This window comes from Setaria viridis, chromosome 9 (assembly GCF_005286985.2).
Source record: "Setaria viridis chromosome 9, Setaria_viridis_v4.0, whole genome shotgun sequence".
In the NCBI taxonomy this organism is placed as follows: Eukaryota; Viridiplantae; Streptophyta; class Magnoliopsida; order Poales; family Poaceae; genus Setaria; species Setaria viridis.
The window spans coordinates 2,974,010-3,112,324 of record NC_048271.2 but is presented as its reverse complement, the minus strand read 5'-3'; the positions used below and the strand labels follow the sequence as shown (position 1 = coordinate 3,112,324).

Here is a 138,315-nt window from a genome sequence, read left to right as displayed (position 1 = left end):
ATATCTCCCAGTATACCAAACCAAATACAGCAATATCACACTCGTTTGAAAGCTATGTTACGTGGCTACGAGTCAGAGAAATTTCATACGTGTCGGTTGATCAGGCGGGGAGATATTCGGTCGCAAATCGGGAGGAGAAGCACACTCTGAGTCCAGTTCGCGAGCCCGGCGGCCGGCTGCGGGGCAGCAATCCGCGGCACCGGGGGAGGCGCGGTAGTGACCGTTGGATGTGACAGGATCGGACGGTCCAAGTTCAATGTGGGGCGCTGAGGGGGCGATCCGAGGCGAGGCCCTCCCGACCAATCAGCGCGCGGCGTTGGGCTCTCCTCGTCGTCTCGTCGCCTCCACTATTTAAGCACCGCTTCCTCCGCCCGGACCTTCTCACCCACCATCACCGAGCTCTCTCTCTCTCTCTCTCCTCTTCCTCGGCACGCACGCGCGCGAGCGAGCTCTCCTTCCTCGTTGAGGTGCATTGATGGCGACCGAAGTGGCTGACGCTCCGGTACCGCTGGCGGAGGCGGCACCCGACGCCGCCGCCGAGGCCCCGGCGGCGGCCGCCGCCGACGCGAAGCCGGCCAAGGCTAAGAAGGCCGCCGCGCCGCGGAAGCGCACCAACCCGACCCACCCGCCGTACGCTGAGGTAATTGAGCTCCCCCAAAACCCTCCCTTGAACGCGTTTCCCCGTCCCTGCTCTGCTGCTTTTCGTTGCTGGATTTCGTGGCGTCTGGATCTGACGGATTCCGTACGGTCGTTGGTGCGCAGATGATCTCGGAGGCGATCACGTCGCTCAAGGAGAGGACGGGTTCCAGCCAGTACGCGATCGCCAAGTTCGTGGAGGACAAGCACAAGGACAAGCTGCCGCCCAACTTCCGCAAGCTGCTGCTGGTGCAACTGAAGAAGCTCGTCGCCGGCGGCAAGCTCACCAAGGTCAAGAACTCCTACAAGCTGCCGTCGGCGCGCGCCCCGGCCGCCGACAAGCCCAAGCCCAAGCCCAAGGCGAAGCCGGCAGCCGCGAAGCCCAAGGCGAAGCCCAAGGCCGGCGCCAAGAAGCCCAAGGCCGCCGCCAAGCCCAAGGCCAAGGCCCCCGCCAAGGTGAAGCCAGCCGCCAAGCCGAAGCCGGCCGCCAAGCCCGCGGCCAAGCCGAAGGCAGTCGCTGCGAAGCCGAAGCCAGCCGCCAAGCCAGCTGCCAAGCCCAAACCGGCCGCCAAGCCGAAGGCCAAGCCCGCAGCCAAGCCGAAGCCGAAGGGTGCTGCCGCCAAGCCGAAGCCCGCTGCCAAGACGAAGGCCGCCCCCGCCCCGTCCCGGACGACCCGCCCCGCCAAGGCCGCCAAGACGTCGGCCAAGGACACTCCGGGGAAGAAGGCGGCTCCGGCGGCCAAGAAACCCGCCGCCGCGGCGAAGAAGTCCCCTGCCAAGAAGCCTGCTCCAGCGAAGAAGGCGGCAGCCCCGGCGAGGAAGGTGCCGGCCCGGAAGGCGAAGAAGTAGATTGTTCGGCGTCGAGGAATCTAGGGTTTCGTTCTTGTTTGGTTCCTAGCTGTTTCTCTTTCTCTTCTCTTCCTTTTTCCTTAGTCGAGGGCGAGTCAGGGGTACTAGCTTGTAAATTTGATATGGAAGCGGGGGTACACTGGACATTGCGTACCCATGGTGAAAAGACGAAGGCGACGACGATGACGACGTGTTTGTTAGGTGTTGTATTTCTGTAGCTGGTGATGGGGAGTTGAGGTCCGCATTGTGTTGTTAAAGTTTATCATGTGGTGATAGTATTTGTCGAGAAATTACCTTACCTTTGCTAATTTACTGTACTGGTGGCTGCTGTTTTGGCTCTGGCCTGATCTGATCTGAATTCCAGATCTGAAATAGAATGATTTGGTGTGCATTTCGTGACCAACTTGTACAGCATCCTTCCTTCCTCTCCAATTTTGCGTGTTGCTTTCGCCCCACGTCTCGTAGTGCCTACGTGGCTTTATGAGCTGTATAAATGGCCCTTAATTATAATCGCTGATTTTTTACAACCGTTTCGGATAAGATTGGTAATGATGGGCTTTATGCCTGGCAAGATTAGCGCAAGCTGTATACTCTTGTGTTTATTGGGCTGAAACAGTGCAAATCATTGCGGGCCGCGCCTCAAGTCGTCGTCGTTCGTGCAATCGTGCGTTCTCCTCTGGTGAGGCCCATTGGCCTAGTATATGTCGTGGCCGTGCATTTCTCTGACACGTGGTGGTAACGGCTTTTGAATAGGACCGGAAACCCGGGCAGGGGAGGGGAGCGTAAAGATTCGCTGCGAGTAACCGCCGAGCGTCCTACAGGAGCTGACAGAGCTGCACAGAAGCAGGAGTAGAGCGGGCGCCTCTTTTGCTGTGGAACTTTCATCTTTTGACCCCTGGTGCACCCTCCTTTTTCCCCTTTTTGGTTCGCATCGTCTTGCATCTTTTGCGTTTTTCTTCTTTTTCAAATATAATAAAATCTCTTTCGGTTTTGCTGCGGCGCGCTCGCCGGCGTTCCGTGCAGCTCATTGTTCTCAGTGCCGTCCCTGATTCTTCCGTTTCCGCGCTAGAACCCGGTCTAGTGCCCACTGCCCAGTGGCCATGCCACGCTGACAGAGCCGCCGCGAGCTCGTCGAGGACGCGTCACACACTGGTTATAGGACTCGTCACTCTCGTCCAAAACGTTGTTCGAGTGTTCAAGCGACTGTGGCTTCTGGCTTGCCTTTTCTCCTGTCTCAACTCTCTCAACTTGGCAGAAAGCTATGCATCGCTCGTGGCGCCCATGCGAAGTCACGGAACATACACTCATCGGGCGAGTCTCTACCTGTTGGAATCGATCAGAGATTCAGATCCAATACAGCTGCACAGCGTGCACATCAGTCACCAGGCTCCATGCTTGCTTCAGACAGGACGAGCCAACGGTCGACCCAACCCGATTCGGTTCGAGACGTGCGGTAAGCTATGCTATGTCACGCACGACACGGCGAGGCCAAGGCCACTGGGATCCGGTGCACGGCAAAATAAAAGTACGCGCTCGTGTGAGCAGAAGCATCCGGTTCCCATAACGGCCGCTAGACGGCTAGAGGCTAGATCGAGCACACGCAGCATTCGACGGAAGATGACATGTGCTTGCGGTGGTTGACGAGCTTTGATATGTGCCGTTCGAGCGCAGCCGTCTGGCGGAACTCGACGAGGAGACGAGCGCGGCCGGTGCAGGGGACCATGATCTGAGGCGGCCGGTGCCGTGCCGGCATGGTAAAAGGACGCGCCGCGCCGCGCCGCGCCGAGCCAACGGGGAGTCATCGTGAACCGAAACCTAGCTAGCTAGGGTTTTCGAGGACTCGGCTCCGTGGGCCTAGCCAGGCTGAAACATACCCTTGGGTCCACGACGAGATGCGCTTGTCGTCATCTCGGCCGGCCCAGCGTGACATCTAGCCCATTCTGGAGTTGGAGTTGGAGCCGAAACTAGCGGCTAATTCAGCCGTCGAGAGCCGCCGCGCGAGGTGAGCGACCGACAAAGACATGCACATGCGCAAGCAGTCGCTGCTGTAGAGAGCTTGGCAGCTTGCCATGCATGCATGTTCCATGCGGGAAACCGCAAAACCCGGCAGCAAGTTAGTGAAAGCTAAGAATAGCTTATTCCAAATGATTTGCAAATTTACACTTTCTTTTGTGTAAGTGAACTCCGAGCCAATTGAGTTGATAAAGTGTGCGCTCTCACGCTAGTGTCCGCACTCTGCAGCAGAAGAGCTCTTTTGCTGGGAGATAAAGCTCACCCTATTTGGTGGAAAACGGTTAAAACTCCCACATGAATTCGGAGGAAAATGCGACGCGAAAAGGTTAAACTTCCTATGGTAGCTCAGGCTTCACCATCAAGTTTCTTTCCGCAACACATTTGCCTGCCATGCACGAACCGTTTGCTTTAAAGAAGCTAAAGTTAGCAATAGATTGTACCATAAGGTAGCGCCAATGGAAACATAAGCTTTGCTTTTGTGTAAAGAGTTGCCTTTTTGTAATAATCCAAGTAGATAAGCCGTCATCAAAGGTTAATTGCCACTCCTCACCTGTATATTGGTATGCGATAAAGCATCACGGTTCCCCTTGCGACTGACTCGACCCGTAGAGGGAAAACAACGCCAGGAAGTTAGCACTGCCATCTCCACTACATTCATACAAAAATCCCTTCAAACCGGGGATAGATCTCACACAAATTCCGTGCAAACATCTCGAATCCTCGCGAGGAACTTCGATTGGAAGTGTTTCGATTTCTCGTTGCAAACGGAGCTTGTCATCAGAAAAAAAAAATAGTACTACATGCAGAGCATCTACCGAACACGTCGTGGGCCAAATTGTATTATTCATTAAATACTCGGAGCACGTCCGGAACCGATTAATTAGGGAGACGCTGTGCGGTGAGGCTTACGGTTGACCGGCTTAACTGTCAGGTACAAGCATCCGATGTTAGCAGCTGCAGCGAACGGGGACCGGACGCTCCGTGTGACCGACCGACCGGCCGGCCGGTCGCCGTCGTCGGCCATCGTCTTCCCCAGCTCGACGGGCTCGGATCCTCTGCGGTGCTGGTCAAAATTGCTCTGAGCTCCAGCTTGACGATGATGCCGCAGCGGCTGCCCAGCAGATTTACCGGCTGAGCTTTTACAAGATGTAATAATCACGGAATCACCTGCCTGCACTGTGAAAAACGGATAGTTTATGGCTTTATGCCGTTGGATTTTTTACTGTTGGTTGGAGCGTCGACGTTTTCAAGTAGGGGGTTTAGCCGTCACTTACGTGTGGGCCCAACCGGCCACCACGGCTCACTCCTCGGTCCTCCCGCTGAACTACTCAATGAAGCACCGACCCCTCGTGCACGGGGGAGCCACACACACACACAGCGAGAGCGAGCCCCCAAGAGAAGAAAAAAAAAAACGCATTCCACAACACGCGGCTGCGCGGCGAGGGAGGCGGAGGCGACGGCGCCGCCACCCTCCGTGACTGGAGGGGTCCCGGCGGTGAGGAGGCGTACGCGGAGGGTCTCGGGTTCCGGAGCGGGGGAGCTGCGCTGCGAGTAGAGCGGCGGGCTCGCGCTGCCCTGTCACTCGATGGCGGCCAGCGGCGAGGGCGGCGGGGATCCGGCGGCGGCGCGCCGGCGGTGGGATCTCACCAACAAGGGGCCCGAAAGCGCGTAATGCAACTCGCCTTCAGCTGCATTCTGTTCGTTTCCCTTTGTCTCGGAGGATTTGGTGTGGGTGTGTCCTCTTGCAGCAATGCTGGCGCTGGAGCTCATCGTTTAGCTGATTGGTAGATCTGGTAGAGGTCTCCGCGATTCACGTGATTTTTGGTGATTTTTGGGTGGCTTTTTTACTTTGTCTAGGCTGGCGAGCTAGGTAGGGTTTGGTTGTTCTAGGACATAGCTTGACCTTGCAGATGTGTAGCTTGCGGCGAAATAGAAGGGTGAGTGTTTGGCATGTTTCTGGATGAGTCGCTATAAATCGCTGGTTTCCTAGTCCTTATTGCATTGTCTCCCTCATTGCTGCTGCTGTTTGTACCAAGTTTAGTACAAGATTATTACGGACAGTAGCTTCCCCCAAGCAAATCAAGAGGCCCAATGTGTGCTTCTTTCAGAAATTTATGTCAATGTGGGGAACTGGTGGGGGATGACCAACCAGGAAATTTTTGATATGAGCTTTTTCTTCTTGAAGAACCAAAATTTGAACCTTTTTGCCCCATCTTGTTGAACATGCTGAAACCATTAATTATATGTTGAAATTTCTTATGGATGTGTTTCTAAACCTGCAGGAACAACTTCGAATATTTCATGTCACATTTCTTAGACATCTGATTTGAGGTTCTAAGGTTTCAGGCAATTGATATAGTTTATCTGTGGTTTGCTGCTAGGGTTTTCTGAGTTGTCTTACTTGTTTCCTTTATTGCATATCCAATGATCTTTTAATCCTCATATGGAGTTGACATCTTCTGATGTTTATGGTCAATTCCTGGACACCCATTACGAATTTCTTGGACTATTTGGATGCAGCTCATGGTTGTTATTACCTGCATTAGGCACATAAGTGAATAAGCGTGTAGTGAATTTCTCTAGAAAAGTACGCACCAAATTATTCAATGTTTACTTTTCCTGGGGCTATGCAGTTCAAATGTGTTCAATTTGGACAACTAGTTTTGTTGCCGGGTATACCTATGTGGTTGCATACCTCAAAGACCGCCAAATATGTCAACTGCCATCTTGTTTATAGCTGAGTATATGTGTGTAGGTAATCTTCTGCCAGAATGCTCTAAAAGAACGAGCTAACGTCCTTCAGTTACATGATAACATTGATTTCAGTATTTCTAATGTAGGTGACATGTTATTTGTGGTGAAATTGTTTATATATGTTCTTTTTGTCCATGACGGTGGCGCGAGCCAGCTGCATCAGTTATATTACGTACTGTATAATTATTCTTCTCATCTATTTGAATTCACATGTGACTCCAGCTGCCAACCTATGTCTATTTATCTTTTTCTGCAGTCCAATCGTGAAAGAGGCTGTGGAAATTTCTACAGACGAAGAATCAGATGTTGTTATATGCCATCCAAATGGTGACAGCAACACTGATGGATGCGACGAAGCCACTAGTGGCAATCATGATGATGATAGCCCGGAAGACCAAGTGACTAGTTCTGTGAAGGACCCGAATGTGGAAGGGGACACACAGGAAGACAAGTGTGTAAATCAAGAATCATTGAAGTTGATTGATCAAGAGCAGTCTGCTCCCCCCAAGTCCCCAGCGAAGTCTGCAAGTTCTGGATCAGAGAGGCCTAAACGTGTTGTTCCCCAACCATTCTCCCTTTCTACTCAAAGAAGGTCTTCTGGAGGAAATGGTGGTGTGTCTAGTCCATCCATCAATAAGGAAAAATCCGGTGATAAAAGTAGCATCTCTCCAGCAAGCATGACAAAGAAGGTATGGACATGGCCATCTGCATATATCTCATTACAATGCTACATTATTTACCACTTGTCTTGAGCTGTTATTACCTAGCAAGTTTTTGTTATGGCCTATTATCTATTGTGCAATTGTTAGACGTTGTAATTCTTACCAGCTAACATCATATGTATTCTATCTTATGCATGGAAGCTATCTGATCAGACACAGGTCTTTCGATCTCCACGTTGAAATTTTCTATCACATGGGAGCATCTTAAATTTGTTGTTCAAAACTGAATCCGTTTATTTTATCTAAATTAATTGGGGACACATCTCATTTCTTCTCTTTGTCTGAAAATATCCAGTAAACTTTTAAGAAAAGGAAACTATACTAACAGAACTACTCTGGCTATTTATTTCAGAGTACACCAGTGGCACCTAGGAAGACTCTGCAGCCTGAGCAGACATTTCACCCTCAGGAAGAGGACTCGTGTTCTGTGACTTCCTCGTATCCTTTTTCTGTCTACTTAGATTTGTTGAGCTTCTTTTCCTTTTTCTTGTAATGTTCCGTAGCTATGCAGCTGATATTTTAAGATTATGAAAATGAGCTTCTAACTTTTCGCACCTAGTTACATAAGGATGGAATAATAATATATTTAAATCTTCATGTTCAAAGATAACCAGAAAATTACATACTGGTTTTTCTTAACTAAGCACTGAATTCTTTGTTGTTTCCCGTTGAATATGTAATTAAATGATGAACATTTACATAATGAATCTTATGTGAACTTGAAAGCATGATCCTGTGTCTTCTCAATTGGCAATATTTTGTTATGCACACGGCAAGCATTGTCAAAATGATGCATTTGTTCTCAGTTAATTGTTTAAATTTGGAAATAAATGAATTTGGAAGCACTCTGAGTTTCATCTGGTCCTTTTCCTGAGCTGCACAAAGAACTACAACATCCACAAGAGCTGGCAGGACTAAGACAACTGTCCCTGTTCCCCCTTCATTTGTGTGTGCTAACCGTGCTGACAAGAGGAGGGAGGTCTGTATATAATTGCTTGCATTATTTCCAGATGGTTGGTTAATTTATATCAATTATTGGTAGTCACCATGTTGTTAATTATCCAGTTCTACACAAAACTAGAAGAGAAACATAAGGCTTTGGAAGCAGAGAAGGATGAGGCTGAGGCAAGGAAAAAGGTAAGAACTTCTTAAATCTGATATGTCTCTTGGGAGTTTGAAGCAACCAATAGTAGGTAAGGTCACTTGCGTTTTGTATTGTTAGTTCTAATGATCTATATGGTAATGTTGTTTTGAAAAAAGCTATAAATGGCCCTATTCAAATAGGGTTATTTCTGAGTACACTCAAAGGGAGCTTTATGTTACCTTTTCTTTATAACAAAATTGCAAAATTCATGGAAGATTCTCACTGGCCATACATAGGCCTTCCATCTGTTTTACTTACATGCTACTCTTATTTCTTCCTTTCCCTTGTTCTTTTTCAGTTTTCCTCTGTAGGTGGCAGAGATTTTTGAGGTGTCAAAGCCTTTTGCACATATAAGTAGTGGGAACATGGGATATATTAAATTTCACATATATAATTAATAGTTTCATCACATCTAAACAGTAACAGTTTCCTTTTACTGTTGTAAACATTTTCTGTCTTTTCAATCTGACATCTCAATATTTTGTTAAAAAAGTACATCTAAGTTGTATACAAGCAAGATCAGCACATAATATATAAAGAATTTAAGATGGTTGTTGTGATTATCTAATCAATGATGTGTCATTTAAATATGGTTGGTTGAATGCCATCTACTATCACATGCATCTACTCAATGTTGTGCTGAGTTAGATTTTGTTGTTTGATGCCATTGACCATCTTACACTGTTTCGTTTAATTAATCGACAAGTTATATTGATTGTATGCATCTGTGCTTTTCCTTTAGTAAGTGCATGTGCTAGATTTTTTTAATATATTGTCTAGTCTTGCGGATATGAAAAGTACTATTGCTGCCTTTTATCTATCCTTAACTAATCTCGTTATGTTCATTTTTCTGGGTAGGAAGAGCAAGAAGCTGCTTTAAAACAACTAAGGAAGTCATTGGTCATTAGAGCAAAACCCATGCCAAGCTTCTATCAAGAAGGCCCCCCACCAAAGGTTGAACTTAAGAAGGTAATTCCATTATGTCGTATTTCTAATCCTCAATTAAAACCTTATAGCTGCAAGTCTGTCTGTTATCATTTTATTGTATGTCACATATTCTTTAGGGTATAGTATCATTCCAAGAGAGAAATGTGCATATACTGCTTAATGAGACTGACTTTTGTGCCCTTTTAATTGCCCCTAACACCAAGCTAATTGTCCAATAATAACATGGGTATAATTAACTTGAGCAACTGAGCAAGAAGTATTTCATATCCCATAATGATTTTTGTGCAAATGATTGAAATGCATGATTGTTGCTTGTAGCATGAAGTATATTGTGTGAAATATTAGTATACTTAGCTACTTTTTTCCATATATTGATGGTTCTGGTGGTGAATTTGAGTTTTGCCTTCTGTTCTGTCAAGGTGCCTCCTACTCGTGCCAAATCACCAAAGTTTACAAGTTCAAGGAGAAAGAGTTGCAGTGATACAGCACAGACACCAGAGGGGAAAAACACTAGTGCATCATCTGCCCGGTCGCATCGTCACAGCATTGGAAGTTCTAAAGATGCTAATAGAGTACAATGCTCGCTGAAGAATGGTGTGGCGACTAAAACCAGAGCTGTTAAGCCTGAGCTGAAGGCCCTTTGAAGAACATTTAGCAGCCAAGCTCTGCAATTGTCGCAGTACAAACCTAATTATCTAACTCTTAGCCATTTTCATTTCCATGGCATTTTGCTCTTAATTTACACCCGACATCTCCACCAAAAGAAGGCTGTAGGGCCAAGGCCGGTGCGCGCTGCTGGACCTTATCCATTTTCTTTCATTCACCCTGTACTTGTAAGAACTCTGTTGCTGGGACCATGTGATGCTCGACGTTGTAAATTACTTGAGGGTCTTTGTAAGGAGTCTGTCAGTCGATGTCTTGGTCCTTTGAAGCCCTTGAACTAATCTGTGAGCTGAATAGCTGTTGGAATGGCACTGTTCTGATTGATGTATCCCCAGGTTTGGAAAACCCTGTGGGAGTTTGTGGTGCCTGCAAATCCTGAAGTTCTGTGCCTTCGTCTTGTGTAGGCCGCGTACTTCAGTTGCAATGCAGTTTGCCCGACAGTTCTCCAATACTCATGGTGGTTCGTGGCATCGAATGATGGCCAGTTCACATTGAAATTCAGGCAGAGGATACCCGCAAAAAAATAATAATCAGGCAGAGTATGAATTCCGGACTGACTGCTGAAAATTGCAGCAAAAAACAGGCTGGAAGGAGCGTGCAACTAACGCCTCATTTTCGAAGCCAGCTAATATGTCTAATTTTATCTGAATATTCTGGAAGTTGTAGAGTCTAATGACATGGGCCCACGTTTCAGCGGCAGAGTCAAGGTTGATTTGGGAAGGTATCAATCTGGTACCCTTTAACTTTGTGACAAAGAGCGAGAAAATAAAATGGACAAAAAAGGTTGGCATATTTGAATCGAAAATTGAGAAAGTCACCAATAAAGTGTTTATTTTGAAAAATTGAGAAAAAAAAGGAGAGAAGATCAGCATTCGCTTGCCTCTTCCTTTATTTATTCTCTGTCTAATCTTCTGTACTATCACAGCCTGTTATGACGAATTCCGGGTGGTACCCGTCTTTAATTTCTCCATTTGATATCTTCTTCAATGTCCTTTAATTAATTTATTGATGCAAGTAAAATCCTTGTTTTTCGGTTTTGTTTATTGGTTCCATGGTAGTTGGCAAGTTGTGCTCCAGGGACACGGAGCGGGGGAGATCTGAGCAAGCTGTTCCTTTCCTCATTCCTGCCTCCCATCCTAAGAAGCCAAGAACACCCACGATCACCTCAGAAATGTGATGAAGGTATGTTAGATGAGCCGTTTGATCTTCACTTTCTTGAATCGTTGATGCGATTGGGAGTTCTTGAGCTAATTCGATTTGCTTGATCCTGATCGTATTCTGTACTGGGAAAGTAGGATTGGACGTTTCGGTTGTGTGAACTGGTCTTTCATTGAGTTCCTGCTGTTGGTTTGTGTCTGATCCAGTACAAGCTGAATTTCTTGCGTTCTTGCGCAGTTTTGTATGCAGCTGGTCATGAGTTGCCTCTGATTTCATCCAAAGCTGTAGGCTGTCGAAGTTTTTTTTTCAAAAAAAATATTGTGTTACTGTGTATTCTTGGGTTTTACTTTAGGAGACCTCTTTGCATGGATGGAATCACAAGTTCTATCCTAAAACCTCCTCCCCTAATTCTCTCCTCGAAATGGAAATTTAAATTGGTATGTTCGATTTGAATCTAACTACAGGGCTTTTAGTAGTGCTGCGGTTGCCACTTGGCTTAAGTTTCAGAGTTTTCAGTTTTGGCTATCGTTTTGCCTCTAACCTTAAAATATCTTTTGCAGTACTCCAAAATATCATCGTCCCAGGAAAGACAAACTATTTATCCAGTGACAGATTTCCAGCCCAAGTCGATGGCTTCAAGATCAAGTACTGGTAAACCTTGGAGATATCACCATCTCTCTGCTCTACTATCTTCAGCAGTCCTAGAATGGATTTTGATGCTCCTGCTGCTGCTTGAGGGGCTACTCTCCTATCTGGTGACAGCATTTGCACGCCTTTGCAAGCTGCAACCGCCGTGCCCGATGTGCACAAGGTTGGATCATGTCTTGGGCAAGGTGCAGAAGGGCTTTTACTGCGACCTTATGTGCAGTTCTCACAAGGCAGAAGCATCATCATGGGCATTTTGCCACATCCACCAAAAGCTTGTTGACGTCCACAGTATGTGTGAGGCCTGCCTTCTTTCATTTGCTACTGACAAGAAGTCAAACCTTGAGACATACCGATCCTTGGTAGGGAAACTCGGTGTCGGTATTGATAATGCAGGTCGCAGAGACAACTTCACTTCGGGGAATGATACATCTGAAGTACAAGACATGAAGGAAACTATATGCTCATGCTGCTCGAGGCCATTGGAAGTGAAGTCTCATCCTTTTGTCGTTCTTCAAAGCAAAGCTAGTGGAATTGGCATCGAGGGGATTTGCAGAGTTGTATCAAGAGATCATCAGAATATCGATGAGATCAATTATGCCGCATACAGTGAGTTGAGGACTTCTGATACTGAATCAGAGCCCTGGCAGCCTGTTGGTAATGTTGGAAATTTGCTAAAGGATGACAATGATAATTTGAAGGAAGGTTTTGCAATGAGGCATCCACTAACAAAGATTGCAGATGACATGCCTCCATATGACAACTCACAGGGGAAAATTCCTGAGCAGTCTGAGTTGACACTAGTCCAGAATGATGGTTCTGACATTAAGCCTTTTGAAAATTCAGAAGAGTTGGGCAACATCCTAGATGATGGAAAGGCAAACCTCCAGCCAACTGATCTTACCATAAAAAATGGGCAGCAGATTACTGAAGATTCCGACACAAGAGGTCTAAGTTATCCAATTTATCATTAAACATGTCGAAGTGTCTTTCCGCCTTTATGATTCTTCCCTTTTCATATGCTGACAATGCTCTCTCTTTCTCATTAGATCAATCAGAAGATGATGTTTGGCACAACGCTCTTAGTTCTACTGAGGAGTTATCAGTAGCCGCTAAATTAGCTAAAACAGATACCATAGCAGATGGAAAGAAAGCTGAATTTACTGATACAACAAGAAGGAAGGAATCTTCTAAAGTTCATGAAGATTTGAAGTCATTGTTGTCACAGCTTTCTAATGCTTCACAGGCGCCTGACTGTGATAGTCCTACTGTCCAGAACCAACATGAACATGCCATACTTCAGAATATCACTAGAGCACTCTCCCTTGATAGGAATTATTCAGGTATCCCTGAGAGCGTGGTGAATGAAGCTGAAGGAGAGTGCACAATTGATCAACTGAAGCAACAAATTGAATTGGACCGCAAGTCGATAAGCCGTCTTTGGAAGGACTTGGAGGAAGAAAGAAACGCTTCAGCTGTAGCAGCAAACCAAACAATGGCCATGATCACTAGACTGCAGGAAGAGAAGGCATCAATGCAGATGGAAGCCTTGCAGTACCAGAGGATGATGGAAGAGCAAAGCGAGTACGACAGAGAGGACCTTCAGAAGGTGGCTCAAACAGTTCAAGATCTCCAGGCTGAGATCGAAGGCTACAAAATGAAACTTAAAGATCAGTTGCTCGTCGACGAAATACGCGACCACATGTGCCTTTCATGTTCCAAAGAACATGGTTCTATCATCTCAAGATCTAAATCGCTCTCGGGTTTTGAGGACGAGAAGACGTACATATCGAAACGCTTGAGGAAGCTGAGACAGAAGCTTCATGAATTCTCAAACAATAGCAAGCACGTTCCATTACCCAAGCTCAGTGATGACAAAGAAGGTTCATTTGATGACAGAGACAGAGAGCATGCGTATGAAGATGCCGATGAAGACGGCAAAACAGATGATTCGGTATTCAACAAGCATCTAGGAAGAGATGGCAACAGATTCATGGACTCGAAACATGGCCAAGGTCATGATCCAAAGGGGCAGTACCATGCCATGGTCAGTGAGAATGTTCTGGCTTCTTTCGAAGAAGAGATCTCTGAAGTCAGTGGGAGGTTGATGGCGCTGGAAGCGGACCGGAGCTTCCTGGAGCACAGCGTGAACTCGCTGAGAAATGGCAAGGCAGGCGAGGAGCTGATCCGAGACATCGCTAGCAGCCTCAGGGAGCTCCGGAAGATGGGGATCCCTTGGAAGGAGTACGATTAGCTCAGATGGTGTTGACTGCTGTAGCAGAGGTATGGTTCAATCAGATGAAGCTCCCCATTGACTAAACTGAACCCTTCTGAATTCCACTGAATCTGTGATGCAGTGATGTTTCCCTTGTTTTGGCCACTATCAGTTAATTGCCCTCAGTCTGAGCTAACTGATCTGTTGCCAATTTTGCAGGGTGTAAATGATGATGAGCTGATTTTAGTGGAGCATGTGCATGCGGTTGCTGTCATCAGGTGGAGCAAGTGCGCCGAGCATTTCGCGTGGAGTCATGTGCATTGCATCACAGAATTTTGTGCTTGCGAGTGACCAGTGATAGTGTGCTTTTGAGAGCTTTGTTTTTTTTTGTTTGTTCCTTTTTTCCTGGAGATGATATAGTGCTTTGTTTCTTTTCTAGAAAAAAAGGAATCATACCGTTTTGTCTTATTTATTTTGCTTGCTTCTTTTCTGTGAGAGTTTTTGGGGTTGCTCCCTGTCCAACAAACGTGTCTGATGTAAAAATTCTGATGCAAGAATGCTGCCAGTTCACAATTCACGCAGGTTCTTTTAGGATACATTCAGAATGGAAGGATTTTGCACTGTACATGTTCTTATGCCGCCTGGCAGAGTAGTGACGGTGTTCTTGGCTGTCTCTTAGGATTCAGCTAGAAACACTGACACAGTTAGAGCAGAGAAGGAGCATGCATCACGCAGAAAGAAACAATGGATATCGCAATCGACAGGCTGCAGCCACTGAGTTCTGACGGTGAATGCTGAGCTGATCGGCTAAGATGTGATCGATTCATGAACAAGCTCAATGTTCCCCCCTCTGGGGCATGAATGCAGCGACAACATGCATTCCCAGGGAAGACAGGGAGAACAATTACTTCTATATGCCAGCAGGAGCTGTGACTCAGGGGCAATCTTCTCAGTTTCCTTGCCTTATTCTGTTACATACTCGAATATTTTGATTAGAATTCTGCAAAGATTTTCTTTTGAGCTCAACAACTCCAGATTACAGGGCAGCCAGCTGCCCCCCTTCCTTTTTTCTTCAGTTTCTTGCTCTGAATTTGTGACGGTCCTGAAGCTCCCTGCCTGAAATTCTCTGCACTTTGCCAGCAACTGCCAACTGCGTCTACGGTCTACCATAACGTGGTGGACCATGCCGCCGGAGATTTCACGAATGCATTTAGAAGCAGGAACGGCCGGAGTGCGGCGGCGCCGTACGTGCCGCTCCGGCGACCCGCTCGCTCGGTCTAAGTTAGAGGCGGCGTTCTGTCAGCACGAACAAGTCAGAGGGGCTCCGGGAACCCTTTGCGCTGAAGTTGGGGTTTCTGCGACTGCGACGCGGGAAGGAGGAAGAAGAGGTACCCAAGGGAAGGGACCCCGGCGTGAGGCGGCGCTCCGACGAGCCGCTGTGGAGGACAAGATTGCCGATCGAAAAGTTTGCAAAAGCCTCCCTAGATTAGACTCGCCTTTTGCCCGCGCCTGGATCTCCTTGATGGCAGCCGCTGCACGATCCTTGGATGGAATCGCGGCTACCCACATGTATCTGCTGAGATCATCCACTAGCAACAAGAAGTACCTATTGCCCCTTGGTGTTGCTGGCGTGATGGGACCACAAAGGTCGCCGTGCACCAGCTCCAGAAGCTGCTGTGCATGGTACTCTGCTTGTGCCGGGAAGGAGGTGCGCCTCTGCTTGCCTGCCTAACACGCCTCGCACACCTGCTCCACCTGGCCAAGCTCCGGCAGCCCTCGAACCAGCTCCTCCCGAGCTAGCTTCCGTAGTGCCACCATGTTGACGTGGCCGAACCGCTCGTGCCAGCGCCACGCCACCTCGTCGCCGCGTCCTCGCACCGCCAGGCACACTGGCGGCGCTATCTTGAGCGTGTACAGCCGGTTGGCCGCCCGTGTCACTATCGCCAGCAGCTTGCCGTCGGGCTCCCTGATCCTCATTACTCCTTCGTCGATCTTGATCTTGTACCCGACCTCGTCGAGCTGCCCAATGCTCACGATGTTCGTCGTCAGTCAGCCGGGGAATGAAGTAGACCCCGACGAATGAACGAAGTTCACCGTTCTTGCACTGGAAGGTGACCGTCCCGCGGCCCTCGATCCGCGCCACCGAGTCGTCGCCGAACCGCACGGTGCCCAGCACCGCCGTGTCCAGCTTGGTGAAGGGTAGACACTGAATTGGTGCTATCTAACTTGGCACTCTTCCTTGGCCTTTATGCCTGTTACTTATAGACCATTACAAGGAAACTAGTCAGGGCTTCAATCAGCCCGATACACACAATTGCTAACTACCAAAATAGCTCCTGGCTAAACTAGGAAAGCATATATCTAGCACCAGACAAGGATTACCAAGGATTTCCTAACAGAGATTTGTGCAAAAGAATGATGAAGGGAAAACTATTGAGCACTCCACAGAAACAAATGAGCATGCATGTGGTCAGTTAACACAAAAAAGAATGTACACAGATGCATGATGGTAATTCACTTGTTAGAGATATCTCAATACCTAAACACACTATTTCTTTCCAAAAAAACTGACCACGACACTGAAATATGTACACTTTACAGGATTTATAAAAGGTAGTACTGAGCAACTTAAATCCACTCCCAGGATGAGGCTCACAGGTAAACCGACCAGGATGAATGGACGATGCTCTACCTTTTGAGGAACATACTGAATACAACTGAATACAGACTACTGAACAGATAGTGTTACCCCCAAACGAGCCATCCAACTGAATACAGACTACAGTCTAGGAGGTGATGCACACATCGTCTAACTCAGCAATTTCAGCACAATCGATGTATATCTAATCGATCGCAGGCTCGAATTGAACAAAATATCAAAAGGGGCCGGCGCCGCCCAGCCGGCGGCCGAGCAGGTGAGGCAGAGAAGGACCTCGGACCTCACCAGTAGTCGTCGGCCAATCGTCGCCGGCGCTGAGGATGTTGACAGAGGGAAAGACCGGATCTGGAACCCGTACGCCACGGCAGCTAACTCGCCGCCCGCAGCACCTGACCGTTCCTCGTCGTCCCCACCTCTCGCCGGCGGCTCTCAGTGCCCTGAGCCGGGAGCTCGTCGTGATGGCCTTTGGAAGATAGAAAATTGGGCCGGGCCCTATTGTATGTAGATGGGCCAAGTTTGATGTCTGGGCTATGTCTGGGCCATTGAATCACTGATGACGTCGTAACTGAATGGTGGTGGCCATTGAAAAGTTTCCTTGGTGGCCACGCGCCCCCGACCGACTCGGAGTCCAAACCGAGTCGAGTCGCAGGCCCCGCCATCGTCGGACTCGCCTGCCCGCCGCACCGACCACCGACATCACCTCTCCTCCCCTCCCCTCCTCTCCCCCGGCTACAAATACCCAAGCATCCCTCTTCCCGAGGTATTTCAAGTTGTTGCCAGCCTCGATCCGCCGTGACAAGAGAAACCAAGAACTCGTGCCGCGCTCCAGCCATCAATCCGCCGTGAGGAAAGAAGCCGACAACTCGCGCCCGCGCTCGGCGACGTTCGATCCCTCGGCTCGACCAGTTCCTGCCTCGCCGCGCTCGTCCCGTCGTTCGCGCGCCGTTCTTGGGAGGAGTTCTTGCCCGGGCGGGGGGAGGAGGAGGAGATGGGGAGGAAGTCGGCGCCGATTGGCAGCTGGTACGGCCACGTGTGCGAGGAGCTGCTGGAGATAGGCGCTCGGGTCGCCGTGCAGTCCTACGGGCACTGCACCCAGACGGGGCGCATGTACTACAAGCCCCCCTCGACTCCGGCTACCGCCAACAGCAACCGGAATGGGGAGGAGGCCGCGTCCGGAGGGGTCGGAGCGGCGGCGGCGACCGCGAGAGGCAGCAGCAGCAGGCGGCGGCCAAGGTGGAGTTTCACGCCTCGGAGTTCATCTTGTACGGCGGCGTGAACGAAGAACCGAGACATTGCTCGAGATGAAGAGTGTGGGTGAAGACCAATGGTGGTCACCCTTGGATGATGAGTGATTGACAACTTTGTGTTGGATTGATGTTACTCTTGGCTTGTGATGTGCAGGTGTAGGATGCGACATGATGGCTGACGGTGTGTGGTGAAGGTCAAGCGAAAGGTTCATGCCGATGGACCAAGGGCGGTGAAGGATGAACACGAGTAGGCTTGAACCGATGGACCCGAAGAGTCCGGGCGGAGTCATAGGTGGTCTAAACGGTGCACGGAACGGCAAGATAACATGGCAAATGAAGACGGCGTTGGTCGAGTCGAGCGGGAGGCTTGGAGGAGGCCGGACACGCGTCGACATTGAGGAGGTCACGTGGTGGCCAAGCGGAGATGGACGGTTTGGGTGGTTTGGACCTCAAAACCACAGCGCAGGCAGGTTCCCTGGTTTGGGCCTCAAAACCGGGGGCGAGCCCGGTGCGGCCGGAGCTTCGAGAAGGAGGGCACGTGGCGTCATCGCAAAGCTTGCGTCGAGGCGAAGCAAAGTCGTGAAGGCGGCGTGTCCGTCTGATGCGCGGATAAAAACTTGGACCAAAATACCCCTGCATGGGTAGTTATCATAGTTGTAGGAGTAAGAGTAGTTTGGTTTTTCGTTCTGGACTATAAATAGGGAAGGGGGCTAGTTAATTTCAACACTTCTTCCACCTCTTTACTTAGCAACTCATTATCTTTTGGCTTAGAGGCTAGTCATGTGCTTAAGGAGAGGGAAGAGAGAGATGAGAGGGTAATTGCTCTCGTTTTCTTAATTTCTTCATCATTAGTGAGTGGATGAAAGGAGGAGGCTAGCCCGTTAGTCCAAACGCAAGCTATGGGCGTAAGGTAGGTACTTCTTTATTAGGACACCTTCGGCTCATTGATCACCTGCACCGTTCACCTTTCCACACTTTCTTCTGGCTTCCATCTCTTTAGACAAGGAAGAGGACAGGGATAAGAAATCCAGGTACTCGACGAGGAGGAAAATAAATTGGCGGCGAATCTGCTTCGTGCTCATGGCGCCGCCGCCGTTGATCTCAGGACGTACCTCTGTCTCAGGACGCCGCGTGCAACCTGACAACCTCTGTTTTCCCTGTGTTTCCTTTGTTTCATCCAAAGCTGATGTCGGTGTTGTGTGCTAGCTATGTCGAGGGCGGGGACCACATCCAGCACGTCGTCGAGGGTGGGGACCACATCCAGCGCGTCGGCGAGGTGCGGGAAGATGTTGCGGAACATGCCCGCCCACATCCAGCTGCCAATGTCGGCGAGGCGTGGGAAGATGTTGCGGAACATGACCACATCTAGCTGCTGACTCTTTCACCCGGAGAAGTTTTGATTGTAAAACAAGTTAATTCATTTTATTGTAGTCTTCCAAGTTACGGAACAAATTTGGGCTAATTTTAAGAAGGTCGAAAAAATCAGTTACAAACGGACCGTTTGATCTCACTTAAAGCTTTTGCCTCGGCCTCCTTGAGGAAGTTGGGTAATGTTCGGCGAATTCAAGGAACATTACCCACTCCTATGTGATTGAAGGTTGGGTAATGTTTGGTGAATTCAAGGAACATTACCCACACCTGTGTGATTGAAGGTTGGGTAGGCGTACGCACCCTTGACTGAGGAAGTGTGAGTGAGAAGGGTGGGTAATGTTCGTCGAATGGAACATTACCCAGCCCTGCGTGAGGAAAGCTGGGTAATGTTCGTCAATTCCGTCAAACATTACCCACTTCTGAGTGGGGAAAAAGTGGGTAATGTTCGGTGATTACAAGGAACATTACCCACATTTGTACTATTGATAGTTAGGTAATGTTCCTCAATTTCCAGAAACATTACCCACACGTGGCTGCGGCAACATTGGGTAATGTTCGGTGAATTCAAGAAACATTACCCACACCTGTGTGATTGAAGGTTGATGTTCGGCGTACGCACCCCTGAGTGAGACGGGTGGGTAATGTGTGTCGAATAGAACATTACCCAGCCCTGCGTGAGGAAAGCTAGGTAATGTTCGTCGATTCCAACAAACATTACCCACCGTTGAGTGAGAAAAGGGTGGGTAATGTCCGTTGATTACGCGGAACATTACCCACGGTTATGTTATTGAAGATTGGGTAATGTTCAGTGAATTCAAGGAACATTACCCACACCTGTGTAATTGAAGGTTGCGTGATGTTCGGCATACGAACCCCTAAGTTAGACGGGTGGGTAATGTTGGTCCACCAGAACATTACCCAGCCCTGCGTGAGGAAAATTGGGTCATGTTCGTCGATTCCGACAAACATTACCCACTGCAGAGTGAGGAAAGGGTGGGTAATGTACGGTGATTACGCGGAGCATTACCCACAGCTGTGTTAGTGAAGGTTGGGTAATGTTTCTCGATTTCAGAAAACATTACCCACACCTGACTGAGGCAAGGTTAGGTAATGTTAGGTGAATTCAAGGAACATTACCCACACCTGTGTGATTGAAGGTTGCATGATGTTCGGCGTACACACCCCTGAGTGAGACGGGTGGGTAATGTTCGTCGAAAAGAACATTACCCAGCCCTGCGTGAGGAAAGATGGGTAATGTTCGTCGATTCCGACAAACATTACCCACTTCCAGGTATCCTCCAGATCCTCTTCAACCTCCTCCACAGGCTGAACCGGAGTAGCTGGCTGAGCAGGGGTAAGGCGAGCTTGGTATCCTCCAGTGATTTTGCGAGTGGTCAACCTGGTCCTAGTCATCTGACAAAGGAAGCAGATACTCAGAACAAAACAAAAAAGAGACAAGTTTTTGTGACAAAGAACAAAAATAAATTAGATTTTTATGAGGAAAATAAGATATTTTTGAGCAGACATGCCTTGCTAAGAAAATGAGTCCTTATTCTCGACCATTTCTAACCACACTCTTTTTACAAATATCTAACTCTAGAATTTTCTCTCTGGTAGGATAAGGATGAGAGAAAATTCTAGAGTTAGATATTTGTAAATAACTTCCACACTCTTCTTTACAAGTATCCCTCTCACCTAATGAGTCTCTCACCTAATGAGACTGCGAGTATCCCTCTCATTTGGTACTGTGATGTATATAGGTAATCTAGCATATCATTGGTAGTTTGCTGTGCTTTCCAATTAGCAGAAGGAATATAGCATAAATAACAACAGTTCCTTGGAAATGGTTCAGCAGCAATGAGAAGACTTAGTAGCCCTTGGCTATTTGTTTATGACACAGTACAACCTAATTCAAGTGTATCCATTACTGCAGTGGCAAAGAATCCATAGTGACAAAAGCAATAGAACTTAGACAAGGCTAATTAAACATTATATGTAGCATCTGGCAAGCTGCAGAAAGCATAAAATGCAAAAGGTAAGAGAAATGAAATTTTATAAGAAAGCAACATAGATTCAGTACTTGAAAGAATGACAAATCTAAAGTATTTCGATATGAAATCAACATGAGAACCTCACCAAGTACTTAGTTCGGTGGCTTTGATGGGAAACCAAAGATTTTGTAAATTTCCGTGTAATTATTTTCTGGAATACTACCGATGTCAATATAAGAAGTGGCACCGCTGCTAGTACCAAGGGCAGATGAACCTAGTACCAGAGGCACTACAACCAATCCCAGCAGAGCTGCCAACTCTCTGGGTAGTTTTGTATTTAACAAGTAATTGGTAACGCAAGTTCTGAAGTTGGTTATTTGCAATAGTGTACAAAGCAGCATCTGCTTGCTTTTCATTCCCCTGCAGCAAAAGATCAAACAAAAACTTAGTTAGCTAAGAATGTGATACAAGTACATTTTCAGGGGCTGGTTTGGATGATATGATTACCGTTAAGCGTTTTGCATGTATCTCAAAACATCTGGAAAAAATCCAACCTTCCAAAGAAATCATCATCATAATTCTTAAAATTAAATAACTTCCGACTTGAGCCAGGAGGTAAAAAAAGAAAACCGATTTTATTTCAGGAGCCCCTCCCGAACAAGTCACAACATGACACCATGACCACCGCTTTTGGTTAACAAGATCATTCTCACCAAGAACTTTCCTAAAGGCAGTAGCATCATTTGGAGGCAGCTTATGATAATGTAACATTAGATGATCAATCTCCATGATTCTTTGACAGGCTGATTGCCCTGCTGAGCTTAAAAATATCATTGAATTTTTTTATTTTCGACAGAGATTCATCCCCGGTATCTTTAAGAGCAACAATCCATGAAGCAAGCTCAGCAACATATATTGGATATTGATGGCTTCCATCTGATTCTTTATACATAAAGAATCTGTCTAAGATAGACTTCTTAATAAACAGCACATCTTTCACATAGAAAGGTTGCTTCAGCTTTTCCAACTTAAATTCAATTCTTATCTCGATAGAATGAGTATCAGGTATATACCGCAAGTCTTTTAACTATAGAAGCCCATTAAATGAAAAGCCATCTTCATGTGGGTACTCAAAAGCCTTTTCCAGCATTGATACAATCATTTGTGCGTCATTTTCAAGACCAAACAATATAGGTTATACCTAAATTTCTAGACTGTAATGCATTAGGGAGACTAATCTTTTCAAACCAATTTCCAGATTTCATTAGACTCTCAATGTGAGACTGTAAGAAAATTGGTGCAGTCCTGTGACTTCTTAAGCGATGTCTACTTCGAAGAGTATATAGTTCACTGAAAACCATACCAGACACAACAAGTTTACCATTGCACAGGAAGTAGACATCAGTTAAGAAGATCTGACTAATTTCCATGGCTTCAACAATGATTAATTCCAGAGATGAAAACCTTTTCACCGTCACATCCACATCAATGTCAAGTAGAAGCACAGTTATCTTTATATTGTCATCATCGTGACTGTTCTGTACTGTTATCTCCTTGGTGACTTCTGGCAAATCCATTGGTGCCACCACCTACACAAATTCAATGAAAAATTATAGGAAACATCAGTATTAGCACCATTTTGAGAAAACCTCACAGATTCCACTAGATTAATTAGAATTAAAAGTTATAAAAAGAAACTAACAACAACAATGGATGATGCAGCAGAACCCTTTCCTGGTGGGGAGGGTGTGACATCATCAGCAAAGATGATTGTTCGGACTTCTGACACAAAGGGTATGCTACTGCGTACAAAGGCTCGCTCAAGAACTGTGTTGCGCTCTCCAACCTGCTCAAGGAAAAGAATCATTACATTCTAAGAAAGAACCAAAACAAAACCTTTACTCAAAGAATATATGTATCTCACCTTAACATTGACTTTGAGTGCAACATTTTCCAGATATTGCTTGTTTGGTCTGCTAGCATGCTTTGGCAGGCAACACTGGGATAAAATTCCAACATCAGTCTCACAGACTCTTTTGATTTTTCCTGCAAAAGTAAGAATGTCATAAGTATACTACTTAAATCCCAACAAATTGCAAAGGTGTGTACAACCTAGATAACTGTGTGCATACCATAGGAACCACTAACGTCAGGCAGAATTACAATTAGAAGCTGTAGCTGATTTCCTGCTCCCTGTTGGGCAGCCATTTGTGTGGCCCTCCTGTGTACATCTCTCAAAGCATTTTCGATATGGTTAGGAGCAGCTGACTTAACTTCAACAAATGGCCTTGGATTGAAATTCTACAGGTATGATAATAAGTCAACTGTAATATATAGCAAACTACCTGGAATAACCACATAACACATCATAATTCAGAACACATACAGATAGTGGACAACTTACCATTCCTGTGGCATTGCACATATGGGTCAGATCCATACAGAACCTCTGTACCTCCTCAGGACGCATGCGTGAAAAGTTCAAACAAGTCCAGTTATCAATAGTTCCACCATTGATCATTTTCTGGAAAAGGGCACCAAAACACATCGTAAGAAAGCTTTCTTACATCTAAAGGCTGATCTACATAATTGGTACTGATAGTTTCAGCATCAAACAAAAAGACATATACCCTCAAATTCCTGAAGGCTTCACAAACAGTCAACAAAGATGCTTGACAATTTCATAATAAATTATTGACACGTAAAGCAATACTCAACAAGCTTCATATAGACATTTGTAGCTAAGAGCATAGAATCACCTTGTTAATCATGTTCCATTGTCCAACACTTGGGGCACAAGTTTTCTCCCTACCAGAGTCATGATATTTCAACTGAAATACAATAAAGAAACTTAGTACACCTAAAAAATTAAACAACAAAGTGATTCATTGACAATCAACTTCTTGCAAACAAAAAGGGAATCTAGCAAATTTACCAAGGGTGGAGGCAGCACACGGGCTGGAACAGACACAAGGTCGCTGCAGACTTCGATGCCAAATTCCTGAGCAAACTTATCCTCAGCATACTTGTTATGCAGAACCATCTGTGGCACATTAGAAAAATCATCAAAGAAATGATTTCCAACAGAGAAAAATTATTCTAATATACATCAGAGCATAAATGGTCAGGATGCGTACATCATGGATGCTCTGCTCTCTCTCCTGGGGACGTTTACAGGTCGCTCTAAGTATGTCCGTCACTTGTCTGTCATTAAGCTTCTTAGAGTATCTCTGCCCTTCTACGATCTTGCAAACCTCAAACCATTTTTTGTATAAAACGCTGAACATAGACAAATAATTAAAGTACAACAGAATGACAATAGATACATTACCTCCATAGGCAAATATACGGGACGCGAATCACTGCCAGCCTGAAGACAGGGCCAAGAACCATACTTCAATCTGTAGTTCTATTTGTCCCAAAAGTACTGTACAACAGTCTGTCTTGTTTCCTTCTCATCAACAGAAAATCTAAAATGACAAAGAATGAATGTAAGTTGATAAAATACTGTTGACATAGGTCAGAACAATCAAATTGTGATATTTGTGTACAAACTAGTTACAAGTTAGTAAGTGTTGTACAAGCAATTCAGAATTAATCTTCAGTAAGGAACACACATCATAGATGTCAACCTCAGACAATATTTTCTCCAAATTATCTTACTCCTAAAACCCTCTATTATACCTAGCACACATACAAGCATGCACAAAATCTTATAACTAATTTTCTAAAACATAAATGTAGTATAAAAAGAGAAAAAGGAAGGCAGCCTTTACAGATAGATACTTACATCAGCTGGCTCATAGGGGTGGAAGTGATTCCAGTTATCTTGTATCTTCTGATCTGGTCCTGTTGGTGACTTGTTTCAATGCGAACTCCACGTAATGCCTTCTTTATCTGAATACGATTGAAATCAAACAAGATTAGTTAACAAATAGCAGCCAAGAGCATGCCATACTGTACAGGAGGTTTTTGTAGTTTCTCGGTGTGGAAATCTTTACCTTCACACGATCTCTGTCTGACAAAGGACAAGAGGTATCACGTATGTTCAGGAACTCTTCCACAAATTTGATCACTGTCACAGGCTTAAAAAAGGATGTCGCAGATATATCTGAAAAAAGAAACATGAAAAAACAATGTTAAAATTACTGTATCAAAACAGATCATATAAAAGGCATGGGTTCAAATGTCAACAAAGACATCAGTGGGTGTTACCTATATTCAGTGAAAGTCCCATTTGTGTTGGACGCAGGCTCTGGTAGTAACCCCTCCAGCACTCAAGCCCCTCGCCAATGTCACCTCTGTGACCGAAAGTAGTAGAGAAAAAGGATCTGGACACTGTGACATAACTGCAATGTTTACCAAGAATTTGTTAGTGCCCTGGATAGAAGGTTAGTCTTAGAAATTCAAGAAAAGAACTTTTGAGTATAGCTATTATACTTCCAAGACGGCGACTCCCTGAGGACAACATCAAGTACTTGTATGGTCTCTTGAGGCATGTCCCTCTGTCTTCCACGCAGAAACTGGTGAAGGTGGTACTGGTACAAGTCTGTTCTCCCAGCAATTCGAGGATTCGCTTCTTGGCGCCCTTGGCGGGACGCGCTACCCTGCCGCGCCCTCTGCTGCACGCAGCTTCCAGCTGATCCCTGCCAGCCGCCCAGCTCTGTGCAACGGCCATGTGGCCTTGCCGCTCGCGATCACCGCAGCAGCAGACGCCTTCTTCCCAAGCAGCGTAGCAAGGACGACACAACAACGGCTATGTTACCCGTGGGACGTGCCTGAAGTCATTGTTGTCACAGCTTTCTACTGCTTCACAGGCGCCTGACTGTGATAGTCCTACTGTCCAGAACCAACATGAACAAGCCATACTTCAGAATATCACTAGAGCACTCTCCCTTGATAGGAATTATTCAGGTATCTCTGAGAGCGTGGTGAATGAAGCTGAAGGAGAGTGCACCATTGATCAACTGAAGCAACAAATTGAATTGGACCACAAGTCGATAAGGCGTATTTGGAAGGAGTTGGAGGAGGAAAGAAACGCTTCAGCTGTCGCAGCAAACCAAACAATGGCCATGATCACTAGACTGCAGGAAGAGAAGGCATCAATGCAGATGGAAGCCTTGCAGTACCAGAGGATGATGGAAGAGCAAAGCGAGTACGACAGAGAGGACCTTCAGAATATGGCTCAAACAGTTCAAGATCTCCAGGCTGAGATCGAAGGCTACAAAATGAAACTTAAAGATCAGTTGCTCGTCGACGAAATACGCGACCACATGTGCCTTTCATGTTCCAAAGAACATGGTTCTATCATCTCAAGATCTAAATCTCTCTCGGGTTTTGAGGACGAGAAGACGTACATCTCGAAACGCTTGAGGAAGCTGAGACAGAAGCTTCATGAATTCTCAAACAATAGCAAGCACGTTCCATTCCCCAAGCTCAGTGATGACAAAGAAGGTTCATTTGATGACAGAGAGAGAGAGAGAGCATGCGTATGAAGATGCCGATGAAGACGGCAAAACAGATGATTCGGTATTCAACAAGCATCTAGGAAGAAATGGCAACAGATTCATGGACTCGAAACATGGCAAAGGACATGATCCAAAGGGGCAGTACCATGCCATGGTCAGTGAGAATGACCTGGCTTGTTTCGAAGATGAGATCTCTGAAGTCAGTGGGAGGTTGATGGCGCTGGAAGCGGACCGGAGCTTCCTGGAGCACAGTGTGAACTCGCTGAGAAATGGCAAGGCAGGCGAGGAGCTGATCCGAGACATCGCTAGCAGCCTCAGGGAGCTCCGGAAGATGGGGATCCCTTGGAAGGAGTACGATTAGCTCAGATGGTGTGAACTGCTGGTAGCAGAGGTAACGCAAATGGTTCAATCAGATGAAGCTCCCATTGACTAAACTGAACCCTTCTGAATTCAACTGAAGCTCTAATGCAGTTGTATTTCCCTTGTTTTGGCCACTATCGGTTAATTGTCCTCAGTCTGAGCTAACTGATCTGTTGTCCATTTTGCAGGGTGTAAATAATGATGAGCTGATTGTAGTGGAGCTGTCATCTGGTTGTGGATAGTGCGCCGAGCATTTCGTGTGGAGTCATGTGCATTGCATCACAGAGTTTTGTGCTTGCGAGTGACCAGCGTATAGAGTGCTTTTGAGAGCTTTGTTTGTTTGTTTCTTTTTTCCTGGAGATGATATAGTGCTTTGTTTTTTTTTTTAAAAAGGAATCATATCGTTTTGTCTTATTTATTTTGTATGCTTTTTTTTTTCTGGGAGAGTTTTTGGGGTTGCTCCCTGTCCAACCAAACGTGTCTGATGTAAAAATTCTGATGCAAGAATGCTGCCAGTTCACAATTTACGCAGGTTCTTTTAGGACACATTCAGAATGGAAGGATTTTGTACTGTACATGTTCTTATGCCGCCTGGCAGTAGTGACGGTGTTCTTGGCTGTCTCTTAGGATTCAGCTAGAACACTGACACAGTTAGAGCAGAGAAGGAGCATGCATCATGCAGAAAGAAACAATGGATATCGCAATCGACAGGCTGCAGCCACTGATTTCTGACGGTGAATGGTGAGCTGACCGGCTAAGTATTGACCCATATTGCGATCCAGTTCCCTTTCCTGATTACTTTTACCGAAGAGGTGATCGATTCATGAACAAGCTCAATTCCCTGCCCCCCCCCCCCCCCCCCCCCCCCCCCCCCCCCCCCCCCCCCTGGGGCATGAATGCAGCAACAATAAACATTCCCAGGGAAGACAGGGAGAACAATTGCTTCTCTAACCCAGCAGAAGCTGTGACTCAGGGGCAATCTTCTCATTTTCGTTGCCTTATTCTGTTACATACTCGAATATTTGGAGCTATCCCTTAGAATTCTGCAAAGATCTTCTTTTGAGCACAACAACTCCAGATTACAGGGCAGTCAGCTGCCCCCCTTCCTTTTCTTCAGTTTTTTTTCGAACAATTTGGCAGGAGCACTGCCATTCATTTAAGAAGAAGGAAGCAGTTTTGTTACATGGTGATTACCGGCTGATTACATTATGTGTTGTTGAAAACACATCACTGAGCGAAAACATGAAAAGGAAAGGAGAACTACTACTACTGCGAGAACAGGAGCTCTTCCTTCAGCAGGGGGAAGCCTGTTGCCATTCTTCTTAGCAGAACGTCGCTCTGGATTAGTCCCAGGAGTTGATCAGGTCTCATCGCCTGGTTTTGGAAAATTCTACGATTCCTCTCTTTCCACAAATGCCAAGCGGTGTACATCAAAATAGCAGCCAGCGATCTCTTTTGCTTTGTGTTGAAGGCCTGCATGTTAGTCTCCCACCACTGTTTAATGTCCGACACATTTGTGTTGATGAAGATAGCTGCAACGCCAACCCATGTTGACATCCTGTACCACACCTCCTTTGCATAACAGCAATTTGCAACCAGGTGCAGAGCGGTTTCGTCTTGCTGATCACATAACACACATGTATGGCTGCAGGGCCAATTTTTTTCTTCAGTTTCTTGCTCTGAATTTGTGACGGTCCTGAAGCTCCCTGCCTGAAATTCTCTGCACTTTGCCAGCAACTGCAAACTGCGTCTACGGTCTACCATAACGTGGTGGACCATGCCGCCGGAGATTTCACGAATGCATTTAGAAGCAGGAACGGCCGGAGTGCGGCGGCGCCGTACGTGCCGCTCCGGCGACCCGCGCGCGGTGTAAGTTAGAGGCGGCGTTCCGTCAGCACGAACAAGTCAGAGGGGCTCCGGGAACCCTTTGCGGTAAAGTTGGGGTTTCTGCGACTGCGACACAGGAAGGAGGAAGAAGAGGCACCCAAGGGAAGGGACGCCCGGCGTGAGGCGGCGCTCCGACGAGCCGCTGTGGAGGAAAAGCCTCCTAGATTGGATCGCGATCCAATTATTTGCAAAAAGCCCCCGAATATTTGCATTTAAACTCCAGTTTTGATCGCGATTATCGATCGCGATCCGATTATTTACGAAATACCCCATAATATTTTCATTTAACCTCCTATTTTGAATCGCGATCCGATTATTTGCAAAACACCCCCTACAGCTTTCATATAGCCCTCCTGGTTCAGATCGGCCGTCCTCCCCCCGGTTCAGCGGCGGCGCGATGGTAGCTAGGAGCTCGCGCGCTCCGCCGGTCCACTCGGTGCCCACGCCCGGTCCCGTTTCGCTCGCCGGCCATCTCGTCCTCCGATGCTTTTGATGTCTGCATCCCTCTGCTGCAGCAAGCATCTTCTTTCAGGTCACTCTGACCTGTGCCGGTGTGACAGTGACGTCAGACGCTGACGGTGGAGGTAGAGCCGGTGAGACGACGAGACCTGATGATGGCTAGCGATGCTCGAATGATCGATCTGACATGGAGGCGCCCGGTTGCTGACTGACATTATGGCGAGGGTTAACAAATGCCATTGAGTTCTGACGGGAATGGTGAGGTGACGATTGACCCACATTGAGATCCAGTTATCCCCGTTCTTGATTACTTTTCCTGGCCCTGCAAATTCCTCAAAATTCACTGCACAGACACACTGCAGGAGGCGGTGGGCAGCAACCGCGTCGACCGGAACGGGGTGGTGGACCAACTGGGTGGCCGTGCCCGTCTCCTTCCCGTCGTGTCCACAAGGAAGTTGCATGCATCTGCATATCTGATCTCCTCAAATCAACAACACCGATCGATCTAGCCCTATTCCCCTCCCTTTCCTCGATCCTCCACCACCAGCTAGCGCGGCGCCAGCCATGGTCGCGGCCCGGCCTTCCGCTCCTCCTATCTACGTGGTGAACGGCAGCGTGGATCTGGAGCCACTTACCGGCGAGCCAGGGGCAAGGGTGGAGTAGGTCGAGTGCGCAAGCAAGAAATGCGGGAAGTCCATCGAGGGGGCGGTGCAAGGCCTCACGCTCTACGTACGTGCGCCTCGGCGACGGCCCGCTCGTCACCTCCTCCCTGGCCATCCGCATGAGCGACGAGGCTCTCCGGAGATTCGACGACTCGGAGCCTGATGAGCCTGCTGGCGCCAGCCGCAAGGAGAGCCCCGAGATGTATGCCGTGGGCCGCATCCTGATGGCCGAGCAGCAGGGCATCATCGTCATCGCGCTCAGCTTCCGCCGCGAGTGCCGTGACGACGACCTCTTCTACTTCCTCGTGCCTAACAAGAGGGTTCTGTGACATGGGAAAGTTCATAACTATCCTTTCAGTGAGCCAGTTATCTTCCCTTTCCAGCTTCTTCCAAAGGACAGTAGTATCATGCCATGGTCGGTGAAAATGACGTACCTGGTTTCATTCGAACACGAGATCTCTGATGTCAGTGAAAGGCTAATGGCGCTGGAAGCAGGCCGGAGCTTCCTGGAGCACAGCGTCAGCGTGAACTCGCTGAGAAATGGCAAGGAAGGCAGGAGAGGAGCTGATCCGCGACATCGCTAGCTAGCAGCCTCAGGGAGCTCCGGAAGATTAGCTGAATATGCAAGTGCGCCGAGCATTTCGCGTGAAGTCATGTGTGCATTGCCTTGCAGAGAGCTTTTACGAGCTTTCTTTCTCCCCCCAGGATGATATAGTGGTTTGTTTACCTTTTTAAAATTTTCAGAACAGCATTCCTTTTTCTCTTATTTATTTTTATATGTTTTTTTTTTCTCTGAAAGAGTTTTGGGTTGCTCCCTGTCCTGGGCTTCCTCACCAACGACGGGACATGTCTATGCAAGAGTTCTGATGCGAGTCGACACGTGTTTTGATGCAAGAATGCTACCACAGTTTACAGTTTATGCAAGGACACGTTGAGAATGCAGGAATTTTGTACTCCATCCGTCAAAAAAAAATACAAGTTTCACTTCGTGAGGAGTTAAACGGTTTGGAGTTTGACTATTCACATTTTCAAATAAATTTAGTATGAAAATATATTACATGATTAATCTATTGATATTTATTTTGTACCATAAATGTTAATACTATTTTGTATAAATTTAGTTAAATTTGAAATTGGTTGATTTCTCGAGAAGCGACAGTTGCATTGTTTTTTGAGGGGGAGTAGGAAACGATCTCCAAACATGTCGCCCTCTCCGGCCTCCCTTCACCGCCGCCCGATTTCCTCACGGTCGCGCACACGCACACCCCATCCGCCAGCCAGAGCCCAGAGCACACGCGCACCGCGCGGGCGCGTGTTCCGGCGCCGACGACGTAGGTTGCCGTAATCCTCAGGCCTCACCGCTGCCCCCATTTCATCGGCGGGGTGCGCATGGGTGCGTCGGTCCACGTGCGTGTACCAGCGCCGACGGCGTGGCCTGGAGCCAGCAGAGCCGAAAGGCGAAAGGGCTCGCGTGTTAGGCCCGTCCCATGATCCGTGCGGCGCCTCTCCCTTCCCGGCCATGCGCCAAGTCGCCAAGGCGAGCTCTGAGCTGCAGCCACGTCCTCCCTGACCCTGAGCTCCGGTGGACAGGTTCGCCGATCGAGCTCCGCAGCAAGTGCTCCGTCCCTGCCTTCCAAAGTGCTTCCAGCTTCTCGTCAAACAGTCAAGCATGCGCACAACGATGAGACAGGGAAAGAGAGTTTTCAGGTTGACACGTCGAAAAAGGTCAAAAAGGAATTAGAATGCATCTAGCCTCGTTGTTGCTTCCTCGACTGAAAAAACTGATCGAATTGCCGGGTGCATGCAGACTGCAAGTCTGAATCTGCCTAATAATGCGCGCGCCAATTCCAGAGCCAACGCCAGTTTTTCTCGCATGGAAGACGCGCTGATCACCAGCTAGCATTCCAAGGTCAAATGCCATTGCCAACGCCAAACGTCTCTCCATTTAGCCATGCCCGTGGGTGTATTTAAACGCATGCACACACGCTGCAACAAACAGCTTCAGGTGAACGCCCTGACAGCGGCAGCGTGCTCAAGCTACCAAGTGTTGGATTTTGGCCCATACGTGATCCAATATGAAAATTACAAAGCATGCACAACCTTTAGTTCTATATTGCTAATTCAAGGAGAGGTTGCCTTGCTTAAATATGGAAGTCTTCTCTCTATGCAAAATAGGTGCAAGTGAGAGAGAGAGCCTGTTGCTACACGCATGCGCAGCTCGTGCGCATTTTTTTTTGCAGTTACTATTTTTTATGCTAAGCCTAATGGCGATTCAATGAGATTGAAACTGCCATTTTAAAGCAATAAGGAGCGTCAGTTTCTACAATTTGATGGCAGCAGTTTCTGTCGTTCAAATTGGCAGTTTCTACTGTTTTATGAGGTTGTGATGGGGGAAACTGATGCACTATTGAGTCTATAACACCAGGAGATGTCCTGGTTGAATGGAGGCTGTTACATGCTCGCATTCCCACTCGCTACGCTGAACCTTTTGCTGCTGCGCCTCGTCGACCTTCGAACTCGGCGTGCACCGGACTTGAAGGGAAGAGGGATCTCCGAAACCACTGCCGCGAGACTCCTGCACGGGGCGGCAATCAGGTTTTTTGGCAGCGTCTACACGTGACCGCTTGGTGACTCTGCAACACCTACAACATGTTCGACTACAACACCTTCCCTGCAACACCTTGTTCTAGTCAATATGTTGCCTATTTACACGTGTTGTATGCTTGCGTCAATTTTCATCTATGTGTTTTTTCTCCAAATAAAATCTGGAATGTTTTTTAGGCACATTATTCCAACAGCTCTACCTTTTGAGGAACATACTGAATACAACTCAATACAGACTACTGAACAGATAGTGTTACCCCCAAACGAGCCATCCAACTGAATACTGACTACAGTCTAGGAGGTGATGCACATATCGTCTAACTCAGCAATTTCAACACAATCGATGTATATCTAATCGATCGCAGGCTCGAATTGAACGAAATATCAAAAGGGGCCGACGCTGCCCAGCCGACGGCCGAGCAGGTGAGGCAGAGAAGGACCTCGGACCTCACCATTAGTCGTCGGCCAATCGTCGCCGGTGCTAAGGATGTTGACAGAGGGAAAGACCAGATCTGGAACCTGTACGCCACGACAGCTAACTCGCCACCCACAGCACCTAACCGTCCCTCGTCGTCCCCACCTCTTGCCGGCGGCTCTCAGTGCCCTGAGCCGGGAGGTCGTCGTGATGGCCTTTGGAAGATAGAAAATTGGGCTGGGCCCTATTGTATGTAGATGGGCCAAGGTTGATGTCTGGGCTATGTCTGGGCCATTGAATCACTGATGACGTCGTAACTGAATGGTGGTGGCCATTGAAAAGTTTCCTTGGTGGCCACGCGCGCCCCCGACCGACTCGGAGTCCAAACCGAGTCGAGTCGCAGGCCCCGCTGTCGTCGGACTCACCCGCTCGCCGCACCCACCACAAACATCACCTCTCTTCCCCTTCCCTCCTCTTCCCCGGCTACAAATACCTAAGCATCCCTCTTCCCGAGGTACTTCTAGTTGTTGCCAGCCTTGATCTGCCGTGACAAGACAAACCAAGAACTCGTGCCGCGCTCCAGCCATCAATCCGCCGCGAGGAAAGAAGCCGACAACTCACGCCCGCGCTCGGCGACGTTCGATCCCTCAGCTCGACCATTTCCTGCCTCGCCGCGCTCAGCCGGTCGTCCGCGCGCAGTTCTTGGGAGGAGTTCTTGCCCGGGTGGGGGGAGGAGATAGGGAGGAAGTCAGCGCCAATTGGCAGCTGGTACGGCCGCGTGTGCGAGGAGCTACTGGAGATGGGCGCCCGGGTCGCCGTGCGGTCCTACGGGCACTGCACCCAGACGGGGCGCATGTACTACAAGCCCCCCTCGACTCCGGCCACCGCCGACAGCAACCGGAATGGGGAGGAGGCCGCGTCCGGAGGGGCCGGAGCGGCGGCGAGGAGGCAGCAGCAGTAGGCGGCGGCCAAGGTGGAGTTTCACGCCTCGGAGTTCATCTTGTATGACAGCGTGAAGGAAGAACCGAGACATTGCTCGAGATGAAGAGTGTGGGTGAAAACCAATGGTGGTCACCCTTGGATGATGAGTGATTGACAACTTTATGTTGGATTGATGTTACTTTTGGCTTGTGATGTGCAGGTGTAGGATGCGACATGACGGCCTACGGTGTGCGGTGATGGTCAAGCGAAAGGTTCATGCCAATGGACCAAGGGCGGTGAAGGATGAACACGAGTAGGCTTGAACTGATGGACCCGACGAGTCCGGACGGAGTCATGGGTGGTCAAAACGGTGCACGGAATGGCAAGATAACATGGCGAATGAAGATGGCGTCGGTCGAGTCGAGCGGGAGGCTTGGCAGAGGCCGGACACGCGTCGACATCGAGGAGGTCGCGTGGCGGCCAAGAGGAGATGAACGGTTTGGGTGGTTTGGGCCTCAAAACCACAGCGCAGGTAGGTTCCCTGGTTTGGGCCTCAAAACCGGGGGCGAGCCCGGTGCGGCCGCAGCTTCGAGAAGGAGGGCACGTGGCGTCATCGCGAAGCTTGCATCGAGACGAAGCAAAGTCGTGAAGGCGGCGTGTCCGTCTGATGCGCGGATAAAAACTTTGACTAAAATGCCCCTGCGTGGGTAGTTATCTTAGTTGTAGAAGTAAGAGTAGTTTGGTCTTTTGTTCTGGACTATAAATAGGGAAGGGGGCTGGTTAATTTCAGCACTTCTTCGACCTCTTTGCTTAGCAACTCATTATCTTTTGGCTTAGAGGCTAGTCATGTGCTTCAGGAGAGGGAAGAGAGAGATGAGAGGGTAATTGCTCTCGTTTTCTTGATTTCTTCTTCTTTTTTCCTATTTTCAGAGCTATTTTTTGGGAAACTTTTGTTCATCATGTTTGAGCCTAAATCTCGTGAGTTTGATTGAAGGGAAATGCTGCTAGGACCTTGGAGAGCAACTTTGATATGATCCTCCTTCAAATCCCTCACGAATCCGGCTTGATTTTGAGTTTTTCCCAAATCGTGTTCTTGAGGTAGGGTTTCGGTTTTCTCCAAGGTAGGGGGTGCCGGGCTGGCGGACCTCACCTTGGGGTTCCCGAGCAGCGAGGCGAGGGGCAGCGAGGAGCTCAGCAGCAGTTGCGGCCCGGCGAGGAGGGGGCGCACGGGAGCTCCAAGGGTGGCGGCGGGCCGACGGACGGGGGCGCAGGGGAGATCCAGAGGCGGCGGCGGGCTGGCGGGCGGGGGCGCAGGGGAGCTCAGGGGCGGTGGCGGGCAGCGGATGGGAGCGAGGGGAGCTTAGGGGCGACAGTGGGCGGGGGCACAGGGGAGCTCCAGGGGCGGCGGGGGGAGGGGGGTGATGCGCCGTGGAGGCGCGGCCAGTGCCTAATGTGTGCCTAACCCCCTAGGCGAGACGGGAACCCTCCGCCTAGCACCTAGTCGAGCCTAGGCGCTCACCTAATCTCACCTTGTTTTTCATTGATCATGCTACAGTAATGCTTCTATTGCTTTCTTCATCTAAACAATCGTGACATGTTTACATGCTACTTAGCCTTTGCATGCTAGTGAACTTGACTTTCGTATTCCAGACACTATCTAGTGCTAACTCTTTGCTAATCACTTATCTTATTTCATCTAGAATTAATTATCCTTACATGGTTAGTTAAGTAAGTGATTTAGTAGTAGCTTGGTTTGTCATCTCTTGTGAAAGCTTTTGGGAGTCACACTTTGCGTATGCTTCCGCTATGCTTGAGCGTCTCTTATCGTTCCTAGGGTGAGCTAGTCACAAGTTGGCTTGCGTCATCTTGACGATACGACGCGCGATGTGCTTTAGGGTTGCGTTTGGGACATAGGCCTTGTTTTCGTTAAGAAATTTTAAAGGCTCCCATTCACCCTCCTCTGGTCGTCCTTTGGGTCCTTCAGTGGGTTTTGTCGTCCGTATGATCCGAGCCGTTCTTGTCTTTTATTTTCTTTCTTTTGTTCTTTGATTCGGTGATACGAGAAGTTTTTCCGGCTCCCTCGATTCTGTGCCGAGGGAGTTGAGAATTGAGGTTGAAGTTAGTTCTTGATTTGATTGAACTGAAATTAGTCAGAGAACGTAATCTATGATCTCGAGAATTTTGATTGGCCTAGTTCCAGTGCTATTTTAATTTCAGAATATGTAGGGCTTTGTGCTTGTGTGAAATTGTTAGTGCCATGAGATCACTGATAGTTGGGTCCTTGTTTGGTTTCTGGATGAAGCTTTCATGGTGACGATCTGTGGTAAAATGTTGCCAATTCTTGGATGTTTTTATTATGTCTCAAGTTCTCAACAAGGCAACAATAACTTAAAGCGAGGACAAAACTTTGGAAAAGTTTCCGACCAGGTTTAACTTATGCTCGACGGAGCCATCGAATTGATTGAACTGAAACTGTTCTGACTTCTGAGTTCTGAGAACATAATTCATGATTTTCATCTCGATTGGGAATTTTGCATTGCTTCGCCTAGTTCCAGTGCTATTGAATTTAGAATCTAATCCAGCGTGCGTGAAACTGCATGCGGGTGCTAATCGTTGCTGGTGTTATGGATGAAATTCATCTTTAGAATTTTGCTTAATCACCTAGTACGGGTGCTATTAAATTTCAGAATCGTGCTTGTGGTGAATTTAAGCGGAACGGTCATTTTAATTAGCTCCTTATTTAATTTCTTGATGAAAGCTGTCAGGGTGACGATCTGCTAATGGTTGCATATGCGATGAGGAATTCTTGGATGTTTTGGTGTGTCTCAACCAGGCAACAATAACAAACTGTCTACAGAAGTCACTGACATTGTAAAACTACAGGCAGAAAATTGGAGGATGCTCTATCCATTCATTTTTAGGGCGTATTAAAATAGGAAAAAGTTAAACTTCTTATATATGTATGCTTACTTTATTATATAGTTACATATATAGATTTATATTTGCAAATCTTTTACACTCCCTTCGCTCCACAAATCGTACTTCACTTTAACTTTGTCTACCGCCATGCGCATCGCAACATATGAAAAGGGTATGCAACATCGAAAGGTATGCCTCATGCAACATCAGTTCAACTACTTTAAAATCTCGTAAGCAAATCACGAGACATCAAGAGTCATCTCTCAAATCACTTCACGCAACATCCAAAAATACCTATTGAAACATCGTCTAATACGAACAATCTCGACTAAATCATCCCAACATTCCAGAAAAAAACGCCACAACATCGGAGATGGATGGAATTGCAATACTGGTTGGTTTGTGGTGCAACAGCACAATGCCGCGAGATACTGACACTCTAGGCATCCTCACTGAATTGTGCCAGAGCATTCTTCCACACCCACCTGCATTGGCCTTCAGCAAGTAGCCATCGAAGACCCTTTCAAGTGCGTGTGAGGCCAGCCTCCTTTGATGAGGAGGAACGCCACACCGGCGTTGGAACCCAACTCATCTCCGAGGCCTTGAGCATGAACTCATCTCCTGGTAGCTGTGTTGGCCTACTCCATCTGAGCCAAATTTGTCCTCTTCTCCATGCTCCCAAAACCCGCGGAAAAAAAAGACAGAGAAAAAAGAAATCCCGCAGTTACTGTTCAAAAAAAATCAAGTGTGGGCCCCAAGGCGTATAACGTCATGTAGGACTGGGGCCTGTCTTGCGATCTTCTCAAAAGGCAGCAGCAATCCATGGCGGGATCAGGCGATCGACAGTATGCCAGTGTGCCGGTGCGCGCCGACAAGCTGGCCTCCTTGCTCGAGTGGCGCTGGTCGCGTCGCGAGCAAGAGCACGAGTGGGAGGCGGAGGCGGCGGACCCCGACGACGCCGAGCGGCAGCTGAAGCTGGCGTGCGACCTCTGCGCCCACATGTTCTCGTCCGAGAACATGTTGTCCTCCACACTGCGCATCATGGAGGACGACCCGGACGAGGCCGCGGAACCCGGCCGGCTCCCACGCCCCGAGAGCCCCGTCTGGTGGCGGCGGCGTCGTTGCGGCGGCGCCCTCAGGCCCGTGCGGTTCGTGCATCTTCGGCGGGAAGAGGTGGCGCGCCTCCACGAACTCGTCACCGACGCCTCCGAGCGGGCACGGCGGCTGGCGGCTCCCGCTGAGGACCTAGACCGAGTGTGCTGGCCGGCGCCCGTGCCTGCCGCTAAGGCCGCGGCTATCCACTCGACCCCTCTCCTGCTCGAGCGCCTCGCCGACGCCGTCCTCATCCCACTGCGCGCGCTTGAACGTCTTATCAACCACCTCGTCAGCATCAACGAGCCGCGCCTTCGCGTTGGGAGAGGAAGACCGGTGACGCCGCCGCGGGCTGCTGCTGCAAGGCCTCATCATACCATGTTTAGACGCTGCGCAAGCATTTAGTAGGCTAAACTGAGGACCTGACTTGGCTTTTGCTGCCTTTAGGTTTTGTTTTAGTTGGTCGCGTGCATGTGTGAAGATGGTTTGTGCTTTCTTTACAGCAATTTATATTGTTAGGCTAGTCTTAATGGAGGTGTTCATAGAAGTTTCATGAACATTAAATCCTATGCCACATCAGAATTTTTCCTTACGTGGTAAGGTAATTATGAGAAAAGAGGAGATGTGAGTTTCATCCCCATAAAACCCATTTTGCACAGTTACCAACAGCACGTTTGGATGCAAGCTGATGCTTGCTAGGCCAAAATTTGGCAGTTCATGGTGCCGATGTGCTAGTTTGGATGGATGCTAATTATAATACACCGCAGACTCAGAAATCATGCTAAAGCACGGCCAAACTCGTGCGCGGGCGGGCGCATCTCATGGTGGTGAGAGGAAGAAGAAGATCCAATGTGTGCATGATATGTGGGGGGGGGGGGGGCCTTTTGTAAGTGAGATTAGTTATTTTAAAAGTCACAGCTGTTCAACCAAATGAGATTTTCCAAAAGACACAACCCACATTCCATAGCTGATTTTCTGAAAGCTACAACCCCCCACAGCTATTTTTTCAAAAGCAACAGCTCAACCAAACACACCCTTAACCTAGGCGATGTTTGGATAGTGGAAAATAAGGATTGGGATAGGAAAATGAGGCAGCATGGAAATCATATCCTATGTTCGGTTACTGGGGAAGGGAAATGAGGTGCTCATTTTCCTACTCATTTCCCACCGATTCTATCACATCGGTAGGGTGGGTTATGAGGAATAATTAGTGGCAAATAGTTAAATAAGAGGGTTACGACACTTTTCAACGATCTAATACACAATCTTGGCCTCTTATCCCGCTTTTGGATCGTTTGTTCACGTAGTCGAACCACCCAGCTAAACCAACCTTAGCCAGGCTTGACGGCGCCCTCTTCAACGCTTCCATGAGTGTCACGTTCCCAAACTCCTCCCTCACCTCCCTCCCTAATGTAGTAATAACAGAACACAAGATCCAAATTCTCTATGCTTCAGCAAATTCTGTCCTCAGTATAAAGCTAACCGTGCCAACATACTGTATGATTCTTTAAAACAAGAAAGTAGAAACCATAGTTGAAACCATGAAACCATGAAAGTATGTAATAAGAAGTTGAAACCATAACCGTATGCCCAAACAAGCACAAATAACTACCAGAGCCAAATACAAAAGGAGAAAGCATGTCTGGAAATCCCAAAAACAAGTGATTGGCAGAAGATAACTGTGTAACACCAAGCCACTTGGATAAGTTCCTGAGCACCTCGCCTTTCCAACAACCTTGACCTTCGAAGATGCAACCTCCAAGGGGATTTAAATCTGTGTAGTCACCATCAGAGGATTTAGGAAATGGAAAAGAAAAGACAAATAAATTGAGCTAACATATGTCAACATCAATGTATGTACAAAACAACTGACAATGGCAAACAAATAAACTAGCATGTAAATTCTATATGGCAGTATTATAATAGACCAGGTTGACACATCACTATATCAGGTTGCACAACCAATAAAGAATTACCTCGTAACATAAAGGATGCTATGTACTATAATAGCAAGTAAATACACTAAATGTCATTTTGGTTTTTCTAGATATATACATTTTGCTATGGACATACAACACTGCATCATGCATGATGCTCAATATACCATAAACTTCAAAATTGAATGGATGTGGCGAATTGCTCACATTGATAACTTAATAAAGAAAAGTGCAAATATACAGAGGTGAGCATTGGTAGTTTGCTGTGCTTTTCAATTAGCAGAAGGAATACAGCATAAATGACAATAGTTCCTTGGAAATGGTTCAGCAGCAATGAGAAGACTTAGTAGCCCTTGGCTATTTGTCTATGACACAGTACAACCTAATTCAAGTGTATCCATTACTGCAGTGGCAAAGAATCCATAGTGACAAAAACAATATAACTTAGACAAGGCTAATTAAACATTATATGTAGCATCTGGCAAGCTGCAGAAAGCATAAAATGCAAAAGGCAAGAGAAATGAAATTTTATAAGAAAGCAACATAGATTCAGTACTTGAAAGAATGGCAAATCTAAAGTATTTCGATATGAAATCAACATGAGAACCTCACCAAGTACTCAGTTCAGTGGCTTTGAGGGGAAGCCAAAGATTTCATAAATTTCCGTGTAATTATTTTTTGGAATACTACTGATGTCAATATAAGAAGTGGCACCGCTGCTAGTACCAGGGGCAGATGAACCTCTCGAGCTGCTAGCACCAGGGGCAGATGAACCTCTCGAGCTGCTAGCACCAGGGACGGATGAATGTCTCGAGTTGCTAGCACCAGGGACAGATGAACCTCTCGAGCTGCTAGTACCAGGGGCACTACAACCAATCCCAGCAGAGCTGCCAACTCTTTGGGTAGGTTTGTATTTAACAAGTAATTGGTAACACAAGTTCTAAAGTTGGTTATTTGCAATAGTGTACAAAGCAGCATCTGCTTGCTTTTCATTCCCCTGCAGCAAAAGATCAGACAAAAACTCAGTTAGCTAAGAATGTGATACAAGTACATTTTCAGGGGCAATAGGTGGTTTGGATGATATGATTACCGTTAAGCATTTTGCATGTGTCAAACACCTGGAAAAATCCAACCTTCCAAAGAAATCATCAGCATAATTCTTAAAATTAAATAACTTCCGACTTAAGCCAGGAGGTAAAAAAAGAAAACCGATTTCATTTCAGGAGCCCCTCCTGAACAAGTCACAGCATGACACCATGACCACCGCTTTTGGTTAACAAGATCATTCTCAGCGAGAACTTTCCTAAAGGCAGTAACATCATTTGGATGCATCTTATGATAATGTAACATTAGAAGATCAATCTCCATGATTCTTTGACAGGCTGATTGCCCTGCTGAGCTTAAAAATATCATTGACCTTTTTATTTTCGACTGAGATTCGTCCCCAGTATCTTTAAGACCAACAATCCATGAAGCAAGCTCAGCAACATACATTGGATATTGATAGCTTCCATCTGATTCTTTATACATAAAGAATCTGTCTAAGATAGACTTCTTAATAAACAGCACATCTTTCATATAGAAAGTTTGCTTCAGCTTTTCCAACTTAAATTCGTTTCTTATCTCGATAGAACGAGTATCAGGTATATACCACAAGTCTTTTAATTGTAGAAGCTCATTAAATGAAAAGCCATCTTCATGCGGGTACTCAAAAGCCTTTCCCAACATTGATACAATTATTTGTGCATCATTTCCAAGACCAACAATATAGGTTATATCTAAATTTCTAGACTGTAATGCATTAGGGAGACTAATCTTTTCAAACCAATTTTCAGATTTCATTAGACTCTCAATGTGAGATTGTAAGGAAATTGGTGCAGTCCTGTGACCTCCTCTTAAGCAATGTCTACTTCGAAGAGTACATGGTTCACTGAAAACCATACCAGACACAACAAGTTTACTGTTGCACAGGAAGTAGACATCAGTTAAGAAGATCTGACTAATTTCCATGGCTTCAGCAATGATTAATTTCAGAGATGAAAACCTTTTATCCTTATGTTTCTAGGTTAGTGTTTAGAAATTGGCACCCCAAATATCACACCGACTTCATAAAAGTAGCACCAAAATAGTGACACCATTTCTTCTGTGGATCTTATACCACACTAATCTGAGGAGATCTTTACACCGACACCTACATAGGAGACAACTCTCTACAAGAGAACTCAAATCTTTTATTCACGTACTCACAACTTGATACAACACTCACTCTTACATTCTTTATATGGCTACCCTACCATAGCACCACTACACTATATGGCAACCTTGCCATCTTCACCTATGACTCACATGTCACTCTATGCCATTGTATGGCTAGGAGGAAGGGAAGCACCTCTATTTATAGGTGCTCATGATCATTGTGGTGTTCACACTCTTCCATACAAAATATCTTAACTCTAGAACCCTCCTCATTCTTATCTAGTTTCTTATATTTCTACCATACTAAAATATCTAGTTCTCATCGATCCCGATATGCCTCCTGTTGAACCAAGGCAATGGGGTTAAACAGAATGAAGTGACATTAAAACAGGACATGAAAATAAGCAGACATCAAACTTGAACGATATTGATTCCAGGTTTAAGAGATTAGGCAGCCCAGAGGAATCGAACAGCAAATTTATACACTTTTCGTCAGGAATATGAACTGCTTAAAATTGAAAGCAATATAAGCATGCATCTAGTTTTGTAAGGTCAAGAGACATACAATACGCTAGCAGCGACAACAGCTTGAGGTCTTGGATAGTCCCCGAGTTGCTTTTCACCACCTTCAACTGTAGCCTCCGATGAGACCTGATGTTTGCTTACGTGTCCATTTAGATTATCTTTGCTGCCACTTATGTCCTGCCTTTCTTCACAACCAATTGAAGATATTTCTAAAGCCAGTGATGATAGCCTATCATGGGCCTACAAGGAGGGGGTAAAAAGCATCGCCAGTAGTTAAAACACCGACCGTGTCAATATGAAGTCAGATTTTCAGGAGATTACTTCAAACAGAAAATCGCATCCGCGGAATTAGGAAGACAATAGTTTGACTCAAATTAAGGAGTTGAAAGTGAAGTGTACCTTAGGAAGATCAATCTTGTTCAGGACCACAACATAAGGTCGCTCCAGGTATTGGGGGTTATACATCCTTAATTCCTGCAAAAAGATACATGTCAGATCACTGTTCAACACTGCACCTTGACTTGTGAACAAACTATAGACAAATGATTCAATTTTCACTTCCACAAACAAACTTGATATACCCAATTGAAATTTTCAATCCTTTAAATAAGCAAGTTTCATTCTAAGAACCAATATTTCTACTAACTGTCTAGAAGCCTAGTATCCTCATAATCTGAACTGGTCTGCTCTTTCTTTATTCGAACAGCCAGATACTGAGAGCACATTAGTTACACTCATCGTATTCCCTTGAACTCCTTTCCCCCCCTTAAGCTTACCATATACAAACAAGCAATATGATTCTGCTCCTGACAACATATACAAATATTTTTCAATGCTAGTCTAACAGATTCAAAGCTATAACTACAGATCATCAGATAAATAGTGAACATTGTAATGCTGAGACAGTGAGACGTGAATGCTAAACAGCAAATGGGAATGGTTGAAAGCAATTAGAAATTACTTCTCTGACAATCTTATAATCATTGACAGGATCATCTGCACCAGCATCGACAACATGGACGATTACTCTAGTTCTCCTTAAATGTCTTAAGAAATTGCGGCCAAGACCCTGAAATTTAATTAAACAGGATGATGAGTCCCAAGGTTATAGCGAGGGGAAGCGGCATGAAACTGCCAAAAAACTGTAATTAGGAACCAACAAAAAACATATAAATAAAAAGCATTACCTTTCCAAGATGAGCGCCCTCAATTAGACCTGGCAAGTCTGCCAATGTTGCTTCTGAGGAAAACTGTAAGGCTCCTAAAGCAGGATCTCCACCAAGACCGCCAAGATTTGGCATTAATGTAGTGAATGGATAATCAGCAATGTCTGGTCTTGCGAGTGTAATAGCTGATAGAAGTGTTGACTTTCCAGCATTTGGAAGTCCCTGAAGATGCAATGAAGGCAACTTATAACAACATGAAGACATGCTAAAGAAATAGATTTGAAACAAGCCTCACAATTTGGATAATCACATCTTAAAAATGAAACAGGGAAGACTCTGGTATATGATATATAAATTTTTAACTAAATGATAAAAACATTTCCTGATCCTTAAAACTCGGGATGCATGGATTAGTGAAACGTCATACCACAAGGCCAACATCAGCAACTACCCTTAAGATCAACTCCAAGCTTACTTCCTCACCAGGCTGACCATGAGTTAATACCTGCAGGCAAGGAGGTGATAAAATCACAAAAGATATGATGGAAATTGTCAATAATAGGTATAATCAACTTGATGATGTCTTTTAAAAGTTTAAGCTATCAAAATCTGCCATGTTAACAAAAATGAATGCCACCAGTTCCGTGTTCAGTAAAGAATCTATAGTTGATTCCTGATTGTTAAAATTACCAGCAACTTTAACATCTTCTTCCCATGATCAGTCATCAACCAGTAAAGTGCAGTTTGTGGAAGTTTATATCATTTTGTGCATCGGCAAATATGACATCACAGACATGCAAGCGACTAGACATTTGCAAAGTCTATGCAAAGCTTAAGAGGAGGCAGTCAACTAGACTGGAACTAGACTTTGCTATCTGATGGGCAGATTGTACAAGTACAGACATATCTTTTTTCCTAATCCTTCCCCCAACTTAAAAGATCCAATAAGAGCAATACAAGTGGCACAACCCTGAAGCTAACCGTGAGTGACACAACTTACTTTGTCACTAGCATCACGCATGATGTTTGGGGCACAACCCTGAAGCCGATGCTTGCCAAGCCAAAATTTGGCAGTTCACGGTGCCGATGTGCTAGTTTGGATGGATGCTAATTATAATACACCGCAGACTCAGAAATCATGCTAAAGCATGGCCAAACTCGTGCGCGGGTGGGCGCATCTCATGGTGGTGAGAGGAAGAAGAAGATCCAATGTGTGCATGATACGTGGGGGGCCGTTTGTAAGTGAGATTAGTTATTTTAAAAGCCACGGCTGTTGAACCAAATGAGATTTTCCAAAAGACACAACCCACATTCCATAGCTGATTTTCTGAAAGCTACAACCCCCCACAGCTACTTTTTCAAAAGCAACAGCTCAACCAAACACACCCTTAACTTAGGTGATGTTTGGATAGTGGAAAATAAGGATTGGGATAGAAAAATGAGGCAAGATGGAAATCATATCCTATGTTCGGCCTCATTTCCCGACTCATTTCCCACCGATTCTATCACATCGGTAGAGTGGGTTACGAGGAATAATTAGTGGCAAATAGTTAAATAAGAGGGTTATGACGCTTTTCAACATTCTAATACACAATCTTGGCCTCTTATCCCGCTTTTGGATCGTTTGTTCACGTAGTCGAACCACCGAGCTAAACCAACCTTAGCCAGGCTTGACGGCGCCCTCTTCAACGCTTGCATGAGTGTCACGTTCCCAAACTCCTCCCTCACCTCCCTCCCTAATGTAGTAATAACAGAACGCAAGATCCAAATTCTCTATGCTTCAGCAAATTCCGTCCTCAGTATAAAGCTAACCGTGCCAACATACTGTATGATTCTATAAAACAAGAAAGTAGAAACCATAGTTGAAACCATGAAACCATGAAAGTATGTAATAAGAAGTTGAAACCATAACCGTATGCCCAAACAAGCACAAATAACTACCAGAGCCAAATACAAAAGGAGAAAGCATGTCTGGAAATCCCAAAAACAAGTGATTGGCAGAAGATAACTGTGTAACACCAAGCCACTTGGATAAGTTCCTGAGCACCTCGCCTTTCCAACAGCCTTGATCTTAGAAGATGCAACCTCCAAGGGGATTTAAATCTGTGTAGTCACCATCAGAGGATTTAGGAAATGGAAAAGAAAAGACAAATAAATTGAGCTACCATATGTCAACATCAATGTATGTACAAAACAACTGACAATGGCAAACAAATAAACTAGCATGTAAATTCTATATGGCAGTATTATAATAGACCAGGTTGACACATCACTATATCAGGTTGCACAACCAATAAAGAATTACCTCGTAACATGATGCTATGTACTATAATAGCAAGTAAATACACTAAATGTCATTTTAGCTTTTCTAGATACATACATTTTGCTATGGAAATATAACACTGCATCATGCATGATGCTCAATATACCATAAACTTCAAAATTGAATGGATGTGGCGAATTGCTCACATTGATAACTTAATAAAGAAAAGTGCAAATATACAGAGGTGAGCATTGGTAGTTTGCTGTGCTTTTCAATTAGCAGAAGGAATACAGCATAAATGACAACAGTTCCTTGGAAATGGTTCAGCAGGCTATTTGTCTATGACACAGTACAACCTAATTCAAGTGTATCCATTACTGCAGTGGCAAAGAATCCATAGTGACAAAAGCAATAGAACTTAGACAAGGCTAATTAAACATTATATGTAGCATCTGGCAAGCTGCAGAAAGCATAAAATGCAAAAGGCAAGAGAAATGAAATTTTATAAGAAAGCAACATAGATTCAGTACTTGAAAGAATAGCAAATCTAAAGTATTTCGATATGAAATCAACATGAGAACCTCACCAAGTACTCAGTTCGGTGGCTTTGACAGGAAGCTAAAGATTTCGTAAATTTCCGTGTAATTATTTTCTGGAATACTACTGATGTCAACATAAGAAGTGGCACCGCTGCTAGTACCAGGGGCAAATGAACCTCTCGAGCTGCTAGCACCAGGGACAGATGAACCTCTCGAGCTGCTAGTACCAGGGGCACTACAACCAGTCCCAGTAGCAGCAGCCAACTCTTTGGGTAGGTTTGTATTTAACAAGTAATTGGTAACGCAAGTTCTGAAGTTGGTTATTTGCAATAGTGTACAAAGCAGCATCTGCTTGCTTTTCATTCCCCTGCAGCAAAACATCAGACAAAAACTTAGTTAGCTAAGAATATGATACAAGTACATTTTCAGGGGCAATAGGTGGTTTGGATGATATGATTACCGTTAAGCATTTTGCATGTGTCAAACAGCTGGAAAAATCCAACCTTCCAAAGAAATCATCAGCATAATTCTTAAAATTAAATAACTTCCGACTTGAGCGAGGAGGTAAAAAAAGAAAACCGATTTCATTTCAGGAGTCCCTCCTGAACAAGTCACAGCATGACACCATGACCACTGCTTTAGGTTAACAAGATCATTCTCACCGAGAACTTTCCTAAAGGCAGTAGCATCATTTGGAGGTAGCTTATGATGATGTAACATTTGAATTCTGCAAAGATCTTGTTTTGGGCACAACAACTCCAGATTACAGGGCAGTCAGCTGCCCCCTTCCTTTTCTTCAGTTTTTTTTTTCGAACAATTTGGCAGGAGCACTGCCATTCATTTAAGAAGAAGGAAGCAGTTTTGTTACATGGTGATTACCGGCTGATTACATTATGTGTTGTTGAAAACACACCACTGAACGAAAACATGAAAAGGAAAGGAGAACTACTACTACTGCGAGAACAGGAGCTCTTCCTTCAGCAGGGGGAAGCCTGTTGCCATTCTTCTTAGCAGAACGTCGCTCTGGATTAGTCCCAGGAGTTGATCAGGTCTCATCGCCTGGTTTTGGAAAATTCTACGATTCCTCTCTTTCCACAAATGCCAAGCGGTGTACATCAAAATAGCAGCCAGCGATCTCTTTTGCTTTGTGTTGAAGGCCTGCATGTTAGTCTCCCACCACTGTTTAATGTCCGACACATTTGTGTTGATGGAGATAGCTGCAACGCCAACCCATGTTGACATCCTGTACCACACCTCCTTTGCATAACAGCAATTTGCAACCAGGTGCAGAGCGGTTTCGTCTTGCTGATCACATAACACACATGTATGGCTGCAGGGCCAATTTTTTTCTTCAGTTTCTTGCTCTGAATTTGTGACGGTCCTGAAGCTCCCTGCCTGAAATTCTCTGCACTTTGCCAGCAACTGCAAACTGCGTCTACGGTCTACCATAACGTGGTGGACCATGCCGCCGGAGATTTCACGAATGCATTTAGAAGCAGGAACGGCCGGAGTGCGGCGGCGCCGTACGTGCCGCTCCGGCGACCCGCGCGCGGTGTAAGTTAGAGGCGGCGTTCCGTCAGCACGAACAAGTCAGAGGGGCTCCGGGAACCCTTTGCGGTAAAGTTGGGGTTTCTGCGACTGCAACACAGGAAGGAGGAAGAAGAGGCACCCAAGGGAAGAGGGACGCCCGGCGCTCCGACGAGCCGCTGTGGAGGAAAAGCCTCCTAGATTGGATCGCTATCCAATTATTTGCAAAAAGCCCCCGAATATTTGCATTTAAACTCCAGTTTTGATCACGATTATCGATCGCGATCCGATTATTTACGAAATACCCCATAATATTTTCATTTAACCTCCTATTTTGAATCGCGATCCGATTATTTGCAAAACACCCCCCTACAGCTTTCATATAGCCCTCCTGGTTCAGATCGGCCGTTCTCCCCCTGGTTCAGCGGCGGCGCGGTGGTAGCTAGGAGCTCGCGCGCTCCGCCGGTCCACTCGGTGCCCACGCGCGGTCCCGTTTCGCTCGCCGGCCATCTCGTCCTCCGATGCTTTTGATGTCTGCATCCCTCTGCTGCAGCAAGCATCTTCTTTCAGGTCACTCTGACCTGTGCCGGTGTGACAGTGACGTCAGACGCTGACGGTGGAGGTAGAGCCGGTGAGACGACGAGACCTGATGATGGCTAGCGATGCTCGAATGATCGATCTGACATGGAGGCGCCCGGTTGCTGACTGACATTATGGTGAGGGTTAACAAGTGCCGTTGAGTTCTGACGGGAATGGTGAGGTGACGATTGACCCACATTGAGATCCAGTTATCCCCGTTCTTGATTACTTTTCCTGGCCCTGCAAATTCCTCAAAATTCACTGCACAGACACACTGCAGGAGGCAGTGGACAGCAACCGCGTCGACCGGAATGGGGTGTTGGACCACGCCGCCGGCGATTCGACGGTGACATTTGGAAGCGAGGAACGGCCGCCGGAGTGCGGCGCCGTCGTACACCAAGCCAGAGGCGCAGTCACACACCGCCCCTTGCTGGAGCTTCGGAAAGCGTTTGCTCCGTGCAAGATACTGCGATGCGATACACGCAGGAGGAAGAAGAGGGACCCCAAGGGAAGGGAGGCCCGGCGTGAAGCGGAGCTCCGGCGAAGCCGCGGACGACAGGAATCGCCGATCGGGAACTTACAAATAACCCCTGGATCGCGATTAAATAATCGCGATCCAACGTTTTGCAAAGTACCCTACTATTTTCATTTAACCCCCAATTTGGATCGCGATTATTGGTCGCGATCCAAGTTTTTGCAAAATACCCCTTATTATTTTCATATAGCCCCCTGGTTCAGATGGGGTCCTGCTCTCCACCTCTTCCACCGCCGTTTCGCCGCCCCCGCGAGGAAGTGCATAACCCCACCCATCTGACGCACAAACCCTCCGCATGCCCATTTGCTCCCGTAGGCTCCGCAGTGATATCTGACTGCAGGCCAGAGGCGCTCACGCCATTCGCCGCGGTACCGAGCTCGCACCGGCTTGTGGCTTGGTCTCCGACGGGGCTGCCTCCGAGAATCGCCACCTGCAGAAGAAGCTGCTCTCGGCGATGAAATGCTGCAGGAGGCATGTAAGAAGCGGCGTTGTGGGATTCAGATTAGCCGTCGTTGCCATCGTCGTTCCGGTTAGTTCCTGATACGGCGCGACAGAGATTGAGCTGCTGCAGGGTGGTATATATCTGGTCAGAGCAACAATGCTCACAGTGGTGAGCTTATTACAGCTGCGTCGAGGTGATTTATACTGTCACTTGAAACCCATTGTGAAGACAAATTCGGTCAGGCGTTATCGTTACTGTGCAGCGAGGACTGAAGATGAACAGGTCAAAATTGCATGGACAGACATAGACCAGATTGTCTTCAGAATTCAGACAAGCATATCATGTGTGGACGAAGGTGCAACGAGCCCACGCGTTCTTTATCTCTACCCTCCACGAGCCCCACGATCCGCGTGAATCTCCGTTCGCTTCTCCGATCGGCGAGTTGAGGTCGGTTTCGCGCCGTGCCCGTCTCCTTCCCGTCGGTGTAGTAGGGCTCGAGTTGTGGTCACATTTGCTATTAGTCTACGGATTTCGTACAATTGGATGCATGGTGCTTCTGACTTTATATTAGCCTGCTCGGCAAGCTGCTGCTGCAGCAGCTACAGCAAACTAACAGCCACTGGAGCACCGGTGCTCAGCAGTTGCTGCCGCTAGGCTGCTAATACAATACTGTAATACAATACAGTCTCTCGCTGGGCTTGGAAAAAGAAACATACTGTAACACAATACGGTTTCTCTGGACCTGGAATTTAATGGAAAGAAAAATATCTCTATAGGCCCTCATTGAGCTGGGCAAAAACGAGGGAAGAAGAGTAGCCGAACGACGAACGAGCATACGCGCAACTGGACAAGAAGCAGGCGAAGATGGAGAGGAAATTTTTGTGCGGCCCCCAAAGAGCCAAGAGTCCGAGCGCATGCATTCACCCCACGGAACCGGCGGGGCTCGCGACGCGCATTGCATGGCAACGGGATGAGACCGATGCGCCACTTGCTCGCCACCGGCCCCTATATAAGAGCACCACGGCTAGCTCGCTCCTTCATCCCCGGCCAGCAACGGCAAGCGCAAACGCGACTTGGCACCGAGCAAGAAGACACGACTGCAGCTCTGTACGTGGTGTGCTAGCTAGCTGTTACAAGCAACGCCAGCTCGCTCCACACCCCAGCGATCGACCGAGACGATGTATCCGGCGAAGTCCAGCGAGGCGGCGCCGGCGACCGGCAACGCCACCAGCCAGTGGTCCTCGGGGCTCTGCGACTGCTTCGACGACTGCGGGCTGTGCTGCCTGACGTGCTGGTGCCCGTGCATCACGTTCGGGCGCGTCGCCGAGATCGTGGACCGGGGCGCGACGTCGTGCGGGGCGAGCGGGACGCTGTACGCGCTGCTGGCCTCCCTCACGGGGTGCCACTGGATCTACTCCTGCACGTACCGCTCCAAGATGCGCGCCCAGTTCGGCCTCCCGGAGAACCCCTGCTGCGACTGCTGCGTCCACTTCTGCTGCGAGCCCTGCGCGCTCTGCCAGCAGTACACCGAGCTCAAGGCCCGCGGCTTCGACCCCAAACTCGGATGGGACCTCAACGCCCAGCGCGGCGCCGGCGCCGGAAAAGCCATGTACGCGCCGGCGGAACAGGGGATGGGCCGCTGATCGATCATCAACTGTGTGGAGTCGTTTGCATGCATGGTGAATTATTACATGTCCGAAGACTGTGTTTGTTTTATTTTGTATGGTGACGGGGGTTATTGTGATGTGATGTCATGTGAGGATTGGTAAGCCATGTCAGGATCGGTAAGAGAGATGTGTGTGTGTTCAATTTCTTTCATCCCAAAATAAATGTGCATGTAAACATCAGTACGGAGTGTTGCTCAAGTGCTAATTGATCTCCCTGTCATCGGAAGGAAAAAACACTAATTAAAGATATACTAAATGCTAATCCCATTCAACTTCATCTCCCAATCCTTTCAGCAGCGGGGTCGTTGCTGATTTGTAGATTTTCTGGAATTTTGTTAGCTTTGCCGAGCAACGTCTGTGCCCAACTGCTGGTGGAGGCAACATGCCTGGGTCGTTGTCAACGGCAGCTAGGACAATAAGACAACACGTCACGACGTACATACTTTCTCCATTTTTAAATATATAACGCCGCTAAATTTTTTTACTTCAACTTTTTCAACTTTAACTACCAATAGATAATAAGGTAGTTAACTAAAATAAAATATGTATTATTATATCTATTATCAAATATACTTTAGATTTAACTCGTAGGTTTATCTATTTGCAAAAATATTTGTAGACTAAAATAAAATATGTATCATTATATCTATTATCAAATATACTTTAGATTTAACTCGTAGGTTTATCTATTTGCAAAAATAGTTGTAGAAAAAGACAAATAGTCAAACAAATGAAAAAAGTCAACTGCGTCATATATTTAAAAACGGAGGGAGTAGTAGAGACCAATACTAGTATCAAAAAGAATCATCCATCTTGCCATGTTCGGTTTAACAAGTCAGGGGGTGTTTGGATACCAGAGGTTAAAGTTTAGCCTTGTCACATCGGATATTTGCATGCTAATTAGAAGGACTAAACATGAGCTAATTATAAAACTAATTGCAGAACTCCTACACTAATTCATGAGGCGAATCTATTAAGCCTAAGTAATCTATCATTAGTGAATAATTATTGTAGCACCATATTATCAAATCATATACTAATTAGGCTTAATAGATTCATCTCATGAATTAGCTTCCATCTGTATAATTATAGTTTTATAATTAGACTATGTTTAATATTTCTAATTAGTACATAAATATTCGATGTGACAGGAGCTAGAGTCGTCCAAACAGGGCCTCAAATATGTTACTAGTAATCAAATACGCACGCAATCTTCGATGATATATCACTACTGACAGCTATCAATTTTTTATTATATCATTTTTGCATCAACCACGCACGACTTTCAAAGGTATTGTATTCCTAATGTTCCATAAGTAAATGTTTCAGGTAAGTACATTTTCAGGAAAAAAAAAGAGTTCGATGCCAGCTATCATCTTCCGATGATACCATCCATTTTGCAGAAGTCATACACGATTTTTGCATCGCGTTACTAATCTCACTTTTTTTTTTGTCATTGCCAACCTGGACTAGCTGGAGCCAACCAAGCTCTTTCATTTAGCATCACGCCATCAACGCGACGTAACTCACCTAAGCAACGTTTCTTTTGCGCCTGCATTGTGTGTTCTTTCACGGGTTACAGCTTACAACACCCAAGTTTTATGCTCAGCTGTTCAGTACTGCGTGTTTCCGGCACACTGAATCTCCAATCCCTTCCTTTAGACGTGCACGCATGTACGTGTATGATTCAGGTAGCAGGTCCTTGTACCCTTAAAAAAACCAGAGCAGGACACTGCAGAAATAGAGAGAATGTGCTGTTATTCCCTGGTCTTCTCCAGGTACCAGGTGGCCTTCTCGTTAACGGTCAGCGAACTCCAGTTCTCCCCGCCGCCGCTGATCGCGTAGTCAGATGCACGTCGGGACTTCCCGTGTGTTGGTGCATAGCACACGGCAAGGGGGTAGGAGACATTCAGACCACGCAATGGCATGCAAACCAAGAAAACAATAGGAAACGCCCGGGAATGCTGCAGAGCGCGACCCGATTCCTGTGCTCTCGCGCGGCCTCCCATGCGCGTGCGTGCGCATCCATGCATCCCCATCGTCGGAAAAGCCTCCCGACCACACCGTCGACGGCGAACACCGCGAGCCACTCCCTGAGTGATCCGTCGACGCATATATCTGCGCGTGCGGTGGAGTGCTGCTGCTGCACAAGTCTCTGCTAGCACGGGCAGGAAAAGAAGAGATCGCTCGAGCGAGGTGAAGATCGTGCGGCGTCCACGGGCACGTCCCTGCTCGTCCTGTTCCTCTGCGTCTCCGCCCTCCACCACGCCGCCGGCGCCGAGAGCGTGTCGCCCGGCGCGAGCCCGATCGTGGCGACCTGCATGACGGGTCCCTTCCCGGAGCTCTGCGTGGGGGAGCTGGGGCAGCGTCTCCTCGACATCCAGAACGCGATCGCGTCGGCGGCGCCGGGGCAGGGCGCCAGCATCGCGGGCGCCCCGGGTCAGGTGGACGTGAAGGCGCTGGTGGCGGTGGCCCTGCAGGCGGCGTCGGAGGCCGGCGCGGTGGCGGTGTCCATCTTCGAGGGCAAGCTCCCGGGGTTCAACACCGGCGTGCCCGACTTCCGCAAGTGCCTCGGCAACTGCAGCGTCACCATGAGCAGCGCCATGCAGAAGCTCTACGGCGCCTCGGCGGCGCTGCGGTCCGGGAACCACGAGGTGGCCAAGACGCTGGCGTCGCGCTCCTTCACCGACGTGTCGTCCTGCACCGTCAGCTGCAAGGACCTCAACGGTGACGTGCGCCTCATCATCGTGCAGAGCCTCACCGAGTTCTAGAAGATGCTCCAGATCGCCATCTCCTTCATCAGCAAGATGAAGCCCAACGACCCGCTCCCACCACTGGTGCGGAGGGTGCCATGATCCATCACTAACACGCGCCTCCGCTGCCACTAGCACTAGCCATGCTTCCCACAAGGAAGTTGCATGCATCTGCATATCTGATCTCCTCAAATCAACAACACCGATCGATCTAGCCCTATTCCCCTCCCTTTTCCTCGATCCTCCACCACCAGCTAGCGCGGCGCCAGCCATGGTCGCGGCCCGGCCTTCCGCTCCTCCTATCTACGTGGTGAACGGCAGCGTGGATCTGGAGCCACTTACCGGCGAGCCAGGGCACGGGTGGAGTAGGATCGAGTGCGCAAGCAAGAAGGCTTACGGATGCGGGAAGTCCATCGAGGGGGCGGTGCAAGGCCTCACGCTCTACGTGCGCCTCGGCGACGGCCCGCTCGTCACCTCCTCCCTGGCCATCCGCATGAGCGACGAGGCTCTCCGGAGGTTCGACGACTCGGAGCCTGATGAGCCTGCTGGCGCCAGCCGCAAGGAGAGCCCCGAGATGTATGCCGTGGGCCGCATCCTGATGGCCGAGCAGCAGGGCATCATCGTCATCGCGCTCAGCTTCCGCCGCGAGTGCCGTGACGACGACCTCTTCTACTTCCTCGTGCCTAACAAGAGGGTTCTGTGACATGGGAAAGTTCATAACTATCCTTTCAGTGAGCCAGTTATCTTCCCTTTCCAGCTTCTTCCAAAGGACAGTAGTATCATGCCATGGTCGGTGAAAATGACGTACCTGGTTTCATTCGAACACGAGATCTCTGATGTCAGTGAAAGGCTAATGGCGCTGGAAGCAGGCCGGAGCTTCCTGGAGCACAGCGTCAGCGTGAACTCGCTGAGAAATGGCAAGGAAGGCAGGAGAGGAGCTGATCCGCGACATCGCTAGCTAGCAGCCTCAGGGAGCTCCGGAAGATTAGCTGAATATGCAAGTGCGCCGAGCATTTCGCGTGAAGTCATGTGTGCATTGCCTTGCAGAGAGCTTTTACGAGCTTTCTTTCTCCCCCCAGGATGATATAGTGGTTTGTTTACCTTTTTAAAATTTTCAGAACAGCATTCCTTTTTCTCTTATTTATTTTTATATGTTTTTTTTTTCTCTGAAAGAGTTTTGGGTTGCTCCCTGTCCTGGGCTTCCTCACCAACGACGGGACATGTCTATGCAAGAGTTCTGATGCGAGTCGACACGTGTTTTGATGCAAGAATGCTACCACAGTTTACAGTTTATGCAAGGACACGTTGAGAATGCAGGAATTTTGTACTCCATCCGTCAAAAAAAAATACAAGTTTCACTTCGTGAGGAGTTAAACGGTTTGGAGTTTGACTATTCACATTTTCAAATAAATTTAGTATGAAAATATATTACATGATTAATCTATTGATATTTATTTTGTACCATAAATGTTAATACTATTTTGTATAAATTTAGTTAAATTTGAAATTGGTTGATTTCTCGAGAAGCGACAGTTGCATTGTTTTTTGAGGGGGAGTAGGAAACGATCTCCAAACATGTCGCCCTCTCCGGCCTCCCTTCACCGCCGCCCGATTTCCTCACGGTCGCGCACACGCACACCCCATCCGCCAGCCAGAGCCCAGAGCACACGCGCACCGCGCGGGCGCGTGTTCCGGCGCCGACGACGTAGGTTGCCGTAATCCTCAGGCCTCACCGCTGCCCCCATTTCATCGGCGGGGTGCGCATGGGTGCGTCGGTCCACGTGCGTGTACCAGCGCCGACGGCGTGGCCTGGAGCCAGCAGAGCCGAAAGGCGAAAGGGCTCGCGTGTTATGCCGGTCCCATGATCCGTGCGGCGCCTCTCTCTTCCCGGCCATGCGCCAAGTCGCCAAGGCGAGCTCTGAGCTGCAGCCACGTCCTCCCTGACCCTGAGCTCCGGTGGCCAGGTTCGCCGATCGAGCTCCGCAGCAAGTGCTCCGTCCCTGCCTTCCAAAGTGCTTCCAGCTTCTCGTCCAACAGTCAAGCATGCGCACAACGATGAGACAGGGAAAGAGAGTTTTCAGGTTGACACGTCGAAAAAGGTCAAAAAGGAATTAGAATGCATCTAGCCTCGTTGTTGCTTCCTCGACTGAAAAAACTGATCGAATTGCCGGGTGCATGCAGACTGCAAGTCTGAATCTGCCTAATAATGCGCGCTCCAATTCCAGAGCCAACGCAAGTTTTTCTCGCATGGAAGACGCGCTGATCACCAGCTAGCATTCCAAGGTCAAATGCCATTGCCAACGCCAAACGTCTCTCCATCTAGCCATGCCCGTAGTTGTATTTAAGCCAACTGTTGAACCAAATGAGATTTTCCAAAAGACACAACCCATATTCCACAGCTAATTTTCTGAAAGCTACAACCCCCACAGCTACTTTTTACTTTTTCAAAAGAAACAGCTCAACCAAACACACCCTTAACCTAAGTGATGTTTGGATAGTGGAAAATAAGGATTGGGATAGGAAAATGAGGTAGGATGGAAATTATATCCTATGTTCGGTTACCGGGGAAGGGAAATGAGGTGCTCATTTCCCTACTCATTTCCCACCGATTCTATCACATAGGTAGGGTGGGTTACGAGGAATAATTAGTGGCAAATAGTTAAATAAGAGGGTTACAACGCTTTTTAACGATCTAATACACAATCTTGGCCTCTTATCCCGCTTTTGGATCGTTTGTTCACGTAGTCGAACCACCGAGCTAAACCAACCTTAGCCAGGCTTGATGGCGCCCTCTTCAACGCTTCCATGAGTGTCACGTTCCCAAACTCCTCCCTCACCTCCCTCCCTAATGTAGTAATAACAGAACGCAAGATCCAAATTCTCTATGCTTCAGCAAATTCCGTCCTCAGTATAAAGCTAACCGTGCCAACATACTGTATGATTCTTTAAAACAAGAAAGTAGAAACCATAGTTGAAACCATGAAACCATGAAAGTATGTAATAAGAAGTTGAAACCATAACCGTATGCCCAAACAAGCACAAATAACTACCAGAGCCAAATACAAAAGGAGAAAGCATGTATGGAAATCCCAAAAACAAGTGATTGGCAGAAGATAACTGTGTAACACCAAGCCACTTGGATAAGTTACTGAGCACCTCGCCTTTCCAACAACCTTGGCCTTAGAAGATGCAACCTCCAAGGGGATTTAAATCTGTGTAGTCACCATCAGAGGATTTAGGAAATGGAAAAGAAAAGACAAATAAATTGAGCTACCATATGTCAACATCAATGTATGTACAAAACAACTGACAATGGCAAACAAATAAACTAGCATGTAAATTCTATATGGCAGTATTATAGTAGACCAGGTTGACGCATCACTATATCAGGTTGCACAACCAATAAAGTAAATACACTAAATATCATTTTGGCTTTTCTAGATACATACATTTTGCTATGGACATACAACACCGCATCATGCATGATGCTCAATATACCATAAACTTCAAAATTGAATGGATGTGGCGAATTGCTCACAATGATAACTTAATAAAGAAAAGTGCAAATATACAGAGGTGAGCATTGGTAGTTTGCTGTGCTTTTCAATTAGCAGAAGGAATACAGCATAATGACAATAGTTCCTTGGAAATGGTTCAGCAGCAGCAATGAGAAGACTTAGTAGCCCTTGGCTATTTGTCTATGACACAGAACCTAATTCAAGTGTATCCATTACTGCAGTGGCAAAGAATCCATAGTGACAAAAGCAATAGAACTTAGACAAGGCTAATTAAACATTATATGTAGCATCTGGCAAGCTGCAGAAAGCATAAAATGCAAAAGGCAAGAGAAATGAAATTTTATAAGAAAGCAACATAGATTCAGTACTTGAAAGAATGGCAAATCTAAAGTATTTCGATATGAAATCAACATGAGAACCTCACCAAGTACTCAGTTCGGTGGTTTTGACGGGAAGCCAAAGATTTCGTAAATTTCCGTGTAATTATTTTCTGGAATACTACTGATGTCAATATAAGAAGTGGCACCGCTGCTAGCACCAGGGGCAGATGAACCTCTCGAGCTGCTAGCACCAGGGACGGATGAACGTCTCGAGCTGCTAGCACCAGGGACGGATGAACCTCTCGAGCTGCTAGTACCAGGGCACTGCAACCAATCCCAGCAGAGCTGCCAACTCTTTGGGTAGGTTTGTATTTAACAAGTAATTGGTAACACAAGTTCTGAAGTTGGTTATTTGCAATAGTGTACAAAGCAGCATCTGCTTGCTTTTCATTCCCCTGCAGCAAAAGATCAGACAAAAACTTAGTTAGCTAAGAATGTGATACAAGTACATTTTCAGGGGCAATAGGTGGTTTGGATGATATGATTACCGTTAAGCATTTTGCATGTGTCAAACAGCTGGAAAAATCCAACCTTCCAAAGAAATCATCAGCATAATTCTTAAAATTAAATAACTTCCGACTTGAGCGAGGAGGTAAAAAAAGAAAACCGATTTCATTTCAGGAGCCCCTCTTGAACAAGTCACAGCATGACACCGTGACCACCGCTTTTGGTTAACAAGATCATTCTCACCGAGAACTTTCCTAAAGGCAATAGCATCATTTGGAGGTAGCTTATGATAATGTAACATTAGAAGATCAATCTCCATGATTCTTTGACAGGCTTATTGCCCTGCTGAGCTTGAAAATATCATGGACCTTTTTATTTTCAGCTGAGATTCGTCCCCAGTATCTTTAAGACCAACAATCCATGAAGCAAGCTCAGCAACATACATTGGATATTGATAGCTTCCATCTGATTCTTTTTGTATAAAGAATCTGTCTAAGATAGACTTCTTAATAACCAGCACATCTTTCATATAGAAAGGTTGCTTCAGCTTTTCCATCTTCATGTGGGTACTCAAAAGCCTTTCCCAGCATTGATACAATCATTTGTGCGTCATTTCCAAGACCAACGGTATAGGTTATACCTAAATTTCTAGACTGTAATGCATTAGGGAGACTAATCTTTTCAAACCAATTTTCAGATTTCATTAGACTCTCAATGTGAGATTGCAGGAAATTGGTGCAGTCCTGTGACCTCCTCTTAAGCAATGTCTACTTCGAAGAGTACATGGTTCACTGAAAACCATACTAGACACAACAAGTTTACCGTTGCACAGAAAGTAGACATCAGTTAAGAAGATCCGACTAATTTCCATAGCTTCAGCAATGATTAATTCTAGAGATGAAAACCTTTTATCCTTATGTTTCTAGGTTAGTGTTGAGAAACCAGCGCCCCAAATATCACACTGACTTCATAAAAGTGGCACCAAAATAGTGACACCATTTCTTCTGTGGATCTTATACCACACTAATCTGAGGAGAACTTTACACTGACACCTACATAGGAGACAACTCTCTACAAGAGAACTCAATCTTTTATTCACGTACTCACAACTTGATACAACACTCACTCTTACATTCTTTATATGGCTACCCTACCATAACACCACTACACTATATGGTAACCTTGCCATCTTCACCTATGACTCACATGTCACTTTATGCCATGGTATGGCTAGGAGGAAGGGGAGCACCTCTATTTATAGGTGCTCATGATCATTGTGGCATCCACACTCTTCCATACAAAATATCTTAACTCTAGAATCCTCCTCATTCTTATCTAGTTTCTTATATTTCTACCATACTAAAATATCTAGTTCTCGAGTATTCTACACTTCACCATGAAGCATGGTAACTATGACTCATGCATTCTCTCTAATTTTCTAGAACTTTCTTACCTTGCCATGATTTTATCATTTTACATGGCAAAGTTAGTCTCTTGAGATCTCCACAATCTTCTAGAATATTCCAAGTATGCATTGCATATTTCAACAGTTAGAGATTGCAACTCTTGCCTATAGTACAAACTAACCCCCAATGCAACCTGCCACCGGCATCACCTATCAGAGGAGGAGGCGCCAAGGATAAAGCAACAATGAGATTCAGTTAGTTGTCTTCAGCGGCAAGTCTTAGTTTGTTTCAGTTTTGTTTCAAATTAGCATTGGATTACATTTGGTTGTTATCAGGTTATTCGATTAGTTGAGGAACTCTAGCGAAGTTGTTGAGTCTGTAATCTTGACTATTTACATGCAGCCACAAATCAGAAATAAACAAGCTAGAATTAATCTATTTCCTCGTCTCCCTGCACTCTATTTCTCATCTCCTTCCTGCTCGTCGCCATCTCAGTGACCCCGTGTGCATCACGGGCAGGAAACCGGCAGCCCAGCGGCCGGCAACCTCCCACAGCTATCACCAAGTAGACTCCCACGACTATCCCATGGTTGTGACAACTTGTATCAACTTCCGGGTCTACATCCATGGGCTCCCTAGCTGATCTTGACGAGGTGAAGAAGCTCATTGCTGAGCAAGGCGAGACCATCAAGCTCCTACGCCAGGACACCGAAGAGCACAACAACAAACTCGCCACCAGCGTCAAAAAACTCATCACGTCGGTGCAGGGTCTCTTGGACATCTTTAGGCTGCCAATATGGAGCAATCCCTAAGGAGAACTCCGGCATCTACGCCTGACCGGATCGGTGGCGGAGTACCAAAGCAAGTTCCTCACCCTCCTTAGTCACGCCGGCCCGCTGACGGACCGCCAGGAGCAGCAGATGTTCACATCTGGCCTCGTCGACGACATCCGCGTGGACGTGGAATTGCAGGGTCCATGGGACCTAGAACATGCCTGCAACTTAGCCCGAGCGTATGAGAAGAAGACGTCTCGCTTCCACACTACCAGCTGCTCCGGCACTTCGCGCACGTTCCCGACGTCACGACCAACACCGACCACGCCCACAACCCTGGGACTGTGGGACATCAAGCAACGTCGGAGATGGCGCCACCACGCTTTTGTTCACTGGAAATAGCCAGTGATCGTTGCTAAATAAAGTGCTTAGTAATGCTAACCTACCACTCTTGAACAAAACATATTACGAAAATTATCAGCAGATGAATGATTAGTACTTCAAGGAAAAAAAATGGAAATCAGACCTCAGGATAGCTTCTTATGCTTTGAGGTTAAGATGGCTATAGCTAAAGAGAACAGACAGCAATAGGCCGTGGAAGTCACTGCCAGTTCAGTTTGTGAATGACAATGTGCTCAAACAGATGTTTCAGGCCTCCATTCAAGTGCAGCTTGGAGACGGCAATCTAGCCTTGTTTTGGACTGATAGATGGAACAACAACTCCTCTCCATGCACCATTGCACCAAATCTTTGCAACACTGTCAGGCGGAGAACAAGAAACAGACGCCTAGTGGCTGAAGCGCTGCACAATAAACAGTGGATCTCTGACGTTGTCGGATCGTTAACAGTGCAAGCTCTTCATCAGTATGTGCTCTTGTGGCACCAACCGCAGCGTGTTCAGTTAACTCCCGGCGTTGAAGACATCATCACCTGGAGATGGGAGCCCTCAGGTGTTTATTCTGCCCGATCTGCATATAAAGCCTTCTTCGTGGGATCGGGAACCTTCCCAGTGGGCAGATTGATATGGAAAGCATGGGCGCCAATGAAGGTGCGTTTTTTCATGTGGCTGGCTTGCAGAGACCGTCTCTGGAAGACAGCGAGACGACAGCGCCGAGGGCTGCAAGACAATGCCGCTTGGGCCTTGTGTGACCAGGAAACAGAGAACGTAGATCATTTGTTTGCCTGCTGTTCATTCACACAGCAAATATGGCATGGCGTCAGTTCACTCTTGAGAACTGAAAACCAGGCGCCAGCACAGGACGCAACATTCATTGAATGGTGGTTACAGAACAGAAGAGGCTTCATTGCACGGCAGAGGAAAAGATTTGACTCAAGCTTCATGCTAGTGTCCTGGATGATCTGGAAGGAGCGAAATAGCAGGGTATTCAGAAGGGCGCCTCCATCAGGAAGCCATGCTCTTGTATGCAGCAGGAGCGAAGCACCTCACCACCCTAGGGTGGCCGGTGCCAGCGGAGGAGCCCGTCGCACAGTTGTTGGTTTTTTCCCTTTTGGTTGTTATGCTTTATGGAACTGACGACGAACTCTCAAGCCGTGTGCGTGCGCCCGGCGAAAAGCTCGCGTTGTAACTTTCGTTAAGGTTTTTATCTTTTTAATACAAAGAAACCGTATTCAGAAAAAAAAAAGAAAAAAACGCGTCAGCCTGGCTGGCACGTCGCGTCGCTGTCTTCCCCGCGCAAGGTGAAACCGACCGCGCCATGCGCCCATGCCGGCGTCGCGTCTCGGCACAAGCGTGCGCACGGCTTCGCCGGCGGAAAGGGCTCGTTTCATGCGGATAGGCGTGTGCATCGTCGCCAGCGGAGCTCGCTGGAGGCTGGAGACCGTGGCCGGAGGAGACGGTGTCACGGTGAAGCTCACAAGGGGCTCTCGACCCCGCGGAAGCGGCACCCGCCGCCCGGCCGAGGAACCGAGGAGTACCGGCACTGGGTGTGCGCGGCGAGACTGCGTCCGCAATGCTGCCTTCCTGAATGTGTGCCGGGGTTAAATCAGCCGGAACCGGAAGAGAAGGCCGCGCCACCTCGTAGTTGATTGCTGACAGGGCTTATCGCCGCCGTTGGTGAGACGTGCGCGCTGCACTGCACAACACAGGCTGCGCGCGTCGTCAGAGAAAGAAGCACGCGACGCGATCAGGACATTCTATTAAAAAAAAGTATCAGGACAGATTGGATGTTGATGCGTGGAATGAATTCTTTTTATGAGCGACGGCTCCATCAAACTGCATGTCTTTTACACATGATCGAAGACGGAACTAATCACCACACGTGCTCAACATGCATCTGTTCAGATTGGAGATGGTACAATGATGGGTCGACAAAACTGACTCGTGTTCTCAACTCAAACCAACCTATTTACATATGTTGCATTGTCCCATTGTCGACATGTCTAGAATCCGTTGGAAATTCTTCAACATGTGACAAGGGGCATCCAGTTCATTCCCTTTCTGCTACTGGACTAATGGTATTTAAACTATTAATAAGCCTACGTTACACTGATTTCCTGCTCACTGTTCTGGTAACTTGTGATCAAAGCATTTTCTCAGGGCTGCCCTTATCTCCTTCAGCATCTCATCGATCCCGATATGCCTCCTGTTGAACCAAGGCAATGGGGTTAAACAGAAGGAAGTGACATTAAAACAGGACATGAAAATAAGCAGACATCAAACTTGAACGATATTGATTCCAGGTTTAAGAGATTAGGCAGCCCAGAGGAATCGAACAGCAAATTTATGAACTTTTCGTCAGGAATATGAACTGCTTAAAATTGAAAGCAATATAAGCATGCATCTAGTTTTGTAAGGTCAAGAGACATACAATACGCTAGCAGCGACAACAGCTTGAGGTCTTGGATAGTCCCCGAGTTGCTTTTCACCACCTTCAACTGTAGCCTCCGATGAGACCTGATGTTTGCTTACGTGTCCATTTAGATTATCTTTGCTGCCACTTATGTCCTGCCCTTCTTCACAACCAATTGAAGATATTGCTAAAGCCAGTGATGATAGCCTATCATGGGCCTACAAGGAGGGGGTAAAAAGCATCGCCAGTAGTTAAAACACCGACTGTGTCAATATGAAGTCAGATTTTCAGGAGATTACTTCAAACAGAAAATCGCATCCGCAGAATTAGGAAGACAATAGTTTGACTCAAATTAAGGAGTTGAAAGTGAAGTGTACCTTAGGAAGATCAATCTTGTTCAGGACCACAACATAAGGTCGCTCCAGGTATTGGGGGTTATACATCCTTAATTCCTGCAAAAAGATACATGTCAGATCACTGTTCAACACTGCACCTTGACTTGTGAACAAACTATAGACAAATGATTCAATTTTCACTTCCACAAACAAACTTGATATACCCAATTGAAATTTTCAATCCTTTAAAAAAGCAAGTTTCATTCTAAGAACCAATATTTCTACCAACTGTCTAGAAGCCTCGTATCCTCATAATCTGAACTGGTCAGCTCTTTCTTTATTCGAACAGCCAGATACTGAGAGCACATTAGTTACACTCATCGTATTCCCTTGAACTCCTTCCTCCCCCCCCCCCCCCCCCCCCCCCTTCCCCTTAAGCTTACGATATACAAACAAGCAATATGATTCTGCTCCTGACAACATATACAAATATTTTTCAATGCTAGTCTAACAGATTTAAAGCTATAACTACAGATCATCAGATAAATAGTGAACATTGTAATGCTGAGACAGTGAGATGTGAATGCTAAACAGCAAATGGGAATGGTCGAAAGCAATTAGAAATTATTTCTCTGACAATCTTATAATCATTGACAGGATCATCTGCACCAGCATCGACAACATGGACGATTACTCTAGTTCTCCTTAAATGTCTTAAGAAATTGCGGCCAAGACCCTGAAATTTAATTAAACTGGATGATGAGTCCCAAGGTTATAGCGAGGGGAAGCGGCATGAAACTGCCAAAAAACTGTAATTAGGAACCAACAAAAAACATATAAATAAAAAGCATTACCTTTCCAAGATGAGCGCCCTCAATTAGACCTGGCAAGTCTGCCAATGTTGCTTCTGAGGAAAACTGTAAGGCTCCTAAAGCAGGATCTCCACCAAGACGGCCAAGATTTGGCATTAATGTAGTGAATGGATAATCAGCAATGTCTGGTCTTGCGAGTGTAATAGCTGATAGAAGTGTTGACTTTCCAGCATTTGGAAGTCCCTGAAGATGCAATGAAGGTAACTTATAACAACATGGAGACATGCTAAAGAAATAGATTTGAAACAAGCCTCACAATTTGGATAATCACATCTTAAAATGGAAACAGGGCAGACTCTGGTATATGATATATAAATTTTTAACTAAATGATAAAAACATTTCCTGATCCTTAAAACTCGGGATGCATGGATTAGTGAAACGTCATACCACAAGGCCAACATCAGCAACTACCCTTAAGATCAACTCCAAGCTTACTTCCTCATCAGGCTGACCATGGGTTAATACCTGCAGGCAAGGAGGTGATAAAATCACAAAAGATATGATGAAAATTGTCAATAATAGGTATAATCAACTTGATGATGTCTTTTAAAAGTTTAAGCTATCAAAATTTGCCATGTTAACAAAAATGAATGCCAGCAGTTCCGTGTTCAGTAAAGAATCTATAGTTGATTCCTGACTGTTAAAAATAACAGCAACTTTAACATCTTCTTCCTATGATCAGTCATCAACCAGTAAAGTGCAGTTTGTGGAAGTTTACATCAATTTTTGCATTGGCAAATATGACATCACAGACATGCAAGCGACTGGACATTTGCAAAGTGCATGCAAAGCTTAAGAGGAGGCAGTCAACTAGACTGGAGACCAGACTTTGCTATCTGATGGGCAGATTGTACAAGTACAGACACATCTTTTTTCCTAATCCTTCCCCCAACTTAAAAGATCCAATAAGAGCAATACAAGTGGCACAACCCTGAAGCTAACCGTAAGTGACACAGCTTACTTTGTCACTAGCATCACGCATGATGTTTGGGGCACAACCCTGAAGCCGATGCTTGCCAGGCCAAAATTTGGCAGTTCACGGTGCCGATGTGCTAGTTTGGATGGATGCTAATTATAATACACCGCAGACTCAGAAATCATGCTAAAGCACGGCCAAATTCGTGCGCGGGCGGGCGCATCTCATGGTGGTGAGAGGAAGAAGAAGATCCAATGTGTGCATGATATGTGGGGGGTGGGGGGGCGTTTGTAAGTGAGATTAGTTATTTTAAAAGCCACGGCTGTTGAACCAAATGAGGTTTTCCAAAAGACACAACCCACATTCCACAGCTGATTTTCTGAAAGCTACAATCCTCCACAGCTACTTTTTCAAAAGCAACAGCTCAACCAAACATACCCTTAACCTAGGTGATGTTTGGATAGTGAAAAATAAGGATTGGGATAGGAAAATGAGGCAAGATGGAAATCATATCCTATGTTCGGTTACCGGGAAAGGGAAATGAGGTGCTCATTTCCCTACTCATTTCCCACCGATTCTATCACATCGGTAGGGTGGGTTACGAGGAATAATTAGTGGCAAATAGTTAAATAAGAGGGTTACGACGCTTTTCAACGATCTAATACACAATCTTGGCCTCTTATCCCGCTTTTGGATCGTTTGTTCACGTAGTCGAACCACCGAGCTAAACCAACATTAGCCAGGCTTGACGGCGCCCTCTTCAACGCTTCCATGATGGTCACATTCCCAAACTCCTCTCTCACCTCCCTCCCTAATGTAGTAATAACAGAACGCAAGATCCAAATTCTCTATGCTTCAGCAAATTCCGTCCTCAGTATAAAGCTAACCGTGCCAACATACTGTATGATTCTTTAAAACAAGAAAGTAGAAACCATAGTTGAAACCATGAAACCATGAAAGTATGTAATAAGAAGTTGAAACATAACCGTATGCCCAAACAAGCACAAATAACTACCAGAGCCAAATACAAAAGGAGAAAGCATGTATGGAAATCCCAAAAACAAGTGATTGGCAGAAGATAACTGTGTAACACCAAGCCACTTGGATAAGTTACTGAGCACCTCGCCTTTCCAACAGCCTTGACCTTAGCAGATGCAACCTCCAAGGGGATTTAAATCTGTGTAGTCACCATCAGAGGATTTAGGAAATGGAAAAGAAAAGACAAATAAATTGAGCTACCATATGTCAACATCAATGTATGTACAAAACAACTGACAATGGCAAACAAATAAACTAGCATGTAAATTCTATATGGCAGTATTATAGTAGACCAGGTTGACGCATCACTATATCAGGTTGCACAACCAATAAAGTAAATACACTAAATATTATTTTGGCTTTTCTAGATACATACATTTTGCTATGGACATACAACACCGCATCATGCATGATGCTCAATATACCATAAACTTCAAAATTGAATGGATGTGGCGAATTGCTCACATTGGTAACTTAATAAAGAAAAGTGCAAATATACAGAGGTGAGCATTGGTAGTTTGCTGTGCTTTTCAATTAGCAGAAGGAATACAACATAAATGACAACAATTCCTTGGAAATGGTTCAGCAGCAGCAATGAGAAGACTTAGTAGCCCTTGGCTATTTGTCTATGACACAGTACAACCTAATTCAAGTGTATCCATTACTGCAGTGGCAAAGAATCCATAGTGACAAAAGCAATAGAACTTAGACAAGGCTAATTAAACATTATATGTAGCATCTGGCAAGCTGCATAAAGCATAAAATGCAAAAGGCAAGAGAAATGAAATTTTATAAGAAAGCAACATTCAATACTTGAAAGAATGGCAAATCTAAAGTATTTCGATATGAAATCAACATGAGAACCTCACCAAGTACTCAGTTCGGTGGCTTTGACGGGAAGCCAAAGATTTCGTAAATTTCCGTGTAATTATTTTCTGGAATACTACTGATGTCAATATAAGAAGTGGCACCGCTGCTAGTACCAGGGGCAGATGAACCTCTCGAGCTGCTAGCACCAGGGACGGATGAACCTCTCGAGCTGCTAGCACTAGGGACGGATGAATGTCTCGAGCTGCTAGCACCAGGGACGGATGAACCTCTCGAGCTGCTAGTACCAGGGGCACTACAACCAATCCCAGTAGCAGCAGCCAACTCTTTGGGTAGGTTTGTATTTAACAAGTAATTGGTAACGCAAGTTCTGAAGTTGGTTATTTGCAATAGTGTACAAAGCAGCATCTGCTTGCTTTTCATTCCCCTGCAGCAAAACATCAGACAAAAACTTAGTTAGCTAAGAATATGATACAAGTACATTTTCAGGGGCAATAGGTGGTTTGGATGATATGATTACCGTTAAGCATTTTGCATGTGTCAAACAGCTGGAAAAATCCAACCTTCCAAAGAAATCATCAGCATAATTCTTAAAATTAAATAACTTCCGACTTGAGCGAGGAGGTAAAAAAAGAAAACCGATTTCATTTCAGGAGTCCCTCCTGAACAAGTCACAGCATGACACCATGACCACTGCTTTAGGTTAACAAGATCATTCTCACCGAGAACTTTCCTAAAGGCAGTAGCATCATTTGGAGGTAGCTTATGATAATGTAACATTTGAATTATGCAAAGATCTTGTTTTGGGCACAACAACTCCAGATTACAGGGCAGTCAGCTGCCCCCTTCCTTTTCTTCAGTTTTTTTTTCGAACAATTTGGCAGGAGCACTGCCATTCATTTAAGAAGAAGGAAGCAGTTTTGTTACATGGTGATTACCGGCTGATTACATTATGTGTTGTTGAAAACACACCACTGAACGAAAACATGAAAAGGAAAGGAGAACTACTACTACTGCGAGAACAGGAGCTCTTCCTTCAGCAGGGGGAAGCCTGTTGCCATTCTTCTTAGCAGAACGTCGCTCTGGATTAGTCCCAGGAGTTGATCAGGTCTCATCGCCTGGTTTTGGAAAATTCTACGATTCCTCTCTTTCCACAAATGCCAAGCGGTGTACATCAAAATAGCAGCCAGCGATCTCTTTTGCTTTGTGTTGAAGGCCTGCATGTTAGTCTCCCACCACTGTTTAATGTCCGACACATTTGTGTTGATGGAGATAGCTGCAACGCCAACCCATGTTGACATCCTGTACCACACCTCCTTTGCATAACAGCAATTTGCAACCAGGTGCAGAGCGGTTTCGTCTTGCTGATCACATAACACACATGTATGGCTGCAGGGCCAATTTTTTTCTTCAGTTTCTTGCTCTGAATTTGTGACGGTCCTGAAGCTCCCTGCCTGAAATTCTCTGCACTTTGCCAGCAACTGCAAACTGCGTCTACGGTCTACCATAACGTGGTGGACCATGCCGCCGGAGATTTCACGAATGCATTTAGAAGCAGGAACGGCCGGAGTGCGGCGGCGCCGTACGTGCCGCTCCGGCGACCCGCGCGCGGTGTAAGTTAGAGGCGGCGTTCCGTCAGCACGAACAAGTCAGAGGGGCTCCGGGAACCCTTTGCGGTAAAGTTGGGGTTTCTGCGACTGCAACACAGGAAGGAGGAAGAAGAGGCACCCAAGGGAAGAGGGACGCCCGGCGCTCCGACGAGCCGCTGTGGAGGAAAAGCCTCCTAGATTGGATCGCTATCCAATTATTTGCAAAAAGCCCCCGAATATTTGCATTTAAACTCCAGTTTTGATCACGATTATCGATCGCGATCCGATTATTTACGAAATACCCCATAATATTTTCATTTAACTTCCTATTTTGAATCGCGATCCGATTATTTGCAAAACACCCCCCTACAGCTTTCATATAGCCCTCCTGGTTCAGATCGGCCGTTCTCCCCCTGGTTCAGCGGCGGCGCGGTGGTAGCTAGGAGCTCGCGCGCTCCGCCGGTCCACTCGGTGCCCACGCGCGGTCCCGTTTCGCTCGCCGGCCATCTCGTCCTCCGATGCTTTTGATGTCTGCATCCCTCTGCTGCAGCAAGCATCTTCTTTCAGGTCACTCTGACCTGTGCCGGTGTGACAGTGACGTCAGACGCTGACGGTGGAGGTAGAGCCGGTGAGACGACGAGACCTGATGATGGCTAGCGATGCTCGAATGATCGATCTGACATGGAGGCGCCCGGTTGCTGACTGACATTATGGTGAGGGTTAACAAGTGCCGTTGAGTTCTGACGGGAATGGTGAGGTGACGATTGACCCACATTGAGATCCAGTTATCCCCGTTCTTGATTACTTTTCCTGGCCCTGCAAATTCCTCAAAATTCACTGCACAGACACACTGCAGGAGGCAGTGGACAGCAACCGCGTCGACCGGAATGGGGTGTTGGACCACGCCGCCGGCGATTCGACGGTGACATTTGGAAGCGAGGAACGGCCGCCGGAGTGCGGCGCCGTCGTACACCAAGCCAGAGGCGCAGTCACACACCGCCCCTTGCTGGAGCTTCGGAAAGCGTTTGCTCCGTGCAAGATACTGCGATGCGATACACGCAGGAGGAAGAAGAGGGACCCCAAGGGAAGGGAGGCCCGGCGTGAAGCGGAGCTCCGGCGAAGCCGCGGACGACAGGAATCGCCGATCGGGAACTTACAAATAACCCCTGGATCGCGATTAAATAATCGCGATCCAACGTTTTGCAAAGTACCCTACTATTTTCATTTAACCCCCAATTTGGATCGCGATTATTGGTCGCGATCCAAGTTTTTGCAAAATACCCCTTATTATTTTCATATAGCCCCCTGGTTCAGATGGGGTCCTGCTCTCCACCTCTTCCACCGCCGTTCCGCCGCCCCCGCGAGGAAGTGCATAACCCCACCCATCTGACGCACAAACCCTCCGCATGCCCATTTGCTCCCGTAGGCTCCGCAGTGATATCTGACTGCAGGCCAGAGGCGCTCACGCCATTCGCCGCGGTACCGAGCTCGCACCGGCTTGTGGCTTGGTCTCCGACGGGGCTGCCTCCGAGAATCGCCACCTGCAGAAGAAGCTGCTCTCGGCGATGAAATGCTGCAGGAGGCATGTAAGAAGCGGCGTTGTGGGATTCAGATTAGCCGTCGTTGCCATCGTCGTTCCGGTTAGTTCCTGATACGGCGCGACAGAGATTGAGCTGCTGCAGGGTGGTATATATCTGGTCAGAGCAACAATGCTCACAGTGGTGAGCTTATTACAGCTGCGTCGAGGTGATTTATACTGTCACTTGAAACCCATTGTGAAGACAAATTCGGTCAGGCGTTATCGTTACTGTGCAGCGAGGACTGAAGATGAACAGGTCAAAATTGCATGGACAGACATAGACCAGATTGTCTTCAGAATTCAGACAAGCATATCATGTGTGGACGAAGGTGCAACGAGCCCACGCGTTCTTTATCTCTACCCTCCACGAGCCCCACGATCCGCGTGAATCTCCGTTCGCTTCTCCGATCGGCGAGTTGAGGTCGGTTTCGCGCCGTGCCCGTCTCCTTCCCGTCGGTGTAGTAGGGCTCGAGTTGTGGTCACATTTGCTATTAGTCTACGGATTTCGTACAATTGGATGCATGGTGCTTCTGACTTTATATTAGCCTGCTCGGCAAGCTGCTGCTGCAGCAGCTACAGCAAACTAACAGCCACTGGAGCACCGGTGCTCAGCAGTTGCTGCCGCTAGGCTGCTAATACAATACTGTAATACAATACAGTCTCTCGCTGGGCTTGGAAAAAGAAACATACTGTAACACAATACGGTTTCTCTGGACCTGGAATTTAATGGAAAGAAAAATATCTCTATAGGCCCTCATTGAGCTGGGCAAAAACGAGGGAAGAAGAGTAGCCGAACGACGAACGAGCATACGCGCAACTGGACAAGAAGCAGGCGAAGATGGAGAGGAAATTTTTGTGCGGCCCCCAAAGAGCCAAGAGTCCGAGCGCATGCATTCACCCCACGGAACCGGCGGGGCTCGCGACGCGCATTGCATGGCAACGGGATGAGACCGATGCGCCACTTGCTCGCCACCGGCCCCTATATAAGAGCACCACGGCTAGCTCGCTCCTTCATCCCCGGCCAGCAACGGCAAGCGCAAACGCGACTTGGCACCGAGCAAGAAGACACGACTGCAGCTCTGTACGTGGTGTGCTAGCTAGCTGTTACAAGCAACGCCAGCTCGCTCCACACCCCAGCGATCGACCGAGACGATGTATCCGGCGAAGTCCAGCGAGGCGGCGCCGGCGACCGGCAACGCCACCAGCCAGTGGTCCTCGGGGCTCTGCGACTGCTTCGACGACTGCGGGCTGTGCTGCCTGACGTGCTGGTGCCCGTGCATCACGTTCGGGCGCGTCGCCGAGATCGTGGACCGGGGCGCGACGTCGTGCGGGGCGAGCGGGACGCTGTACGCGCTGCTGGCCTCCCTCACGGGGTGCCACTGGATCTACTCCTGCACGTACCGCTCCAAGATGCGCGCCCAGTTCGGCCTCCCGGAGAACCCCTGCTGCGACTGCTGCGTCCACTTCTGCTGCGAGCCCTGCGCGCTCTGCCAGCAGTACACCGAGCTCAAGGCCCGCGGCTTCGACCCCAAACTCGGATGGGACCTCAACGCCCAGCGCGGCGCCGGCGCCGGAAAAGCCATGTACGCGCCGGCGGAACAGGGGATGGGCCGCTGATCGATCATCAACTGTGTGGAGTCGTTTGCATGCATGGTGAATTATTACATGTCCGAAGACTGTGTTTGTTTTATTTTGTATGGTGACGGGGGTTATTGTGATGTGATGTCATGTGAGGATTGGTAAGCCATGTCAGGATCGGTAAGAGAGATGTGTGTGTGTTCAATTTCTTTCATCCCAAAATAAATGTGCATGTAAACATCAGTACGGAGTGTTGCTCAAGTGCTAATTGATCTCCCTGTCATCGGAAGGAAAAAACACTAATTAAAGATATACTAAATGCTAATCCCATTCAACTTCATCTCCCAATCCTTTCAGCAGCGGGGTCGTTGCTGATTTGTAGATTTTCTGGAATTTTGTTAGCTTTGCCGAGCAACGTCTGTGCCCAACTGCTGGTGGAGGCAACATGCCTGGGTCGTTGTCAACGGCAGCTAGGACAATAAGACAACACGTCACGACGTACATACTTTCTCCATTTTTAAATATATAACGCCGCTAAATTTTTTTACTTCAACTTTTTCAACTTTAACTACCAATAGATAATAAGGTAGTTAACTAAAATAAAATATGTATTATTATATCTATTATCAAATATACTTTAGATTTAACTCGTAGGTTTATCTATTTGCAAAAATATTTGTAGACTAAAATAAAATATGTATCATTATATCTATTATCAAATATACTTTAGATTTAACTCGTAGGTTTATCTATTTGCAAAAATAGTTGTAGAAAAAGACAAATAGTCAAACAAATGAAAAAAGTCAACTGCGTCATATATTTAAAAACGGAGGGAGTAGTAGAGACCAATACTAGTATCAAAAAGAATCATCCATCTTGCCATGTTCGGTTTAACAAGTCAGGGGGTGTTTGGATACCAGAGGTTAAAGTTTAGCCTTGTCACATCGGATATTTGCATGCTAATTAGAAGGACTAAACATGAGCTAATTATAAAACTAATTGCAGAACTCCTACACTAATTCATGAGGCGAATCTATTAAGCCTAAGTAATCTATCATTAGTGAATAATTATTGTAGCACCATATTATCAAATCATATACTAATTAGGCTTAATAGATTCATCTCATGAATTAGCTTCCATCTGTATAATTATAGTTTTATAATTAGACTATGTTTAATATTTCTAATTAGTACATAAATATTCGATGTGACAGGAGCTAGAGTCGTCCAAACAGGGCCTCAAATATGTTACTAGTAATCAAATACGCACGCAATCTTCGATGATATATCACTACTGACAGCTATCAATTTTTTATTATATCATTTTTGCATCAACCACGCACGACTTTCAAAGGTATTGTATTCCTAATGTTCCATAAGTAAATGTTTCAGGTAAGTACATTTTCAGGAAAAAAAAAGAGTTCGATGCCAGCTATCATCTTCCGATGATACCATCCATTTTGCAGAAGTCATACACGATTTTTGCATCGCGTTACTAATCTCACTTTTTTTTTTGTCATTGCCAACCTGGACTAGCTGGAGCCAACCAAGCTCTTTCATTTAGCATCACGCCATCAACGCGACGTAACTCACCTAAGCAACGTTTCTTTTGCGCCTGCATTGTGTGTTCTTTCACGGGTTACAGCTTACAACACCCAAGTTTTATGCTCAGCTGTTCAGTACTGCGTGTTTCCGGCACACTGAATCTCCAATCCCTTCCTTTAGACGTGCACGCATGTACGTGTATGATTCAGGTAGCAGGTCCTTGTACCCTTAAAAAAACCAGAGCAGGACACTGCAGAAATAGAGAGAATGTGCTGTTATTCCCTGGTCTTCTCCAGGTACCAGGTGGCCTTCTCGTTAACGGTCAGCGAACTCCAGTTCTCCCCGCCGCCGCTGATCGCGTAGTCAGATGCACGTCGGGACTTCCCGTGTGTTGGTGCATAGCACACGGCAAGGGGGTAGGAGACATTCAGACCACGCAATGGCATGCAAACCAAGAAAACAATAGGAAACGCCCGGGAATGCTGCAGAGCGCGACCCGATTCCTGTGCTCTCGCGCGGCCTCCCATGCGCGTGCGTGCGCATCCATGCATCCCCATCGTCGGAAAAGCCTCCCGACCACACCGTCGACGGCGAACACCGCGAGCCACTCCCTGAGTGATCCGTCGACGCATATATCTGCGCGTGCGGTGGAGTGCTGCTGCTGCACAAGTCTCTGCTAGCACGGGCAGGAAAAGAAGAGATCGCTCGAGCGAGGTGAAGATCGTGCGGCGTCCACGGGCACGTCCCTGCTCGTCCTGTTCCTCTGCGTCTCCGCCCTCCACCACGCCGCCGGCGCCGAGAGCGTGTCGCCCGGCGCGAGCCCGATCGTGGCGACCTGCATGACGGGTCCCTTCCCGGAGCTCTGCGTGGGGGAGCTGGGGCAGCGTCTCCTCGACATCCAGAACGCGATCGCGTCGGCGGCGCCGGGGCAGGGCGCCAGCATCGCGGGCGCCCCGGGTCAGGTGGACGTGAAGGCGCTGGTGGCGGTGGCCCTGCAGGCGGCGTCGGAGGCCGGCGCGGTGGCGGTGTCCATCTTCGAGGGCAAGCTCCCGGGGTTCAACACCGGCGTGCCCGACTTCCGCAAGTGCCTCGGCAACTGCAGCGTCACCATGAGCAGCGCCATGCAGAAGCTCTACGGCGCCTCGGCGGCGCTGCGGTCCGGGAACCACGAGGTGGCCAAGACGCTGGCGTCGCGCTCCTTCACCGACGTGTCGTCCTGCACCGTCAGCTGCAAGGACCTCAACGGTGACGTGCGCCTCATCATCGTGCAGAGCCTCACCGAGTTCTAGAAGATGCTCCAGATCGCCATCTCCTTCATCAGCAAGATGAAGCCCAACGACCCGCTCCCACCACTGGTGCGGAGGGTGCCATGATCCATCACTAACACGCGCCTCCGCTGCCACTAGCACTAGCCATGCTTCCCACAAGGAAGTTGCATGCATCTGCATATCTGATCTCCTCAAATCAACAACACCGATCGATCTAGCCCTATTCCCCTCCCTTTTCCTCGATCCTCCACCACCAGCTAGCGCGGCGCCAGCCATGGTCGCGGCCCGGCCTTCCGCTCCTCCTATCTACGTGGTGAACGGCAGCGTGGATCTGGAGCCACTTACCGGCGAGCCAGGGCACGGGTGGAGTAGGATCGAGTGCGCAAGCAAGAAGGCTTACGGATGCGGGAAGTCCATCGAGGGGGCGGTGCAAGGCCTCACGCTCTACGTGCGCCTCGGCGACGGCCCGCTCGTCACCTCCTCCCTGGCCATCCGCATGAGCGACGAGGCTCTCCGGAGGTTCGACGACTCGGAGCCTGATGAGCCTGCTGGCGCCAGCCGCAAGGAGAGCCCCGAGATGTATGCCGTGGGCCGCATCCTGATGGCCGAGCAGCAGGGCATCATCGTCATCGCGCTCAGCTTCCGCCGCGAGTGCCGTGACGACGACCTCTTCTACTTCCTCGTCTACGACAACATCGACGCGTCACTCTCCATGATCAACTACCTTCCAGATCTCTACCAGGCCACTGGTGCGTCGTTGCAGCCCGTCCCCAATCGCACCGTTGGCGGCGCTTGCGAGCTGCTCCTCATGGCTCGTGAGCTGACAAATGAGCTGCCGCCCGTTCTCTGCGTGTTCCCTCCGGCGGCATGGGCGGCGAACTCAGCGTGTCCGTGGCAGATAAAGGGGAGGCGCTTTCCGCGTGGGGAGATCCGGGAACCGTTCATGGCGACCACGGCCTTCTCTTTCCAAGGCAAGGGTTTCTGGGCCGATCTCGCGCAAGGCCTCGTGTACTGCGACCTGCACAGAACCACCAGCGACTGCAACTCTAGTGTGGATTTCGGCTTCATCGGGTCGCCGGGTGGGTGCAAGCTTGACGTGGCTGAGACTCTGAGGTTGAGGGATGAACCGACGAATCTAACCCGGATCATGGGCTGCAGTGGGGACTCCTCCATCTGGTTCATCTGCATCGATTGCGCCACTGAATATGGGGATGACTCGGTGACGATGTGGACTCTGCAACCGCCTCACGGGCGTTGGAAGGAAGAGTGGAAGTTCTCTACCAGAGAGCTCTGGGGGTTCGACGGCTTCAAGGAGGCGGGCTTGCCAGAGGCGCCGCCGGAGTTCCCTGTGCTCACGGCTGATGGTCACCTCTGCGTTGTGCTGACTGACCAGCGCGGATCCTTTGAAGATGACGTTTTGGTGGGTCACATCTGCGGCATTGACGTGCCTAACGAGGGTCCTATGGCATGCAGTTATCTTGCCTTCCAGCTTCTTCCAAAGGACAGTACCATGCCATGGTCGGTGAAAATGACCTGGTTTCATTGGAACACGAGATCTCTGATGTCAGTGAAAGGCTAATGGCGCTGGAAGCAGACCGGAGCTTCCTGGAGCACAGCGTGAACTCGCTGAGAAATGGCAAGGCAGGCGAGGAGCTGATCCGCGACATCACTAGCAGACTCAGGGAGCTCCGGAAGATTAGCTGAATATGCAAGTGCGCCGAGCATTTCGCGTGAAGTCATGTGCATTGCCTTGCAGAGAGTTTTGTGCTTGCAATTGGCCAGCGTATATAGTGCTTTTACGAGCTTTCTTTCTCCCCCAGGATGATATAGTGGTTTGTTTACCTTTTTAAAATTTTCAGAACAGCATTCCTTTTTCTCTTATTTATTTTTATTCCCTTTTTTTCTGAAAGAGTTTTGGGTTGCTCCCTGTCCTGGGCCTCCTCGCCAACGACGGAACATGTCTATGCAAAAGTTCTGATGCGAGTCGATACCTGTTTTGATGCAAGAATGCTGCCACTTTACAGTTTATGCAAGGACACGTTCAGAATGCAGGAATTTTGTAGGAAACAATCTCCAAACATGTCGCCCTCTCCGGCCTCCCTTCACCGCCGCCCGATTTCCTCACGGTCGCGCACACGCACACCCCATCCGCCAGCCAGAGCCCAGAGCACACGCGCACCGCGCGGGCGCCCGTGCGGCGTGCGTGGCGCGTGTTCCGGCGCCGACGACGGTTGCCGTAATCCTCAGGCCTCACCGCTGCCCCATTTCATCGGCGCCCGTGCGGGCCGGGTGCGCATGGGTGCGTCGGTCCACGTGCGTGTTCCAGCGCCGACGGTGGCCTGGAGCCAGAGCCGAAAGGCGAAAGGGCTCGCGTGTTAGGCCCGTCCCATGATCCGTGCGCCTCTCCCTTCCCATGCGCCAAGTCGCCAAGGCGAGCTCTGAGCTGCAGCCACGTCCCTGACCCTGAGCTCCGGTGGCCAGTTTCGCCGAGCTCTGCAGCAAGTGCTCCCTGCCTTCCAAAGTGCTTCCAGCTTCTCGTCCAACAGTCAAGCATGCGCACAACGATGAGAGAGAGAAAGAGAGTTTTCAGGTTGACACGTCGAAAAAGGTCAAAAAGGAATTAGAATGCATTTAGCCTCCTTGTTGCTTCCTCGACTGAAAAAACTGAATTGTCGGGTGCATGCAGACTGCAAGTCTGAATCTGCCGAATAATGCGCGCTCCAATTCCAGAGCCAACGCCAGTTTTTCTCGCATGGAAGACGAGCTGATCACCAGCGTTCCAAGGTCAAATGCCAACGCCAAACGTCTCTCCATCTAGCCATGCCCGTGGGTGTATTTAAACGCTTGCATACACGCTGCAACAAACAGCTTCAGATGAACGCCCTGACAGCGGCAGCGCGCTTAAGCTACCAAGGTGCTTCCGATCGATTGGTACAGCAGTAGCTGGGGGACCCATCGTCGATGACGAGGTCTTCGGCGCTTGCCGCTGCGGTTCTTGTCCTTGCCGTCCTCGCCTCCGGCGGTGTCGTTGGCACGGCGGCGCGGCCGGTGGCGACCCAGGGCGGCGGCTCCGTCGCGGCGCTGTATCATGTCGTCGTTGCGGTGGAGTTCACAGGCACCGACTCCTCAGCGCAGCCGTCCAACTGCACCTACGGGAACAACGTCGGCGGCGTGTGCCCTCCGACTCCTCCCAGTGCTGGGCACTAGCACGAACAGGACATCTTCCTTCGCACAGCGTGGAATCCTCCAGTCGCTCTCTCTCTAGTTAGGCTCAAAATAGCTCAAATTTGGAGCCTATATGCTTCAGTTAGGCTCGGGTCCAAGGAGAGGTGTGAAAAGAAGTGAGGGCTAGATAAGGGTTTATGTTCCTCTTCCTTCTGCATTTATAATTCTAAACTTTCTGATCAAATTCCAAACACAAATTTTCAACCACCATTTCATACAAAGCACGTAGTGCAGTACTATCCGGCACGAATGCTTCAGATCAATTGTAACCTATATTAATTTAATTTAGATTTAAAAACCAGCTACTCCCTGCCTCTATATTATATCAATGCCCTACAATTTTTTATTTAATACTAGAAACTAAACATTAGGATGTCAATCAACCAAGAAAAAAACAAATTAGCCGGCTATCTCACGCCTAGGGATAGGATTTCGTTTTGTGAAAATTCAGCCCCATCGAAAACACTGAATTTCGCAAAATTTCGGCTGAAATTTGAACTACAAAGTAAAGTTGATGAAGTATACTTCACCAGGCACAGGCAGGTTCTTGGCCTTCTCATCAGAAAGTTTTGATGCCCGTTCGGCAGCCTCAGAAGTAGAGATGCAATCATCAGCATCACCACACTTATCCATTACTGCCCTGCATGACAATACTCAGAAATGAGTCAAAGATACGATATGCATCAATAATCATATTCATAAGAAAGAATTTTGCATACTTCAAAATCACATTACAGTTCTCCGCAAATACTGCTGCTTCTGGGTGATTTTCACCAAATGCTTCCCCAGCAGGCTCTTCATACTCAACTGCCCAGTTTGTTTGTGATGCTCCTACAGAATTTATGATCAGAAAGTAAACAACTGGTACTCAAGGTGTTCCGATGAACTAACATCAAAATCTGCATGACAAATGCATACCAGCTAGCTGCAATCCTTCAGATAAACCTCCACAGCCAGCGAAAATATCAAGGGTTGCAAGAGTGTTTTCTGATGGCATATCCTTCTTTTTGTGGAAAATTCATGGACTATTTTGCCTTCTCAAAAGTCAGAACAGTTTCAGTTCAATCAATTCGATGGTTCCGTCGAGCATAAATTAAACTTGGTCAGAAACTTTTCCAAACTTTTGTCCTGTACTATATCGCTGACGTTTGTCGACAGTTATTGTTGCCTTGTTGAGAACTTGAGACATAATCAAAACATCCAAGAATTGGCAACATTTACCACAGATCGTCACCATGAAAGCTTCATCTAGAAACCAAACAAGGACCCAACTATCAGTGATCATAACGCGAACAATTTCACACAAGCACAAGCCCGATAGATTCTGAAATTAAATTAGCACTGGAACTAGGCCAAGCAAAATTCTCGAGATGATAGATTACGTTCTCTGACTAGTTTCAGTTCAATCAATCAAGAACATTAGTTCAACCTCAATTCTCAACTCCCTCGGCACAGAATCGAGGGAGTCGGAAAAACTTCTCGTATCGCCGAATCAAAGAACAAAGGAAAGAATGAATCAAAGACAAGAACTGATCGGATCATGCGGACGCCAAAACCCACTCTTCATCTCGAGCAATGTCTCGGTTCTTCCTTCCCGCCGCCGTACAAGATGAACTCCGAGGCGTGAAACTCCACCTTGGCCGCCGCCTGCTGCTGCTGCCTCCTCGCGGCCGCCGCCGATGCTCCGGCCTCTCTGGACGCGGACTCCTCCCCGTTCCGGCTGCCGTCGGCGGTGCCGGTGGCCGGAGTCGAGGGGGGCTTGTAGTACATGCGCCCCGTCTGGGGGCAGTGCCCGTAGGACCGCACGGCGACCCGGGCGCCCATCTCCAGCAGCTCCTCGCACACGCGGCCGTACCGGCTGCCAATCGGCGCCGACTTCCTCCCCATCTCCTCCCGCCCGGGCAAGAACTCCTCCCAAGAACGGCGCGCGGACGACGGGACGGGACGAGCGCGGCGAGGCCGGAGCTGGTCGAGCCGAGGGATCGAACGTCGCCGACCGCGGGCGCGAGTTCTCGGCTTCTATCCTCGCGGCGGATTGATGGCTGGAGCGCGGCGCGACTTCTTGGTTTCTCTTGTCGCGGCGGATTGTTTGTTGATTGCTGGAGCGCGGCGCGAGTTCTTGGTTTCTTTTGCGCGGCGGATCGAGGCTGGCAAGAAGTACCTCGGGAAGAGGAATGCGTGGGTATTTGTAGCCGGGGGAGGGGAGGGGAGGAGAGGTGATGTCGGTGGTCGGCGGGCGGGCGAGTCCGACGACGGCGGGGGCTGCGACTGCGACTCGGTTTGGACTCCGAGTCGGTCGGGGGCGCGCGCGGCCGCCAAGGAAACTTTTCAATGGCCACCATTCAGTTACAACATCATAAGTGATTCAGTCAGTGGCCCAGACAGAGCCCAGGCATCAAACTTGGCCCATCTACAGACAATAGGGCCCAGCCCAATTTTCTATCTTCCAGTTCCGATCCTGAATCCTCTCCATTCCAATCCCCCCATTCACGACGAGCTCGCGGCTCAGGGCACCGAGAGCTGCCGGCGAGAGGTGGGGACGACGAGGGACCGTGAGTTGCCGCGGGCGGCGAGTTAGCTGCCGTTGCTGCGGCGGACGGGTTACAGATCCGGTCTTCTCCTTTGTCGAACGACACATCCTCAGCGCCGGCGACGATTGGCCGACGACTGCTGGTGAGGTCCAAGGTCCTTCTCTCCCTCACCTGCTCGGTCGCCGGCCCCCTTTTAATATTTCGTCAAGCTGAGCCTGCAATCGATTAGATTTATAGTGATTTTTTGCTGAATTGCTGAGTTAGACGATGTCTGCATCACCTTCTAGAACGTCGCGTTTTCTCTTTCCATTGGTTGCGACGATTCTATCTGTAATGATCAGTTGGATGGCTCCTTTTGGGGTTGGGGAAACACCTTGTTCCTGAACAGGTAGAGCATCGTTCTAGTCACTTTATGTGCGAGCCTCATTCTGCAAGTGGATTTAAGTTGTTCATTACCTTTCAAATCCTGTATACATTCTTTTTGTGTTAACTGACCACATGCATGCTCACTTGTGTTCAGGTATCGCTATACTTCTAACTAGTGAATTTCCATCATGCATCTCTGTGCATTCTTTTTGTGTTAACTGACCACATGCATGCTCACTTGTTTCTGTGGAGTGCTCAACAGTTTTCCCTTCATCATTCTTTTGCACAAATTCTCTCCACCTGTTGATCAAAAGCTTGAACTTACAGTGATCTGATGGAAGATCAGAGAAGCCAGCTTGGTCAGATCGACCCAAGAAGAGCCCGATTTCCTTGTTGCATCGTATGGACTCCAATACCCTTCATCACATGGTTGGTGCCATTTATCGGTCACATTGGTATCTGCAGAGAAGATGGTGTGATTCTGGACTTCGCTGGTCCAAATTTTATATCAGTTGACAACTTTGCATTCGGAGCTGTTGCACGCTACATTCAAGTAAATTGTGATGAGGTAATACCCCGCGCCCTGCGGTTTGTGCTTCTGTCAATGACTTGTCACTGTTTGTAACATTTTGAAGTGGTGAATGCTTGAATCATGCTAGTGCTTACTGAATATTGATCTTTTGGAATCTGCAGTGCTATAAGCTTCTTGAACCTGAAGGAGGTGCCACATGGGACGGTGCGTTGAAGAAAGGCACGCAGGAGTTTCAGAACAGGAACTACAACCTATTCACCTGCAACTGTCACTCCTTTGTCGTGAACAATCTGAACCGACTGTTTTACTCCGGCCACGACAAATGGAATGTGGTCAGCCTAGCTGCTGTGATGTTCTTACGAGGCCGCTGGGTGAGCACGGCATCTGCGGTGAAGATTTTCTTGCCGTTCGCGGTCGTGCTCTCCGCCGGTACCCTCCTCGGCGGCATGACATTCCTGATTGGCCTTGCTGCTTTCGCCGCTGTGATGACTGGCTGGTTCCTTGTGGGCACCTACTGCATCAAAGGCCTCATAGAGTTGTGATTAGAGTAGATAAGACTTGTGTTCGGGGTTGAAGAGTGCGCATTTCTTGTATGTTTAGTTCTTGATGATATTCATCATTTCATCTATGGAGCCGAATGAATTATGTAGCTTGATGAACTGGTGGTTGTCACTATTAATTTGTGCTGTTGAAGGAACACGCCACAGCTTCAAGTCCGTACTATACATCTACATGGTCTATAGTCAAGAAAAGATTGTGTTCGATACAGAACTTTCAGTTGCCAATTTGCCATGATTCAAAGTGCATGATCTTGGGTAATCTGTAAGTAGTGTTGGTTCTTTTTCACTGGTTAATGACTTACAGTTAAGTGATAAGTTCACTTGCGATATTATTCTCTCTTTTTTTTTGAAAATTAGCCATGCGAGTTTTAGGGGGTGTTTGGGAGACAGGGGCTAAACTTTAGCTCCTGTCACATCGGATGTTTGACACTAATTAGGAGTATTAAATATAGTCTAATTACAAAACTAATTGCACAACCACTGGGCTAAATCGCGAGACGAATCTATTAAACCTAATTAGTCCATGATTTGATAATATGGTGCTACAGTAACCATTCGTTAACGATGGATTAATTAGGCTTAATAGATTCGTCTTGCGATTTAGCCTAGGGGTTCTGCTATTAGTTTTGTAATTAGCTCATGTTTAGTCCTTCTAATTAGCATCCGAAATTCGATGTGACAGGGCTAAAGTTTAGCCCCCGGTATCCAAACGCCCCTTAAGGATTGATATTACATAGAAATAATTTAAAATACAAACTCAAACATAAATGGCTTAACATGGGGAAAACTAAAGGATCTCTAACTCCGGTGTGCCACAGGCAGCTTGACCTAACGCTACATCCTCCTTGGTAAGCCCAGCACTTGACCAGGTAGTAACCGTTTATGCTCAAAAATCCGCATTTGTGATATTATTACAAGTTCAGTGGCCTCGATGAGTCAGGAGCAGATTTTTCAGCAGCAACCATGTACATACATCCAGCCAGTTTGCTGCAGTTGCTCCAACAAAGATGAAATAATTCAAGAGTACGCAACCGACGGCCGCGATGTGTTCCTGGTAGCAGTCCAACGGCGGATGCTGCGCCGCAACTTGCTTATCAGTTATCTCCAGCCCCGCGCAGGTGCCACTGCAGCCACGCCGCGGCAAGCCGGCAACACCACCATGGCGCTTCTTCTCCATCCCCGCCTCCCCTCCCACCCTCTCCGCGCGGCCACCCAGCATCACCACGCCATCTCGGATAGCTCTTGCCTCGTTCCCCTCCCCGGCCTTGCGAGGAAGCGCACGCCGTTCGCGGTCACGTGCCGGGCGGCACGGGTCAAGGAGGCCGCTCCGACCACGCGCGCCGCCGCTCCTCCTACGCCGGCGTCGCTGGCGAAGGAGGCGCACAAGTACTTCGACCACGCTGTGGTCACGGTCCGCGCGGGCGACGGCGGGCACGGCGCCGTGCTCGCCATGCCGCCTGCCCCCTCGACCGACGCCGCCAAGCCCCGCGGCAGGTTCAACAGGGGCGAGAAGAAGAGCAAGAAGGTGTCGTACAAGCGGAACTACGACGGGTCGGTGGCGCTGCCCACGGGCGGGCACGGCGGCGACGTCGTGGTGTACGCCGACGAGGCCGAGGAGACGCTGCTGCGGTTCCACGAGAAGGCGCGGTACTGCGCCAAGAGGGGCGGGAACGTGGGCGCCGCCGGTGGCACGCTGAGCTCGAGGATGCACAGCGGGTTCGCCGGGGAGACGCTCAGGATACCCGTGCCTGTAGGTTTGTGGATTCGGTGCTGTGAATTCAGAGCATTTTTGGAATTCTAGTGTGTGAGGGTAGGTCCATAATCAATGCCTTGGCATCGAATTGCAGGAACTGTTGTGAAGCGCAAGAAGGGGACTGTTCTTGCTGATTTGGCTCATCCTGGCGATGAAGTGCTCGTCGCTAGAGGTGGACAGGGCGGGGTGAGTTTTTACTTATTGACTATTTTGACCCCCTGATGCAAGAAGAAATGTGCATTCCTAATCCCAAACTCATTTCATTCGGTCCCTAATTCATTTAACCCTTTTAGTAAGCATTTCACCATCATGTTAATTTTGCCACATTACTTTAAGCACAAATGTCAAAGGTGTAAAGTGTGCGGTAAGAATCACGGTTACCCCGACGTTTTGAGATGCAGCTGTACTGTTTGGACATATGCAATGAAAGTGCAGCACTGCAGCCTAGTATGACAGATCCATAACTTGATTTTGATATTGTACTATAAATGTTTAAATGGGTGACAGACTAACTGCGAACTTAGGTGTGCTTGATTTCCTTTCAGACAGCTGCTTCCAGCAATTATGCCTATTCCTTCATGTACTGATTATTCTGTGTAAATAATTTAAACCGCTTAGGACTGGCTTACTTTAAGAAAAAAGGGAAAAAAAAGAAAATGGCCCCTTTCTTTCATTATGATTATTCCCTTTGTTTGATACAATACATATGCTGGATTGATATTATGGTTTTACATGTGTAATACATTTATTTACTTATTTTGCAGATCAGCTTGATAGATGTGCCTGAGTACAGGAGGAGGAAAGCCATGACTTTATCCCCAAACATCATGCGTGATGCTAGTGACAAAGTAAGTTGTGTCACTTACGGTTAGCTTCAGGGTTGTGCCACTTGTATTGCTCTTATTGGATCTTTTAAGTTGGGGGAAGGATTAGGAAAAAAGATGTGTCTGTACTTGTACAATCTGCCCATCAGATAGCAAAGTCTGGTCTCCAGTCTAGTTGACTGCCTCCTCTTAAGCTTTGCATACACTTTGCAAATGTCCAGTCGCTTGCATGTCTGTGATGTCATATTTGCCGATGCACAAATTGATCTAAACTTCCACAAACTGCACTTTACTGGTTGATGACTGATCATGGGAAGAAGATGTTAAAGTTGCTGGTAATTTTAACAGTCAGGAATCAACTATAGATTCTTTACTGAACACGGAACTGCTGGCATTCATTTTTGTTAACATGGCAGATTTTGATAGCTTAAACTTTTAAAAGACATCATCAAGTTGATTATACCTATTATTGACAATTTTCATCATATCTTTTGTGATTTTATCACCTCCTTGCCTGCAGGTATTAACTCATGGTCAGCCTGGTGAGGAAGTAAGCTTGGAGTTGATCTTAAGGGTAGTTGCTGATGTTGGCCTTGTGGTATGACGTTTCACTAATCCATGCATCCCGAGTTTTAAGGATCAGGAAATGTTTTTATCATTTAGTTAAAAATTTATATATCATATACCAGAGTCTTCCCTGTTTCATTTTTAAGATGTGATTATCCAAATTGTGAGGCTTGTTTCAAATCTATTTCTTTAGCATGTCTTCATGTTGTTATAAGTTGCCTTCATTGCATCTTCAGGGACTTCCAAATGCTGGAAAGTCAACACTTCTATCAGCTATTACACTCGCAAGACCAGACATTGCTGATTATCCATTCACTACATTAATGCCAAATCTTGGCCGTCTTGGTGGAGATCCTGCTTTAGGAGCCTTACAGTTTTCCTCTGAAGCAACATTGGCAGACTTGCCAGGTCTAATTGAGGGTGCTCATCTTGGAAAGGTAATGCTTTTTATTTATATGTTTTTTGTTGGTTCCTAGTTACAGTTTTTTGGCAGTTTCATGCCGCTTCCCCTCGCTATAACCTTGGGACTCATCATCCAGTTTAATTAAATTTCAGGGTCTTGGCCGCAATTTCTTAAGACATTTAAGGAGAACTAGAGTAATCGTCCATGTTGTCGATGCTGGTGCAGATGATCCTGTCAATGATTATAAGATTGTCAGAGAAGTAATTTCTAATTGCTTTCAACCATTCCCATTTGCTGTTTAGCATTCACGTCTCACTGTCTCAGCATTACAATGTTCACTATTTATCTGATGATCTGTAGTTATAGCTTTAAATCTGTTAGACTAGCATTGAAAAATATTTTTATATGTTGTCAGGAGCAGAATCATATTGCTTGTTTGTATATGGTAAGCTTAAGGGGGGGAAAGGAGTTCAAGGGAATACGAGGAGTGTAACTAATGTGCTCTCAGTATCTGGCTGTTAGAATAAAGAAAGAGCAGACCAGTTCAGATTATGAGGATACTAGGCTTCTAGACAGTTAGTAGAAATATTGGTTCTTAGAATGAAACTTGCTTATTTAAAGGATTGAAAATTTCAATTGGGTATATCAAGTTTGTTTGTGGAAGTGAAAATTGAATCATTTGTCTATAGTTTGTTCACAAGTCAAGGTGCAGTGTTGAACAGTGATCTGACATGTATCTTTTTGCAGGAATTAAGGATGTATAACCCCCAATACCTGGAGCGACCTTATGTTGTGGTCCTGAACAAGATTGATCTTCCTAAGGTACACTTCACTTTCAACTCCTTAATTTGAGTCAAACTATTGTCTTCCTAATTCCGCGGATGCGATTTTCTGTTTGAAGTAATCTCCTGAAAATCTGACTTCATATTGACACAGTCGGTGTTTTAACTACTGGCGATGCTTTTTGCCCCCTCCTTGTAGGCCCATGATAGGCTATCATCACTGGCTTTAGAAATATCTTCAATTGGTTGTGAAGAAGGGCAGGACATAAGTGGCAGCAAAGATAATCTAAATGGACACGTAAGCAAACATCAGGTCTCATCGGAGGCTACAGTTGAAGGTGGTGAAAAGCAACTCGGGGACTATCCAAGACCTCAAGCTGTTGTCGCTGCTAGCGTATTGTATGTCTCTTGACCTTACAAAACTAGATGCATGCTTATATTGCTATCAATTTTAAGCAGTTCATATTCCTGACGAAAAGTTCATAAATTTGCTGTTCGATTCCTCTGGGCTGCCTAATCTCTTAAACCTGGAATCAATATCGTTCAAGTTTGATGTCTGCTTATTTTCATGTCCTGTTTTAATGTCACTTCCTTCTGTTTAACCCCATTGCCTTGGTTCAACAGGAGGCATATCGGGATCGATGAGATGCTGAAGGAGATAAGGGCAGCCCTGAGAAAATGCTTTGATCACAAGTTACCAGAACAGTGAGCAGGAAATCAGTGTAACGTAGGCTTATTAATAGTTTAAATACCATTAGTCCAGTAGCAGAAAGGGAATGAACTGGATGCCCCTTGTCACATGTTGAAGAATTTCCAACGGATTCTAAACATGTCGACAATGGGACAATGCAACATATGTAAATAGGTTGGTTTGAGTTGAGAACACGAGATAGTTTTGTCGACCCATCATTGTACTATCTCCAATTTTGAACAGATGCATGTTGAGCACGTGTGGTGATCGATTCCGTCTTCGATCCTGTGTAAAAGTGATGCAGTTTGATGGAGCCGTCGCTCATAAAAAGAATTCATTCCACGCATCAGCGTGCCATCTCCAATCTGTCCTGATACTTTTTTTTTCAATAGAATGTCCTGATCGCGTCGCGTGCTTGGCCTCGTTCGGCTGGCTGCTGCTGCTCGGCTCTCTGCCGCAGCAGCTGCAGCACGCAGCAGCTCTCTGCCGCAGCAGCCAGAAGCCGAACGCAGCAGCCAAGCGAACGAGCTGTCTAACGACGCGCGCAACCTGTGTTGTGCAGCGCGCACGTCTCACCAACGGCGGCGATAAGCCCTGTCAGCAATCAACTACGAGGTGGCGCGGCCTTCTCTTCCGGTTCCAGCTGATTTAACCCCGGCACATACTCAGGAAGGCAGCATTGCGGACGCAGTCTAGCCGCGCACACCCAGTGCCGCTACTCCTCGGTTCCTCGGCGGGTGCCGCTTCCGCGGGGTCGAGAGCGCCTTGAGAGCTTCACCGTGACACCGTCTCCTCCGGCCACGGTCTCCAGCCTCCAGCGAGCTCCGGTGGCGACGATGCACACGCCTATCCGCATAAAACGAGCCCTTTCCGCCGGCGAAGCCGTGCGCACGCTTGTGCCGAGACGCGACGCCGGCATGGGCGCATGGCGCGGTCGGTTTCACCTTGCGCGGGGAAGACAGCGACGCGACGTGCCAGCCAGGCTGACGCGTGAGCGCCCGGGCCCGGCAGGCCGATTCGCGCGGTGCTCGAATCGTGAGCTTGCGCCAGCGCGGGCGCGCAGCCGGCGCGAGCATATCTCTAGTGGATGCGGCCGACGATTCCGTGGCGCACTCCGCCCCGCCACGACTCCTCCGCCCGCGCCCAACGCCTCGCGCCACGGCGGCCGGCCGCCTCCCTCGTCCCGTCTCCTCCCTAAGAAATCCAAGCGCCAACAAAAGCAGAGCAGCGCCGGAAACCTCGCTGAGGCCACCAAGGCGCCACCGTCCACCGCTGCTCTCCTATGGCGGGGAACGGCGGCGAGGGTGCGGCGCTCGGGAAGGTGACATGCGCGGCGTGGATACGGCGGCGGGACGATGACGGGCCGACCGGCGTCAGCCGCCTCCTCGTCGCGTTCGGCCGCGGCGCCACGGCCTCGTCCCCGCCGCTCCTCGAGCTCCTCGAGTTCGACGTCAGGGCCTCCGCCCTCGCCTCCGAGCCCCTGGTGAGCGGTGAGCCGGTGACTGCTTCCCCACGCGGCCGCTCGAGGACCAGTCTGATACTCCGATCGCGCGATGAGCTTATGCTCGCTTTCGCAGGCGAGGGTCGTCTTGGGCGAGGATGCAGCCGACATGGCGCGGGCGATCGCCGTGCACCCCGGCGGCCGGGAGTTGGTCTGCGCCACCGCCAAAGGGTGCAGGTGAGCCTCTCCTAGAAACCAACACATTTGCTTTGATGTTATACGAGGATCACTTACCTTTTTCACCGGTTTTCGCTTCTTGTAGACTTTTTATATGCTCTGTCACTCTTGTAGGGTGTTCAAGCTGGTTTATAGAGATTTTGGTGTCCACCTTATTTCAAGAGAAGCTTCACCTCTCCAATCTGTTGGGCCTCAGAAATGTTTAACATTCAGCACTGATGGTGCTAAGTTTGCTATTGGTGGTGAGGTATGATCTCATCCTGTCTTGTTATTATAAACTTCTATTGGTGATCTTTTCTGTTACTGTATTAATGATATGGTGTGAGTTCCATTTTTTCTCGAAGTACAATAATTCATCTGTTGATAATTTTCGAAATATGTTTTGTTCAAGAGTATATAGCTTCAATGAGTTACTTTTCGAATCATGTTTTGTTCTGTTTACTAAATTCAATTTTCTATTTAAACTTCCTAAGTGTATTTCGCTATGAGTCTATGACAGGATGGACACCTCAGAATATTTCATTGGCAAAGTCTCAATGTGATTTTGGACGAACCTAAAGCTCACAAATCTTTCCGTGACATGGACATCAGGTGAAGAAATGGGGAAGCTGCTTTTATTGACAATATCATTCCCTGCATGAATTGAGAGATGGATTATATAGGATTCGGTCTGGCACAATTTGCACAATATGCCTTCTAGCTAGTATCTTGGTAGTTTTAGTGTAGCCTTTGTCTTAAGAGTTCCTTGCTTGGAAGAGAGAGTTACTGCATTCATAACTTTGTAAGATAAATGCCTAAACTCGTATTTTCTAATATACTGCGTCTACCCTTCTCATGTAGCTTGGATTCAGAATTTTTAGTTTCGACATCCATTGATGGTTCTGCGAGAATATGGAAGGTTGATGAGGGGTCTCCACTTGTCAATTTGACAAGATCTCCGGTATATTATGACAACTTGCTATATTTCTCCATCATGATAGTTGAAAACTCAACTGTTGTTCTGATCTTCTTCTTCTTCTTTATGTTTGTTTACAGGATGAGAAGATTGAGTGCTGCCGTTTTTCTAGGGATGGAACTAAACCTTTCCTGTTCTGCACACTTGTAAAAGGTAATCCTGTAAATGAAATTAAAAGAACTGCAGCAGCAGTAGCCAGCTATAATAAAACTTTTTGTCTCTGAAATAGGGCATGACGTTTGGACTATGGCTGTGGACATAAGTAACTGGAAGAGAATCGGATACAAAAAACTTTCAGCTAAGCCCATTTCCACACTCTCCGTTAGCTTGGATGGGAAGTATCTTGCACTGTAAGTGAAGGAGATGCTGACCGTTGAATTGATTCTGGCAACACATTTCCATCAAGCATTTTGCTTTTAGTAACAATTGTGTATTGCCAGTGTTTGAAACTACTTGTAATGGTTATTTTTTCCAAGATTGGCAATTCACCTTTCTTTTGCATTTCCCATTGGATGGCTTCTTGTAGACTTTGCTGAGCTTAAATCATTGTTTTTATTATTTAAAATGTATATATATTATGATAAACAACCATGGCTACCTACTGCATGTTGAGTTGCATATTCCTAAAAAATTCCGAAGATGCAGCCTTTTTCAGATAAATAGTGACAGCATAACCTGAAGTTTAGCCAATGGACTAAAGAACATATTAGCTGGCCAACGTATAATGGTTATGCTGTTATTAACATGTTCTCAACCAATCGGTTGCATCGAAACAAGATTCCAGCTTTTTTTTCCTTTTTTAGGAAAGGAGGATATCCATTTGCTGTCCCATTTAACTAAATTTGTATCTGTTAATATTTGACCACCAATGCTGGATTTTCCTTTGGTTGTGAGGTCTCATTAATATGGATATACTTTTCACCTTTAATTTAGAGGAACCTGTGACGGCAACTTTTGTGTCGTGGAAGTACAGAAGATGGAAGTTGCTCACTGGAGCAAGAAGGTTCATCTTGGCTCTCCAATTTCTTCAATTGAATTTTGCCCTACTGAAAGGTAATCCTTCGTCTTTGCTGCAAGAACACAGACAAACCGAACATCACTAGAGTGATAGGTTAGCATTACTAAGCACTCTATTTAGCAACGATCACTGGCTATATCTAGAACAAAAAATGAATTGTCTTTCTGTAGCACCGGGAATTTGACATGATTCACAGTTTCAGCAAAGGTGCACAACATTGGTTATGAATTTGTGTATGCACGACTAAGATAGATAATTATATATGCTAGTTGCTAGGAGCCTAGGATTTTCAGTGGAACAAGCAAAACATTTCCTCCACATGCATCTACACCATACTCAACATGATCAACATGCCTTTCCCCGGTGGCAAGTGCAAATCATGCTATGCACTATAATATACTTTCTTTGGATATTGCAGGGTTGTAATCTCCACCTCACATCAATGGGGAGCAGAGATAACAAAACTTGACGTCCCTCCTGAATGGAAAGGTACGCGTCTGTGTCTCTGTAAACAGTCCTTGCTCTACTGGGCCTCATTTTCACTCTCCTGGCTGCTGCAGTGTGGCAAATCTGGCTGGTACTGTTAACCCTCTTCGTGTCATCGGCCGTCCTCTTCTACCTGTTCTTCAAGCATGCAAGAATTCACTCGTGAAGGCATGAAGTACACACACACACCTCATATTTCTGATCATTGGTCCATGCTGAACTTCAGCATGGATTTCTGCCGACAGCGATAATAACCCGGTTGCCCTTACGAGTTTTCCTCACAATCGCCCATCACCATTCGTTTCTTCTCCAATCCTGATGCTACAGCGTCAGCATCGGGCCTTACACTGTTGTTGACATATCAATAAGTGAAGGAAGCACAGCCCCGTACGTTGCGTTCATGTGTGTTGCTAACCGCGGATGATCAGTCTCAATTCTGTTGCAAGTGTTGCTGCTGGGCGTATTGTTCAATCTGAATCTAATATGTGACGTGCTGACGCTGTCGGCTCATCACCTTCAGGTCATCATCTGATAGAGATAGACACTTATACTGTAATCTTTCAGAAAAAAAAAATCTGATACTGTTCCAAGTAAAGTGTGAACGTTTTTCTAGAAGATGACAACAGCCAGAGCCAGAGCGCCGACTAATGAATGATGACTCACCGCGACGGAAATCACTATGGCGTCGGGCCACGGTGGGCACGGTCCCAGCCGGCGTAGACGGAGTAGACGGGCGGGTGCTCTGGCCACAGCACCACACCGCCGCCACCGCCTTCAGTATGGCGAACCCGTCGGCTTCCGCTGCAATGGCGGCGGCGGAGCAATGCGCGGCGAGGAACATACCCGCGCTCAGCGGCTGCGATCCCATCAGCCTCCACATCACCGGTATGTTGCAAATGTTGCGCCTTCAGTATGTGTGACCTCAACGGAAGGGAGCGCTGGACGCACGGTTGACATGTAGCCGATCTGGAATATTTTTAAACACACCCTAGATCCTAATACTTGCAAAAACCACCTCGTTTTAGATCGCGACTATTAATCGCGATCTGAATATTTATATAAACAATCTTATATTGGATCGATCCGAATGTTCGCACAAACCACCTTGGTTCGCGACGATTAATCGCGATCTGAATATTTGCAAAAAGCATGGCAAGCTCCTCCCGCCCGTCCGCCGCCGGCGTCCACGCCGCCCGGATCGCGAAGCCCTGTCTCACTCATATTGGTCATCTCCCCCTAAAGCCCTAGCATGAGACCGCCACTCATCTGACTCCTGCAGCAAGGACATGCCGACATGGAGGGGGGGGGGGGGGGGGGGGGGGGGGGGGGGGGGGGCGGTAGCCGCGCACAGGAGGCGCCGCATCGTAGCCGCGCGCTGGAACTCACGGCGCCGCCAGGCCCGTACGAGGCCCCCCCTCACTTTCGTATCGTATAGTAGCCTCCGACCACGGCTGCTGCTGCTTCCTCTGCGGATCGATGGCAGCACAACGTCAACACCACCATGCCATTTCATTTGCCAGCAGAATCACGCAATGCGAGAGCCCCACCGGGGCAACATTCGGATTCTGAACAATTACTCTTTGCAAATGTTCTCTGCACTAGTTTCCAATGTCATAATCAAAAGGGACAGTGGCCGTTCTCAAGTATGTTGGCTCATCACCTTCAGGTCATCATCTGATGGACTGATGCTGTAATCTTTCAGGAAAAAAGAATCTTCTCATACTGTGCCAAGTCAAGTGCGAACGTTTTCTAGAAGGTGACAGTAGCCAGAGCGCCGTCGCTGGTCAGCAGTAGCCAGTTGCCATACAGGGATGACACTCAGACAGAGACTTGCTTTGACTTGCAGTACTGTGTTTCTGGTCACCGGTTAGACAGATCAGCCGTCTCAAATCCATGCCTTTCGTTCTGTGGACTGAGCTGAGGAGCATCAGCACTGCCTTTCCTGAGCTCTGAAACTGAACGCGTTGCGTGGGGACGGGAATCTGAGCAAGTTTGTGTCGCTGTGCTGTGGAGCACGCTTTCACTGACTATTCAGCTCGTCAGCAGACTTTGGGCTCCATCGCTCTCGCCTTTGGTTCCCACTTCTTGGATCTCAATCAGGGCCTATGCATTGGACATGAGATCCTCCTACTGCCAATTCATCACTTTTCTGGCCATGAAGCATTTGACCCCCATTGTAGTTTTGTTACATTTAGTACATTACATGGATGCATTCGCCTCCTTTGCCAATGCATTCAGAGTAGCCAACACTGCTTCGAAGTCTTGAAGAAACAAAGATGCCGCCTGAAAGGATCTCCTTGACCCTCCTACTCTGTCTGTCAGAGGGTACATGGTTTCAGTTGAGGTGACCGGTCTGAAGATCTTTTAGATTCGCAAATCGAAGTTAGGCATCACTGTTATCCTTGATCATGGCCATGATGACCTCAAAACCAATTACTTCTCTAAAGTGGAAGGTGGAAAGTGCGATTTCAGAGGCAGGTTTTGGGTCTTTCAGCGCACAAATGTGGGGGAGAATCTCCTTTTTCTTTCGTCCCCTCGTGCTCCTGCAGCTCCGATCTCTTGGCAGCTAGCTCTTGTCATGCTTGGCGTTGGCGAACGAAGCCGTGTTCTGTTCATCTTTGTTTGGTGGTGTGCCGACTCGTGCCCTGGAAAGTTTCAGCTCAAGTGCGTGGCAGCTGGCTAATAGGAACCCTTCGTCCTGAAAATTACGTTTTCCTTTTGTCATTATATCGTCAGAGCTTTACTTTTTTAAACAAAGCACAGAAAGAAAAATGACATGCGGTTCATCTCCCATTTACATTTACCTATCCCTAATTAGCTGTTATTTTTTGTTTGCTATAGTTCATAACCATATGGTAAATATAAAATAAAATCGAAATGGGAGTAAAAGAACTAAGAGGGCCATAGCATGTGTTGCATGTGCTTTGTGTACCAAACAGAAGACAGAGAAGAAAAAATGCAACTCCATGGTGCTGCTGCCAATAGTAAACCAAAGGTTTGGCAGAGGTTTGCTTCCCCTTTACTTGCAGAATGTGGATTGATGGGCAGCCTCTGAAAGATACAGCGAGTGTGTGTGTGGCTCCTCCACGTTTTGGTGAAACGGACATGCATCTCTGTCAATTTCATGACCCAAAGAAAGAGCAAATCCATCCACTTTTGAATGTGCCGAATTCGTGGTGTATGTATGCATGCATGGTGGCAATGGCGATCACTTTCTAGTTTATACACCATGGCCTCTTGCAAGAGGATCTTGCTGTCTGGTGGTGGTGCACCACTACTTGCATTGACCAAGTTTTGCGGAGAGCTTGGCTGCTCGAGTGCCTGCAAATCCATCAGTGGCCGCCATTCTTATGTACACCACATGGTATATTTGGAGAGAAAGAAACAGAAGGATCTATGAACACTCGACTTTGAGGCCGGACCAAGTCTTTGGGCTCATTCAAAATAATGTTCTCATGCGAAGGAAGACGTGTGGTAATCCTTTACTACAAGAAGAACTTCTTGTTGTCTAGTGTTCCGAAACTTTCCACATTTCTTAGCGATACATGAGCTTTGAATTTTACTATGTAATCGTTATGTAATTCAGGTCCAAACTTTCTATCCTTCTTAAATCAAAGGTAGTGCTCCTGCCAATGTAAAAAAAAAAAGTGCCTGCAAATCCACTCGAGTATCACACTTCGCTCAAAAAGGACTGCAAAAATAAACTTTTTGAGTTTGCTGAAAAAATTGCAGTTAAAAATTAGGAAAAGTGAGGGTCCGTATTTGCTTGTCGTCACAGTAAAGTAAAATGAAAAACAGTAGAAAATAAAGCATATGAGTGGTGGGTGTGCTCGCCCAACTTCTCGGCGCGTATGAAAAAAACAACAGCTGCGCACCAAAACTTTGCTTTCTGATCTCTCATCACTCGGATTATTCAGCAAGAAAAGAAAAGAAGTGTGCTTGGACAACGAGGACAAATACATGGGACAAAGGAATCAAGACACAGTCACTTGAGAGTTCGTTGGAGACTTGAGGTAAAGGTTATTCCCCTTATCTGCTAGCTTTTCCACCTGGGCAAACTATATACGCTGTTTCAGGGACCGACATGTCAGGGGAAAAAAAAGCCAGGTTATTAAGCCTCCAGTCTCAAGTTATTTTAATAACATTTCAGTTCGTGTCTCCTAGTGTCAATCATGGAATTTCATGGCAGGCCAAAGTTCTGTTTAAATACAATATCTCGAGAAGGCATGCATTTCCTAACTACCCAATGATGGGCATTTCCGAATCCATGTAGACCAACTTGTCATGTGGATAAAGACCAGGGCAGAGACGGGCGCATGAATTGTATGGTAGACCAACTTGTCATCAGAAGGAAAGATAAACCTATGACTCCGTCCCTTGAAAGAAAGATGAACATATGACTTGCACTCAAGCACGAACACGATCTTTGCATGCATCCACGCGTGGGCCGGGCCTTTTCACTTTATTCCAGCACTTTTCACGGTTTTTAATTAATTTCTGGGAGAGTTTTAATTTGGCTGGTCGGTGAGGAGATCGATCGATCTCTCTCCTGGCATTGACATGCACGATCTCTTGGGCGAGATCTCTCGTGGCGTTGACGTGCACGAGCACGACGGTCCGCGGTGGTGCACGCAACGAGCAGTTCTTACGGTGGTAGGCTCAGAGTCCATGCACGCAAGTCAAGCACGCGCGATGGATGGGGCCTATCGCCTTATCCGGAGACATGGACAGTAACAGACCCGGAGAGCTAGTGCTCTTGGGGGTAAAGCTAGACTAACACGAGGTGAACGTGCCATGAGTAAACACGTTTCTCCATTAGCAGGCTGTGATGATGGTGCATCGTCCTGTCTTTGTGCCTCAATGGCTCAACGGATACAGACCTCTAATCTTCTGGGGTCTTATCAGCGACATTGGACCTTCCTCTCATCATCGCAGAAGTCACTTTACATTGGCGTCATCATCCCATTATATACATTCCCGGTGCCGACGTGGAGTTATCTGGAACTTATGTTTGGTATTTGGTAATGTTAAAGTTACAATATTTTTGAGGGTTTGTAATCTGGGTAACATTTTCTATATTTGAACTGAAAATTTGTAGCCGGAAGATTTTAGATTGAGACGTTGTTCGATGAAACTTAAAAAGCAAATTATCCAGACATTAATTCTCCATAGTTGAGGGGCTCATAAAAAGAAAAACAAAATATATGCTTTGTTTAGGGTGAGCAGCCAAGCCCAACCGCCCAAGAAATGTAATTTTTTTTTTGCCTATAATACAGTTCTTTTACCGCAGTGTGCATAAAACAAAGAGCAAGGCGAGCCGACAGAATTGAAAAAAAATAAAAATGTATGTTAACACCTATTGCATCCGTTGTCTCTCTCCAGCTCTCGGTACCCGTGCGTTGGCCTTACCACGCACGCTGTGCGTATACTACTGTATAAAGCCAGCTTGCCAATGCAAGAGTGTTAACTACTGTATGTTAAGGTTAGCATCTCGTGACACCATTAGCTAGCTAGTTGGTCCCAACATCATTTTACTATCTGATTAACATACTTGACCTAGGATATGCAGATCTTGACTAACCGGCCGGCGAGCCACACATGCCTGCGTGCTAGCGTGAAGCGTGCAGTGCAGACAACTTTAGAATAAGTAACCAACCAGCTGCTAATGCAGGTAACACGGACACAGGTTGCAGCACATAAACTTTGATCTCTGAACGTTACTATCTTTAGAGCATGCGTTACTTGCAGCTGTAGCCTGTAGGCAACGTTAATAACGACGATTGCACACGGTTAGTCGTCGCGGTTGTTACCGGTGAAGCCTAGCAATACGATTGGAATGCCAGCAGCTAGACTTTGCAATTGCAATCCAGGCTTCGCGGTTGCCTGTGTAACGAGGGCACGCAGTTGCTTCAGGAACCGGGCACACCATGCAAAATCCCGATACACACCCGTCAACCGAGAAAGAAACGCTTCTAGGCCCTTTTTTTTATTTTTTTTTCAGATATTCCATCTTATCTCCTCGAATGGCCAGTATTAAATTATTTAGTTTACTTTTCACATAACAGATGAAAAATGATCGAGTGAGCCTCATGCATCCAAAAATAAGCCCTCGTTTCTGAATTTCCCCAAACTGACACGTGGGCCCAGAGGGCCGCATGTCATGATGTCTATATGCAGCAAGGAAAATTCAAACTTTCCGCCGAGGTGACTTCCTGCAAAGTGATCCGAAAGCTTCATGCTGTAGTTTTCCCCCTTTTTGTCTTTTTCATGTAAGTAGGTCGAAGATTTAACCAACTGTTGTATTCGATCTTGCCATATCAAGTCATACCTTCCTTTAAGAAAGTACTAGTACATGGAATGACGCAGACCAATGAGAACGCTAGAACTGGTCTCCGATGTCCGTTGCCGTTATCTCGAGGGAACCTTGACAAAACTTAACTTGATGATGAGTGGAGACATTGTCCACTGTCATGATCCGGTAAATGTCGTTAGCCGTTGTCACTGCCGTGGAGTTCTTCGCCGGCGGCAGCAGATGCTCATTCCATGACGAGATTTTCTACACCCACTGCTTGTTAGTTTTTACCATTATTTAACATCAAGTTGTTGCTTTGTATGCATGCCATGCCATTGGGTATTTTTCTTTGCAATAATCCCTGATGTCTCCTTGTCAAGGAACGAAGTGGAAACATGGAATGGGATGGGCAGATGGCCATGGCAGCTTCCTAAGCACAAGAGGACACACGGGCACTTTGTTATTGCTTAATGACTATAGTTTAAAAAGCTTACCCGTAGTTAATCACCTCGATGTTTTCATAGGAAGGAGCTGATCATCGCACTGCAGACACATGGCCACTTTGGTTGGTTTACCGCAAGATCGATACATCAGTAAGTTCAGTACAGTACATATCGCTGGTTTCTTAATCCTCCCCCATGTGGCACAGCTGCAGCCTCTTAATAGCTTTATGTCCTATCAATTCTTAGATAATATCACTTTCAGCGTAAATTTCGTCTGACCAGCCAAAGGAAAACACAAGATGGTTCACTGACAAGCCGGTCCAGCATCTTGGGATAAGCAGGAAAGCCAGTTGCAAGAGTCCAGATTTGCACACCACAGTATGCTTCAGCCACACACACTCTGTTTAGTCAACAGAGATCGCTCTCGCAAATCTTCCCGGTAAACCCTCGAGTCAAGGTCGTCGGTCCGATTAATCATGCAGCGACAGGTGATTAATGTATGAAAATTGCATCAGAGAACCTGAACAAATCTGTGAAAACCACATGCGGTCTCCAAGGATCATGGTCATGGCTGCCGCACAGAGCGAGCCAGCCATGGTTTTTCTACAGGTCGCTCCTGTCCGATTTCTATTCCCTAAAGACCAGGGCAAACGGTAAACTGGCAGTCTATTCCTTGAGGACCATGGCATGTCTTGGTCCACAGCCGAAGACCCGCAGGATTGAGCTGCAAAATAATCTTTGCTACACTAATCGTCTAGCTTGCGACAAAACAACACTACAATCTAAAGTTACTTAAGAGGATTTTAAGCTTAGCACGTGTGGACTCTTACTTGGCACCAAAAGATTATCAAATTTGGACAAAACATTCTAAAATTTTGGCAAAAATTGTGGTCATTGTTGGTGGCCTCAGAACTCCCTGGCTCCAATCAAAACATATCCATGTGCAGTGCAAGAGACATGCTAGCGACGCTCACTTTCTGCAGTGTCCATAAGAGTTTAGTCACACACCCTTCTCCTACCATCCACCCATCCCCTTCTATATATTGCACAGGCGCGCCGCGCTCTGTGTGCCTGTGTCACTCACCGGCTCGCCACCAGACAGGCGGCGGCGAAGCAGAGCGCCGCCGAGAAAGTAGGACGAGTGGCGCGATGGCGTTCGCGTCCGGGGACGGCGGCGGCGGCGGGCCGCAGGTGCTGACGGCGCGGTTCGTCCGGCAGGTGGTGTTGGGCCGTTGGTTCATGGTGTTCGCGTGCCTGCTCATCCTGTCGGCGTCGGGGGCGACGTACATCTTCGGCATCTACTCCAAGGTGCTCAAGTCGTCGCTGGGCTACGACCAGCGCACGCTCAACACGCTCTCCTTCTTCAAGGACCTGGGCGCCAACGTCGGCGTCCTCTCGGGCCTCATCAACGAGGTGACGCCGCCGTGGGTGGTGCTCGCCATGGGCGCCGCCATGAACCTGGTTGGCTACCTCATGATTTACCTCGCCATCGACGGGCGTACGGCGCGGCCCCCCGTGTGGCTCATGTGCATCTACATCTGCGTGGGCGCCAACTCGCAGTCCTTCGCCAACACGGGCGCGCTCGTCACCTGCGTCAAGAACTTCCCCGAGAGCAGGGGCATCGTGCTGGGCCTGCTCAAGGGCTTCGTCGGCCTCAGCGGCGCCATCTTCACGCAGCTCTACCTCGCCATCTACGGCGACGATGCCAAGTCGCTCGTGCTGCTCATCGCCTGGCTCCCCGCCGCCGTCTCCATCCTCTTCGTCCACACCATCCGCATCATGCCGTACCCGCGCCCCACCCGGCGTGGCGCCGCCGCCGGCGCGTCGTCGGCGACCAGCAACGACGCTTTCTTCTGCTTCCTCTACATATCCATCGCGCTCGCGACCTACCTCCTCGTCATGATCGTCGTGCAGAAGCAGGTCAACTTCTCGCACGCCGCCTACGGGGTGTCCGCCGCCGCGCTGCTCCTCGTCCTCTTCCTGCCCCTCGCCGTCGTCGTCAAGCAGGAGTACAAGATCCAGAAGGAGCTCCAGGAGTCCCTCCGCGAGCACCCCACCGTGACCGTCGAGAAGCCAGCTGCTGACCTGCAGATGGTGGCAGCTGATGAGCCGGCGGCCAACAAGAGCCAGCTGCAGAGCACCACTGAACAAACAGAGGAGACGTCGCCGCCGCCGTCCGGCTGCCTGGGCTCGTGCCTCCGGCACATGTTCAGCCCGCCCGCGCAGGGGGAGGACTACACGATCCTGCAGGCGCTGGTGAGCGTGGACATGCTGGTGCTGTTCCTGGCGACCATCTGCGGCGTGGGCGGCACGCTGACGGCGATCGACAACATGGGCCAGATCGGGCAGTCCCTGGGGTACCCGGCCAAGAGCATTAACACCTTCGTCTCCCTCATCAGCATCTGGAACTACGCGGGGCGCGTCACCTCCGGGTTCGCCTCGGAGATCTTCCTGACCCGGTACAGGTTCCCGCGGCCGCTGATGCTGACGCTGGTGCTCCTGCTCTCGTGCGTGGGCCACCTCCTCATCGCCTTCGGCGTGCCGCAGTCCCTCTACGCGGCGTCGGTGGTGATCGGCTTCTGCTTCGGCGCGCAGTGGCCGCTGCTGTTCGCCATCATCTCCGAGGTGTTCGGGCTCAAGTACTACTCCACGCTCTACAACTTCGGGTCCGTCGCGAGCCCCATCGGCGCCTACGTGCTCAACGTCCGCGTCGCCGGCGGGCTCTACGACGCCGAGGCCGCCAGGCAGCACGGCGGGTCCCTCGCCGGCGGCGACAAGACCTGCATCGGCGTGCAGTGCTTCCGCAAGGCGTTCCTCATCATCACCGCCGCCACGGTGGCCGGGGCGCTCGTGTCGCTGGTGCTCGTGTGGCGGACCAGGAAGTTCTACAAGGGAGACATCTACGCCAAGTTCAGGGACAACGCCGCCGCTGCCGCCGCCGCCGCCGAGGAGGAGGATCTCAAGCGGCCCAAGGAGACGGAGGGGGAGTCAACGGAGGTCAACGGGAGGACGGGCTAGAGTACTAGACTACTAGTGTCGTGCCGGCCGGGCGCTTGCGTTGACTCGGTCGAAGCAAGCAGCCACACCCACACACAGCGAGCTAACGCTCGGTTTTGACTTGGTATACGTGTCGTCTCCCAGTCCACGCCGTTCTCAATCAAGCTCAAAGAGAGCTCAACCGAACAGCGGCAATGGAGGCCTGGAGGGCTCTGTCAGAGTGCAGCTATCACTGCATTACGGCAGGTGATTGGGTGCACGATTAGTGTGTAATCTTTTTAGCAGAAGAGCAGTAGTGACAGTATAGAACAAGTCCTTTCTTCTTGCTGCTGTATGGATGTATACTTGTTACTGCCACTCTTAATCTTCTACTAATTCGAGAGAGAGGAGAGAAGAGGCCAAGTTCCATGGTTAAAATGTTCTTGATAAGCTGCATGACGAACCCGGACGACATTACACGACTGCAGGCGATTGTGATTGGCTCCATACTCTGTCCGACCGACAGTATTACGAGTGCTCCTTGGACTTGCGATTAGCGATGACGCGAGAAGAAGTTGAGACATGAGACGGCTGCTTTTCAAGCTTCATGCTTGTCTCCTGGATGATCTGGAAAGAGCGTAGCAACAGAGTTTTCAGTAGAGCGCCTCCCAGGCAACCGGCGCAGCTGCTGCGGCAAATCCAACAGGAAGCTATGCTTTGGTCTGCTGCAGGCGCCAAGCACTTGTCCGCCCTTGGCTGGCCGGTGCCGTCGGATGCCCAGGGAACAGTTTAGTCTGTTGCCGAGCTTCGACCATGCCTAAACGGTGGTCGATCATTTATGTAATAGCTAACAAACTCTAAACGTGCGCGTGCGCCCAGAAAAGACCCGCGTTGTACTAAGTTGTACACGTCTTCACTCTTCAAGGCCCTAATTAATCCACCGTTGCAAGCACTATTGGTGATGGCACAGTTCAATCATTCCTTGCATCCAAGGACACCTTTTTCCTCTCCTCTCCTCTCCTCTCCTCTCTTTTTAATTCAAAAATTACACCTTTCCGTTTTTATCACAAACTCCATGAAGGATACGGAGACTGACAGTGACAGTAGTTCCTTTTTTTAGGGGGACAGTATTTTTTTTTCATTTTTTGGGAGGAGGCAATGGTTCCATTTTTTATACCAAAAAAAAAGTAATTTCATTTAGCAGTCCCATTTGGGCCTGAGGTGTCTTTCATACGTGGGCCTTTCGTATGAGCTCCTTGTGGCCCAGTCCAACGAACATGACTAACCGACCTCAATTAATCCGCTGCACAATTTACCCAGCCCACAACTCCGTGACGGCTTCCCTCTCATCTCCGACATGCCGAAGCGGGACCGCGACAGCGAGGGCCGGCGGCGCTCGTCGTCGTCGCGGCGGCGGCGCAGCCCGTCCCCGTCCGACTCGGAAGCCGCCTCGGACTCCAGCGGCTCGCCTCGCCGGAGGCGGAGCCGTCACAGCCGCAGGAGCCGCCGCCGGAGGGACACCCCGTCCTCCTCCAGCGACGCGAGCGGTAGCGGGAGCGAGGATTCCGGGTCGGACTCCGGCGGCGACCGAGGACGCCGAGGGAGGAGCGGAAGCCGGAGGCGCCGGGACGTCACCGAGGAGCAGATCGTGGAGTACATGGCGAAGAAGGCGCAGAAGAAGGTATTGAGATTGAGCGGGTAGAGGTGGGGTTTCCGGTTGGTTGGGCTGGAATTAGGGTTGCTTTCAGGGCTTTAATTGTTGACTCATTGTTACTGGTGGTGGTTGTGCAGGCTGAGAAGGTGGCGAAGAAGCTGAAGGCGAATGCGGTTTCAGGGTACTCCAATGATTCAAACCCCTTTGGCGATCCCAACCTGACAGAGAAGTATGTGAATTCTTTTCCCCTCCTGCAAAATTGTGGAACACTTCAGTAATTTTTCTTATCTGGGGAAGATATTTGGGCTCAAAATTAACAATTCTTGGAGGAGAGGGGAAACCCAGAGAGAATGGGGCAGCGGGGGTTCCTTCTGCATCGTTCATCCTTCTTTTATGCTAGAATGAGAAAATGGTGCATTGTCAAAACTAGTTCAACTATTGGCAGCTAGCCACCTATATAATAACATAGCAAACATCTTATTGCTCTTACTTATCCATCTTGTATCCGAATAAATACTGCTCCTAATGGCTTATATGATAAGACTATAGCAATAGAACTAACATCTTATGGCAACTAGTGGCACGCTCTACTTGGGCAGATATCGGGATGGTTTTATTTGTACATCAATACTGTTTACGCATGATAGATTTGTAATGATATTTTCCATTACCAGCAGCAAAAAATGATTTAACTTGCTGGGTGCAGCTAATAGCTCAAAGAAAATAATTTGGCTTCCTGACTTTAGGCTATTATGGTAATAATACATGATCAGTTGAACAGATTATGCTGTAGTAGAGCATTAAAATGAAAGTGGGGCTTAGTGATGCGCCAGCAAGTATGCATTGTTATTATCGCCGACCTGATAATTGTTCTTAAACGGCTAGTTTGACCAAGTTTATGTTTACATGAGAATTCTCTGACATGACCATGGGAATTCTGTTTGTTCGCATGACTTATATGGTTATTTAAAGACAGTCATGCAAATTTTAAAGACATCTTTGCATTAGTAATGCTGTTCATTCAAATTTACCGAATCATTGTTGCTTGTGTCCATTATTGTGTTAAGATCTTACTGTTCTATTTTATGTGATATATATGTTTTCAGATACCATATTTTGTCATGAAGTTTGGCATATCACTGCACTAAGTTCACACTCTTCTGGTAGTAAGTTTACCTTGGGATAATAAGTTTGCTAATGTTTATTGATATTGACAAAATAAAATGTTAGTGGCTTCCTTGAAGACCCAGATTATTTGCTACCCTATTTTTGCATTACCACTACAAGATTCCTTGAACAGCTGCTTTCATATGTGACAAAATGATATTCAAAGAAGGATGCCCTCTGTCTTGTCTATTTACAGTTTTGTGTGGCGAAAGAAGATAGAGCGTGATGTATCTCAGGGACAAAAGGTGGACATTTCTGTCAAATCAGAGAAGAAGAGACAGCTAGAAAGAATGGTACTACGATCATGAATTTCTCTACTAGTTCTATATACCTGTTCCCGTTTCTTTTTTTTTAGTTAAAACTTTGAAGCTTAAATGTAGTCGTCATACCCCCTTAACTTGGAGATGTACTTACACTGAATTAACAGGGTTCGTAGCTTCATATATATTATTTTATTTTTAATTTTAATCAAGCTTTGTCATATAGCATACTGTACACCAGTAGTTTTCTACCCAGGAGATTTGTTCTTTCATTTTCTTCCAAAATAAAGTTGAAGATTATGTTTATATTTCAGTGCCTAATCCATTCACACTGTCAAATATAGGCTGAAATAGAAAAGGTTAAGAAAAGAAGGGAAGAAAGAGCAATCGAAAAGGCACAGCATGAAGAGGAAATGGTTTGTATTTGATGATCATATATCTCTTTTACGATAGTCTATCATATCTTAGATTCAAAAGTAGTTTTTACATTTGGAATTAATACATGTATTTGCCATTTTGAAGCAATTGCTAGCTAGAGAAAGAGCACGTGCTGAGTTTCAAGACTGGGAGAAGAAAGAAGAAGAGGTTACCATTTTAGAACCTGACAAAATGCAATTCTTGTTGGAGTCGATATGTACTTGTTATTTATCTATCATTTCTCATTTTGGAGTGCAGTTTCATTTTGATCAAAGCAAAGTCAGGTCTGAGATCAGGTTGCGGGAGGGGCGTACAAAGCCTATTGATGTTCTCCTGAAGAATCTTAGTTTCTCAGATGAATTTGATGTTGAGTTAAATGAGCCCTATCTGGTGTTCAAGGTAAGCGTCATTTGTTCACCCTAAACCCATTGCAATTTTCAACTGAGAAACACACACACAAAAAAAAGACCTTAAGCGTTACTAACTGCCCACCCTCAATTTTGGTAGAGAAAAAGGACCATTCCATATAATTTTCTACATGGATTTTAAAACCATTCTATATATGTCATCACTATCATCGTACAATACATGTAAAAGAGATGCTTGCTTTTTATAACTTAGCACTTCCTGAAATATGTCTTTTGCAAAATATATCAGGGATTAACTGTGAAAGAAATGGAAGAGCTACGTGATGACATTAAGATGCATCTTGATCTGGACAGGGAAAGCCAAACAAATGTGAAGTACTGGGAGGTACATGTCTTTTTCTTTCACTTCAGAATAAATGTGTTGGCATTAAGATGAATTACTAATAACCTTCTTCTTGAATAACTGTGAGCAAGATTTATAAAATGTATAGTTTTTATGTTGGAATGCTTAATATGGAACAGTGTACTAATAGGGAGTGGGGGCATAAACTTAGCAACTGATAGTAGCCTCCATTTTCCTATGATAGATTTTATTTGGCTAGGAAAAAATACGATGTAGTTTGTCAGGATATAATCTCTATTCCCTCTGTTCCAAATTGTAGGTCATTTTGGCTTTTCTAAATACATAGTTCTTACTATGTATCTACACATAGCATATATCTAGGTACATAGCAAAAGCTATGAATCTAGTAGAGCTAAAACGACCTATAATTTGGATAGAGGGAGTAGCTCCTTATATGATTTCCCCTTAGTTCCTTACAGAAGCTATGTCAAGTTTGGTATTTTGTTGTCCCTACATGACAGTAAAAACTTTTATGTTCATGTTATTTGATTTTGTGTTGCTCTGCTCATATGATTAGTGAGAATGCTAATACTTAATTGTCCCATTGATCTGAATTCTTCAGGCACTCATGGTGGTATGTGACTGGGAGCTAGGTGAGGCTCGGAAAAGAGATGCCATAGATCGGGCTAGGGTCCGTGGTGAGGAACCACCACCTGAGGTTCTTGCAGAAGAGAGAGGTTTGCATGCAAGTATTGAGGGGGATGTAAAAAGTCTTCTGGATGGCAAAACTTCCACGGAGCTTGAAGATATGCAAAGTCAAATTGAGTCTCAAATGCGCTCTGGAACTGCGAAAGTTGTTGAATACTGGGAGGCTATTCTGAAACGGCTTCATATTTACAAAGCAAAGGTATGCCAGTGGGTCTGGTGGTCTGCAAATGACATTCCATATAGTTGTACATTCTCTCATTTGTATTAAGCGAGTAAAAGGATGCATGGTATATTAATCAGACCTCTCAGGAATATGCAAAAGGCGCTACTTTGCATGATCTGAAACTTCTTTAAAGGCTTACAATCTGGAGCTGCGCTATTGAAGTTCTGAATACTTATTTTGCAATTTTCTTTGTTTGGATTGCAGGCTTGCCTGAGGGAGATCCATGCTTCTATCCTAAGGAAGCATCTACATCGTTTGGAGCATCCTGGCACTGCTGAACTGGAAGTGGAATCTGAGAAAGAAATTGACGATAAAGTGGAGGATGAGATGCATGATGATGAAGGTTTGCCTTCATTTCTGATTACTCAACCAACTCTGTTTTCGAGTATTTGAGTGATTTCTGATACGTGTTCTATTTGTAGATGATAAACCATATTCGCCTGAGCCTATACCTCAGCAGACAGATAATCATTTGGAAGAAGAAGATGGATCATTTTCTCCACAGCTAATGCATGGCGATGAAGATGAAGATGCAATTGATCCTGAGGAGGACAAGGCTGAACTGGTAGAGTCCTGTGTTTCTATCTAATAATATAAATAGAAATGTGATAAGAACTGTAATAGTTATTTGCTGCAGCGCAGTTAGCTGAGTAGTTTATTTGTCATAGATGGATTGTTAGTAACTATACTCCAAATTAAGCAACAGAAGAAGCTAACCGACAATATTAGGGCAAAGTTGCCCTAAAAACAATATTATGACAAAAAGGTCTACTGAGTCTTTTTTTTTTATCTTAGGACAAGTGGATAACCTTTCAAGCTTCTGCAAGCTTTCAAGCATGTCTTACCCTGAGAGTAGCATTGATTCATTTAGATCTTATTACTTAGTTTTGATTGTAACATTCCTTAACGTTGACTTCCATATGAGGGCTCCCAAGAGTTCATTTGCAAACAAAATGGGAAAAATATTGTTCTTAATAACATCATGTTGCTAGGGTTCATTTTTTAAGTTGATTTGACATTTGGAATGAGTTTGGCAACTCAGACTTATGCTCTGCGCTTTTAATTATCTCCAGGACCGAAAACGTGAAGCTGTAGTTTTTGAGCATCAAAGAAAAGTTCAGGAAGCCATCAAAGCAAAGGCAAGAGTACCTGATGAGATGGAGATGAAGGCCATAAAAACGATGGGAGCTATGGAGGAAGGGGATGCAGTATTTGGTGCGGGTGCTGAAGTGAACCTTGATTCACAGGTTTGCATCGTTTGCCTTCTGGGCATTTTTTGGGTCCCATTGCATTTGTGGCGTTGTAACATGACAGTAGCTGCGTATCCACATTCCGCTATTCTGTTATGTACTGGATTGGTGAGAGGGTTCTCAGAATCCAGCTGGGATCTGGCATAATTTTGACAATTGTTTAGTGCTGCTCCAGAAAGACACCTATAGTTACATTCAAATAATCTTGTTTTATTCTGAACCATATAGAACATGCCTCAAGCTATATCAACATTTTCAAACAATCTCATAATATTTATCTGTTGAATTCCAAATTCATTTAATTTGTAGTTGAGTATATTTAGACAGTTGAATACAGGGCTAATGCATATTTAGGTTTGATAACTGTGGGTGGTAACGAGCTTTATGCACTAGAAGCATGATTTAGCAACTTTTGGCGCATCAACCTACTGCATGTGAACATTTTACTCAGCTGGTTGCTGATGGCATATTCTTGTTCCCTTTTTCGCAGGTGTACTGGTGGCATGACAAGTATCGACCAAGAAAGCCCAAGTACTTCAATCGGGTGCATACTGGATATGAATGGAATAAATACAACCAAACTCATTATGACCATGACAACCCACCGCCTAAAATTGTTCAAGGTTACAAGTTCAATATATTTTACCCTGATCTTGTGGATAAATCAAAGGCACCAACATACAGTATAGAGAAAGATGGAAGCACTGGTGAGACGTGCCTCATAAGATTTCATGCCGGCCCTCCATACGAGGATATTGTAAGCTTTGTGCCTTCATTTGTTTAGTTTTATTTTCCTTAGCTTTATCCAGGGGCAGCTTGCTCACTTTGTTTTCCTCCACAGGCTTTCCGTATTGTGAACAAGGAATGGGAATACTCGCACAAGAAGGGGTTCAAGTGTACGTTTGAGCGTGGGATTCTCCATCTCTATTTCAACTTCAAGCGTTACCGCTACAGGCGTTGAAGTAGTACCTCGGAGGACTGCTGCATGCGGTTCTGCTGTCTGCTCACATGGATATCTTAGTCAAGTATGCGTCCACAGTATAGATCCTGTGCCAAATGAGAACGCACTTTTACAGTACTGATTTCTTCCATTTTCGGAGGTTGTACGATATTACAACCTAGCAAGCTGATAGTTGTCTATCAAAAGTTTTAAGCTTGCTAGTTTCTACTTTCAGTAGAATGGAGATATGTACTAGATTTGTGTAAACCATAGCTCTGTACATGTGTTTTACTGGTATACACTAGATGCCCTTCTAATTTTATGGAATTTTCTTTTGCAATGAAACAAACGAGACTGCTTACAGTCTGAGGCTTGTGCTTGCTTTACACTACTACTACTAGTGGTGTTTCAAGTTACATATAGGTCCTGGTCCAATCGAAATATGGCCGCGGTTGCTCTTGCACGTTGTAGGTAGAGCAGCCTGCATAGCCTGGCAGAGTGGCCTGTAATAGCCTGGCAGAGTGGCCGTGACATGCCGTCCATGTGCCGGAACACGGTTGAGACGTTCTGTTCACTGCCCGGCAATGGCGTAACGAACTCAGCAGCTGTACCTGCTGAAGAGTTCCAGGGGCGGAGCCAGGATCTGCTCAAAGGGGGTCCTGATACTAATAAACTGAAGCTAATCTTATGTTTTCTGTGCAAAAATTGAATATTAAAAGGCTAACACTACATGGATATGCATGGCCGAAGGGGGTGCTGCAGCACCCCCTGCAGATCCGCTCCTGCACTAGATATTGAATTCCAACCAAGGCAATAATCACGAACCAAACCAACACCAGGGCACTTTTCACTCTGATAAGCATTCCTGAACTCTGGAATTAGTGGGATGGCATCACTTGCAGAGTCTCGCCAAGGAGGCGACAGACCTTAGCGCCTGTGTCCCCATGGCAAGCAGACCAAAACCCACACCAGCAATGGAATCTTATCATGTATCCGAACTTACAAAAATTATGACAATGCAGCAAAGGATTCCACTCTATCCTTTGTACAGTGGATACAGGCCAGAAACAACAACGAACAAAACTTGCAAAACCAGTCAATACTTGAAAAGGCTCACAGTTGCTATTCTCAACAACCATTTGGTTCTGCTAACTCATTGGAAGTCAAGTTAAAAGCCACGAAATTTATGAATTTGTAACTTGTAAAGTGAATTGACCATCCAAAGTCCAGAACCAAATAGATCAGGACCGATGTAATCAAAAAGATTCAAATGAATCTGAAAACTTCATCTCGTTTTCTCCAGAAAAATAACGTTTTAAGCAGACCAAGCAGCAAGGCAGATGAGCAAACAGGAGCAACCGAGAACATAAAACTTATAAGAGTACTTGCATTGGTTCCATCCAGAGTTTCAGGCCTTGAAGACCAACAAGCTCAGTTATAACCTAGCTACTTCGAATACCAAGATGACAGTACGTAACCAGGACCAAAATCAGGACAAGTCCACCATAAGAACTACCACCATCAACCACTGCTCACCAACATCTTGGCATCCCGATCAAAAAAGAGAACACCCCATCATTAAGCAAAAAGAAAGATTGCACGCCAAACTTGGAGCAGTTCAGCAGTAGAACATAACGTCCTTGACGTTGTCCTTGATCTTCGGAAGTTGGCGTACCTCCACAGGACCCTCACGAGCTACTGCTTGTCCGCTGCTGCCAGGGGTTGAGCCACCGTCCGAGCTTTCTCCTTCCACATAGTAGCGAGCACGGAAAGCAGCAAGGTGGGCATAGTAGGCAGGCGGGACTGGAAAGCAAAGAGCATCCCATTCGTGATGACTGGTTAACCAAATATTTAACAACTACAGCATATAAGAAGGTTCAAAAAAAAAAGTAGGATTAACCGTAACAAAGAAAATATGGTCATGAATCCAGCAGATAAAAGATTATTTTAGAGCTGACAACAGTATCTTTGGCTATTTATTTCAGTGAAAATTCAGATAACACATTGCAGAGACATTAAGAATACTATGTGTGACTCAGTGAACCAATCTACATGGCAATACATCAATAATTTTCAAACAACATGCTACCAAGACTGTTACCCACTACTACAATTTGCAGTTAGAATTTTATCAAGAACTTGAAATTTTCTCAAGTTTTATGTTCACAGAGAAAGAGCTATCAGTGAATCAAGCTTCAACTGAGCAAATTACGTTAGAAAACAAAAGATACACATAAAGAACTTACCCACTGACACAGCACGGGTGCAACGAGCATAGCTGCATTTCACCAATTCAGATAGATGTTAGGTAAAAGCGAAGAGTTAGAGAGAGACAGAGCACTCATGAGGGAAGAGGAGTTGAACTTACGTGTAGCAAAGATTGTTGGTCAGTGACTGTAGCGCATCAGCAGTAAAACGATTCTCATCATAAAGGACATGGTAATGGGTGGGCCGACTTGTTCCCTGACATAAATATTTTGACACTCAATATCCGATAATGATGTTGGGTAAAGAATATGCACCAAGGTACTGACATGTAATTACCTGAATACCAGCATGACTACACAAGTAGAAATCGAACTCAGTAGGATGACAAATCTTTTGGTCAACCACAGTTCCTGCAGCACAAAGCACAAAATAATCCCATATCAGAAAATGCTTGCAGAAGAATCAGTTATGTACTCAATAGCAGTGACACCAAAACCACTAACCAGGGAGAATGTTTCCACTTTTGTCAGTCATATCACGCCTTCCGTGAACCTCAGGGAAAAGCCTTGTGTGATGCCTTTTCTGGACAACTACGAAGGTGACTGGAGGTAAATATCCCTCCTCCAAAGAAGCACAAGCCTTGAAACAGAAAAGGAGCAATAGTCACAAACCATCAACATATAGCGACGCAAACCATATTTGACAAACAAATTATGATGCAGGGAATCGTTACCTTTCTTATGGCATCCATTTCATGAAGCAGTACATGGCTGAATTGACCTTCACTTACACCATCCCTGTATAAGAGAGATCAGTCAACATAATTCACTCAACAGAAGACAAATGTGAACCAAAAACAAGAATCTGAAACACATACCTGTAGAATATTATCCTCTCAGGCCTGCGGTTTGTCTTCCTGCGGAAAGCAATCAGTAGCTCCCTACAAACAAGACCATGTCAGTTCATTAGATAAACCATGTGAGAACTGACAGTAAGTCTACTCAGATCAACCACAACTAACCTGATCATGCCACCATTAACATTGTGCCCCTTCTGTGGATCTTTACTGACGGTAAACAGGTCTTCTATTATCTCTTGTCGGTGTGGTTGAGCAGAAACAAGACCTCTGTACTTGGTGATTTCTGGCCAGTCCATTGATGCCACCACCTAAACAAACATGAAAAGTAGCAACATGTGGGAGCGCGATTATCACATTGTAAGAGCACATCGTAAAACTAAACAATAATTAAGAAATTGACAGTGATAAGGAGAAACTAACAGCAGCAATGGATGATGCAGAGTCCTCTCCTGGTGGGGGGTGTGTGACATCAGCGCCAAAGATTATTGTTGGGACTTCTGACACAAAGGGTATGCCATTGCGTACAAAGGCTCGCTCAAGAACTGTGTTGCGCCCTCCAACCTGCTCAAGGAAAAGAATCATTACATTCCTGCAAGAAAGAACCAAAACAAAAACTTTACTCAAAGAATATATATATCTCACCTTGACATTGATTTTGAGTGCAACATTTTCCAGATATTGCTTGTTTGGCCTGCTAGCATGCTTTGGCAGGCAACACTGGGATACAATTCCGATGTCAGTCTCACAGACTCTTTTAATTTTTCCTGCAAAAGTAAGAAGGCATAAGTATATTATTTAAATTCCAACAAATTGCAAAGGTGTGTACAACCTAGATAACTGTGTGCATACCATAGGAACCACTAACGTCAGGCAGAATTACAATTAGAAGCTGTAGCTGATTTCGTGCTCCCTGTTGGGCAGCCATTTGTGTGGCCCTTCTGTGTACATCTCTCAAAGCATTCTCGATATGGTTAGGAGCAGCTGACTTGACTTCAACAAATGGCCTTGGATTGACATTCTACAGGTATGATAATAAGTCAACCGTCAAATATAGCAAACTACCTGGAATAACCACATAACACATCATAATTCAGAATGCATACACATAGTGGACAACTTACCATTCCTGTGGCATTGCACATATGGGTCAGATCCATACAGAACCTCTGTACCTCCTCAGGACGCATGCGTGAAAAGTTCAAACAAGTCCAGTTATCAATAGTTCCACCGTTGATCATTTTCTGGAAAAGGGCACCAAAACACATAGTAAGAAAGCTTCCTTACATCTAAAGGCTGATCTACATAATTGGTACTGATAGTTTCAGCATCAAACAAAAAGACATATACCCTCAAATTCCTGAAGGCTTCACAAACAGTCAACAAAGATGCTTCACAATTTCATAATAAATTATTGACAGCTAAAGCGATACTCAACAAGCTTCATATAGACATTTGTAGCTAAGAGCATAGAATCACCTTGTTAATCATGTTCCATTGTCCAACACTTGGGGCACAAGTTTTCTCCCTACCAGAGTCATGATATTTCAACTGAAATACACTAAAGAAACTTAGTACTCCTTAAAAAATTAAACGACAAAGTGATTCATTGACAATCAACTTCTTACAAACAAAAAGGGAATCTAGCAAATTTACCAAGGGTGGAGGCAGCACACGGGCTGGAACAGACACAAGGTCGCTGCAGACTTTGATGCCAAATTCCTGAGCAAACTTATCCTCAGCATAGTTGTTATGCAGAACCATCTGTGGCACATTGGAAAAATCATCAAAGAAATGATTTCCAACAGAGAAAAAATATTCTAATATACATCAGAGCATAAATGGTCAGGATGCGTACATCACGGATGCTCTGCTCTCTCTCCTGGGGACGTTTACAGGTTGCTCTAAGTATGTTCGTCACTTGTCTGTCATTAAGCTTCTTAGAGTATCTCTGCCCTTCTACGATCTTGCAAACCTGAAACCTTTTTTTGTATAAAACACTAAACATAGACAAATAATTAAAGTACAGCAGAATGACAATAGATACATTACCTCCATAGGCAAATATACGGGACGCGAATCACTGCCAGCCTGAAGACAGGGCCAAGAACCAAACTTCAATCTGTAGTTATATTTGTCCCAAAAGTACTGCACAACAGTCTGTCTTGTTCCCTTCTCATCAACAGGAAATCTAAAATGACAAAGAATGAATGTAAGTTGATAAAACAATGTTGACATAGGTCAGAACAATCAAATTGTGATATTTGTGTACAAACAAGTTAGAAGTTAGTAAGTGTTGTACAAGCAATTCAGAATTAACCTTCAGTAAGGAACACACATCATAGATGCCAACCTCAGACAATATTTTCTCCAAATTATCTTACTCCTAAACCCTCTATTATACCTAGTACACATACAAGCACGCACAAAATCTTATAACTAATTTTCTAAAACATAAATGTAGTATAATAAGAGAAAAAGGAAGGCAGTCTTTACAGATAGATACTTACATCAGCTGGCTCATAGGGATGGGAGTGATTCCAGTTATCTTGTATCTTCTGATCTGGTCCTGTTGGTGACTTGTTTCAATGCGAACTCCACGTAATGCCTTCTTTATCTGAATACGATTGAATCAAACAAGATTAGTTAACAAATAGCAGCCAAGAGCATGCCGTACTGTACAGGAGGTTTTTGTAGATTCTCGGTGTGGAAATCTTTACCTTCACACGATCTCTGTCTGACAAAGGACGAGAGGTATCACGTATGCTCAGGAACTCTTCCACAAACTTGATCACTGTCACAGGCTTAAAAAAGGATGTCGCAGATATATCTGAAAAAAGAAACATGAAAAAACATCGTTAAAATTACTGTATCAAAACAAATCATATAAAAGGCATGGGTTCAAATGTCAACAAAGACATAAGTGGGTGTTACCTATATTCAGTGAAAGCCCCATTTGTGTTGGACGCAGGCTCTGGTAGTAACCCCTCCAGCACTCAAGCCCCTCGCCAATGTCTCCTCTGTGACCGAAAGTAGTAGAGAAAAAGGATCTGGACACGGTGACATAACTGCAATGTTTACCAAGAATTTGTTAGTGCCCTGGATAGAAGGTTAGTCTTAGAAATTCAAGAAAAGAACTTGAGTATAGCTATTATACTTCCAAGATGGCGACTCCCTGAGGACAACATCAAGTACTTGTATGGTCTCTTGAGGCATGTCCCTCTGTCTTCCACGTAGAAACTGGTGAAGGTGGTACAAGTCTGTTCTCCCAGCAATTCGAATTGTGATCTTGTATTCTCTCTCCGCCCTACAAAATGAACATCATTAAATAGCTGCAGATAGGAAACAACATTCATATTGAACTGAAAAAACCAAGATGTGAACTGGGAAGACCTTTCTTTCTCCTTCTTTTCTGGATCAACCAGTGTAACCACAAACTCCTCTGATTCAAAAGGAAGCGAACCAGCAGTATACAGACTCTTCCTTCCATCATAGGCAGGCAATTTGCCACCCAAAGCTGTCTTCCCATGCAACTTGATGAGTTCATTAAGAACTTCCCGATTCGTTTGTCTTGACTTTGACTCAGGATTAATGGCAACCTAGAGGTAATTGCAACGCAAAGTTAATCATAATCCTTGAGTTAAACTAAACGAGTTTCACAAATAACATCATACAAATAACAGAGTAGCTAGTTCTTTATCCTGCAGCAACATAACAGTAGAGATTGTCAGGGTGCAGAGTGCTAATACTCACATAATGGATAATTAGGTATCAATTTTGGACCAAGCTGTTCACATTCATGCAAGTAAACAAAATTTCAAATGAATTGCAGTATCCTAGATTCAGTGCACGAGCAACAAAAATCACATCCTAGATTCAGTTGACATCATAGCTGGTTCATTATCCTAGGGTTAGGTACCAGTACAGATAGTCATGGAGCTAATAACCACACAAAGGGTATCACTCTCAGACAAAAAAAATTCACATTCATCAAATAAGGGACTAATTATAAACAAATAAAAGACTTACCGCAAATTTACTAAGAAAGTCGTAAAGATCTGGGTGGAATAACAAACCAATCAATCTACAGTGGGGTTGAAGTGTGTCTGTGTTTGGCAAATTTAAGTGTGACTGATTCGTTGGCAACACGGCCGCGGCAGCGAGCGGATCCAGCAGCTAAGACTGCTGGCGAGTAAACGTCCCAATCCGGCACCCGCAGCGAGTGCATCGAGTTCTATCTTATTAAACGGCTGTGAGGATCGGGTTGAGTGAGGATTGGGGACGAAGCGCCTGACATGGACTCCATAAGATCTTAGCCGTTGGTGTGGGATCCTACGGATTGCTTTACTTTGCAACTCAAAACAACAGAGATGGCAATAACCGACCCTGAACAAACAAAGTTCCTTGCATATCTAAAACAATTGTAACACAGGTCAATATTAAACAAAAAAACTTTTATTTTGGAACAGTCCGTGATAATAAACTAATACATCTAAAAATGCTAAATAACATTGTTAAGTGATTCAAATAAAGGATTACAGGCAGCTTTTTTCAATTTGCGGGTCATGCAACGAGGCAAAATGGTTCAACAAAAACATCTCCTGCGGTGAATTCACTACTTCTAAGCTCAAAAAACTCATCAATGAAGAAAACTCAAACTAAAAAAAACAGTTCAAAAAGAGAATAGCACAAATAGTCTCGCTCGTCCAGAGAGACCAGCTGAGAGACAACATGGCCAGGGCCTCTGCAAGTCTGCATAACCATCAGATGTTTTGGAACTTTTTGTATGCTTGTAGCCCACAACATGGGAGGCACACTGCTCTAAAAGCAAAGTTCAGCAAAAGGACGCTTCAAATCGTAAAAACGCAAAAGGATCAAGAGGAGAACGAAAGTAACGAAGCTGCCAATATGTACCAAAGCAGCAGCTGCTGCTGCATCAAAAGCTGCTGCTCCAATGGCAGCCAACAAAAGAACACGCCCCCCCACAGGGATGGTGGCTCAACCGGCTGAAGAAATTGCAGGATGCGAATGGCATCGCATCTGCATTTTTTTCCGGTTTCATCGCAATCCAACTTTCCATGTACAAAGCTCTAGCCAAAATGAAACAAGGACATTGCAGCCTTGTGAGCACAAATGCACGACACAATCCTAGCTAGCCACAACAGAGGAACAAGCAAAAAGTTATTGGAGAACCTAGCATGAAACGGGTTCCTGATCTGCATCCCCACTTGCTCTAGGAAGCGTCCAAAAGACGACCACACAAGTCTCAGACACTGAGCACTGCGACGCACAGCTATGCATGGCTGGTCACACACCACGACGAGAAGCTCCAGAAGAACCGGGACCCAAAGCTCGCAACAAAAAACGGGGAGACGAAGGAATGGAACTATGGTGCACAAGTGGCACAGGGGAAACTCCAGGAATGGAACTATGATGCACAAGCGGCACAAGGGAAAGTCCCGTCTGGACATGCACTCCGACCAACGTCCATGACATTAACAGAACGAGATCAGAAGTGCTACAGTTCACGGCCTGCTGCATATGTCCCCTCAAAGCGACCAACGTACAAGAACCCATGCGCGCACCGCGACGAGCACGAGAAACACAAGAACGGCTACTGCATGCTATGGCTACTGAAGCACCAAAACTTCGACAATCCAGCAGCTCTGCAGATCGCAGTGAGCCCAACATCCATGAGCAAGGAGGGAACGCAGGATGGGGAACTATGTAGCACATCGGCTCAAGAGAAAGTCCCACAAGAAACTGCGCTCCGACCAACATCCGTGAGCAGGATGAGAGCGGAAGCTGTGTTCATCTACTGTCGACATCGTTCCCTCCAAGCACATCACGTACGAAAAGCAAAAGGAACTGCAGAACAAACTGCACCTGTCAAATCAGAAAAGAATAAAAAATGAAGACAGCACGGCTGGGGCCTCTGAGCAACCATCAATCGTTTTGGAACTATGCGTTGCAGGACATGAGCCGACCAACAGATTTGACAGTTCAAAAGGAAAAAGGTTTTGTAAACCAGTACGCGTCAAAACAAAAGAACCACAAGAACGAAAGCCTACGATTTGACAAGAAAATCGAAGTCTTGCAAGGAAAAGCTTGTGCTCAAACGACAGCCATCGAAAGAACACGCACCACATGGATGCAAACGGCCAAGTGTGGCAGGATGCGATTTTGATGCATCTGCGACCAAAAAAAAAATTCCCGTTTGATGTTCGATCAGGCTTGCCAGCTTTCGCACAAGAAGCTTTTCACAAAACGGGGAGAATCTGAGATCTGCAGCCCTACTAACTTAAGAACTAGTCCAAAGATCATAGCTGCAGACAAAGACCTGCTTGCTGTGTGCTACTGGACGCAAAAGACTGAGCAACGGGAAGAAATCAGACGGTTCACTTCAATCTCTCATGGACTATAGAGAGTGGCCTGATCAAGAGCACTCCTCTCATCGCCGACCAAGAAGCCCAGAAAGGATCAAAGAAAAAGCGACTGGAGCAGGGGGCAAACGCGGGACTGGGAGCTATGCTGCACAGTGGCACAAGAAAAAGCCCCTCATGAACGAAGGATGAGATCGGTAGCGCAAGGTGTTCATGTCTTGCTGCAACGTTCCACACATAACCAAGAACAAACGGAAAGCACAAGAACAGCTGAAGAAAAACCGGATCTGGAATACAGTAAAAAGCAACGATCAAACAGGAGCAGAACAACACACACAGCATGATCAACCTTACGCATCCATATTTCACACGATAACCACTAGATCTAACCAGGCATGCATGTATATGAGCAGGAACAAGTAGATCAGCGTAGATGGAGGAGGAGGGCGGGGTAGCTCACATCGTAGTGGAAGAGGTTGTTATCGGCGACGTCGACCAGGAAGTGGTTGGCGCGGATCATCACCTTCTTGCCGACGGTGCCGAGGTCCGGCCGAGCCGGGTGCGCGAGACCCTTCTTGGAGACCGGCGCCAGGTCCACGTCCGTAGCGTCCTCCGCGTCACAGGCAGCCGCCCCTAGCGCGGCCGCCACGGCCGCCGACGCAGCCGCAGCCGGCGGCGCCAGCGCGGTCTCCGACACGAAGAGTTTCTTCTCGACCTCCTTCGCCAGCGCCGCGGCAGACGGCGCGGAGGAGGCCGGGGCCGGCTCGGGCGCTCGCGTGGGAGCACCCTGCGGCAGCTGTCGCGGAGCCGGAGCCGAAGGTGGAGCCGGCGACGCCGAGGAAGGAGGCGGGCGGATGGTGACCGGCGCCGCAGCAGGCGCAGGCGAGAAGGATACCGGAGGCGCCGCTGGCGCCGGCGCCCGGTACACGGCCGCCGGCGCCCCGTACGCGGCCTGGTGCGGCAGCACCATGGGCGCGGGGTACCCCATCGGCACCGGGTACTGCGACGGCACCGGGCGCGGCGTGGACGCCGGTGGCGGCCACACGAAGCCGCGGCCGCCACCGCCCCCGCCTCCTCGGTACGGCGGGCGCTGGTCCCCGCGGTCGCCGGCGCCGCGGCCTCCCCGGCCGCTGCCGCGGTAGGCCATGGGACAAGGGAGGAAGGAGAGGCTCTGGTGGTGGTGGTTCCCTTGGCAGTGGATAGGAACGAGGGGAAGGAAGAGGGAGAGGTGGAGTGGTTGAGGAGGGAGGGGAAGGAGGGGCCTTTATATAGACGGAGGGGGCGAGGAAACCCTAGACCCGTGAGGTGGGCAGCGAGCTCGGGAATGGAGGCGGAGGACGCCACCACACCCAGTCACCACGCCACGGTAACGTTACCGCCACTCTGTTGTGTCCGTACGAGGCCCTAATCCTGCTTAGCAACTGCCTTGATGATCAAGTCATGATTAGCATCAGAGAAATTCGTTCTTTAGGTTTCGACTTAACTTTTAGGGCCCAAGTCTTTGTTAATCAAACCAGCTGCATGCAGGTGCTATGGGGTGTATGGACACGGTGCACAAGACCCGGTGTAGCATGTTGGACACTTTTTCCAAGGGATGAATGACAGTTTGGTCCCCAAGGTTTTCCTAGAAGTTCATTCTGGTCCTTCTCATGTTCAAAATGTGCCAAACCAGTCCTCGAAATTTTCAAGTTTTAGGTTTGAGGTCGAAGAAGCATCTGGATTGGCTTGCCATGTGTCATGCAAGGTCTGCCGAATTTGCTTTTTTTTATTCAAAACTTGGGTTGGGGCTTTTCCTTGAGATAACCTGCTTGGATGTGCTATTGCCAAAGTTTAACATTTTTATCCATTAGCACTCTCGTTTGGAGACATGGCTAATGGATAGAGTTAAAGTCCATAAAATGTCAATTTTACCCCTTTATCTCTTGACCTCCACCCCTTCTCTCTCCCCCTTTTTGTCTTTTCACAAAGCTATTAGCATCCATTAGTTTCTCCACACCGGCTAATGCTTTTGCACCTAGGTGGGCTAAAGTTCTCCCTCACGGATGGGCTAATGCATAAAGGTGCTAAACTTTAGCACTTTTCCTCATTAGCTATGAGATCCAAACATGCTCTAACTCTGGTCCTTCTCATGTACAAAATATTTTTTAAATAGATAAATCTACTAGTTAAATCTATACTTTTGATTACAAACATGATGCTCATTTTACCTTGTTTAATTAACTCACTAAATAGGTATTATTGGTTAAATTTGGAGTAAAAGGTTAACTCATAGTATTTATAAGAACGGATTGATTAGTTTTTTAGAATGACAACGGGTGAGCCATTTCTAGAAATGAGAAGGATTTCCGGAACGGCCCATCTCAGGACCTGCTCCTGAAAATTGATTTTTAAGCGCGGATAAGATGCTACAGTGCAAAAAAATTGATCGAGGGAACTTATCATCCACACTTAAAAAAACAAGTGCTTAAAATTCTTTTTTCTGCTAGTGGCATTTGAGTCTTTTTCCCAAGTTGCTAGCTCTCATTAGCACACATTATCTCCCCTCTTTTAGAAAAATAGTTTACAGCTTTTTTAGCCTAGTTAAAATTTGACCAGCCCATTAAGGTCATATTTGGATGAGCTAAGCTAAACTTTAGCCATTGCATGTTTGTAGACATGCCTAATGGATAAATCGAAAGTCTATAAATTATCACTTTTATTCCTGTTTCTCTCTTCCCCTGCATAAAGTTGGGGGTATTTTGATCTTTTTCCAAATTGCTAGTTCTCATTAGCACCCATTTAACTCTCCTCTCCTACTAATGCTTTTACTTTTTTATAGCAAAGCTAACGTTTAGCGTACCCATTATCTCTCTTATTTAGATGATGATCTAGTACTAAACTTTAGCCTTGGATTCGAACATGGTCTAATTAACCCTCATATCTGAACGGACTACCCTTAGATCCAAACATGGTTCAAGCCGATGTTTGCTGGTTTGTTCTTCCGATCCCGTATGCGTGCGCGTACGGTGCGGCAACCCACTCACCAACCCCCTCCTCTCCCCGTGTCACCGCAGCAGGCCCACATGGCCCGCCGGGGAGGGCAGGCGCTGCAGGGGGTCGCAGAGGGCAGGTGGTCGGAGCTCTGGCCTGCAAGCTCTGCGTCGCGTGCCGGCCGGCGGCGCGCCGTGCTCGCCTTGGCTGGCGCCGCGAGATCGATCGGTTGCCGTGTGCCGCATCAATTAGCATCGTACTAGCAAATAGTAAAAATGGGAAAAATTGCATAAAAACGGATCAGGCATCATGCCAAGGCTGCTGCATACATCAATCATGCATTACGATCTACTATGAATTAAGATAGCGATCTCACTGATCATCACACACACACACACATGTTCGATCTGTAGTTGGATACAAGGGAAAGTACTCATCATCTCGCATGCAGATAACCCTCGAAGTACTTAATTGATGCGTAAACAAGGACAAACTAATTAATACGCGACTAACTGGAACACAAAACGGTAGCAATTAATAGAGACTAAATAGTAGTGGCACGGCCCAAGGCCATCCCTCCTCCAGATCTAAGTGATTCATCGCCGTCGTCCTCCACGAGGTCGAGGACGCCGAAGCGCTGCACGGGGGCCGAAAGCACCCGCTCTCCGCCCCGGAACCCCTTGGCGGACCTGAAGCCCCTCCTGCATGAGCTTCACGCCAAGCTTCTCCGGCTTGGGCATCGCGCGCGGACAGGGTGCGGGCCACGTCCCACCCGGCGGACGCGCGCTCGCGGGTGGTAGGCGGGCGAGCGGTGGTGGAGTCGCTGCGGGAGCTGTGGGGCTGCCTTCCTCTTGCCCATGCTTCGATCGCTCGCGGGGTGTAAGAAAAGAGGAAACGTGGTTGACTATTTTAGCTCGTCATGGTTGCGTGTTTATATAGGGTACAAAACTATCAAGAAATTTATATGAATACAATTATGGTCATCTAGCTCTCGTTTGCTTTATAACTTGATTTACAAGAGAATCTATAAGCAATCCGAGTCTATCTCTAAGATCACAATTATGGCACACGTGCACATTAGATCATGGAGCACGGCCCACAGTAGCAAGAGCTACCTGGTTACAAACACAATTCTAACATCCTCCTTCAATCAAAACTTCTCTTGTTCTTGAGGTTTAGATTGTGCTTGAAATCCTCTAGCTTACCAGCTGTCAAGGTCTTAGTGCATCCATTCGCAACTTGATCATGAGTAGATACTAATCTAACTTGTAGTGCTTCTTGGCAACATGCTCTCGAACAAAGTGAAAATCAATTTCAATATACTTTGCTCAAGCATGAAAAACTGGATTTGCTAAAAGATAAGTAGCTCCCAAATTATTACACCACAAAATAGGTGGTTGTGTCAATTGCACACCAAGTTCACGCAGCAGAGATTCCAACCAAATTAATTCTGCAATAGCATTAACCATAGACTTATATTCTGCTTCAGTGCTAGATCTTGAGACCGTAGTCTGCTTTCTAGCGCTCCAAGACACAAGATTAGGCAAAAAAAAATATTGCAAATCCTCCATTAGATTTTCTATCATCAACATTACCAGCCATAATCAGCATCAGAGAAGCCACTCAAGGTTATAGAACTGCATCTTCTTATATATAACCCAACATCCATTGTAAATTGAACATAACGAAGAATTCGTTTAACAGCACTCCAATGAATAGATGTCGGTGCATGCAAAAATTGACATACCTTGTTAACCGAAAAAGCTAGATCAGACCATGTAAGGGTAAGATACTGTAATGCCCCAACTATGCTTCTATCATGTGTGCTATCTTCCGGTCCTAATGATTCACCATCAAAACTTGAGAGCTTTTTAGTACTTGACAACGATATTGGAGATCCTTTACACCTGACCATACCAACCCGTGTTAGAATTTCTCGCGCATACTTTTATTGAGATAACAACAATCCTTCCTTACTCCTTTGAACCTCAATTCCCAAGAAATAATTCAAATCACCAAGATCTTTTAGATCAAATTCTCATCTCAAATCCAACAAAAAGGTCGAGACAGCTTCATTAGAAGAACTAGTGACAATGATGTCATCAACATATATAAGTATATAAATAGTAACTCCTAGTTTTTGATAAATAAATAGAGAATTATCTGATTTTGATGCTATGAATCCAATATCAATAAGCTTAGAACTTAATCTTGCATACCAGGCACGAGGAGCTTGTTTGAGACCATAAATTGCTTTATCAAGTCGACAGACTAAATGTGGCGCATCACTTCTCTCAAAACCCGAGGGTTGTTTCATATATACATCCTCTTCCAGAACACTATGTAAAAACGCATTCTGAACATCCAATTGTCTTAGACACCAACTTTTAGAAATTGCCAAAGACGGAACAAGCCTTACAGTAGCAATCTTGACAGCTAGACTAAATGTGTCCTCATAATCAATTCCATATCTTTGCCGAAAGCCTTTTGCTACCAATCTCGCCTTGTATCTGCCAATTGTCCCATCGGCTTTCTTTTTGACCTTGTACACCCATTTGCAGTCAATCAAGTTTGCGCCGGCATTGGGTTCAACCAGATGCCAAGTGTTGTTTCTAAGTAAGGCTAAAAATTCTTTTTGCATAGCTTGTTTCCATCGTGAATCATTTAATGCTTCTTGTAAACTTTTTGGCTCACCAGTTGCACAAAAATTCTCATATCTAACAGTCCCATCTGTAAATATTTTAGGCTTGATAATACCGTGTTGGAGCCGCGTGTGCCGTTGAGAGGAAATATTAGGCTCAAGATGTTGCGTCGGCACATCTGATCTAGCAGACTCTGCAGAAGATCCGACAGGAGCTGTCAGAGAAACCAGCGGCGAAGCTGTTGGCGCGAGTGGAGACCAAGTGACGCGTGGCGGCAGCGGAGAGGCGGACGCGGCGGGCGTCGCGTGCGCGGGTGAGCAATCCTCTGCCCTCCCCACACGGCGCACTTGCAGAGGCCGCAGGCGACGATCCTCTGCCCTGCCCACGCGGTGCATTTGCAGAGGCCGCGAGCGAGCGAGTGGGGCCCCGGGAATCGGCGTCCGGTCCACGCGGCGCATGCGGAGCTACTGCAGATGAGCCAGTGGGGTCGGGCGGATCTTCCCGGATTTCAGTGCTTGATTTAGCGGTGAGCGCAGGCGAATCCACCTGGGATTCGGTGACGGGATCGTTTGCGGCCGGGACTTCAGCAGCTCCTGAGTTATTATCGTATGCGCCTTCTTCTTCAACATTGAGCTCCAAATTTGATGGATTTAATTCTTGCACATCACCAATATTCTCACCAAAACCATTAGATAGATTAGCATCATTAGACACACAACTTACATCCACATAGCTAAGCAAATGTGAAGGTAAAAGAATATTTTCTTTGTGTAGTTGGGTGCTGGCATTAGGATTGAGATGAGCAAAAGGGAAAAATTTCCACATCAAAACAACATCTCTAGAGATGTAGATGCGTCCAGTAGAGATGTCAAGGCACTTAAACCTCTTGTGCATAGCACTATAGCCTAAGAAGGCACAATGAGTAGAGCGAAAAGCAAGCTTGCACGAGTTATATGAATGTAAATTGGGCCAACAGGCGCAACCAAAAACTCGAGGGGGTGTATAATTAGGAGTCTCGTGAAGAAGTCGAATGACAGGGACATCATAGTCGATGAATTTGCTTGGAAGAAGGTTAATGAGGTAGGTTGCGATTAGAAAGGCATGATCCCAATATTTCAAGGGTATGGATGCATTAGCAAGAAGAGCAAGCCCTACCTCAACTATGTGATGGTTCGGCAACACCATTTTGTTGATGAGCGTGGGGACAAAACACACGATGTGTGATGCCTATGCGTTGGAAAAAGGAATTCAGCTTCTCATATTCGCCTCCCAAATTTGACTGCATAGACTTAATCTTTCGACTGAATTTTCTTTCTACGAGTTGTTGGAAATTGTGGAAAACTTGAAAGACATTGGATTTTTTTCTTTAGCAGATAAATCCAAGTACATTTGTTGAAATTATCAATGAAGCTAACATAATAGCTATGGCGCCCAACAGATAAGGGAACAGGTCCCCAGATCTCAGAGAAAATCAGATCAAGAAATTCAGATGAACTATTTGATATAGGATATGGAAGCTCACAACTCTTGGCCATCTGACAAGAATTACAAATAGACTCTGAAGTTTTATCACTAGTACAAGGAAGTTTATTCAAACTAAGGATTTTCTCTATAATAGGAAAAGCTGGATGACCAAGTCTACTATGCCAACATGTAGCTGAAGGTTTATTGACCGAAAAAACTTGTTTCCTGGGATCTTCTGGAGATATGTTTGATCCTAAGGGATAGGGACCTCCTTGGCAGCTACCTTGATGGATGACTTTCTTCGTTTCATGATCCTTAATACAAAAGAAATTTGGATGAAATTCTAAGAAGGCATCATTATCTCGAGCTAGCTTATGAACAAAAACTAAATTCTTGCTAGCACCAGGAACATGAAGAATATTTTTGAGAATATTATTTTTGCTAGGGGTGTGTAAAGTTGGATGACCAATGTTACTAATTGTTATACCTATTCCATTGGCCATATGTACTTGATCTCGCCCATTATACTTGTCATGGACTGTCATCTTCTCAAGCTCACTAGTAACATGATCAGACGTCCCACTGTCTACATACCAGTTTGTGTCATAGCCATAACCAGTAGTAGCTGCCCCTACAGACTTTTGATTTTGTTTATCTTCATTGTCATCATATCCATACCAGCAGCGATCTGCTTCATGTCCTACTTTCTTGCATGACAAATTGTCTTGGCATTGCGTCCACCTTGCTTGAACGTGTTACTTGGGCCGGTGCTACTGTTATTGTTGCCACGGTATGATCCACCGCGACCACCATTGCAATGGCCACGACCACAATTGTTATTGCCTCGGCCATGGCCACCATAGCTATTGCCATAGCCACGACCTCTACCAGCCATATTGGTTGACGACTGGAATTGGCCACCTTCTTGATACATCTTCATGAGTTGATCATATGTAAGCAGTTGAGAGTACTGATCACTCAAAGAAAGAGAATCAACCCGACCAAGCATAGAAGACACAGAGGGATTATAATCAAAGTCAAGGCCATTCAAGATAAAGTGAATCATCTCATCATCATCTATGAACTTCCCAACCGTGGCTAATTCATCTTTGAAAAAACACATCTTGGTGAAATAAGTTGAGGACCACATGTTACCCTTCTTAGTTGTAGATAGTAGGACGCGCAGATTTGCAATCCGAGCCTTGGAGTGCACCGAGAACATCCTCTCAAGCGCCTCCCATGCTTCTGCTGCTGTGGTTGCCGTTGCCACCGGTGCTAGTGCATCCTTGGTGAGAGAATTCAGCAGGTAGCTCAATACTTGCTGATCTTTTGCAACCCAGGAGTCGTACTCGAAAGTGTGGACGATCTCCTTCTTGCCGTCCACCTTGACCACCTCCAGAGTCTTAGGCGGCTTAGGGATAGATCCATTTAGAATCCCCATGAGTTGAGCTCCTCGTATAGCAGGAAGGAATTGAGCCTTCTATAGGAGGTAGTTGTCTCAAGTTAAATTTCTTGGAGACAATCCCTAATCGCGTCGGCATGGAAGTTGATGGTGACGTCATTGGAGGTTGTGGATGTTTGTGGAAGAGGATGCTCTGTTTACCATGTAATGAAAGAAAAGAGGAAATGTGGTTGCTTATCTTAACTCGCCACGGTCGTTTATATAGGGTGAAAAACCACCAAGAGATTTACATGAATACAATTGTGATTATCTAGGACTCGTTTGCTTTATAACTTGATTTACAAGAGAATCTATCTTTAAGCAATCCGAGTCTATCTCTAAGATTACAATTATGGCACACGTGCACAATAGATCATGGCGCATGGCGCACAGTAGCAAGAGCTACCTGGTTACAAATACAATTTTAACAGGTGGAACTTTTTCGTGCGGTGGTGGTGGGTGGAGGACGGAGGGGCAAAGGGTTTCGCGCAGACGAGATGAGGGATGCACGAAGAGGAATGCCCTGGGTAGGTGGTGATTTTATAGCGAGCGAGAACTCGAGATAGGCTGGCATCCCCGGCACGCCAAGGATGCATGGGACGGCCGGGCGCCGGCTCTGGCTGTGGATCAGATCAAACGAAACGCCGTCAAAGTTTTTCCGTTCTCTTTTACTGCCGCAGCAGCAAGCTCGTCAAGAAATGCACGGTGCGCGCGCCTTCTCTGATGACGCCGTCGAACGAGACGGCCGTCTGCGGCGATGCGTCCCTGGCGCGCGCGACGGCAGGGTGCTCACGGTGGCGCGTGTGCGGCTCTAGATCCTACAGCATTGTGCCGAGACGTGCACCAGCGCGGCTCGGTCCTGGTGCGGCGTGCGGTCCGTCCTCATGCACAGAGCTGAGCCCAGGTAAAATGGCCGGCCGGCCGGGGTGCCGCTGCTCAGCCGGTGTCGTTGTTGTGTCGACGCAGCGGAGGAACGACGCGAGGGTGAGAGTTACTCGGCCATGATCGACTCCACTGACCGCGCGTGTAGATGGCCCCAGCCTGAACAACCCCCCGGCCGGTTGAAGCTACTCACCAACTTCAAGGTGTAGCAGGCAGATGGTGTGTGCACCGTGCACGCACAGCCTGCTCATCCACACACACACACGCCTAGCATCGAAACGTGACAATAGAGGGCCATGCGGCACGTATGCGGGCTCGGTGAGAGTTGCATTGAGAAGGGGTTGACAAGAAATGACAGGGGTATAACCAAAGTATGCATAATTTTCTAAAGTATTTCTTGGTTCAATTTGCCCTCTAGACCATGTAATTTATTTTTTTATTTCTTCATGCACAAGTGGAGTCATAAGTTAAAATTTTGCAATGTGATAGTAGGCATCATAAGATATATGAGAAATATATCATAAACTTTTTATCATTATTTTGATGGGGTCGAATATTTAATAATAGATTTATCCCTGCTATACAAAATTATATAAAAAATAATGATAAAAATTATAATATATTTTTGAACGTAGATTCTGATGTCCACTATCACTTGCAAAATCTCAAACTAAAATTCAACTTGTGTATGGAGAAAACAAAAAGAACAAATTGCATTAGGGGTAAGTTGAATAAAAAGCATAATTTAGGGGATAAATTGAACCAGAAAATAGTTTAGTGGGTTATTTGGACTTTTGCTATACTTGAGGGGAGTAATTTGGACTTTTTCTCCATCACATCTATGGTAACCATGACTACTTCGCGTTATTCTTATCACCATTGGTCCTACCGTCAGTGGAAGAGAGAAGAGATAATAAATAGAGAGAACCACGCAAGATCTGGATCGGAAACCTCCTTATTCAGATTTCCTTCACTGCTCCTTTTCGTAAAAAGCCTTCATACATAACTAGAAATCTTTTTAGAAGAACATAATGATGCAACCTAAAACTACTGAAGCTGCCGTGTGCAACATCAATCTCGTTGTACACACTTTCCCAAGCACTGTTCGCAGGGTAACACTTACATGTTCGGTAGTAGTAGCAGTATTAAGAGAGCGAGGCTTTTGTATCTTGAGCAGCATTATTGTAGTATGAAGCCAAAATCTCTCTCGTCTTCTTGATACCCAGCCTTCGTCTTCTCAACGCTTCCTTCAATGGCATGCGCAAGAGATGACTGTGGACTTTAATGTCGTAAGCATCTGCACATGGCGTCACATACAACAACCCTACTTGCAGATGCCGATGTTTGTATGTCAAGGGACCGTCTAACAGACGCTATTAAACGATTAATGTTGGCCCTTTCCTTCCTAAATACCGCCCACCGCCATAGCACCCCCATAGACTTGAGCTCATCGAATTCGTCTCTCAATACTCTCATCCCAATTCGCTGCATTATTATTTCTCGAGACAATGACGACCTTCAGATTATTTCATCCGCACGGTATTTGCGTGTGACGTACATGTCTTTAACATATAGCTCGGACTTTTTCCCTCTGAGCTTCAACACAAACTTCCGGAGTTGTTGCCTGAAAATTAAATCAGACATAAACCACCTTGTAATTTATACCGTACCGCCTAAAATTCACACTAGCGTTACGACTACCATTGGCAATTCGGTTATATAGCTGTACCTAGAATATGAGGAAAAGAAACAAAAGAATAGAATGCATGCATTCATCATAGATTGAAAAAAAAGAGTGTAAACCTGTATCTCAATTCGTCACGTTGGCCGATCTGATCCATCGGTTTCAAAGGTCAACTGATTGTCGAGAAGAATAAGACAAAGAAGAAAACGTAATAGCCCTCGTTATTTTATTATGAGCCCGGCAACTCTCTTTTTTTCTTTTTCTAAAAAAACTCTAACTCTTTTTTATTCGAAAAATAACTCCAACTCTTTTTTTTATAGGGACTCCAATTAGGTAGGTGCAGCTAGCTGATTCTGTTTCTGTGCACATTGCACGTATGGATGGATTTATTTGGCTCCGACTTCAACTTGCAGCCGATCGAGCCCGATCGCCAAGGTGTTTGCCAGGTGCCGCCGCAAGCACTCGACCTAGATAGGCAGGAGCAGAAGAAACCCTTTGCCTCTGGCGGTCGGGATCCGGCCTGGCGCCTCGATCTCGTACGTGTCGTGTGCTCTGTGGCCGTAGTATGCACGCGCGGCGCGAAGCGATCGTGGGGGATGAGCGCGCTGGGCTCTGCAGCGACGTGCTGGCCTGCTGCTGGTCCTCTCATCGTCGCCTGCGCGCGCTGCCGTGCGCCGTGTTCCGGTCGGCCGGTTCCATTGCAGGCTGCAGCGCGGCACGGGTCGCCTCCGCCCTGCTTGCTTGCTTTTCGCCACCAACCGCGCCGCGCTTTCACGAAAATGGCAAGCGGCGGGGCGGTAGCTTTTCTCCTCGGTCGCCGGCGAAAAGAGGGTTTGCGTCCGGTCACCCTTGGCAGGACGCGCGCGCCAACAGCTAGCCTTTTGCATACTGCGTGCGTGGCAGGCGGCCAGCCCCGAACAGCTGATCTCTGCCTCCCTGTCCTTTGCGCAGCGCCATCGCCCCTGCCCGCCCCCGGCCGGGCAAATCCGGCCATGCATGTGGCCTCGCAGCCTGTGCAGTTTCGCGAGCGAGAGACGGAGGAGATCGTGCTCCCCAACGTTCATGGACACGTCTACCTAGGGTTGCTACAGGGCCTATTTGGAGGGGGTTTACAGTGGCTTTGGCTTCACCTATTTTATGGAAATCGAGGCAAAAATGAACTAGTGGAGAGCCTCGTGATCGCGTGAGCGGCAAGGCCACATGGCCGGGCAGCACAGGGCTGGGCGGCTGGCAGGGATCAGCTGGACAGGGTGGGCCGGTGACGACGCTGCATGCAGCAGAGGGCGCGGCAGGGTAGCGCGTCGCGCCAAGGGCGCCCAGACGCGAATCCTCTTTTTGCCGGCGAGCGAGGCGAAAAGCAACCGCCCTTCCCCTCCCCTCCCTCGCCCGGCGTCGCGGGCCAGCTCACCGTACCCGCCGCTTGCAGTTCCCGTGAAAGCGCGGCGCGGCGTGGTGGTTGGTGCTGAAAAGCAATCAAAATGGCCTGGTCAGGCAAGCGAGCCGTGCGGCGTCGTGATCCGGCCTGCACCGGAACGGGCCGACCGGCACACGGCACCGCGCGCAGGCAGGCGGCGAGACGGTGGTGGCAGGAGCCCCTGGTGCCCCACTGCAGCCGACGACGACGCGGACCACCACGTCGCAGCAGAGGGGAGGAGCCCAGCGCGCGCTCTCGTCTCGCTCCCTCGCTCGCACGGTCGCCTCGCCCTCGCGCGCGCGCATGCAGCCACGGGGCACGCGACACCTGCCAGATCGAGGCGCCTGGCCGGATCCCGACCGCCAAGATGGGAAGGCTTTTTCTCGAAGCCTTGGATGCGGTGTCCTCTTCCTAGCTTTTATCCTCTTCTCCCAAGCCTCACGGTCAAGAGGGGAGAGTTCTTTCCTTTCCCCCTTGTTTTGTTTTCATGAAGGAAACTATTGCAACCTTTAGTTTCAAAAACTACTGCAACCTTAGGCTGCATGAAGCCCTGAACTCCTTTTTTTTTTCTTTGTATATAAACCTTAGCTTATCTCTTTTGGTGCATATTTTGCGTTGTGTGGTCTCAGAAATTCAAAGAAAGAAAAATCGAACACCAAATGGTCGATCTCCTTGCCACGTAGTTTGATGAAGCTTTTCCTCCTTTTTGAAGGTGCCAGTTCTACTGGATCAGAAGAAAGCACACCTTTTACATTTGTAAAAAGATAAAAATTAGCACACCTTTTATACATTGGTAAAAGATAAAAAAAAAATGCAAAGCAGTTGCGTGGGGAAAGATGTGAGGGGCCTTTGCGGTGCAGGGCTTTTTTTTTCCCGAACAACATCGGGGGAAGATCCCCACCTACATTTGAATTTCATTGAACGAAATAGTGGCACAGTACATAGGATGACCTGGCATACCAGGTGGAAGTTTACAGGTTGAGATGGTAGAGAGAGATTACAGTCGAGAACATAAGAGAATCACGCCAGCAATTCCATTGTGCTATCGTCTTCCCAAAGCGACAGCTCCATGCATTCATGCTGTTGACCACACGCCGCAGCACTTCCGCAGCCGAAGACGGAGTATGGTCAAAGATCAGTGCGTTTCGCGCCTTCCAAATATGCCAGAGCACTAGGATGACGACGTCCAGGTGAACAGAGCTTGGGAGCGAGAGTTCTCTGCCCAGGATCCAGGGGCGCCTGAATTCGTCAGGGTGAGGGGTGATGCCTAGCAAGCTCCACAGTCGTTGTGCGCTTGGGCATTGCGAGAAGATGTGCACGTCCGTTTCTAGGACCCCAACACATTGTTCACAGTATGACTCTTCTAATTTCCTGATGTGCCGGTGGAAAAGCGATGCTCTACTGTTAAGTCTTCCATGATGAAGTAGCCACCCAAAGAACTTCACTTTGGAGGGGAGCTTGGTGCGCCACAAGCGGTGCGCATCTGGGTCTGGAGGTTGCTCGCTTTGGAGGGCATAGTAGATATCTTTAGGTGGTGTTTGGATCCAAAGTTCATGGACTAAAATTTAGTTCCTAAAATTTAGCCCCTAAAATTTAGTTCTGCTGGGGTGTTTGGATCCATGAACTAAAGTCCATAAATACTGTTGAACAAAGACAATTTTATCCTCCTTCCCTACCCCTCCTCTCCTCCGCATCCTCTCCCCCGCATCCGCCGCCTCCTCCCCTCCTCTCCCCCGATTCCGCCGCCACCTCCCCTCCTCTCCCCCACCGCCGCCTCCCCTCCTCTCCCCGCATCCAACTGCTCCAGCGCCCGTGCCCGCGGAGGCAGGGGGCCAGCGGAGGCGACGGGGTGTCCCCCTTCTTTTTGTTCTTTGGCGGCGCTCGTGTGACGGCTGGGCCGGGTGGTCGAAGGCGGGGGGCTGAGCGGAGGCGGCGGCGCCGGTCGGAGGCAGCACCACCACCTGCAGAAGCAGCAGCAGCAGCACCGGTGGCGGCGCCGGTGGTGGAGCTCGGCCGCCTCCGTCGCGCTCCTCCTCTTCGTGCGTTTGGAGGAAGGGAACAGGGAGACCGTGGTGGAAGCCAGCGCGGCGTCGGCGGCCGTGGAGGCGGTGGCGGCGTCCGGGCCGACGGGGCCCACAGCGGAGCGCGCGTTGGCCGCGCTGGAGCTCCTGTGCACGGCCCCCGGCGGCGCCGCGACGGTGCGGAGGGAGGCACTCGCGGTGCCGGTCCTGGCGCGGGCGGTGGAGGGGATGTCCGGCCGCGGGCAGGAGTGCGGGGCAGGAGAGAGGAAGGGGGTAGGTGTGGAAATTGGTGAGGAGGAGCACTTTTAGCCTTTTAGGGTCTCTTTGGGGGCTAAAATTTAGGAGCTAAAGTTTAGCTATTATACACTTTTAGCCCACCTGTTTGGATCAAAAGAGCTAAATTTTGGACTAAAAGTGCAAAGCTAAAATTTAGCCCTTGGATCCAAACAGGACCTTAGAGTTGAAAGGAGCGTTGGGTTGATGAATCAGAGAGCGAGTATCTGGGCTGTCGGACAGAGATGGACGGACGAACGGTGTGGGAGTACAGAGCAGGGAAGGTCTCAGCCAGGGTGGAGTTGAGAAGCCACTTATCCTGCCAAAAGTCTGTTGATTTTCCATTCCCAACCCGGGCCACCGTGATGAGACGGTAACGCGGTAGCTCCTCAAATAGCAACCTGGCAATGTACGAGTCTGGTTCTTGTTCCCCCAGGGCGTCTTGGTGTTGGCTCAAGAACCAGTTCTTCCAAGGTAGCACCTCTGATTCATGTAGTTTGTGGACAAATTTTGAGAAGGGCGTGGTTTTGATCTGCAAGTTGTCTGATTCCGAGCCCCCCATTCTCTTTACCTTGGCACACACGTTCCCAGGCAATGAGGCATTGCGAGCCGTGACATTTCTCCTCGCCGGTCCAGAGAAAAGCCCGTCTACGAGCGTCCAGTGCTTCAAGAACCGTCTTTGGCAAAAGAGTAGAAGACATGAAGTAGATGGCCAGACTGCTGAGAACTGCATTGACCAGAACCAGGCGGCCCCCAGTGCTAAGCAGCCGAACCTTCCAAACCTGCTAAGTACTTGTCAAATTTGGTCAGGAGAGGGTGGTAGTCTGAAACTCGAAGTTTGTGGGGTGAAAGTGGGAGCCCGAGGTAAGTTTGTGGGAAAGAGGACACATGACATCCGAGGGTCTCTGCCATGGTTGCCGCGATGTCAGGACTTATATGCATAGGGACGAAGGTAGACTTGTGAAAGTTAATGGTGAGCCCTGTGGCAAGCGAGAAGTCGCCCAGAATTGTTTTAAGAGCCTCCATCGATTGGGTGTCCCCTTTGGTTAGGGGGTATCATCCGCGTACTGAAGAACTGGGCAGGGGAGCGCTGGATCAATAGGGTGTCCAAGAATGCCATTGCTGTAACCATGCATTTTCAAACATTTGTGCTAAGGTTCCCGGGTTAGGTTGAAGTCACCAATGATGATCCAAGGACCTACAATCGAGTCTGCTAAGGAAACAAGCTCAGCGATGAACGCTGGCTTCTCGTCGTGCGATGCAGGCCCCATAAACATTTGTGAGAGTGAAGGAGCTCTTGTCAGCAGCTAGCAAGAAGCGCGTTGTGAGGGAGAATGGCCGTTCAGAGGAGGACTCTAGTACGCATACAGACGAGTCCCAAGCTGACAAAATGCCTCGCGAGACACCAACAGACGGGCGCGTGGAGTAGGAGGCGAGGCGAGAAGGTAGAAACGTTTTCCGTTTACAAGTGTCTATGTCCTGCAGCTTAGTTTCCTGCAAGGCCGCCGCAGTGGGCCGTTGAGCAATGAGCTCTGTAAGCACCCCCGGACGTTCCACGAGAGAAAGGAGAGGGTGTGCGTTAACATAAAAACCAAACTCGCACCAGACAACAAGCCAAACAAAAAACAGCGAGCAGGGAGCACAGCAGTTCACGAAACAAACTTAACACATTTGACATTACAGACATGAGTTACGCCGGCCACCTCTAAACCGGGACATCAACCACAACGACTCACAAAGCTCCCAAAAACAGGCAGGGAGAAAAGCTTTTGCGAGGAACGGCCTTCGCAAAGCACTGACACAAACTAAACGACCAGCATCGAGCTCCCAAGCACAGAGAAGGGGAGAAGCATCTGTGTGTGACAGGCCACCCCACAGAGCACACACGCTACAGCTACGAAGCACACTGATCACCATCAAACAGAAGGCACCACCTCATCCTCGACCTCAGAGAGGTGAGCGAGGCCGCAGACACGCCCCAGGCAACGCAGCTTGGAAGAAGAGATCTTCTCAGGAGGAGGACGCTCCAGCAGGCAGGAGGCCTCAATGGCGGTCTTCATGCGGTCTGACGCCTTGGTGAGGTCCTGCGCCGCCTTGATGCGCGAAGCCTTGGTGGTGGCGTCGACGTAGAACGGATCCTCCTTGGCCGCCAGCCGCCTGCTGCGGCGAATCTTGGAAGCACTGTCCGCGGCACGCTTGCGACGCACGCGCCGGCGCCGGATGCTCACCTCGTGCTCTTCCTTCTCCAGGAGCTCGCTCAGGGATGGGATCCTAGAGCGGGGCTGACGGCGCGCCGACGCGATCTCCTCCTAGTCGCTGATCATCACCGTCGGAGCAGGCGGCGGAGGTGGTGTGCGTGGACGTGCAGGCGTCGGCAGATCACGGATCACCAGCTGTGGCACCCCAGCCAGAGAGAGGGTGCGGGAGAGCGCAGTAAGTGCCCCGGCCGCCCAGGTCCATAAAGGAACCGAGGGGTACAGCATGCTGCCGAGCGCCCGGCAAGTCCCCCCACGTGAGGAAGCACCGGAGAAGCCAGAGCCGGGGAACTGCGAGCGAGAGCTTGAACCTTGGAACGCACCTTGGCGCCCGCGCTGAGGTGTGACGTCGTCCTCCTGGGGTGGGCCGTCGCAAGACCCATCCGAGAAGTCGTGATCATCAGGAGGCGGGGCGCCGGGCGCATGAGGCCAGCGCCCGACCACCCTGATGCCGGCGATCTCGCCTCTCGGGTTGCGGACCAGGAGCTTCGACGTCACCTTGCGATCGTCGTCGATGAGGACGAGGACGCGGACCACGGAGTAGTCCGCGATGCCGTAGCCCCGGCGGTCCTCCACCTCGCGGAGGCTGCTCTTGGCCACGCAGCACACCTGGCCAAACGCGTGGAACGCGGTGCGGATGCCATCTTCATTCCAATGCTCCGGTGTGGAGCTTTCTTGCGCGGAGGCAGAGGCACTGTGTCTCCGAGAGGGGTGTAGAGGGGGCGGAGGTGCGTGGGTGAAGGAAGCAGAGGAGGGGAGGCAGATGCTAGGCGAGGGTAGGCAGCGGGTGGCTCGTCGGCGGGGGCGGCGCCCAGAGCGGCGGCGCGGTCGCCCGTGTCGCCACCCGGAGCGCGAGGGCCGCTCATGCTCTCCCCCCAGTGTTCAGGTCATGAGTTCTGAATGTAAGTGCCGCTGAAACTAGACGGGCCTGAGACGCAAAAAAGCTTGTCGTCAAGCTTCTTGGTAGCCATGAAAGAGAAATCTTGATACGGTTTTGCCGAGGGAAGGATTCATGGACTAATTTTTTTTTATCATATTGAACGTTTGATACTGATTAGAATAACTAAATATGAATTAATTATAAAACTAATTGCAAAGCCGTGACTAATTCGCGAGACGAATCTATTAAGTCTAATAAATTCATGATTAGCACATATTTACTGTAGCATCACATGATCAAATCATGAACTAATTAGGGTTAATAGATTCGTCTCACGAATTAACCTTAATTTATATAATTAGTTTTGTACTTAACCTATATTTAATAAATTAGTATCTAAACATTGACAAGGAGTAAAATTTACTCCCTGAATCCTGGAACCGATCACTAAGATAAGGGGCAAGAAAGCGCTGATTTGATCAGGGGGCTTGCACAGCTGACCAAGCAGTGCTCGGACATGTGTGGCACTAACAGACCGTCCATGAAAGAGGTCGCCCCGGTACAGGGCTTTTGGTTTTAAGCAGATGCGGTTTCAGACTTTGGCAGTTGTCTTTTGCAGTAGAGGTCTTTTATGCTCCTTGAGTGCAGGAAGGAGTAGCACTGGTTTTGAGCTTCGTTTGTCAAACGGTAGTCATGGTGTAATACTCTTATTATCACTAGAAATGACTTTTCATCAAAGACAAACATCTCGATTGTTTTTGACCCGGGACTAAAGAGCATTAGTCCCGAATCTAAATTTCGTAGTCCGTGGGAGGTCCTTTTAGTTCCGGTTGGTGGTTCCAACCGTGATAAAAGTGGAACTTTTAGTCCCGGTTGGAGCCACCAGCCGGATAAATGAATTAGTCCCGGTGGGTGGCTCCAACCAGGACTACATCTTTTCTTATTTCCTCCGACTCCTTTTTTTATCTTCCCCCACCGGCCTATCCTTATCTCCTCCCAACACCCCACCGGCCTCCCTCACCACCGACCTTATCTTCCCCACCCCACCGACCACTTCGTCTCTCCTCCCTCCACAACCTCCTCTCCTCCCTCAGCTCTCTCCTCCCTCTGCTGGCCGCCCAGCCTCCGGGTCGCACCGTCCTCCAGGCCGCAGGCGCGGGCCGCCGGTCCTCCGGTTCCTGCTCGCTGCGGCTTCATGTTCTTCGTCGATGGCATGCTGGTTTTCGGTAGTTTCATGTAATAAGTAATACTACTACAAGAAGAATGTTTGTAAGATGCATGCTAAGTTTTTGTTGGAGAATTTGTGATTGTGATTCTTGGAGAAGCGGGCGCATTTGGAAGCTGGAGCAGATCCAGCGTGTTTTTTTTCAAAAAAATATATTTAGTCCCGGTTGGTATTATCAGCTGGAACTAAAGACAAATGAGTGACCTAGGACTAAAGAGGGGGACTTTTAGTCTCGAAAGATTAGTTCCGGTTGGATATTCGAGAGATATGACTCTCTCTAACAGGGACTGATGGTCATTTTTCTACCGGTGTATATTATGGTTTCTGTGAAGCTAGGCTGTAAATTCTGTTACCAAAAAGAAAAAAGATAAAATTACACAAGTTGTTCATTCAATGTACCATAAATGTGCATGTGCACGCACTCATTTTTTTTTAAAAAAAGATCAAAACCCATCAAATTATAGCATATTTATTTGGTATTATATATTTTAATATGTTTTTTGAAAACTTGGACAGAGACAAAATTAAACTGACTTGTAATTTGGGCGGGAAACAAAACGCCACGAGACAAGGAGCTCCAGCTCCAGAATCTTTTTTTTTTTAAAGTAAACAGCTCTAGAATCATGACAAAACAGCAACATGTGCAACCAATTTGGGAAACCACGCAGATCCATAAGCTGGTGTGCTCTCCAACAATTGAGCGCGCGCTACGGGTCTCCATCAGAAGCATAACAACAGCCGTCCGATTCTCATATAAACATGGCTAATTTCTACTTTCAAAGTAATTAACTAAATACCTGAAAGCAATAATCACGTTCAAGTTCCATGTACGACACGCAGTCATTCAACAAGCAAGCCAAATATAGCAATACAATTGTGCTATTAGTGATGAGAGGGAGTGATAGTTATGATTATTGTAACAAGCAAGCCAAATATAGCCAAATACGCTGTGCCGCTCATAGTTTTGTGACTGATAATATATAGGTAGCTGGATTATAGATTTTGAAATGAAGTATTCAAAATAACAGATGTGTATCATCATTTTATTAGAAAAAGAAACAAAAATGCATTATATATAAACATATGTAGGATATGTTAGAGATTTAGAAATATTTTTGATGTTGGGGTATTAAGGAGAGAACATTTGGAGAAAAGAAACGAAAGCTTATTGTATACAAAGTTACAAACATATGGAGAAGGGTACTGATGGCGACGATAGTGAGGAACGGAGGAAGAAAAGATTTGTCATGTAGGTGTTAGGAACTTATATTTCTTTTTTTACTCATAGTAGTATTATTGTTGTGAGTAGCAACAACTACCAGATATTTCAGCAGCATGATGTCTCGGGAAACGTACAGATGCACCAAGTCTACCTCCCCACGTGTCAGTGTCTTACCGGTTTGCAACAGTGCCTCATGCGCTCCTCATCCGCCTAAGCAAGTAGCTCTAATATAGAGTAACAGATAAACTACCTTTTAAATTCGCCATCAT

At 47.2% G+C, this 138,315-nt stretch overlaps 16 protein-coding genes, 1 long non-coding RNA gene, 1 other non-coding gene and 1 pseudogene across 20 annotated transcripts; 13 read left to right on the top strand and 6 right to left on the bottom strand.

The window, feature by feature from the left end:
- Positions 1-370: 370 nt before the first annotated feature.
- On the top strand, positions 371-1,793 carry LOC117840450 (uncharacterized). The gene is made up of 2 exons (XM_034720959.2): positions 371-640; positions 763-1,793. Exons 1-2 carry the CDS (start codon positions 476-478, stop codon positions 1,483-1,485), a joined length of 888 nt encoding a protein of 295 aa, XP_034576850.1. The 5' UTR covers positions 371-475; the 3' UTR covers positions 1,486-1,793.
- A 3,065-nt stretch (positions 1,794-4,858) lies between these two features.
- LOC117837571 (protein WVD2-like 2) lies at positions 4,859-10,051 on the top strand. Its single transcript, XM_034717262.2, has 7 exons — positions 4,859-5,166; positions 6,509-6,941; positions 7,327-7,412; positions 7,860-7,953; positions 8,040-8,111; positions 8,977-9,087; positions 9,486-10,051. The coding sequence occupies exons 1-7, from the start codon at positions 5,084-5,086 to the stop codon at positions 9,708-9,710; spliced, it is 1,104 nt and encodes a 367-aa protein (XP_034573153.1). The 5' UTR covers positions 4,859-5,083; the 3' UTR covers positions 9,711-10,051.
- Positions 10,052-10,535: 484 nt separating this feature from the next.
- On the top strand, positions 10,536-14,324 carry LOC117837570 (myosin-binding protein 3). Its single transcript, XM_034717261.2, has 4 exons — positions 10,536-10,911; positions 11,448-12,480; positions 12,582-13,815; positions 13,967-14,324. Exons 1-3 carry the CDS (start codon positions 10,906-10,908, stop codon positions 13,784-13,786), a joined length of 2,244 nt encoding a protein of 747 aa, XP_034573152.1. The 5' UTR covers positions 10,536-10,905; the 3' UTR covers positions 13,787-13,815; positions 13,967-14,324.
- Positions 14,095-16,937, bottom strand: LOC117837572 (uncharacterized). Its single transcript, XR_004636375.2, has 2 exons — positions 16,692-16,937; positions 14,095-15,999 (listed from the first exon to the last, which is right to left on the bottom strand). It is a non-coding gene; the product is annotated as an uncharacterized lncRNA (long non-coding RNA).
- A 4,490-nt stretch (positions 16,938-21,427) lies between these two features.
- LOC117839491 (protein argonaute MEL1-like) lies at positions 21,428-25,882 on the bottom strand (annotated as a pseudogene).
- A 16,365-nt stretch (positions 25,883-42,247) lies between these two features.
- On the bottom strand, positions 42,248-44,652 carry LOC117839467 (probable GTP-binding protein OBGC2). Its single transcript, XM_034719802.2, has 7 exons — positions 44,627-44,652; positions 44,054-44,131; positions 43,648-43,848; positions 43,422-43,529; positions 42,860-42,934; positions 42,501-42,700; positions 42,248-42,275 (listed from the first exon to the last, which is right to left on the bottom strand). Exons 1-7 carry the CDS (start codon positions 44,645-44,647, stop codon positions 42,248-42,250), a joined length of 711 nt encoding a protein of 236 aa, XP_034575693.2. The 5' UTR covers positions 44,648-44,652.
- A 5,986-nt stretch (positions 44,653-50,638) lies between these two features.
- On the top strand, positions 50,639-51,164 carry LOC117839458 (cell number regulator 10). Its single transcript, XM_034719794.2, has one exon. It carries the CDS (start codon positions 50,690-50,692, stop codon positions 51,152-51,154), a length of 465 nt encoding a protein of 154 aa, XP_034575685.1. The 5' UTR covers positions 50,639-50,689; the 3' UTR covers positions 51,155-51,164.
- Positions 51,165-52,987: 1,823 nt separating this feature from the next.
- LOC117839446 (uncharacterized) lies at positions 52,988-54,145 on the top strand. Its single transcript, XM_072290895.1, has one exon. It carries the CDS (start codon positions 53,500-53,502, stop codon positions 53,947-53,949), a length of 450 nt encoding a protein of 149 aa, XP_072146996.1. The 5' UTR covers positions 52,988-53,499; the 3' UTR covers positions 53,950-54,145.
- An 8,627-nt stretch (positions 54,146-62,772) lies between these two features.
- On the bottom strand, positions 62,773-70,474 carry LOC117839431 (probable GTP-binding protein OBGC2). Its single transcript, XM_034719763.2, has 7 exons — positions 70,328-70,474; positions 64,861-64,938; positions 64,455-64,655; positions 64,229-64,336; positions 63,643-63,717; positions 63,284-63,483; positions 62,773-63,058 (listed from the first exon to the last, which is right to left on the bottom strand). Exons 1-7 carry the CDS (start codon positions 70,472-70,474, stop codon positions 62,974-62,976), a joined length of 894 nt encoding a protein of 297 aa, XP_034575654.1. The 3' UTR covers positions 62,773-62,973.
- A 1,065-nt stretch (positions 70,475-71,539) lies between these two features.
- On the top strand, positions 71,540-72,050 carry LOC117839424 (cell number regulator 10). Its single transcript, XM_034719757.2, has one exon. It carries the CDS (start codon positions 71,576-71,578, stop codon positions 72,038-72,040), a length of 465 nt encoding a protein of 154 aa, XP_034575648.1. The 5' UTR covers positions 71,540-71,575; the 3' UTR covers positions 72,041-72,050.
- A 1,823-nt stretch (positions 72,051-73,873) lies between these two features.
- On the top strand, positions 73,874-75,031 carry LOC117839417 (uncharacterized). Its single transcript, XM_072290864.1, has one exon. It carries the CDS (start codon positions 74,386-74,388, stop codon positions 74,833-74,835), a length of 450 nt encoding a protein of 149 aa, XP_072146965.1. The 5' UTR covers positions 73,874-74,385; the 3' UTR covers positions 74,836-75,031.
- A 54-nt stretch (positions 75,032-75,085) lies between these two features.
- Positions 75,086-76,797, top strand: LOC117840370 (uncharacterized). Its single transcript, XM_034720879.2, has one exon. The coding sequence runs from the start codon at positions 75,089-75,091 to the stop codon at positions 76,391-76,393; it is 1,305 nt and encodes a 434-aa protein (XP_034576770.1). The 5' UTR covers positions 75,086-75,088; the 3' UTR covers positions 76,394-76,797.
- A 3,700-nt stretch (positions 76,798-80,497) lies between these two features.
- Positions 80,498-82,253, top strand: LOC117836154 (protein RTE1-HOMOLOG). 3 transcript variants are annotated; one of them, XM_034715531.2, is made up of 3 exons: positions 80,498-80,717; positions 81,264-81,504; positions 81,630-82,253. In XM_034715531.2, the coding sequence occupies exons 2-3, from the start codon at positions 81,271-81,273 to the stop codon at positions 82,008-82,010; spliced, it is 615 nt and encodes a 204-aa protein (XP_034571422.1). In that variant the 5' UTR covers positions 80,498-80,717; positions 81,264-81,270; the 3' UTR covers positions 82,011-82,253. The 3 variants fall into 3 exon arrangements, with proteins under 3 accessions (XP_034571422.1, XP_034571421.1, XP_034571420.1); XM_034715530.2 differs by having other exon boundaries at positions 80,498-80,724; XM_034715529.2 differs by having other exon boundaries at positions 80,499-80,712.
- Positions 82,254-83,143: 890 nt separating this feature from the next.
- On the top strand, positions 83,144-87,412 carry LOC117840231 (probable GTP-binding protein OBGC2). Its single transcript, XM_034720699.2, has 9 exons — positions 83,144-83,782; positions 83,876-83,967; positions 84,546-84,629; positions 85,126-85,203; positions 85,409-85,609; positions 85,728-85,835; positions 86,323-86,397; positions 86,557-86,756; positions 86,982-87,412. The coding sequence occupies exons 1-9, from the start codon at positions 83,188-83,190 to the stop codon at positions 87,064-87,066; spliced, it is 1,518 nt and encodes a 505-aa protein (XP_034576590.1). The 5' UTR covers positions 83,144-83,187; the 3' UTR covers positions 87,067-87,412.
- Positions 87,413-87,722: 310 nt separating this feature from the next.
- On the top strand, positions 87,723-91,586 carry LOC117840232 (SEC12-like protein 1). Its single transcript, XM_034720701.2, has 10 exons — positions 87,723-88,531; positions 88,626-88,726; positions 88,841-88,973; positions 89,226-89,317; positions 89,567-89,666; positions 89,762-89,834; positions 89,911-90,031; positions 90,615-90,734; positions 91,118-91,188; positions 91,260-91,586. The coding sequence occupies exons 1-10, from the start codon at positions 88,331-88,333 to the stop codon at positions 91,349-91,351; spliced, it is 1,104 nt and encodes a 367-aa protein (XP_034576592.1). The 5' UTR covers positions 87,723-88,330; the 3' UTR covers positions 91,352-91,586.
- Positions 91,587-98,956: 7,370 nt separating this feature from the next.
- Positions 98,957-101,274, top strand: LOC117841081 (protein NUCLEAR FUSION DEFECTIVE 4). The gene has a single exon (XM_034721651.2). The coding sequence runs from the start codon at positions 99,070-99,072 to the stop codon at positions 100,936-100,938; it is 1,869 nt and encodes a 622-aa protein (XP_034577542.1). The 5' UTR covers positions 98,957-99,069; the 3' UTR covers positions 100,939-101,274.
- A 957-nt stretch (positions 101,275-102,231) lies between these two features.
- On the top strand, positions 102,232-108,592 carry LOC117838091 (splicing factor Cactin). The gene is made up of 13 exons (XM_034717969.2): positions 102,232-102,577; positions 102,688-102,779; positions 103,914-104,010; positions 104,322-104,393; positions 104,500-104,562; positions 104,653-104,793; positions 105,052-105,147; positions 105,728-106,012; positions 106,241-106,379; positions 106,459-106,601; positions 107,110-107,283; positions 107,777-108,043; positions 108,128-108,592. The coding sequence occupies exons 1-13, from the start codon at positions 102,254-102,256 to the stop codon at positions 108,245-108,247; spliced, it is 2,013 nt and encodes a 670-aa protein (XP_034573860.1). The 5' UTR covers positions 102,232-102,253; the 3' UTR covers positions 108,248-108,592.
- Positions 108,593-109,567: 975 nt separating this feature from the next.
- Positions 109,568-118,835, bottom strand: LOC117838090 (protein argonaute MEL1). Its single transcript, XM_034717968.2, has 22 exons — positions 118,134-118,835; positions 114,684-114,889; positions 114,448-114,597; positions 114,225-114,358; positions 114,011-114,120; positions 113,801-113,907; positions 113,343-113,481; positions 113,149-113,265; positions 112,947-113,054; positions 112,770-112,841; positions 112,415-112,534; positions 112,143-112,311; positions 111,936-112,057; positions 111,714-111,854; positions 111,456-111,601; positions 111,312-111,374; positions 111,168-111,231; positions 110,938-111,073; positions 110,771-110,844; positions 110,595-110,689; positions 110,473-110,504; positions 109,568-110,029 (listed from the first exon to the last, which is right to left on the bottom strand). Exons 1-22 carry the CDS (start codon positions 118,818-118,820, stop codon positions 109,845-109,847), a joined length of 3,177 nt encoding a protein of 1,058 aa, XP_034573859.1. The 5' UTR covers positions 118,821-118,835; the 3' UTR covers positions 109,568-109,844.
- Positions 118,836-125,694: 6,859 nt separating this feature from the next.
- LOC117841130 (small nucleolar RNA Z247) lies at positions 125,695-125,833 on the bottom strand. Its single transcript, XR_004637163.1, has one exon. It is a non-coding gene; the product is annotated as a small nucleolar RNA Z247 (small nucleolar RNA).
- Positions 125,834-138,315: the final 12,482 nt, after the last annotated feature.

Excerpts from the sequence above, each read along its gene's own strand:
- LOC117840450 (XM_034720959.2), top strand. The coding sequence starts at position 476 with ATGGCGACCGAAGTGGCTGACGCTCCGGTACCGCTGGCGGAGGCGGCA. Across the intron at positions 641-762 it reads CCCACCCGCCGTACGCTGAG|ATGATCTCGGAGGCGATCAC; the intron begins GTAATTGAGCTC and ends GTTGGTGCGCAG.
- LOC117837571 (XM_034717262.2), top strand. The coding sequence starts at position 5,084 with ATGGCGGCCAGCGGCGAGGGCGGCGGGGATCCGGCGGCGGCGCGCCGG. Across the intron at positions 5,167-6,508 it reads AACAAGGGGCCCGAAAGCGC|TCCAATCGTGAAAGAGGCTG; the intron begins GTAATGCAACTC and ends CTTTTTCTGCAG. Across the intron at positions 6,942-7,326 it reads CAGCAAGCATGACAAAGAAG|AGTACACCAGTGGCACCTAG; the intron begins GTATGGACATGG and ends TATTTATTTCAG.
- LOC117837570 (XM_034717261.2), top strand. Across the intron at positions 12,481-12,581 it reads TGAAGATTCCGACACAAGAG|ATCAATCAGAAGATGATGTT; the intron begins GTCTAAGTTATC and ends CTTTCTCATTAG.
- LOC117839467 (XM_034719802.2), bottom strand. The coding sequence starts at position 44,647 with ATGCGTGATGCTAGTGACAAA. Across the intron at positions 44,132-44,626 it reads TGCGTGATGCTAGTGACAAA|GTATTAACTCATGGTCAGCC; the intron begins GTAAGTTGTGTC and ends CCTTGCCTGCAG. Across the intron at positions 42,701-42,859 it reads ACAAGATTGATCTTCCTAAG|GCCCATGATAGGCTATCATC; the intron begins GTACACTTCACT and ends CCCTCCTTGTAG.
- LOC117839458 (XM_034719794.2), top strand. The coding sequence starts at position 50,690 with ATGTATCCGGCGAAGTCCAGCGAGGCGGCGCCGGCGACCGGCAACGCC.
- LOC117839446 (XM_072290895.1), top strand. The coding sequence starts at position 53,500 with ATGACGGGTCCCTTCCCGGAGCTCTGCGTGGGGGAGCTGGGGCAGCGT.
- LOC117839431 (XM_034719763.2), bottom strand. The coding sequence starts at position 70,474 with ATGGCAACGACGGCTAATCTGAATCCCACAACGCCGCTTCTTACATGC. Across the intron at positions 64,656-64,860 it reads TTGCTGATGTTGGCCTTGTG|GGACTTCCAAATGCTGGAAA; the intron begins GTATGACGTTTC and ends TTGCATCTTCAG. Across the intron at positions 63,718-64,228 it reads ATTATAAGATTGTCAGAGAA|GAATTAAGGATGTATAACCC; the intron begins ATAATTTCTAAT and ends ATCTTTTTGCAG.
- LOC117839424 (XM_034719757.2), top strand. The coding sequence starts at position 71,576 with ATGTATCCGGCGAAGTCCAGCGAGGCGGCGCCGGCGACCGGCAACGCC.
- LOC117839417 (XM_072290864.1), top strand. The coding sequence starts at position 74,386 with ATGACGGGTCCCTTCCCGGAGCTCTGCGTGGGGGAGCTGGGGCAGCGT.
- LOC117840370 (XM_034720879.2), top strand. The coding sequence starts at position 75,089 with ATGGTCGCGGCCCGGCCTTCCGCTCCTCCTATCTACGTGGTGAACGGC.
- LOC117836154 (XM_034715531.2), top strand. The coding sequence starts at position 81,271 with ATGGAAGATCAGAGAAGCCAGCTTGGTCAGATCGACCCAAGAAGAGCC. Across the intron at positions 81,505-81,629 it reads TTCAAGTAAATTGTGATGAG|TGCTATAAGCTTCTTGAACC; the intron begins GTAATACCCCGC and ends TGGAATCTGCAG.
- LOC117840231 (XM_034720699.2), top strand. The coding sequence starts at position 83,188 with ATGGCGCTTCTTCTCCATCCCCGCCTCCCCTCCCACCCTCTCCGCGCG. Across the intron at positions 85,204-85,408 it reads TTGCTGATGTTGGCCTTGTG|GGACTTCCAAATGCTGGAAA; the intron begins GTATGACGTTTC and ends TTGCATCTTCAG. Across the intron at positions 86,398-86,556 it reads ACAAGATTGATCTTCCTAAG|GCCCATGATAGGCTATCATC; the intron begins GTACACTTCACT and ends CCCTCCTTGTAG.
- LOC117840232 (XM_034720701.2), top strand. The coding sequence starts at position 88,331 with ATGGCGGGGAACGGCGGCGAGGGTGCGGCGCTCGGGAAGGTGACATGC. Across the intron at positions 89,667-89,761 it reads TCAATTTGACAAGATCTCCG|GATGAGAAGATTGAGTGCTG; the intron begins GTATATTATGAC and ends GTTTGTTTACAG. Across the intron at positions 90,032-90,614 it reads GATGGGAAGTATCTTGCACT|AGGAACCTGTGACGGCAACT; the intron begins GTAAGTGAAGGA and ends CCTTTAATTTAG.
- LOC117841081 (XM_034721651.2), top strand. The coding sequence starts at position 99,070 with ATGGCGTTCGCGTCCGGGGACGGCGGCGGCGGCGGGCCGCAGGTGCTG.
- LOC117838091 (XM_034717969.2), top strand. The coding sequence starts at position 102,254 with ATGCCGAAGCGGGACCGCGACAGCGAGGGCCGGCGGCGCTCGTCGTCG. Across the intron at positions 104,011-104,321 it reads AGAGACAGCTAGAAAGAATG|GCTGAAATAGAAAAGGTTAA; the intron begins GTACTACGATCA and ends TGTCAAATATAG. Across the intron at positions 104,563-104,652 it reads GGGAGAAGAAAGAAGAAGAG|TTTCATTTTGATCAAAGCAA; the intron begins GTTACCATTTTA and ends TTTGGAGTGCAG.
- LOC117838090 (XM_034717968.2), bottom strand. The coding sequence starts at position 118,820 with ATGGCCTACCGCGGCAGCGGCCGGGGAGGCCGCGGCGCCGGCGACCGC. Across the intron at positions 112,058-112,142 it reads TGACGTTAGTGGTTCCTATG|GAAAAATTAAAAGAGTCTGT; the intron begins GTATGCACACAG and ends TTACTTTTGCAG. Across the intron at positions 111,375-111,455 it reads GTTAATGGTGGCATGATCAG|GGAGCTACTGATTGCTTTCC; the intron begins GTTAGTTGTGGT and ends TCTTGTTTGTAG.